Genomic DNA, 126,850 nt, shown 5'->3' with positions numbered 1-126,850 from the left:
AAAGTTTTTTAAAAAGAAAATTTTTGGAAGATTATTTTTAATATTTGAAATATTTCTTGAGGCATATATTTTCAATTATAAACAAACGTTTTTTTATTAAAAAGAAACTTTGTTCTTAAAATAAACACGGACAAATGGACCCTGAATAGAGAATTGATTATGTGATTAAGAGCAAAGGGTGAAGAGTGAACCTCTAAACATGTATTTATTAATCAGCTGCTTGAGTTTGGACTACTATAGCTTTCGTGTTTAGTGTGCTAATAAAGACTTAAGCGTGATTTTGGTGCATGCCCTTTGTCTACGCAAGATCGTTAATCTCGTGCCAACATTAACATCAACATGAAATTCTACTCGAGATTAGTTAGTTGTTTACATAATATCAAAATTTTAACCAAGTAATAAATAGTTTAATTCTTGTAGCTTTTCTTTTTTAATAAAAAAATATGAACCTCCAAGATGGGCACCTTTTAGAAGCCCCAGACAAGGTTTAGACTTGCTTAGAATTACATATTTCAATTTGGTGCAAGGTTGCAGCAGAATGAGAAAATAGTTTGCAGTTCAAAGTGTGGAATTAAATGGAATAAAAAATATGTGTGATATTTATTTGTGTTAAATAATGCTTATTCACTAAAAGAGTTTAACTCGATTGGTTAAATAAAATGTATAAATCATTATAAATTTTCTTATACTTATCTTTAATTTCTACAAATAAATAAAAAACGTATCATGCCTATTCTAAAACCACAAAAGTCGGTGAGTAGTGAGAGGTCTGGATTGTATATTTAAAGTCTTTGTTATCTTCAGCGCCATAATTGTACAAAAAAATGCCTACATAAATGTCTTAACTTCAAGAATTCTCTCATACAATAAACAAAATTAATGAATATTATTTTAAAATAAACTAAATCAAACACCTACTAAAACATTCTCAAAAAGAAAAAACTAAGAAAACGTTTGTTTCATATCATTTTATTTTATTCTTGAAAATGTTATTCATAGGAATATTATATGAAAATGATATTTCTAAATATTTCAAGAAAAATTATGTTTGTTTAACTATTAAAATTGGTTGGGAATCTTTTTTATATTCGTAGGAATATTTAAACAAATTATTTGGTTCAAGATATTTTTTTCTAGGATTGTATGTTATAGTACTGAAATATCATCTTTATATTCAAAAACTTATTATGTACATCTCTTCTTGTAAAAAAAAAAATTATTATATACACCTACACAATAAGACACAAGACTAAACATTCCAGTTTACAAATAAAAAAAAAAACTTATGATATACACCTACACAAAACTTATTATATACACCTATAGAAATTTTTTAAAAAGTTTTTTAACCACATCTTACTTTTAAAGAAATTAACGCGACACCAAATGTTTCCTTCAAGCTTATAAAAAACGAGCAATACAAAATGACACATATAACAAAACTTTAACCATACCAAAGTAAACAAAAAACAAAATCGATAAACTATCTTCATATCAATAATTAATTTTCAAAAACAACTCTAACATATTTATCTTTTGTCTTCAATTCACGCCCTCTATTACTAAAACTGAATTGCAGGATCTAAAATACTAACTATTATATAAGTATTGATATTGGAGACATAATAAAATTTTTTACATAATTAATATGATTATCACCCTAAGAAATCCATATTCAGATTATTTTTTCATAGAAATCATCTCAATACAAAATTAACATAAGCATAAAGATCTCATTTAATTGAAAATAAAAGATATCTAAAAATATTTTTTGATTATCTTTAAACAAACGTGAAAATATACATTTCCATGTCTACCACATTTCTAGAAATTTTAAAAGGTTGCATGAAACAAACACTTTTCAATCATGCAGACTAAATGAAGTTTGACTATGTTCTCACAATTTAATTCACAGACTGTGGTGAAGCGTGGAATAGAAATGGAGCATGCAACCAATGCCTTGAGGCTTCATCCAGCTCATAAAAAGAGAGAGAAAAGGTCTCCACCAGGAGTGTAAAAACGACAGTTCATGTTACACTTGATATGAATTTGTCAAAACTCACTGTCTTCTCCTGTTGTATATGTAAGTCTTACTCTCAACACAAAAAATATTCGAAAAGGCAAAAGCAGAATATGGGAATTTCCTTTTAACACCGCCACCACAATTAAAGCTGGGCCCGTGAGACTCCTCAACTGCATTATGGATACATACCAACCAGAGTGCATTAATTTGCTTTGCCTCCATCAATGACAATATAATAATATATACATTATTTCCTACAACAATGCTAGTTAGTTGACCGAAGTGAATGCCAATGTTAGATCTTATATGTCTTAGAACTAAGCATCGTGCCACCTTCAAGGCATTAGAACCTGTGTATACATACCTGTATGATAGGGATAGAAAAAATGTTAGACTTATTTTAGTTACGTATGTGTTTTTTTCAGATGAAAATCATGTAAAAAAAACTATAAATAGGGTTTCTAAACTTTGACAAGGTCTAATTATTTAGTCTATCTCTATTGACTAGGTATTATATTCTTCTCTCTTCTCATAGATTATTTATTCAATTTTTCTATGTTGTTGAAAGATAGCAATATGTTTCACTAGTACAAAAAAAAAATATTTAACATCAATTAAAAAAAGTCCTTTAATATTAGTTTTGAATGGATGTTGTATCCATTAATATCAAAGTCAGGCACTTTCAATATTAATTTTTAAACCGGTGTTATAAACAAATTTATGTGAAACATAAAAAGTAACATTTGGTCAATAAAAGATACAAAAGTTATACTTGATAGTTTCTGTGAAGACGTAAAAATTCATGTTATCAACACATAAGTGCTTGAAGCGTAGGCAAGTGTTCTGATTCGCACAAGTAGTATATTAAAACGGTAAGACTGAATATTGTATCCACATGAAATATGTTTCACTCAGAACTGTGCATTCAGTGAGCAAACATTTGTACAACCAAAAGTGAAATAAATATCAAGTTGGGTTTTTGTTCTAAAATCTAGTTAACTATAAACTAAATATATAAAGTTTGAGAAGTAAAACAGTCAAGTAAAAAGCTTTGGGTTGTTTTACTAAATTTTCCTTGATGTTGTTATGTATTTTTCTCTATTTAATGTTACCCTAGTATTCTTATGTTGAGAAATTACCCAAAATCAAGATCTCTCGAGTGAATGGGTCTAACTCTTTTTAAACCTCGTCCTTGATCCTTCAACAAACTCAGCCTAAAAGAGTTGCATTAAGTCTACAGCATAATATGGACTAGATTGTTGCACTCCATTCCTAAACATACAGTTTTCTAGCTGGCTCTACCAAGTTCTAAGGCTTTAAAGTACTTCCCAATGTTAAAAATCCTAACTATACATACAAATGGGTGATCAAACCACAAGCATGTAAAAATAAGCATAGATAAAAGCAATGAATACATAAAAACAACATTAAATAGATAGTGAAAGAATGTTATATCAAGGGTTTAGCAGAACTTCTCAACAGAGAGGTTTAGCCTTCCATTACAAGAAATAAGCTTACAATACAAGGAAAAATAGAGTTTGAGTGAAAGAAAATGGCAAAGAAGGGTTGAGGATGTCTCATTCAACCTCTAAAATCCTAATTTCACTCATCTAACCTAAACTCTCTTGGTGACTCTGTTTCTGTTGCTCTAACTTCTCTCTTGACTCTGTTTTTCGACTCCTCTCCTTTTAATTTTCGTCAACTTCAGTGTTTTAAAGACTACTTGGACGTTTCAGCTTCTGAAGGCTCGCTTAGCGAGACTGACTGCTAAGCGAGAGTAAGTGAATTTTGGCTTAACGAGGTGGGCGTGCTGAGCACGATAAGAGACAAATGACTCGCTGGGCGAGCTTGCGGCGCGATGGGCGAGCACATCTCTCATTGATCATCTTCTAGGATTTCCCAGCACGCTAAGCACATATGTCTCGCTTAGCGAGACATCAGTTGCTTGAACATTCTCTCTTTTTAGTCTGAAATTGAAGTGATTTCAACATTAATTCACAAAATAAAAGTATCTACTATATAAAATCAAACTAAATATGAAAATACGTAGAATTCCTACAAAAAGAGTCATAATTTGAAAAAAAAAATGTTAATTTTATGTAACTATTTAATACAAAAGTTAATCATAAAAAATGACTAACAATAAGCAAACACACGGAGAATGTGTTTGGATTTACATATTCTTATATTTTGTCTGCCCCAATAGAAGCACCAATGTGTATCCTCAAAAACAAAATTATAGCTTTTACTTTATCGAACAATTTTAACGTGATTTTAATAGTATACATACTTCAAAGCCTTGTATTGATGGAGAAGCTAATATTTATTGCTTTGAAAAATTCAGGTCGCGTCTGACCAAAATGCATACTCAAACACGCTAATACTTGTGTATTGGATGTGCGTCGAAACACCTACTATAATTTTCTATACTGTATGTTCAAAACATGTAAGTTTCTAGTTAACTTTTGTGTTTGGCAACAAGTTTGTTAATTTTGCACATGGATCCATAAAGTGGGTAATAATTATTTTTACTTAATATTTATTTTTACAGATTTTTTTATATGAGAGCTTCTTAAAATAGGAATTCAACCAAAACAAAAACATAAATTTTTTTTATTGAGAAAATATTAATTATTAAATTTTTTTAACGAAGGGATGGAATCCACGATCTTTTCATCCTTCTCTCCTCAAGGAAAAGCATGGAATAACACCATATTCTTCAGGTATCTCGCCAACAATTAGGCTACTAGCATTAACCTTCATACCCCACATTTATAATTTCTTCATTGTTAAGTCTTTGTGACTTTGTCTATTCCTCACATTTGGCCTCCACGCATCCAATTCCTGTAGGCCAACGATTGAACGTGTTTGTTTACCAGTTTACACAAACTCCAAAGTTACGTTGTTAACGGAAAAATAACAAGGGGTTGCTGCCTGTGTGGGAGAACTTTGATTAATATCCAACACTAAAAACAAACACGCTAGTTAAAATATTGTTAAGAACGTCTATCATTTAATTAAGAGAAATGCTAATGAATGTTTTGAAGTATTAACTGCATGCAGTGTTAAATGAAAAGATTTTTTTTTACTTCCAATGTACTATTAAACACTTTTTTATACTTCAACAAGTCTCCTTGAAGTAAAAATAAGTCAAGCACATCCCTAAATACGTTTAATCAACTTATATATATATATCAAACTTGAAGCGTGCGTTAGATTTACATTTTGGGAATTGTTCATTTCAAAAAACAATTAAATATTGATGAATGTTTAAAGGACAAATACTAACTAGTATTTTAGATTATTGATTAAAGAATTAAAATAAAAAATATTTTTATTAAGATTATAAAATTGTATTGTCCATAACTATTTTACACTTTATTATAGTCTCTATAATAAATAATTTTCTCTTTTAAATATTTAACTGATATCCTAAAGAGACTAATAAACAAAACTCATGTTTAAATAATACTTAGATACCTAATTTTCTTTACCGCTCCATTTAAATGCAAAAAGACATTTTAACTGTCTTCGAATTGGTTCAGTTCCTGATTTCAAAATTGAATAACATTTCTTATAATATTTTATTGTACTTTTCTATTCTATCTCAATAAATAAATAAATAAAACAGTAATTAATGAAAACTAGCTTAATAATTTTAAGGGTCTTGTATGAGTATTAAATTCACATTATATAATTTATAAAAATAATTTTTTATATTATTTGAATTTATAATATATATTTGTATATATTATTAATTATTCAGTTTAAATTTTAATAAATTATAAATAAATATATAATATATAATATTCAGTATATATCTAAAATAACTAATATATATTTAAATTGTTTTGTTAGATAATTAACTAAAATTGTATACGTGTATTTTTCATAATAATAAAATATATCTATGTGAATTAATTTAAATTTTACTTGTGAAAATTAAAACAACATAAAAAACTCTCGATTATCTGTGTTCACATAAAATTTATTTTTAAAAACAATTATTATATTTTAAAATATACATGTAATTATATATTTTTACTTTGATCAACAAAAAAAATATCATATTCATTTATATGAATATTATATCTATTATATAAAATTTAAAAAATAAAATAAATCTGAATATTTTAATTTATATTTATCCGATTCTTATTAGTTGATTTAATATTCTATTAAAAATAGAATAAATATAACATTTAAATTAATCAAATTATTTAAAGAGAATGAATATGTATAGTAGATAACAGTGAAAACTAATTTCATTACCATCCTATTATTATTATTCAGAATAACCAATCAAATTCTTTTATTTTTAAAATTTTATGTTTAGATAAAAAAAATTAAAGTCAAGAAATTTTAATATTTTAAGGATTTTGGAAACTTTGAGGTAAAAGAGATGATGAAAGTTAATAAGGGAATAGGCAAAGGTTTTAGAAGGTTCTTTTATAAAAAAAAAATTCAATTTCTCATCTTTTAAAAGAAAATTGAAATGTCACATTTTTAGTTATTTAAAATTTTATTTTAAAATTCCAAAAATTTAAATTCTTAAAAAAAAACATGCAAATAATGAATTCTAGATTACAAAAATTCAAATTCTCATATAAATTATTGTCCTAGATTAAAATTCTCTATCCAAACATAATCTAACAAAAATTATGAATAAACTTGTGTAAAAGTCATTTTCACAATTTCACCTCATTTTTTTATCAGTGCTGAGTGCACACAATGTGTAATATTCGCATTTTGCACTTAAATTCAAACTTTTTTTCTCGTACAAAAGACTTAATTGGAAACGAATCTACACGCAAGAAACATATATTAACCTAAATCGAAGTAATTTAAAGCATTTAGAATATAATAAATTAATCTTTAAAATAAAAAAATTGAAAGAAAAACAAAAAAACAAGCAGAATGATAGAGGATTCCCTGGGCAATAGACCAAAGAATAGCCAAAATTCAATACACGAATGGATAATTTTTGAACAACCTATATTTTGCTACTAGCTAGGACTAGGAGGAACAAAACAAATTTGTAGTAATTTGTAAAATGAATTTTGAAATTGAAATTCAGAGATCACGAATTCTCTATAATGCAATTGAAATTAGAAACAAAAAAAAAAACTACCGAGAATATTACTGAATGTTTATAACCTACAGAAGTTCTCTCCTGGCTGCGTATCCGTACTGAGACCGTTGAATGTTCTGGCGGCGCCTCTTGTACACCAGCGCTCCCAACACAACCACTCCGGCACCGATGATAACTCCCAACGCTATTCCCGCTTTCTTGCCGGAACTCATTCCGCCGGAGGAGGACGATTTTCCGTCGCTGCCGTCCACGCCGGCGTGGCTAACTCCGTCATGTGCATCATCCACTGGAGCCGGAGCCGGAGACGGAGAAGGATTGCTACTAGGCGAAGGAGCCGGCGGCGAGTGATGAGAAGGCGCCGGAGTTGGAGATGGCGGAAAATTGGCCGTGGAAGGATTCGAAGCAGGAGAAGGAAAAGGAGGAGAAGACGACGGAGGAAAATCCGGCGTCGGAGTCGGAGCTGGCGATTCGGCGGCGGTGGCGGCGGTGGCGGCGATGTTGACTAGCAAAGAAACGAGAAGAATAAGAACGGAGAATCTTGCGGATGCAGGATTTGCCATGGAATGCGTTGAATTTGGACTGAACAATGTTGGATCTGAGATTGAAACTGCGGTGACAAACAAAGGAAGAAAGTGTATGTGAGAAAGACAAACTGTTTGAACGGAACGGGAGGAACAAAACAAATTTGTAGTAATTTGTAAAATGAATTTTGAAATTGAAATTCAGAGATCACGAATTCTCTATAATGCAATTGAAATTAGAAACAAAAAAAAAAACTACCGAGAATATTACTGAATGGGGACGGCGATGGAGGACACGTGGGGAGTACAAAAAGAACGGAAAGTGAGTGTGTTTTACTGTTTTGGGGTTGAAGCTTCGTATCAATTAATTACCCTTATTAATTAGTATTAATTGTATGTTGTATTGTAGTAGCCTTGCAGGCTGAAATTGTACATCCAACAATTGTAGGCCCAAAGTCAAATCTTAATCATAAGATATAAGATATTGGTTAAAAATAAAAATGAAATAAAGTGTTAAAAATGTCTTTTCAAGATAGAAAAAAAATGTTATGAATATATACTTGTGGAAAAGATTCTTATCAAAATCATGTTTAATAAAAAGTTTAATTTTTGTACACCCTTATTCTAAAAAAAAAGTATCCACCAAATCAAGATAAATATGATTTTTAAAGTGATTATTAATAAAAATTACTAAATATATCAATCCAAGGTTATATGAAAAACGTAAAAATCCTTTTTTAAAAGATAAAAACATGCAAATTAATTCAAATCCAAGCTACTAATTTTGACAGGTGTGTTTGTAGATTAATTTGGATGGTTTGAAAGAAGAAAAAAATTGATCCAATCACTTTGATTTTCTTAATGCAATTCAATTTAAAATTTAAATCCTATTCACAGTTTCTCTGTGAATAAATAAAGTCAATTTAATTTAATAGAAAATGATTTGGATTGAATTGATTTTTTTTTTAATTTTACTTTTATTTTTCTGAGTTGAACCCTATACTAAGTTTGCTTTAAATCAAATTGGAATTTACAGTTTTTATTTATTTGTAAATGATAGTTTTAGGAGAAAAAAAAACATTTAATCTAAAAAAAGAAAATATGAATCACAGAAGTAGAAAATAAAATAATTTAAAACTAATTTTTTTTCTACATGATTATTATAAAACAAATTACACTACCAATCAATTAATAAAAACTAAACACAATTTTTGAAGTGATTATTACAAATATTTTAATGATTTTATCCTATGATATATGTATAAAATAATGATATAGAAACTATACACCTAATTAACATTTTTAATTATTTTTTCTCGTTTCCCCCTTCTTATCTAGTTACATTATTTATCATATTTGTATTTTTTTTTTCTTATTATCAATGTTTCTATTTCTACCTAGTTGTATAATAGGACATGTGTCCATACACCATTTTCCATATGTATATGCAATTAGTTGTCACTGATCAGTTCCTTTGGTTACACAGAAGTCATTGTTAATTGCACCAATCTAGCATTGTTGTTAATTACATCCACCGGCAGTCTAGCACTGTCATGTGCCGGCGGAGACGGACATTGTGACCGACGGAGATGGTGATGTTCAATACTAACAATGAAAGGAGAATATAATTTCATTGCTTACGAGTGTGGTCAACAATTTATTTTAATTAATTTATAGTTTATTTCATCAATGTATAAGTTTATTTAATAAAAATATAGATACTTAATAAATAATTTGATCTCATTAGATTAAACTTCTTTTAATGTTACTTAAAAGAATATTTAAAATTACAACTTTTATTACTTTCTAATACTTAATTAAATTTTTGTTTATTGTTTAAGCCATGTTTCGTAAAACTAACTAGAAATTTAACTAAAAATTAAAAAAAATAATTTTTTTGGTAGCAGAAAGTCAACGGGAAGTTGAAAAACTACATTATTGAATCACAAGTGTTTGATAAAATTGTTTGTTTAAATAGTTAAAAAATATAAAATTGCATAAATTAACATAAAATAATAGAAAAAGTTAAAAGGAAAATATAATAATTGTTCAAGAAAAAAGAGAATAAATATAAAGTTAGAGATTAATATTTTAAAAAATATTACTTCTCGTAACGTTTTAAAAAATATTAGAAACTACTAAAAAAAATTATTTTATCAAACAATGAAACATAATTTTCAGGTAGTAAAAAAATTAAAAATTGACTGAAATATTTTTTAAACTCACTCTTCATTTTACATTATACTATTTATGACAACTTTTTAACATTACATTATTTGTTTTATCTTGTAATAAATATAAACAAATATTCATTACCAACTTTATATTCTTATAAATTTTTGTCTTAAAAGTCAAATATTTATTAAAAAAATAATATAATATTAAAAATTGCAATAAACAAAATGTTTTTAAGGAAATAAAATATAATGTTAAAAAGAAGAATATATGTTTACCAATAAAAAGAAGAATCATATCTTATATATATAAACAAAATAAAGTTGGAGTTAATGCATTGACTATGTAAAACTTATCATATATAATAAATTATTGTGATTGAATGAATATCCAATATTTTATCTCATAAATTTATCAACACAAAAGTTGATTAACATCATTTAATTCTACTAATCATATTTAAAAATATTTTTTTTCAAAAATGTCATTTATTAGAATTTAATATAAAAATAATTGAACGATATTTTTAGAATGCTATTTAAGTCCATCAAACTTCTTTTCTTCTTATAATTAAGTCTAGAGAGAGTAATTACTACCACATTCTCTTATCTTGGCCTTTCCGAGGAGTAGCTTGTTAGCGATATAAGAAAGCCAAGTTTGTTTTTGATCCTTTTAACAAGAGTCACTTGTAGCCAAGCTTTTTTTTTTTTTTTTTCTTTTTGCCATCTTAGTTTGGTCTTTGCAAGGAGTTGTTCGTTAGCATTTTAGGGAAGTTCAGCTTGCTTCTGGTCATTTTTTAACTCGTTCTTTAGATAGATGAATTTCATTGATCATCAATGAAAAACTTTAAGAAAAATGAGATTCCCGCATTCAAGGAATAGTTCCTTTTTGAGTTATTCAAATACTTCATTCTCATTGTCGGCATTGATCTTGGATGATTTATTGTATTGGGAGTAGAGAAATTTGACCTATATTTTAATGATTGGCAAGTTAAACGTGTCAACCCAACCCAACCTGTTTCGGATTGGTAGATTGAACTGAAACCCAACCCATTTGTACTGGTTATGCATATCGACCCATCAGGCCGAACTTGTTTCGACACCCTTAGCCTTTTGCAAAGACAGCTACGTATAAAAAACAGAGCAATCGGACAGTACCACCCTTGATTCAGGGGATGGTGTCACTACGAATTTGGGAATTGAAAATTTCTGAATGATCGGTAATTGACTTAAGTTGAGTTTATGAAATGCCTTTTTGTCGGTAGTTTGTGAAATATTTAAAATAACTTTTGTACAAGCAAATAACAACACAATCCATGCAATTTGCCTTGCATGTCAAACCCATTCTTTAATGAAAGTTCAATTTTTTTATCAACTAGCTTAACCTACTAAGGGCAAAAATAACCAAATAATCTGACACCGAAAATAAAATTGACTGCAGATACAATAAAATTTCGAGCCATTTTTAAAATTAAAGTCTCAACCAAAATTCTAATACTCAAACATGTAAAAGTTGAAGAAACTAATACACAGGTTACCTCATTTTTTCACTACCCTCTACTTGGCTAGTTGTCTTTTGGAAGGGTGAGGAAAAATAGACGGCTTTCTCTCCCAATCGTTGTGTCACTTTCTTTGCTAAGCACCTTTTCACTCGGTTATCATCTGTCTGAATCATATATCTTTATAAATAGAAATATCCTTTATCTCTCATAATTCATCCTTCACTTCGGTGGTGCTGCTTTGGCTCTCCTTGACATCAGAACTCTCACTGGCGGTTTTAGTAGTTGAGGCTAGTTTCTGGAGCTGGAATGGGATTGATGCATGTTTCCTGAGGAACTTATAAAAGTCTTTCACTGTACGGTCCACATCAACAGGAATCTGCATATACAATGAAACAGATACATATTAGATCATCTAGTGATACAGTGCATGCTAATCCAGGATAGCTGAATAGAAAACCTGTGCAGTGTCATTTAATAATAACGTACAGGGTCAGAACTCTTGTTTCCTGCTGGGAAGAAGAGAAGAGTGGGGAATCCATCAGACTGCAAAGTGGAGAACATAACTCGGTTAATACTCATGCATTCATGAAAATTCAAAACACGCCAAGAGTTAGAGCAAATGCCAATTATTCACAATAGCAATAGCACAAACTCTAGTATATTCTGTCAACATCTAGTTTAAATTTGGTTTTACTTTGGCCCTGGGATGCTCATTTGTTGTTCCGTCCATCTTGGCTATAACAATAGACTCAATGCTGCGAAGATGTTTAGCAAGCTTGTTGTATGTTGGTTCCAGAGCTTGGCAGTGGCCACACCAGGGAGCATAAATCTAATATTACAACAAACATTAGATTAACACGAACAAGCTGCACATGCAAATACATGACTTGGAAACTTATGAGTTAGAATTGTACCTCAAGCAGAACATCCTTTGACTCATCCAAGACAATTTCATCAAAGTTATTACCAACAACTATTTTCACATCACCATCATTCTGTCATCAAGTAAGAAAACATGTCAGACATGAAAATTTTGGCCAATGGAACACGGACTGATAACAAAATAACTTACGCTTTCAGGAACTGGATCTGACTTGAGGAAAGGTTTTAGCTTGTCTTCAAGGAAATCATTCCCAAACGCCTGAGAAAAAATAAGAATACAGATTTTTAGCCACAATCTCTTCCAAGACTTTCTAAAACAGAAGAAAGCATTTATGCATGTTCCATAAAAATGAACAGAGCCCCCTAAGCAGGAAGAAAGAGAAGAGTACCGTAATTGTGTCAATAGTCACCTCTCCATCAAGCAAAAATTTTCTTCCATCATCATTTCCTGTGAATGCAAGTACCTATATTGGAAATTTCATCAGTTACCTAATTTACTTCCTATTTTGAATCTGAACGACTTTAACAGGAGAAGAATCCCGTGACTCAACCACTAAAATAAAATTAAGAAGAGAGGGGAAATTATTACTTTGGGACCATTCCCTGCGATACCAAAATAATCTGCAACAGGCTTTCCTACATCTTCATTATCCGATTCCACATGAACAAAGATCAGCTGCAACAGATCAGCGTACAGTAGAAATACATTATTGACCAAAAAACGAAATATTTTGGGGGGGGAAGGATGGGTGAATGAGTTATAATTAAAAGTAAGCAAACTAAAATTTATGATTTCTTAATTTTTAAATGATAAATGGGACTATTATGAGAAAATGTATGAATGAACAACAGAAAGAAAGATCAAATTTGAGATATCTGAAGATTCAGCACTCAGCATTAGCAATATATAAAACTTGTCTAGACTATAGATAAAGAATGCAATGACAGTGTGTAAAATACTAGCATATGTAAGGAAATATACCTTCCCCTTGAAAATTTTTGCTGCTTCTTTAAATACTGGAACAAACTTCTCTGTATCATTTGAAGTCACAAACAGCAACAACTAAAAGTGAAATTTTTAACACACAACAAGGTTAGAAGTCTGTCACGATTCCAATTTTCAAGGAATATTTGTTCCTAGATTGACAATAAAAGAAAGATGCAGAAGTATAAGTAATTACTTGTTTCTTGATTTGACTTTCAAAGATTACCGGGGCACTTTCTCTAGTAAAAGTTGTAACCAAAGGAAGCTTGTTGGAGGTTACAAAATCAGCTATTTCAGCTTTTACAAATTGGCCATCTGCAGTAAGGAGGACCCATTGGTAAAACACTAAAACATGGGACCATAATCATTAATATCCCTCGCCAAACTTGTGACAGACAGAACAGCAAAAACAGTATAGAAGACCCTGGTGTTGCTTCTTAAGTTGCCATTAGAAATTTTATTTGTAGAACAATTCGTACAAAAATTATATAACTAAGAGAAAAAAAAAAGAAAAAAAAAATGAGATATAATAGATGATGCAATAGTCATACGAGATTTTACATCGACTAGTAAGTGTATATAAGTGAAGAACAACTCTTGTCTTACAAGACAGTTTTGTGGAATTGAATTTGACTCAAACTTAAATTTAAAAATAGTATTATAGACCACTGAACTGCAAACTTTTTGTTTGAGATATTTAATCTTTGGCATGAAAAAAGTGTTTTAGAGAAACATCGACTAATAATATAAAAAAAAAATATTCAAATTCATATTCTTAGAACCCTCTATAAAAATTGTCACTGTGGAAAAAGATATGTGAATAACATAGCTGTTCTAGTAATTCCTATATCTACATGGCAATGCAATTTCGCAGTTGCCCATAATAATTGTCTCTTTTTTTCAAAGGGAAAGGAGGGAGAAGTATAAGGAACAAACCAAAATGGTTCAATTTCTCCTCCTCTTTCTTGAGCAAGATCAAAGCAGGGCGTTTAACACTTGCATCAATATGGAAAAGCTTCGCCACATCAGCTACCACAGTTTGATAAAAATTGACATCATCCTCAAGCTTTGATGCTGCAGCCAGTTCGTCACTCTCTGCACCCTGCACATTATAACAGAGATAAGCATTAAGCAAAGCATAAAGCCTAACAACAAACAGTATCATAGATTGAATTATCAAAAGCTCAGATCCTCTAAGTCTAATCTAGAGAACCAACAACAGTCAACAGCAAACCGCCCTTATATTACACTGATAGATTAGGAATTGAAGCAGTGTATCACTCTATCTAATTTTTGCACAAAACTTACCGTAGTATGATCATGATAAACATAAGAGAAAACAGTCTATGCGCTGGATTTTACATTGTCGTCCAATTGCACACATGCATGTATGATAAGTTTGTTGACTTTAACAATAATTACCTTAAAACCATAACTATCATGATTTTTTATTTAATCCTTTTCCACTATAAGTGCATAGAAATTACATTCTAAACATAAACCTATATTGAAATAGACACTTAAATTGCCAAATAAATTCAACTGGCAAATAGAATTTGAAAACTTACAACCAAAGAGTTAAGGAAGCCCAAAACAACTTTGCTTCCCGCGGTCAATACACGTTCAGCTTCTTCCACCGTAGTAATGTTGGACACACCAGGTCCTATCTTCTTCTTAATCCATGTCACTATAGCGTCTCTGCATTGCAATGCAACAAAAAAAAGTCAAACAGTCAACTCCAATTGAAAATTCAAAAAGCAATTACACTTAATTGAGAACGAAATTCGAAGATCCAAAACATGCAGCGAGTTTTACTTGGTTCTTTGGCCAGTGTAGGGCTTGTGGACCCCATCGACGAAGAAGAAGACGGTGGGGAAACCCTGAACGTCGTACTCGTTCGCCAATTCGTTTTCGACGGTGGCGTCGACCTTGGCGAGAACGACGCCGTCGGGCTTGAGCTCGGTGGCGGCGGCGGCGTACTCCGGCGCGAGGGCCTGGCAGTGGCCGCACCAGGGCGCGTAGAACTCGACCATGACGAAGCGGTTGTTCTCGACGACGGTGGTGAAGTTGCGCTCCTTCAAAACGACGACGTCCTTGTCGTCCACCTCGGGCTCCTTGAACGCCTCCTCCGACGAGTGGTCGAAGCCAGCGAAGTCGCCGAAGTCGTCCTCGTCGTCGCCGTCGTCCTCGTCGAACTCGTCGGGATCTGGAAAATGGCCTTGGTGAGAAGTGGTGGCAGCGTCATCGGATTCCTCGAGGAAGCTGAGATCTTCGTCGTCGTCGTTGTTGTTTTTTTTGTTGTCGTTTTGAGGGGGGGTTTTATCGCAGAGAGAGAGAGAGAGGGATGAGAAGAGAAGGAGAGTGGCGAGAGAGAGAGAAACGACGAGTCGTTTACGAGTTAGCATTGTGATCTGTGGATTGGAAATTGAGATCGAGATCGAATAGCTTCGCCGGGGAAATAGAAATGTAGGTCAAGTTGGAGTTAGGAGTTAGTATAGTGAGTAAATTAATTCACTATATGAGTTGTCGGATTTGACATACATCTCAATCAAGTATGAACTGTCCTTGGACTAATACTATATTTGTATTGATTAAAAGAGTTGCCATATAGTAATAGAATGGAACTAATACTATATTTTATTATGTAATGTAATAATAGAATAAATTTTTTATTTCATCTCACTTCTTTTAAATCAGAAAGAGAAAAATAAAGGTAATTAATAAAACAAGCTGAATAATTCTTATTTTCCAAATTTAAATAATAAAATATAATTTTTTTCTATCATTTCAAATATTATCTTATTCTAAAAAGTATAATATATGGCTATATGTCAAAATTATCTCATAAGTTACTTTAAAGGCCATAAGTTAATTAAAACAAAAAAAGAGAGGCTATATGTTAATACTAGTATACTTTAAAGGTAATAATAAGTTAGTTGTTTGATAAAAATTAAAAGTTTATCAGTTAATTTATTAAATCAAATGGAACTTATGATATATTAAAAATTCTAACTCAATTAGTTTTTTCTTAGAGTAATTTAATTAGTTGAGTAATGTGTTTTAATTATTATAAATATATTGATACCTTAGTTCAATTTCGGTAGATAAAAACAATGTAACTAGTAAAATTTTATTAATTAAATGATTGGTAGTTGTTAGATGAGATAGGAGAATATATATTTATGATTTTTATATAATTTTAGCTTTTTTATTATATTAAAAAACATATTTTGTTTTAAAAAATAATTACTTAATAAATATATTAAAATAGTACAAGAGAATTATACTATCCAAAATCTACAAAATATATGTGTCAAGTTATGTGTATTCCAAGAGACACACATTAACCCTTCACATGCATAGGAACATAGACGTTATATAATAATAGGACTCTTGACTAACAAATTATCTCTAACTGTTATATTATTTGAATATATTACCATTTCTTTATCTCATGGAGATAGTCAATTATTTATGGAAGTCACACTTTATCTATTTGTTATTATCTACAAGCTCTCATTCCATTCTATAAGTATTAAGTTTCATCTCACTTCTTTCATATTCAATAGTACTCTCCTACCTTAAGTGTCAAGTTTTTTGTTTTATAGATTGTTTTCTTGTCCTCTTAATAAAGGAAACTCTTGATCAGATATACAAGATCTTGGAGTCCAAATTAACCACGTCCACTGTGAAATAGGATAAGTTTAAATTTTGTAAGTAAAAAAATAATATAATAACTTAATAAATAGCTATGATAACAAAAAAGGACAAGTATATTAAAATCAATAAAAATAAATGAAAAGGTTATAAAATTATAAGTTAACTTACTTTCCTAGCAAAATTTGATCAAGATAAAATAAACTAGAAAGTTAGTGGAATAAACTTGGTTACTAAACATGTTCAATTTAATCAAATAATATTTTAAGCTACTCGAATAAATTAATATTAACCTATTTAATATGTGAAACATATGAGATAAATTTTAAGTTTTTATTTGTTAAATGTGTATTTATTCGGTTTAAGGTGATTTTAATCTTTTTAGTTTGTATACTAATTTTAATTCTTAAAGTAACCTTTGAAAACATTTAATATTTATAATCGTACTATATATCTCACGTATCATCTTAGAATTATTGTCAATATGATATAATTAAATATATATCACATGATCATTAATGAATAATATGAATGTGTGATATAAGACAATTCAATTCACAATTTTAGTGGTAACAAACAGCCATAAGATTGCACATCAAAAGAAAACCATAAGATTGTATAATCTTGATAAATATTGATTATTTTTGTGTACTATAGATCATCCTAGAAAATTGCCATCTAAAATAAACTATCTTAATGTTGGACTTACAAGCTTCGTTTGCCAACTCCCTGTAAATTTTGGCTAGGAAGGTTTGTTTGCTAAGGAGGCAATATGATCTTAATAAACATGTTAATGAACCAGATCTATGCAATGTAGTTTGAAGTTCCACGGATGGCTAAAGAGGGGGAGAATTATAGTATCTAAACATGCATTTTAAATCGTGTATATTTGTCGGGTGTTAACCACAGCCACCACAAGTGACATTGGGTGCTTTCAATGTATTTATTTATGTTATAAATCTTGTGGGTTGGGTATACCTTGTAGGCTTGTACTCAACTACATCGTTTTTAATAAATTTAATTTATAAAAAAAATGATCTTAAGAAACATCATTAAGGTATAATCCAGGTAATAGCATTTTTAATAAAATTTTAGTTTATTTCAATTGCATTATATGGGCCCTCGGTGGTTTGGTCAGTCCAACAAACAGGCCCAAGACTGGAGAAGCAAGCGTTGAATACGACGTCGTGGAGGAGCAAAGCCTTTTCCCGAAGCAAGATCGTGGTCGTTGTTGGGGGTTCAGACAGCGCAATTGAAAGCTCAGGAGCATTGTTCCGATAAATCTGTCGCAGGAAAACAAAACAAAAGGAAAAGGATGATTAGCATTCTCACCCAGGTATGTATTCCTCTCCTCTAACATAATCAATTTAGGGTTCTGTTTTTTGTTTCAATTCAAAAGTATGAAATTTAATGGTGGTGGATTTGGGTTGGGAAATAGGAACGGCTTCTGGGAGCTTCATTGGGAGTTGTATTGACGGGAGTTGTTGTGTTTGAGCAACGCAGATACATCTACGCTTCTATTTCCGATTCCCAATCTCAGGTACCACACGCTCTCGGCTTTCCCTTTCTTTTTCATATTATTCCTCTTTATTCAAGTTATCCGATTGCATAGATGGATTCACAGATATTCGATAGAAAAATTAAATTAGCATTATTATTGACTCTTTAATGAATGAGTGGACTGTGGTGTGTCCTGCGGGTTTGGGCCTAATTCTGTGATTTTTTTTCTCCTTATAATTTGTCGTGTCGGGGGAGCAAAGTATACATCAATGTAATGTAGGTAAATGTGCTTTTAGGAGAAAACTTTATTTTTAGTTTGCTACAATTCAACCTTTTTTCTTTTGTAAAATCATGTTTATGGTATGTCGGTGTGCATTTAGGGAGCTGAAACATTCCCTTGAGCATGCACTTAGTCACTGAAACCACCACGCTGCTTCCATTTTTTTTTTATGTAGTTGGTTATACTGCCACACTTCACTGCATGGGAAGGATTCAAAATGAGAGATGGAATTGTTCACCATGTTCATGTATGTCTTTGTGCATGATGTGAAGTTTGCTGGAGAATAATTATATATGATGAGATATAAGAAGCAGATAAATAAGTTTGTTTTTTTAATGAAGCCGTGTATATGCATCAGCATTATACCATAGCATGGTTTGTTTTTCTAAATTGATAAAGCCTCACTCACTTTTACACACCCTTGCACAATAATTTGAACATTCATGTGTTTTACTATACTTATTTCTTATACTTGCAAGAATTTCCATCTAATTTAAACTCCACATGCACGAGTTGCAATATACTTGGAATACTGGGCATTCAATCTATCATGTATTGTCACCCTTGACTTAAAACCTTTTATTTTGATTTGACACTTAAATTCTAACCTTTCGGCTTTCATGCTCTATTAGGTTAAAGAACCTATATTTGGGAAGAAGTCACGTTCTGAATTTGCACATGTATGGAACAAAACTGTGGATCAGACATTTGGACCTTTGATAAAGTCTCTCAGCTCACGTGGATGGTAGAAATGTTATGAGTGATTTTATTTTTAGTACCATCTCTTGTAATTTTGATATCAAAACATACAATACTTGGCCTTATTTTTGCCTTATTCTAAATAGTTTGTTAAATGGTTGTGCACATGGGCAGTGCTGACGATGTTTAAAAACCAGTGTAATGTTTTCTGCAATACTTTTGTGTTGCTTTAATATATGAATCAAGATACCTGATTCTTCTTCCTTGGAGCACTACTAATTTCTAAATATTAGAATTTACTTACATTGACTTTGTCTCTATGAATTGGCATTCTCTTAGCATGTTACTGGTGTCTGTTGTCAATAAAAGTGTAAATTGCACATAATGATTCACTCACTGGTCGGCATTGTCTTGATGTGATTCTAATGCTTGGGAGTTTCGATAGTTCTCGTGTTCAAGTTCTAAGATAGAATATCAATAGATCCTAAAGAATAAACCACTTCAATATTGTTTTGATTTTGGTTCAAATACTTTAAAATAGAAATTACTTCAATTAGGATGTCAAATAGTGAAATCCAATGATCTGGATTTTTTTTTCTTTTGTATTTGTTTCTTTTATAAAATTTAATCGTAAATATAACTCTTCTTAATCAGTAGAAAATATACAGTGACAATAATTTGTGCAGAAGAATATTTATATTTCTATGCGCCTGACTTGATGGTACTAGCTAATTTTGGTCTGATTAAAGAGATAAGATATGGCCTTAGGTTTAGTATCACCGACAAGAAGCCTCTCAAAACTCAAAGTGTTTGTGGAATTTAATTTTATTGTTTGTCTGCTTGTAATGGGTTCAGGATTCATGTTCACAGCTTATTGTACGTTGAGAAATGCTTCTAACACTTTTTTTGACACTCTCCTATTGAGTGAATTTCATGTATGTCCCACTAAATATGTGGGTCACATAATTTTAACCAGTAAGAGTGTTTCTGAAAGAGTGTGTTGCCAACACTCTTGTATTTTGATACCATCCAGTTCCAGGTAGGTTCTGTAATAGACCTGCTATTTTGTATCTGATGTTGCTTCACATTGATTTTATCTTATTATTTTCAGTAGCAAGAAATTGGAAACACATGACTATGAAATATGTAAAAAATCCAAATTTGATATCAATCACTATCACAGCCGTAGTTACATTGTTAACCACAAACAAGGGGAAATGGAACTAGTGCTAAGAAATAAGAGAGTGAGATACATACACACACATATATATGGTTAAGGAAACAATATTTTGGGAATTTGGGCAAACTGGAAGAGTATTTATGCCTTGCTCTAAGCTGAGGTTTTGATGTGATTAAATAAAGCACATCAAGCATGAGATTGAACACTATTACTGGCTCTACTCATGTTGGCTTGGCGAGTGACCTTTACATAGTAGATTCCCATGGCTAAAAGCACAGCAAAAGCAACAGCAGTGATAATGCCAGCTACCCCCCCAGCTCCTATTTGTTTCCCATCTTTCTGTGTTTCTGAAGCTTTGTTTTCATATATTTGAGTGGCATCCACTTGAGCTGCTAGAGGCAGTGGTGAACATTTGGATGCAGCACATGGCTCTTCTTTCTCAGGCTTTTGAGCATTGGGATGAAAGAAGTCATATGCTGCTGGTGGAAAAGGTACAGGACTCTCATAAACAAGCCCATGAGGAGCTCTTTCTTGACCTCTGGCAATAGAGAGAAGTGCTAAAGGAAGGAAGAAGAGGAAGGACAAGCCAATGGGACTCATCTTTGTCTCGTTGGTTGTGTAAGTCACTTGGAAGCAGAAAAAGAGGTGGCTTTTGGATAAAACTTGTAGGTGATTGCACTGGCTTTTATAAATGTCTTGAGGTCCTGAAGAAGTGGTTGTTCCTTGGACTAATGAGTGAGAGGGGGCATAATTGTGGATTTTGCTTTCAGCAGCCCTAATCCCAACATTGAAACCTTCGCAATTCCCAAACTGCCCGTGGTTTTATGTTTCAAATTAAGTACATCAATGGTTGCACAATTACACCCCTTTAAAGATTACATTGATTGAAGCAGCAGTGGCATTACTGTCATGAGAGTTCTTATAACAACACAGGTTTAGTGCTTTATTTTATTATTTTGAGGTGGCTCTAAGGAAAAAAGATGTTTGTACTTGAGGAATAATGAAGCTGATACCTTTTCTGGGGTAGTAGGGAGGGGTAGCTCGCAAAAATTTAAACTAAGTGAAGGCTCATTAATTCTATCCCACGATAAGAAAAAAAAATCAACTTCAACAAAGATTTAAAAATTTCTAAGAAAATTATGTCACCAATGGATTATTCTATCATCGAAATCAAGTCCTCACAGAACTAAAAGGACCACACAGACAATTGACAGAATAATGCTTATACTTGAGTAAGAACTAGAGTACTTATCTTTTCATGGTTGTGCTCGAGTGTCTTACTCTAATGCATACAATACTTAGTAAGCACTAAACAGGACTAGTGGATAAAATCATTGAAACATAGACATCCTTAACACAAATAGAGAATCAATCATCCACCTTGAGAGACAAAGAGAAATCTGTATATGTGCATAGTATTCAAAGCATCTGGGTATTTTAGCATGATATTAGATTATTAGAGTATTCCACTCTGTCTCATTATTTAGTTTTAGTACCCTTATTAAAAAAATTCTAATGTAATTATAAATTCATTTAAATATTCAGATGAGATACTAATAAATGAGAATCATGTTGAGAAAATAATAATTTCTTAATTTCTCAAAGTTACAAATATTTTTTGACAAACTAAAACACATATAATATAGAAAAAAAAACACATCTAATATGAAATTGAAGGAGTAATTGTTATGTTACATCTTACAATCTCACTCTCCCAAGGTCTGTCCACACGTGTTACTATGTTAATAATCAAATACCAGTTTTTTTATAAAAAAAAATCATAAATAGCCTATGAGGAAGAGGCTTAATTAATGCCCGTGCATATTATTATTATTAAGCAGTAAGTGAAAAGTTTTATGCATTGCTTTCTCGATAAGTGGAAAGCTGTAAGTAATTAAAGCATAAGATTACCTTAGCTTAGAGAAGCAGCAAAGGCCCTTGCTGGCCAGCCCCGTCACATTATTGCGAGGGCACAAAACGCATGCAAGAGCTGAATAGTGAATACTTACCAAATGCATTCCAATGTTATTTTTCCTACTCAGCCACACACACACACACTAAATGTGAAAGTCATAGTGATGTTAATTAAAAACTCATGTCACTTCCATGCTTTCTATCCTTTTGTACCGCTCTTTTCACTTCTATCTCACGCCTTTGGGCAGAAGAGTGGATGGTTTTTGTGACTCTCTTTAATCCTTAGTATTAACTTCAGCTGTTAGAGATTCTAAATAAAAATTTATTGAATAAAATCACATAATTTTATATCTTTTGATTTATAGTTTTATATAAAAAAAATACTAGTAACACTTTTTAATATATTTTCTTTTAGAGTAAAAAGCCAATTTATATCTTGTGCCACATTAATATCTGAAACTAAAAATAATCAAAATAATTTCATAAATTTTATTTGGGTTTCATTTAAGTTTCTAAAATTAATCATTTTTATTATTATTTTGTTCTCTAAATATATATGACTATCCCTTTAGTTGCTGGACTAGGAACAAAAATGTTAGTTTCATGTATTTGATAGTTAAATGAAATCCTAAAAAAATTTTAAAATCTATTTGATTTTTATTTAGGTTCAAACTCTTAAATTATTCATTTACTTCTTTAAATTATTAACTATTAGGTATATTTTATTTACTATTTTAAGAATATGAACTTTTTCTCTTCTTACGCACATAAAGTGTGTGTTTGTATAAAAATATACAATAAATAATGGAAAGTATATAGTGTATATTGTTCTGATGGTTGAGTTTGTAGAATTTTTTTTTTTACTTTAAACTGTAAAATAACAAAAATATATTATTCAACTTAAATGACCTCTTACTTTCAAGATCAACTACTAAAATTTTAGGAGGGTGTTTGTTATTGATTCCTACAAATGTGATAATTCTAATTTTTACCTTACTTTCTTACATTTTTTATTTCCATTAGAAAGTAATATCACATGAAAAAAAATAATTATTTTTTAAGATATCAGTAATTTTCTTTTTCAATTTATTTTTTATTTAAATTATTTTGAATTTAAAAGATATTCATATAGATATTAAGATGTAATTAAACATCTTTTTAAATATACTTACAAATATTATTCTTAATCATAATTTTTGAAGATATAATATAATACCTTCCAACAAAAACATTTAGGTTACTAATTGCAACTACATCAAAGGTGATTGATAATCTAGAATACACAAACATGGACAACATTGGAGCCTACTCCTTGGATTTATTTCCTTGTTTCATTTTTCATTTAATTTGACTAAAAATATTTCTTTAAATATTAACACATTATACATATGTATCATTGTTATGTTTTAGATCTTATAAATAATTAAAAAAAATGAGTTGAGGATTGTGATATATATATATATATATATATATATATATATATATATATATATATATATATATATATATAATATCTCAAGATTAGTTATAATCTAGATGGTTGAGCATACTTTTGTTCAGTTCAGGTTTTATATCTATTGATAGTGATGCAATCGGGGGGACGCATTATTTCACTCACTCCTTTACCACCATTAATGGCAACACCAATTCAATTTATCATTGTTTAGATAAACTCATATAAATAAAGTTAATATCTTATTGATTCAATTTACACAAGAATTTTAAATGACATTTATAAAATCTAAAGTGTGTTTGATTGCTAGAGAAAATATTAATATTTAAATTAGGTCTCACAGCTTATATACTTCAAAGCTTATACACTTCAAATTGTTTAACATGACTTTTTAACCAATTGAACTAACAAATTAATTATATTTAAAAATATTTAATATCGTTATATATAACACTAAATTTTTTAATTTATATTTAATTCACATATAAATTTATATAATAACAGATAGATATAACCATATCTAATATGAATAAAAATATTAAATAATACAAAAAATGATCTAAAACTATTAGACAACACAAGAAATTCCTAGGAAGAAAATAGATGTTTCCATCCGTTGACCCACTTCCATCCACTGGATGCTCCCATCCTCGTATATGGTATATGAATAAAAATATTAAATAATACAAGAAATGGTCTAAAACTATTAGACAACACAAATCTATAGAAAGAAAATAGATGTTTACTTTAATTCAAATAGTAGTTTGACTATTTTTTGTTTTTAACTTTTTACAAATCTTTTATCTATGTAAACTTCTTTTAAGGATTTTTTTACCAGCATTATAGTTAAATCTGTGGGCCTAAGGGTATGCTTAGTTTAAAAGAATAAAGGTATGAAAGTGAAAAAAAATTAAATGAAATGAAAATTTTTAATTAACATAAAATGTAAAGATGTAAGAACTCATTAATTTTTAAAATTTTTATCTTAAATATATCCAAGATGAAAATAATCAAACACTATCTAAGAAAATTTGAGAATATGTTGTTGGTTTGAGTTCGAGAGACTTCCCAAGTAACAGGTAGAATCTTACTTTTTCTTCTTAAGATACTTAGCTAACCATTGCATGATTATGACTGTTCTTTCCTAAAATAATCTCACATGTTCCGTCACCTTCATGTTCCTTGAGTATGAATATGCGTCTTGAGGATAGAATATGCGAACAAACCGAAAGTTTTTTTCTTTTACCTTTCATTTCCTTCCTTACACTTGTTTAATTATTTATTTCTTTTGATTATTTTTTATGACTTTATCGGCTTAAAGATAAGGAGTCAATCAATCCAAGTCTTGTTTTCTCTAATTTTTTTCAATTTCATAATCATATTATTTGGCTAACTCAACGAGAATCTTATCATAACTTTAAAAAAAATCATCTTATCATATTTTTTCTGATTTTCGTGTTGGGTGATTTAACTTATCTAAAAATGTTTTAAAAAATGTTAAACCATCATTTGTGCAATAATTATTAATCTATATAATTTGAAATTTGAATATTATGAATTTATGGATAGTTGAAGATGACAAGTGGTCTTAAATGGGTTTAACCATAATAGTATGGTAACGATGAATGCCTTAATCAACATAAATTATGCTCGTAAATAATAAAACATAATCAAGTTTTTTAAAGAAATAACATACACCTAGTTAATCGGATGCATAGTGATAAAACAAATGGCCACAAAACCATGGAGACAAAATATATGGCGAAGATAGCGTATATCAGCTCACCAATCTATGAAATGAAGGGTGCACAGGTAAGGAATCCGAAGTCATCCACCTAACATGTTTACTTTTTCTTTCTTTATTTTTTTTTTTTCATTACTTAAATTATAGTGTCCCCAGCAACAGCGATGAGTTTAAAAAACAATCCAAATTTCATGTCACGTCCGATAACCACCACCACCACAAATAGCCAAGTTAGATCATCTAATTAAGAGAGGCGAGTTTTTGAGTGGAAAAGTAATTTAATTATGGTGCTAATTAAGCTCTTCCACTAGTACACTTTCGCAATAGTTTAATATATACTAGGATTAGGATAAGCATCCCAGAAGCTTAAGTTACGCAAATCGGTGAATGATCTTGTAAAGCTTAATTAATAAGTAGGTAAAGGACACTGAATTTGGCCTAATTCCAAAAGGTCACTTGTCCACATTGTCCGTTTCCAAGCCTAATTAAGATGAATGGTGGTGACATACTCAATTTTAAGAGAAAAACCAAAAGGAGAGTTCATGAATTAGACTTGTATATATAGTTCGAGAAGCTTCCATTTTTCTATAGAAGAGAAAGTATGTTTGTGTAATCGTTTGTTGATGTAGATAGACGTTGGCAAAAGTATCCAAATCTTTCCTCTTAAGTTCAGTTTGTTTTAGACGGTTGAATTTATCTCATAATTCGTGTTACAAGTTGGACGCAGAACCAAACTTGCAATTTTATTCCTCAATTTGAATGCTGCTTCAAATCAGAAAGATATGTTACACTCTCTTCCGTACATGTTATTTGAATATTTTAACAATCGAATGACCATGTAAAATATAAAGCTATTGATCACAGAAACTATAATTAAAGATGATGGTTTCATTTATTATTTTATCTTATATTAAGCTTATCCATGTGAATAAAAGACCAGCAACTTAATATATATAAATATTACTCAAGTCAAGGTACATTACATACATAGATGATGATTAATAAAGCTATAATAAACAAGAAAAGATGAATACTTAATTATGAAGAGTAAAATCAGAAATGACTAAGGATGCACAAGACCGAAAAGGAACACTTGAGGAATACATACATGGAAATTATAAAAAGGAAAAAGAAAAGACACAAAAGGGATACAAAATACACCCTTGGACACAAGCATGCTTATCCACAATTTGATGCATGACCCTATGGTTTTGGCCTTATCCTCCAAACCCTCCAACAATTGTAGCTGATGAAAGGAAAAAACGAAAAAGCCTAAATTAGGGAACTGCAGAGACAGATCACTGGCACTCCTCAACATAGAAATTATTATTCTTCCGGGGAAACACCACTCATAGCTAGCCTTGTTGGCAAATTAAGGTAGCTTAATTGATTAATTAATTAAGCGTTGCTTCTGAAGGATCCAAGAGCCTTGATAGCTGCTGCTCTAAGGATGTATTGGTGGTAGAATGCAGCCACTGCTGCTCCAACAATTGGTCCAACCCAGAATATCCACTGTTCATGAAACAATTCAACAAAATTAATTAGACCACCATCAACATCCATAACATAACTTTCAACATCATTTTATTTTCTTTGGAATTGTTTTTTTCAAATTTATATTCTCTTATGTTTACCTGGTCATCCCAGATTTTGTCCTTGTTGTAGATTACAGCTGCTCCGAAACTCCTTGCTGGGTTAATGCCAGTACCAGTAATTGGGATTGTAGCCAAGTGAACCATGAACACGGCAAATCCAATAGGAAGTGGTGCCAGTACCTTTTTGCATAAAGCAAAGAGATTAATAAATAGAAAAGTGAGACATAGAGTAAGAGAAAAATATGATGAATCATGGATGGAAAAATTATTATATCATCAGTAACTACCACCATGTATATAAGGTCTCACAGGTAATTTTCACGTAAAATGAATTTTTCAATTTACAAAGAAAATTTAATAAAATACATCTTTAGATCATATAATAGTTTGGGACCATATAATAATTTATGGTTAAAGATGACTAATAATGTATGTATGCTTACAGGAACATGGGAGTCCCTAGCGTTCCTCTTAGGGTCAGTGGCAGAGAAGACAGTGTAGACAAGAACGAAGGTACCAATAATCTCAGCACCCAAAGCAGTACCATTGTTGTAGCCATCAGCAACAGAGTTGGCACCACCTCCATACCTGTTGTAGTATGATTTTTGGAACCCCTTGGCCAATCCAGTGCCACAGATAGCACCGGCACACTGTGCTACCATGTACAACAACGCCCTTATCAACGAAACCTTGCGTCCTAGGAACAGCCCGAATGTCACCGCCGGGTTTATGTGTCCTCCTACAACACAACACCAAGTCCACACAACTATAATTAATTTCTTCTTGCATGCATATATTTACACTTTCAACTCATATCCAAATGTTACTACCTATATAATTTCCCTACTAAAAATCAAAATCGGTGACTAAATTTAGTGAAGAAAAATTGGTTTTTCTTTATCAACTCTGGTGTCACTAAATTTTAGTGACGGATTTCTTAAAAATTAAGTATAAATTATTTTGTCACTAATTTCAAATTTTTTGGTGATATAATGTAAAAAGAAAAAAATCTTTCTATCACCATATTATTAATGTAAAATATTGTGCGTCAATCTTCACCGTATAACCTGATCCATCATTATTTCAATCATTTTTAATTATATGAAAGACTTGAATTTGAGATTTTATTGAGCATGTGTGAATTTGTGATGTTTGGGAGAGAAGAAGTTGAAAGGGATGATGTGATATATACCTGAAATACCGGCGGTGCAGTAAACAAGGATGAAGATCATGCCACCAAAGGCCCAAGCGATGCCCAAAATGCCAACCCCATCACACTCGGTGCCACCTAGCGTGGCATCAGTCTGCCTTTTGTAGCCAATAATGGTGAGCACGGTGACATAAAGGAAGAGAAGGGTTGCTATGAACTCAGCGATTAGGGCTCTATAAAAGGACCACTGTGTGAGCTCCTCTGGGTCGAACAAGGGTGCTGGAGGAGGGTCATGGTAGTCTTTTGCAGAGTACTCTCCTCCTTGCTCTTGAACCTCAACATCTTTAGCCATATTTCTCCAACCTCAAATAAGTGTAGCTTACTATAGCTAGTGTTGTGTGCCAAAGTGGAGTGAATTGAAGGGGTGAGTGGAAAGAGGGTGGTATTTAAGTAAAGAAAGACAGACAGAGAGACTATGTTAACGAATCAAATAATTAAATTAAACTATGTGTGTTTTGTTTTTGTGTATGGACAATGACATGATTAACATAATTTTTTGCCGACCCTCTTAGCTTGATTTCGCTTGCATGGCCCCACGCCATTCCAACGGCACTAACTTGTTCATATACATATCATATCATGTACATATATATGTGTGTGGTTATGGGCAACTGCCAAATTGCATTGCCTTGTAGATATAGGAATTATTAGAACAGCTATGCTATTCATATATCTTTTTCCACAGTGACAATTTTTATAGAGGGTTCTATGAATAAGAATTTGAATATTTTTTTTTATATTATTAGTCGATGTTTCTCTAAAACACTTTTTTCATGCCAAAAGATTAAATATCTCAAACAAAAAATTTACGGTTCAGTGGTCCAATAAGCTATAGTACTATTTTTAAATTTAAATTTAAGTTAAATTCAATTTCATACAACTGTATCTTGAAAAATAAGAGTTATTCTTCACTTATATACACATGCAAGTCCATATAAAATCTCTTAATTATGACTATTGTATCATCTATTATATTTTTTTTTCTCTTAGTTATATAATTTTTGTACGAATTGTTCTACAAATAAAATTTCTAATGGCAACTTAAGCAGCAACACCAGGGTCTACTATACTGTTTTTGCTGTGTTATGCCTGTCACAAGTTTGGCGAGGGATATTAATGATTATGGTCCCGTGTTTTAGGGTTTAACCAATGGGTCCTCCTTACTATTTCCACGCATTTAACTTTATCTTGTTTTATTTCGTTGCACATGGGAAAACAAAATAAAGACAACAATTTTCAAGAGTAGGATCTTATTAGTTTCGATCCGTCAATTCTTATTGAATATATTATATCAATGTATTTAAGCCTCTGAGTTACGTACATATAGATATAATGATTTTCTTATTATATTTATTTTAGAATGTGTGTCCATAAGTCCATTTAAACCAAACATTACTTATCAAATTTTGTTATAAGAATAGATATAAAATGTCTTTAAGTCCAACTAAATTTCATATTTGTTAAAAAAATTCTCTCACCCAGCCATGTTATATTCTTTGGTCTTGATTGGATAGACTTTTCATAATATTATTATCAGTTTTTTTATCAGTAAAAATGGAAAACATATATAACAAAATATTTATTATATTATAATTCACGTATTATACTTAATTAACTGAGCTAAATTAATCCCATGTCCCTTGGTTTATTAGATTACAGGAAACAAATGAATAAATTTAAAATTTTAAGGACCTATTTATAAAGTTTAGATTATATGAACAGTTGAGTAAAAAAAAAGATTATATGAACCTGGATACTTGGATTTTATTCGAAAAATAGAGATCTATAAAATAATTCAACTTGAATATATTAATAATCTAACATGTGAAATAAATTATTATTTTACTGTGTACTAATAGATGTCACAATGTAAAATTACAGAACGAAATTTGTTATGTTTTAATTGAAACTCTTGCAAACTAGTATTAGATCAACATTTATCTTTAACTAACACCATTTGATTGACAGATTGAGAGATAGAGAGATGTCAAATTGTGTATGGGAGAGGGAAAGAAAGCACTAGCTTATTAATACCTTAAAAGATGTTATAACTTTTTCTTTAAAAAATGGAATTCTCTAGACTAGAATGTTAGCATTTGAATTTACCTGAAGTTTTGTTTTAAAAATATGGCCAACACCCGTTGAACTTCAGTTTTGAACTGAGCATCAAAGTTAGTGGCTATGAAATATTAGCGTAATAAAACTGTAAGACATTAAGATACATTATCCTGAAAACCAAAGAAAGTTATCAATAATTATTTTCAGTACTGCAATTATTATGAATTTTATAAAAATAAGAGTAGAAGTAGTTGTTGTCTTTGTTGGATGAGGAAGGAGAAATTATTAGGGGTCTTCCATAATTATGTTATTTATGGATAATTTAATATTTTAAATTTATTAATATCTCTTAATTAAGGAAATAAAACAATTAGTTCTTTTTAGATAATTATTAAATATATCTTTAATTTAGTGAATATATTTAATTTTCCATAAAAGAATTTATCTAGGCGTAACTATAATCAAATGGATGTTGAACACAGTGATCAGGATCCTAGTGATCCTAGCCACAAGTTTGAGGTTACTTATTCTAATTGATTATAAAATTAATAATTTATCGGGCAGTTAGTTAAATCTTATGTCATAACTATTTCAACCTGATTTGAAAATCTTATTTTAAGTTAGTGGCTAAAATTTATGTTTTGCACTTCGACCCACACACCTACCACAAAATATAAAACATAAATATTAATTTAAACCAAAATAATATGCAAATTATTTGTCTCAATTGATAAACCGTTGTGAGAAAACTCCAAAAACAAAGTAATGCCTTCATTTTTTTTTGCTTTTTTTCTTTTTACTTTTTCATAACCGTTCAATTTTCTATCATGTTTTTCTCTAGCTTTAGCATTGGTTCAAGTATTTAAACAACGGAGTGGGGAACAAGAAAAGGTTTTTAATTTAATTTTATTCTATGAAGATATATAATAGATCACTTTTGCATTGTAAAAGAGTAAAAAAAATATAGGAATTTTGTTAATTGTTGTTTTAATAAAAGAAGTTGTCAAAATATTAATAAATAAAACTTATTATTATTATTATAATTATTACGGTGAAAATATTCAATAATAATTAAATGTTACAATTTTTAATATAAAAAAAATAAGTTTTTGGCCATCGTCCTTAGCGTACCAAATCTGTGATAACTTCTATACCGTTATTGGGGGGGAAATTTCCAAGGCAATTGGAGAGGAACTAAGAAATTACAACGTTTTCACATGCATTCACGTATAAACAAATTCATTCATTAGCTAAAGTGTGAAAGTTTAAGCCCTAATAAAATTAAAATAAGAAAGGATTATTGGAAGCCACCATTGATCATGATTAATTATAGTACATAGTACTGATGGATGCCAGGCTGACCTAATTGTATGGGACCAAAATGGTTGGTCCTCTTTACAGAGTAGCTTAATTTTCCAACCACCCTGATAACATCAACATATATGGAGCAGCAAATATTAACATTAATATTAGGCTAGTGATGATGAGAATTAAAGGGGAAAAAGGATGTGGAGGGAGATTATATGGTGAGAATTGACATGCAAATATGCAATGCCGCCCCTCCTCTAATTCAGTGCATATTCAGTTTAATCCTATTGTTTTACTCATGTACCTTGTGCATAATTATTTGATAATCAAATTAATGAATGACTTGTGAACGTCGTATATATGATATTGGTTTTTCGAATATAAAATGTGATGTTGTGGCCGAGAGAGCACCGTGTGTTGAACACTTTGTGATGGATATATAAAATCATTTTCTCTATTGGTTAGTATGTGTAACTTTAGATTTGAGAATGACTATTTCACTGGACGGTGGCTGTATTAGAAGTTTTAAAATTTGAAAGTGCAACTCCATGAGCTAAGCTTTGCACTTTTAGAAGCATTGATTGTCTTGGCTTGTGTATCTGATACAGGGGGTTTGTTTGTTTCTTGAATGAAAAAATATTTTTGATTAAAAAATTCTAGAAAAACAGATTAATGTTGAATGTTATACCGGATTCGAACCTAGTCCCTTATGAGATTGTCTTACAAAAATTATCATACGGACCAAAAATACTCATGCCTAATATTGATTTTGGTTGTACAATAAAATGAAGATTTAAGAGGGAAAAAAATCCAAAAAAAAAATATCATATATATATAAAGATATGTTTAATTTCTATTTTCAATGCATCATTCCATTCCATGTGACTCACACCCTTGAGCTAGGACTTATGACCACAAAACACAAGAAAAGGATGGGAAAACATCTCTATGTTTTACTTTTTTTTTTTAGACATTTGTATTAAAATAATTTCACAAATTTAATAGATTTTGAACGATAAATTGATTGTTGAGTAGCATAGAACTTATTTAGGGTCCAACTGCTACAAGCATCCTCCTGGTCAGTGGAAATGGGTGTACCTGTAAAGGTTCGAACGCTCAAGCTAGTAAAAGTGTAAAACATGATTGTGCCTAGAATGATGGAAGCACTTCAATTCAAGTATTCAACTTTTCCAGCTTAGCACTCTTATTGTAAGTATAATTCCTACATGACTCAAATAGTCAAATTTGTAAGGATTTTGTTTCCAACTTCTGACTTCTGAGTATTAAAATTGAACATTCCTATACACCTTCCACCCACATTTCCAGCCCCTACATTATACATAACATAACTGTTGATTTGAATTCATGCACATCCTATTGTATTTTTTAATGAACACCCACTTGAACCATTATAACCTTAGCTTGCAATCGAGTTAAATACAGCCCAAGTTTAAAATATAATCTTCCATAAGGATAAACAACTGCAATTCGATGGAAACCTATAAGGCTCTTAGATGGATTGACATTCCAAAACCCATCAAAAACCACATGCCACATTAGAATAACAGAAAGTCAGAAACATTGCACATGTACATTCCAAATACAATGCAAACTGCAACTAAAATCCAAAAACAGAAGACATCAATTATTAGTAACGACTAACTTTAATGCTCTATTTTTCGTAAAATAAATAAAAGAATTTTATTTAAAAATTAATAGAGTTTTTAGAAATTAAATAAATGAGAGGAAAGGATTTTTGTTAATTAAAATAAGGAATTTATAGTATTAGAAAATAAATAGAGAAAAATGATGTTTTAGAAAATAAAAGAATGTTTTAATTGGTTATTTATTTAATGAAAAAGTAAAATAGAGTTTCTTTTTATAAAATACTAAAATAAAGAAAAATAAAGTAAATAATAAGTTCAGATGACCCTAATTATAAATAGAGACATATTAGATCAATTTTTACAATTATGATATGTCTCTACACTCCTTCTTCCTCCCAACTTTGTTCTCCCTTCTTCCTCTCCCAAAACTCTTTCTTTTTCTCGCAACACCCAAACTTGTCCCAATAAAACTATGATTCCAAACTCTTTAACCGTTGGACCGCCCTGAAATATGAATATCACCTTTGGAACTCATTTTCGCACATTTCCACCATTGGGATTTTGCGAAATAATGTTTGTAGAGAGAGAAATGTCCCTCGCATGGAGACAGTAAAATTGAGGCTTCAATCTATTCTCCTTCTTTTTAACACTTGAAAACCCTAACAGAGCAATCAGAGTAAAAGTTTGAGGAATCTTAGGGAATTGCTAGAGACGCCACCGAACTACACACATGAGCTAACAACTTAGAGGCAAGGAATGAGTTTATCACAATGAGGATTAGAATGAACATGTGTAGGGATCTTTAGTGGATCAAATTGAGATTTATTTTGGCATATTTACTGTATTATAATTATGCATTTATGATTATACACAAGGTTTTATGTTTGATGGGCCAATTGATGCCCTAATGTGAATTGGTTGATAAAATTGAGTTCTTTTGATATTTTCGTGTTTTTGAACCTGTGATTTTGATATGATTTTGTGAAATTATTTGAGGGGTTTTACTCCCCATGTTATGAGAAGCATTTATGTATAATTTGTTTGTCTTTTGAACAAGATTTACTAGATTACCATGAAAATTAGATTGTTGGAAACGTTCTTTGTCATGTTTTGGTCTCATAAGCTTATTACGTGTTGATGATTATAACGCATATATATGTATATGAATTGTTAAAATAAATTAGGAATTAATAGTTCAAATAATAAAATTAAATTGAAGGAAATTAATATATTAAGATTCAACGATAAATACTTTCAATGCATTTTTAGTTTATTTATTTATTAACTCTTTTTAATTGAAAATAATATAGTTCGATTTAATATATACATGTTTTGTGCCATGCAAATATTAATACCGTATAATGTTTATATGATTCATGAGATGTGATAACATGTTGCATTGGGATTATAACATTGTGATTGAGATTGGGTGTGTGTAATAAATTGAGTATGTGTTAAATTGTAGGATATATGTGTATTGAGATTTTGTACGCATTGAGTTGTGAGATATGAAATATACAATCACACAATTGTAAGACCCTTTAAAGGCGACAAGTTAATGCGCGACAAATATCATGATGGGATCTATTGTGGGAACCCGACGAGTTGAATCATTTTGAGGCACGACAAGTTAAAATTATTTTGAAAATAATTAAGTAGTTATGTGTATTGCATAGTACAAACTCCAGTGGCACAAATAAGATTTTAAATATTTGTTTTAATGAGATGATTAGTCATATGAACATAACATATTAATGTTATTACTATGTGATATGTATATGATGCATGAGGCGCGATAACGTGATGTCTTAGGATTATGAAAGTGTGATGAACTATGTGTAAGTGGCAAGTTGAGTATGTGTTAAATTGTGAAATCACACGTGTATTAAGATTTTGTATGCATTGAGTTGTGACCTATCAACCATAAAATCACACGACTGTAAAACCTTTTAAAGGCGACGAGTTAATGCACGATCAATATTGTGATGGGATCCACTGTGAGAACCCGACGAGTTGAATCTCTTTAAGGTATGTCGAGTTAAAATTATTTTGAGAACAATTGAAGAATTGTGTGTTTTGTATAGTTCATAGATAGAGTTTATGTGTTAAAATCTTTTCTGGGTTACACCTGAATTGAGAGGGAGAGGCTCTGACAGACTTTTCGGAGTCTAGGCCTTGGGGGTAGATACACCCGATTTGAGTGTTCTTTTAGGCATATGCTGATCCCACATGGTTGGAGTATTTTTGCAAAACAACGTGATCTTGACTAGTTTCCCTATGATTTTACCTAGTGAAAGTGGCATGACTTACCAATGTGTGGTTTGTCTTGTCATATACTCCTAAGCGGTCAACAAGGTTTTTCACTAACATGGTACCACATTACATATAGGATTGAGTCATAGTATATTTTTTGCATAACGTCTGTATAATGATCATTGTGACTTGTTACGTGGTGGTGAGTAATGAATTATGAGTGTGAGATGTTGTGTTATACTTGAGATGTGTTATTCTGAACATGTGATTAATGTGAAGGTGTGGAATGTCATTTTGTGATTAAATCCTTGGGACAAGTGATGTCACTAAATGAGTGGTAAAATGATGTGAATTGTGTTAAGTTGAGCTTGTTATACTTATATTATATATATGTGCTTTCAATTATCTCTACCTGTTTAGGAATGTGATAACTCACTCCCTGTGTGATGTTTGTGTTTGGATCCTGTGATGATCTCAAACCTTGTGTTCATGGGAGCAAATGGTTAGGTGGATGGCTTTAAAGAACCTCGTGCTACAAGACGCTAAGACATAATACTCTGATAGAATGTGACATTGGGGCATGAGTTTCTGTATTAATTGCATAAAGTTTTGGACATGTGGTTTTTATCATTTTTGTTTCACATATTGAGTCTTTAGTTCATTCTCTGGAGTTTTGGATAGCTTTGTTTTGAGCCGAAAATGTTTTCATACCCTTAATTGATAACTTTTTAATTTGGTGATTAACACAAATGTGAACCTTTTATTCACGTGAACTCCTTTATGTTTATTGAATAAAATCATTTTATGTGATTCCACAATTTCATATATTTTATTATATAAATATGTATATTAGGGTAGAGGATGTCACACTAGCAAATAATAGTATTCAAGCAAATAATAGCAAATTTTCAAGTTTACAACTTCAAACAATTAGACCTGATCATCTTTACCCAAGCATATAAATGAACATGTCCATTTCCTATGAGAAAGGCAGTGAATCACTACTTAGCAAACAATTACACCAGTCATAATTTGTAAGCCACATATCCTTAATCATTCCTTATACATGTTTACTAATACATTATCAGGAAATGCATAATACAATGCAGCAATGTCTGAAGTTATAAGGTTGATTTGGTGGTTGGGAAGAGGGTTAAAGAATTGAAGAGAAGTTGTGAGTTTGAATCCCTCCACTAACATTCTAACATAAAACTAACAATTAACATTGGCTGATAAAAAAATTATGCAGCAATGTGCAACAGGGAACTCATGATAAAAAAAAGTTCAAATACAAATAATGGATTTTCCACAACAATCGTCAACAATGGAAGAAAAAACTATACAACCCAACTCCTAGCCCTCTAGAGTCACAAAAATGAAACACATAATTGATAATAGGATGAAACTGACATTGACTGAATTCATAACATCATGGTGGTGGATGCTTTGGTAAAATCACCATTCAAAAATCTCCATTTTTCATTATTTGTCATTCAGTATCAACACCCTTTTATCTCCTCTTGACTGTGTCTAAACTCATTGTCAATGTAGTATTCAAGTTCAAATATAAATGTTATGTTGCCGATATGATCACACTCTTCACTTATTTTGTAAAATTCGTTGAGATCATGATACCAATATAGCAAGTGATCTGAAATTAAATTTTTGAAATATATATATCATTCGCGTCCCAACCACTTTGTGTGCCATCTTGATAGATGGAACACTGATACCTAATTGCATCCACCAAGAATCCTTTGTTTCCCTCGAAAAAAAGGTTGCAACAAATGAAACCACACAATTGAAATATTGGAATATAAGGAATACTCCCTTTATTCTTAATTAAATTAGAATTTTTCAACTAATTTACATCCCTTAAAAAAGTAATTAACTTAGTTAATTATATTAAATTTATCAATTATTTGTATTATCATTTCATTATGTCTCTATCGACTTAATTATTTTTCATTTATTTTTGGAGAAAAGATAATTAAGTAAAGATATGCAGAGAAAAAAATAATTAATACATTTAAAAATTAGAAAAGGTTTGACAAATAAATTTTGAAAAAGGATCTTATTTATAATTAAGGAAAAAGGAAGTTGTTACTCAACTCTCTCCTTTACAAAATACCCACACTCATTCGTGATACGGTCTCCTAGGAACATGAAATACTCCCGCGAAATAATTTGCAATCTGTCGACATGTGTTATTGAAAGTACCCTTAAGTTGAACTCAACATCTTTTCCATGGTTTTCATAACACTGGACAAACAAACAAACCAAATTGTTGAAGATTCGGTGTTAACTAGCGATATAGCCATTGGTATATAAACGAGGTTAAGTCTCACTTTACAAAATAAATTTTATAAGATTGAGTTAAACTCTCCTTTTCTTGTTTCAATGAGTTTACAAGTGTCAAGAAAATTTGAAGCACATTGCAACCTACCTTGGTTCAATGAGTTTACAATCGTCTAGGAAACTGGAACTTGGATTCATTGAATATAAATTTGAAGCACATTGCAACCTACCTCAAATTGGTAATCAGAATCTAAAAGAAAATTTGCCATATTTTTTGCAACAGAAATCTAAATGAATTTGTCGTTAGATGAAAGTCTCTGTCTGTATTATAAATTGGAGAAGGAGGGAGCATGAGATCCGTCAAAATGAACCATAACTCTGGACCAACCCGGCCGAAATAAAATTACAATTTTTTGTTAGTTTGAATTGAGAACTAGATCTGACCCCCCATTTGGACTACTGAATCCGTGATAAATCAAGTTGGTTCACCTAACCCACTTAAACACAAGATGCATGCATTATCCAAAATGAATTGGACCTAAAAGCATCTTTGGGTGGCTTTTTGGGCATGATAGCAACAAAGAAAATTTCTGGTGGAGCGATGAAATGCATAAAGATAAAAAAAAAAAAAAAAAAAAAAGGAATGACAAAAGAATTAAAACAACAGATGACAAAAATCTTCTCCCGCCGTTCGCAACCCTTATCCCCAAGGACATCCGAAAATAAGCCAAAATATGCACCCAAGCAGAGGAAAAAACTAAAAAATTATGTTCCCTAACAGGACCAATTGTCATCAAGCTAGTTAAACTTCTCTAGAGTAATACGCGGATTTAATAAATTCGTAAACAACCATAGGAAAAAATAGAACACAAACGAGATTAATTGATTTAATATTGCAAAACGTATAAAACAAAAGCTTAAAAGAACTTACATTTAAATAAAATCTCAGAACTTCAATTTACAATACGTATAGCTGCCTTTCTCCATATACTAAACCTTCTGTCCTAGATTTATTTTAACTAATGAAAAATTTAATAATTTTCCACTTCATTTATTTTATTTGCTCATCACGAAGAAACAGTTCAAGACTTAAAATAACAATGCATACCCAGCAAGAAATATTAAATTAACACAAACACCAGATACTGCTGAAAAACTGATATTAAGTCCCACACTAAATCACTCCCAACAGTTTCTGAAACTAGAGAGCAATACCAATGGAACAATTTGGCTTTGTCCCACAATTTCAACAGTGAAGCATTATCATTGTCATCGAAGATTTACCACCATCCAACTACAATTTGGCTTTCCATAAAGGATAAACAATTGAAATTCCATCAAATTCCATAATAGAGACATCACATTTACTAACAAGAGAAAGGGATAAGATCTATTCTCAGCAAATAATCACCAGTCACAAATTGTACACCAATTTCACAATTCTTTAATCATTCACTACGCATGTTTGCTTGTGCAATATTGGGAAATGCATAACATGTTACACTAATGTTTCAGTGCAGAATATGGATTTTCAGGAGTCAACGAAAAGTAAAAAACAAAGGCTTGTCATTAAATGATACAGAAAATTCATAACACAACACGTACAAAAATCAGCTCTTGATATGATCAACAAAAAGAAAAAAAATCGGGTGCAAAAAAAGGGATTTTTCACATCCATCATCAACCATGCAGGAAAAACACATAAAACCAAAATGTCACTTAATAATTACCAGTTTAATAACAGTACCAATTACCGGACAGGGTTTTAAAAGACACCACCCAACATGCATAACATCACCATCGAAAAATATTATTAAAAGATTTCAAACAATTTAAGAAATTCAACAGAATCAGTTAGCGGGGGTATGATGTTCAGTACAGAACTGATTTGAGCTCATTATAAATAAACTCCAGATGATACTCTGTAAAACTTATTTAAGAGGGCTATGATGTTCCTACAACTCCTTTCAACTAATCTCAGTGAAGATCAAGTTCAAGTTCATCAAAATCAAAATAAACTAAAAGATAAGCAATTGTATATTCGAATTCAGAAGACAACATCTGACTCCATATGCCATTGGCAATGTTTTCAACAACCCCTACAGTCACAACTCACAATATGTATGAGACACAGTTGCCAACAGAATATCCTAAATTAATTTGCAGACACTCATGCGTAAAATATACAACCAATAAAAAAAATAAGGAACAAGAACTAAACAAGCATTAGCAAAATAAATTAACTGTCCAAAAAAACAATTCAATTAAACCTAGCAACCCTCATTCCTCTCCTCAGGAGTGTGATGACAATCCCAACTTAACTAGCAAAAAACTCACATGGCAATAAAAGGGGCTAACATATATGCGCATAATAAGCTAAAAATCCATTGGCAAAATTATATCAAAAAACATATCATACTGTGAGCAGAGAAATAAACTAATCAGCCCATAATAATACCTCTCGAAACCATCATCTAAATTATCCAAAACAGTAAAATAGCCTTAAACAAAACGTTCAATAGTTTCCCCAGATTTATATTTAAAAAACACGAAACAAACATAAGAGAGAAGGAAAAAGAGAGAGAAACAAAGTCTTCTTCCTCAATCGAGAGGGACCTCAACATCACCATCGGAAATCTCCTGCTGCAAGTCCTTTGGATCCTTTCCATCAACGGTGCAACCAACCGAAACGCATGTTCCGAGAATCTCCTTAATGGAGCCGCTGAGGTCCTTGGCCATGGACCTCGGCCTCATAACCCTAGCGATCTCGATGACGTCATCGAGCGAGATGTTGCCGTTGTGCTTGATGTTCTTGGTCTTCTTGCGGTCGCGCTCGGGCTCCTTGAGGGCCTTGATAACGAGGGCGGCGGCGGAGGGGACCACCGTGACCTTCGCCTGACGATTCTGAACGGTGAGCTTGACGGTGACGCGGAGGCCCTTCCAGTCCTTGGCGGTTTCTTTGGCGATGTCTTCTCCGATCTTCTTGGGGGAGAGACCGAGGGGACCGATCTTCGGGGCCAGGGAACTCGCCGCGCCGACTTCGCCGCCGGTAACGCGGACGAAGACGTCGACTATCTGGGAGGGGTCGAACTTCGGCGGCATTGTGGAGAGGTGATGATCGAAGAGGAAGAGGAGTGTTAGGGTTTGGAAGCTAGAAAATGAGGCGAAGCAGACTGTAAAAACAAAGAGAGTATTATATATATTGAGGATTAGGGTTTTTGTTTATTCTCAAAAAGCTTCTATTTGGGTCTAATTGGGCCGGATCCACCTACTCTTAGATGTTGCTTCTTGTACTCCTTGTATTATTTTCTGCACTTTTCATTTTGTATTTCCAAATAGACTAATTACATTTCGTAATAGATTTTTCGTTATATAATGGAAAGTGCAGAAAATAATAATGAGAGTGCTGAAAAATTTATTCCCACTATTTTTCTTTATTGAGAAATTGAAGTTCCGGCTCATTGAAAATTGGATTTTTTGTTTTAATTTATACAATTACTATTTACACTCTTTTATTACCAACACACTTTACTTTCCATTTTTTTAATTTTTTTTTCCAACCTACCCCATTAAATACACTCCGCCTCCATCTCTTTCTCCTTTTCATATTAATCTTCAAAAAAAAGGCATTCCCCTTTTGATAACTCTCCTTTGAAAGAAAAAAAAAAAAAAAAACAAGCGCATCTCATACACACTTGTTTATCCTTGTTCCTACATGCCAACTTTTGAAACTCCATGCCAATAATGAATATTGATGATCCAATCTAAAGACAAACCCTTGGGAATGCAAAAAAAATGATGAATCACGCAGTCACACACCTTAGCAGATTTTCTACATAGAACCAAGTGTTCATTAGGGAAATTAAGGGGAAAAGAATGTTTTGTAACACTCCTAATTGTTAACTTTTTGGCAAATCACACTCTATAGAAATTCACACTGTGATACTTTACATTGCGACACTTCACTCAACGTTCTTGTTGCCTCGAATGCTCCAAGATCAATGATTATCGTCACAAACCAATATGAGACTTTTCAGCATGCTTTGACTTCACTCACGTTTTTCCTAAAATTTTCCAAAAAGTTATTCATCTCATAATTGCTCAAAGTCAAACATGTTTGATTGTGGTGTTCTTAAGTGATGGGCTACCAAAAAGTAAGTGCATCTTATTGGTATAAATAGTATCAATTAATTATTTTAAGCCATCGTCAATTATACAGTTCCATACCTACACAACCTTTAGGTCTCTCTCATTTTTGTGTAATTCATTTGGAGTGTTACATGCCCACCAACTTCTATTCAGTTCATTCTCAAACCACACCTACTGGAAGACAAGTTTGCTTTTATATTATTTGTAACATCCATGATTGTCGACTTCGCGACAACTCTCATAATACGACACTTCAAACAGTGGTATTCCACTCAACTCCTTGTAGGTCAGAACCATCCATCAATAAGAATCCTCCATAGGTAGTCCTTTATGAGACTTTAATAATTTGTTTCAACTACTTTCAAGTTCAATGATTGTCTCTACAAATTAACACGAGACTTTTTAGCGTGTTTTGTTCTCACTCACATATTTTTTGGGAACACATCTCATAATGTTACCCATCCAATAACTATTATAAGTCAATCACACTTAAATGTAAAATTCTTAAGTGATAGACAACTAAAAAGTAGATAAATCTTATTAGTACATGTAGTATCAATTAATTTCTTTAATTTATCGTCAATTGTACAATTTCATATTTGCACAACCTCTAGATCTCTCGTTTCTAGTATGATTTGTTTAGGGTGTTACAATGTTCATCTATTCTCTGATCCGGATCTTGGCGGTTAAGGACATTCACAATTCAATTTCGAAGGAAAGGGGTTTTCACCGTCACTCATTCCACCGTGGTCTCACGAATTCAATGTTTGGGATGGACCGAGGGACTATATTTACAGGGGTAGTTAGGGGAAAAAATAATAATGGGAAGGGGGAGTGCCTAAGTAGTAAGGGGGAGTTGAAATAATAACTGGGGGAGTGCCTAAGTAGTAAGGGGGAGTTGAAATAATAACTGGGGGAGTGCCTAAGTAGTTTGGGGAGTGGAAATAATAACTGCCTTAATTTATTGATGTTCCGCTGTTTGATGAGTTTCGGCCCATAACCAAAACAAATGCTATAATCAATCAATTAATTTTGATATTATTATGAGTTAATCAAAAGAAATATTTGAATAAATCAATTAATATTTGTTTGTTTCACACTTCAATTTTTTTTTTATTTTTAAACTTTTGAGGATTCTCTCATCATCTTTCTTAAAAATATTTATTGTGTTTTTATTTAAATATTCTTTATTTTCTTTTCCTGATGTATGATTCTACATTCTTTATTTTTTTTTTAAAAATCTTTAAATTTTATCTAATGCTTAACACATGACATTTGTTTGTGGATATTATTTATCAACTTTTTTTCATTGTTCGACTACTGAGACGGTATAAAAACCTTTTAGAATGACCATGTGATACGGGTGAGAATAATTTGTACGAAATCTTATGTCCAAATTTTCTTTTTAGGGACCACAAGGTGGAACGAACATGAGTAATAGTGTAATACCAAATAATTTTTTCTATAGTGTTTAGTAAATATAATTTGTTTGTAAATATTATTTTATAGCTTATAATCCTTCAATTATTAAGATGATATGAAAAAAAAATTAAATGAAAGAAAAAACATAATCCCTATACGAAAATAAAGTTTGAAATCTTTTGTTTTAAATTTTAGATCAAACTGATAAATTTAAAAAATAAAAAATAATTAGATCAAATGTTTTTTTCTTTAAAATTGATTTAATCTAATTTGCGAACAATATTTACATGCATATACACGGTGATTTTTCCAAATACCCATGTTAGGAACAAATTATTAAAACCGGCTACGTGGCCTTATTCAGGAGAGGATTGAAAGGTTTCTGGCCACGCCCACGTGGAAGGAGGAATGGAGAAACTGTAAAGTGACCCACTTGGATCGGTATGGTTCGGATCATTATCCAATACTTTTGAATTTTTATTCGAAAGGGAAAAATAGGAGAAGGCAGAAACTATACAGATTTAAGCAAGTTTGGCTGGAGGATGAAGAATGTGAGCATATTGTGAGTTCCTCATGGTCGAATGGTGGTAGTATTGCATCAAATTCGTTACGGGTTGTGGGAGAATGAAAAATTTGGGAATCTCAGGAAACAAATTAAAGAGGGGAAGAAGAAGCACAGAAAAGCCTCACAATTGATAGGATCCAGGATGAGAATGGGATTTGGGTGGATACTCTGGATGTTCAAGAGGTGGCAAGCTTTGTAGGGTGCAGAATTGATTCCCATATGTCAGATATCTTTAATGTGGCTTTCTCTACGGAGGAAGGAGGGAAACTTTGAAGCAAATGCATCCTACAAAAGCTCTAGGGCCTGATGGTACACCGGTCTTGTTCTATAAGCACTTCTGGGAGGTGGTTGGTGAGGATATCTCAAGAATTGTCGTAGATATTCTTAATGGTGCAACAGACCCAATAGGTATTAATCAAACTTTCATTGCTCTGGTAACTAAAATTAAGAATCCTAACTAGGATGGTGATTTTAGGCCTATTAATCTTTGCAATGTTGTTTTTAAGATTGTTACTAAAACAATTGCAAATAGATTAAAAAAAATGCTTGGGATAGTGGGGGAGAGTCAAAGTGCTTTTATGCCTCATGTGCATATTACTGATAATGCTCTCATTGCTTTTGAGTGTCTTCATTACACAAGGACAAAAAATGATGGGAAGAAAGGTTATTTTTAGCTTGACATGTCTAAAACCTATGATAGAGTGGAGTGGGTGTTTCTGAATGAAGTGTTAGAATCTATGGGCTTTTCTCGTCGTTGGGTTGAGCTAATTATGAAGTGCGTTAATTACCATTGTCTCATTTTTTGTTTTTGTAATTGACAGCCCCCATTCTGAGTTTAAACCTCGTAGAGGACTAAGATAAGGGATCTTTTATCTCCTTATTTATTCATTTTGTGTGTAGAAGCTTTATTAGCTATGCTACAAAAAGCAGTTGAACAACAAGTTATTCACGGAATGAAAGTGGCTCTTTTTGCCCCAATGATTTCACATCTTTTTTTTTTGTTGATGATAATATTATTTTTGCCAGAGCAAATTATGAGGAGATATCTCATATAGCCAGGATCCTCGAAACTTATGAGGAGGCTTCTAGGCAAAGGATCAATCTCAACAAATCTAAACTCATGTAGCCAAAATATGTCTAGTTCTAGTTTTGAAGAGTTGTCCAATCAATTAGGAGTAAAGGCAATGAAGAACCATAAGAAATATTTGGGCCTTCCTACTCTAGTAGAGAGGTCTAAAACTCAAATGTTCAAGTTTGTTAGAGATAGAGTCTGAAAGAAACTCAAAGAGGGGAAGGAGAAAGCTTTATAAAATTAGGAAGGGAATTTTTTATTAAATGAGTGGTCCAAGCTATTCCTTCTTATGTCATAGGGTGTTTTCTATTGCCTCAATCTATTTGTGATATGAGAGCCTAACATCTCATTTCTTTTGGGGGAGGAGACACTGACACGAGGAAAATTCATTGGATGAGCAGGAAGAAATTGGCCAAAAACAAGTTAGAAGGTAGGTATGGGTTTTCGTTTTGTGAGATCTTTTAACAAAGCTCTTTTTGCAACACAAGCTCAGAGAATTGTCACAAATGATCTCTTGTTAAGTCAAAAGACATTTATGTCTTAAAGACAAATTATGACTCCTAATTATTTTGATTAGATGCAAATAAATACATATAATAAAAGTTATGTCTAATGTGCTATCAGATCATGGTCTATATTCTTGCGTCTTAGTTTTCAGACGAAACACCCATATAAGACGATCTAGCATAACATTAAGTAGTGTCTAAGATTTTTTCATGCAGAAAACATTATCCTATGATCTGTCAAAGTCTTATAAAGAATAAATGAAGTCCATAGTCTGGAAGCGTTGATCCTCATCAGAAGGCGTGCTTTACTGTTGCAGACCTGCTATGATGAAAGAAGTGACTTTCCTCCTGAAATACAAGACACACTAACCTATCAGCACAAACTTTGCATGAAGAAGAAATGTGCATTTAATGCAAGCATTAAATGTTCCAATGGCCTCAAGACTTCAGATGAATAATAAAGTGAAGAATTGAACCATTGTGAGAAAACAAATACTTAAAGATGAAAGTTATAAATAAAAGAAGCTTTGAAGAAGCAAGACATAAATCATCCTGTGTAAATATATTTTTTCATTCATTCTTGTAAAGCTTCATGAAATCCTTGTATAGATACTAAGCTCTCAAACACCTTGTAAACCTTGAGAGAAAAGACTAAAATGTTGAGTATTTAATCCGTCTATAAGATGATCACGTATTAGTCAGTGTGCAATCTTTCAACAAATCTTGTTGATTTATTTAGAGTTAGCGATGACTTGGTAGGACAAAGAATATTGGATTAAGTCAAGCTTGGGGTAAAATTTGCATGTGTAAGAGCCAAAAGTGACAATGAAAAATATTTGAATACTTGTAGCTTTGTGATAAGTTAGTAAAAACTTGGTGGTTTGTCAAGAACTGGACGTAGTCTTGGGGTAGAAACAAATCAGTATAATTTCCGGTGTTTTCCTTTACTGCTTTAATTGACAAAGGGTTTGAATTTATTTTTTAATCTTATATCTTGTTTTGATATGTCAAGAAAACTATTTTTCTCATCGTCTGAGAAAGTCTTTATCAAAACCTTTTTTTTCTATTTTTAGGTATAGTTGCATCAATCGATAAATGTGCTTTTAGTCATAGAAATTTTTTTAAATTTCTAAAACCACAATTCAACCTTCCTTCTTGTGTTATTTGCTTCTACATTCATGACCCATGTGATGAAAGTTCATTATTTTCAAAGGGATGCACATGGAATGCTCCTAAGGGTTCTAGGCCAAATTTAACTTGGTCTAGTATAAATAAGTCAAGGTGGATTTTAGAAGAAGGTTGATTATGGAGGGTGAGGAATGGAAGAACAATTAAGATAAGCCAAGACAAATGGGTTCCACGTTTGCCAAGGAACAAAATTTGGCTACATGAATTGCATGTTATCATTGATGAGATGAGGGTTTGCAAGTTTTTTGAGGTAGGTGAGCAAAAATGGGACGATGCAAAATTATCAGAGTTCTTCTATGAGGCCACAGTTAGGAACATTGTCTCCAGTCCATTGATAATTTCAGTTGAGGAAGACTGTTGTTACCGAAAACATAATTCCGATGGAGTGTACTCGGTGAAGTTAGGCTATCAAGTTGCAAACAATAAATATAACTCACCTGAATCATAATATAGACACAATGGAGAGTTATTATGGCAACAGATATGGGTGGAAAAACACTTCATAAGTGCAAGAACCTTATGTGGCACATGTGCCAAAATATTTTTCTGGTAAAAAGCAACCTTTTAAAGAAGAGAGTCCTAGTGAATCAATCATCTCCCATGTGTGGGAATGAATTTGAAGATGTTTTTCATGCTCATGTAGCTTGCCCGAATGCAAAAAGGATATGGTTTTCCTCCTCCCTTGGGCTAAGGATTAAAGATGACAGAGATGGTGATTTCAGATAGTGGCTATCAGGTTCTATAACAGAGTTAGATGATGATGCTAGGGCACTTTTCTTTGCAGTGCTAACAACAATCAGGTTTGGTAGAAATCATATGGTTTTCAATAGAAAGAAATGGGAAATTAGTCAAACCCAAAAGCAAATATCCCAACTCTTACATTTACCTGACAAGGCCATTATTAGTCCTCATGAAGTTGGTAACCATGGATCTAGGCAAGGATGGAAAGCCCTTCTTAGTGATTTTCAAGGTAAATTTTGATTTTGCTATAGGGATGGGTAAGGGATCTAGACTTGATTTGGTGGCTCGTGATGATAAAGGAATTCTGGACCTGAGAGAGGTTGAGGCAAATGCATTTGGGTAGGCAATCACTATGACATATGATCTTCTCCTACCTAAAGTTATCTTTGAGACAAATTGTTTACAACTTTAGCATTGGTCAATCATAAGTATTACATTGGGTCTTATTGAGCAATAAACAATCATTAATGTTGGACTTGTGCCTTATTGAACCTTGATCAATCATTAGTTTTATACTTGGGTCTGATCAATTAGTAGTGTTGCATTTTAGTCTTACTGGGCTTGATCAATTAGTTGCATTGCACTTGGACCTTATTGGGCCTTGATCAATCAAACATAAGTGCTACACTAGGGCCTTATTAAGTAATAAACAATCATTAGTGTTGTATTTGGACCTTATTGGACCTGGATCAATCATTACTTTTATACTTAGGTCTTATTGTGCTTGATCAATTAGTAGTGTTTTGCTTGGGCCTTGGTTAATGCTCATTGCATTTTTGGCAAGCATACCAAGTGATGTAAATAGTATAAAATGAAAGTTCAAGTATCGTATCCATAGGGGTTCGCATAATATGTGACAAAATAGCAATTCACTAACTATGGCTTTCAAAAATAGCAATTATAATTTGATTAAAATGTGAAAATATAAATAGCAAGAACATAAATAAACAAAAAAAAACTATTTTTGACATTTTTATGAACACTTGAAATGCAATAAAAAAAGTAAAATAACAAATAATAAAGAGTTGGGGTTGATTTCACTAAACTACCTCCTGATGCAAACAAAGGTCGCTAATCTAGTTCAAAGCCAAATTATTATCATCAACTCAAAAAAATACTCAAACTCTGATCCCTCGAATGGAAATAATCTAAGCCTCTTAACCAAACTAACAATCCATTGACTAATCTAACCAAATGACATACTATAAGAACAAAAGTTAAAAGATGACTAAGAGGCTTTGCTTCATTCCTAAACACAAAACCCATTAGGTGTTCCTCTCCATTTCTAAGTTCAAAAGCATTTCCTAATAACAAATCACACCACAACATCAAGCAAAGGGTGATCAAGCCAAAGCAAGCATTAATGCATAAAAGAGAACACATTATAATGAACAATAAACATAGATTAATAATCAAAATGTAAACATAAGGATGGATTCAATTACATCAACCCCCAAAATAGATAAACCTAACTACATGACTACAAGAAGAAAATAAATGAAAAGAGAATGAGAAATGATAGGGAAGCCATGGAAGGCAAGGGAGAGCTTCTCAGTTGCAACCTAACACCTTAGATAGATCCTCCAACCAAATCTATCTTCTATTCGCATCCTTGGTGCTTAAATAAGGCCAAACATTGCATTGTCGTTTTTGCGTAATTGAGTTGTGTGCTTAGCACGCACATGCTGGTTGAGCGAACATACAAAAATTGCACTGATTTAAGTGACTATAGACTGAGCCTAAGGTGCACCCTAAGCCTAAATACCATGAAGAGGAAACAATTTGCTCAATCTGAAATGCGCGTTGAGCCTGACATGTCTGATTCCTTCAACCTCAAAATTTTCTCTTAGAAGAGCCTTGAATTGGGTCCGAACACCAACTTTCTTTTTTCTTCCTTTATTTCTATAACAAAACTAACTAAAATTGGATGAAAAATCAAACATTTAAACTATTTTAAAGATATTCTAATTTATTCAAAACTTAATTATGAACAAGGTCAAACAATCTTAAATGTAATGAAATATTAGCATAATTGCCCACAAAATAATTATTAAAATAACGTTTCTAAGGCAATTATCAGTCAATCATTAATTTTATATTCAAGCCTTATTGGGTTTGGTCATTCATCAATATTTGTTTTACTCTAACCTTATTGGGTCATATTATATTTGTAACATGATATTCTTATCCTTTTTAAGGTAACATTTCATATTGTATTTCTAATGTTATATTCTTATATTTTTTATTATTTGTAATATATGTTAATTTTTTTATATTTTTAGGTTTATTTTGTACCAAAAAATATTATAGATTTTTTATTATTTATAAATTTAATTATATAAATAGATTTTAACCACTATTAATGTGACAACATATAAAGTTCATTTATTTATTTATTTCTAGAAAAAAATTATGTTGTAAGACTTTTTAATTTTTATGTAAGTTTTTTTTAAAAAAAAGAAGAAAAAAAAGTTTTTAAAAATTGCATCCTAAATATGTTATGTTATTATTATTATTTATATTTTAATTATATTAAATATATACATTATTATTAATATTAATAATTATATATGAAAATAGTGACTGAGTAATGTCTGTCGCTAAATTGGTATAAACTTTAATTTCTACGGAATCATTTTCCGGTGGTTAGCTTTGGATCTCAAACATAAAACGTGTTGCTTACCAGTGACAAAAACAGTTCTGTCACAATTCTTAAGTCCCAGCGACCAAATTTTGTATTGGTGGCTGAATCAAATAAAAATGCGGTTGCAAAAGTGACCTTTGATTCGTGCAAATGACAATAATTGTTTCTAGCGGCTAAATAGGTGGCTATTTGTCACCAATATTTTTGGTCGCTAATCAGCATTTTTCTGGTAGTGTTTCCCGTTGCTGACGTAATAAGGATTTGGCTGGAAGATCCTTTTTTTCATGGACTGATTAAGACTGTGGAAAGTTATTACACAACTCTTGATAGGTAGAAGGAGGCACCGGGGTAGCAAACACACGGTTCCATGCACAACTCTCCTTTCAAGTCGCTCTGTTTTACTAAACAAGCGGGTAACTACGTTGCACACAATATGACAGCCTTAGCTTTTTCATTTTTTGATAATTGCTGGATTGAGGAGGTTCTCTATCAGTTGATTTAAATCATAGCAAATGATGTAGTTTTTGCTAGCATTTACACTTAAAAAAGTAAAAATAATGCCAACTACGCTAATCAATAGAAACCCAAAAGAAAAAGTATTAAACTATTAAAATAAAATTAACACAGAACCATAAAAAGTACATATAAACATGTATTAAGCAAAAAATAAATTAGTAGGCTAAAATTAATATATATATATCAATGTATAATAAAGAAAAATTGTTATAATATATCAAATTTAACATAATAAAAATGCAAACACACAAACATGACAGAGTGTCTGTGTTTTCACTAGTTTTAATAAAGCTAAATATGCTAATCAATAGAAGCCCAGAAGAAAAAATTTCTTACAGAAGATGAGTAAGGTTCAAATCTTTTATCTGAATTCCTCATGATACATGGATTTATATCAGTAACCGGTAAAAATGTAAAAGAAATTAAGGTTGTTAAAATCAATTTTAAAAGTAATAACCATCACTCAGTAAGAGGAATCTTAATAAGACTCCCACTTGTTATCTCTCCGAAAAAGAAAGAAGAACCCACCATTTTGATGTTAATGAAGTCTAGTTTTCAAGATCCTGGCTTAGGTGCTTTGGCTTTTCTTTTGAATAAAGCTCTTATTCTTGGTACTAAAATCCACTAATCAATGGATGCAATGCAATATTGTTGGCCCTTTGAGAGTTATTGTTTTCATAAGTGGCAAACAAATTAAATTCAAATATATAATGAACATATGCATATATTATGCCGCCCTGTGAGAGAACTTTCAATAAAATAAGAACTCCAATCAATCACCATTTGAATGATTTGTCAGGTATCCACATTATAGCAAAAATGGACATAAATTTTAAACTTTAGTCCCTACCCTTAAAACACATAGAAGGGGCAAAAGCAAAATGTTAAATGCGATAATATAATCAATGTTTAACATGTAATGGCTAAGGCACACACTAGCTTAGGGTAGGACCCTCCCTGTCTCGCATAATTTATAATTCTTATCCGTTATAACAGGGTACAGAATTTTTTTATTTATTTTTTGTATCCTCTATACATTGCTTTCAAAGTTTTTAATTGTAGTTTCATATCCTTAATTCGTTTTACCAGTCAAGTGCTTATCCATATAAATTATTAAGTTCATAATTAACTTGAGCATATTAGACAGTGTTAGTTCTGAAGGAACCAAAGGGGAACATCGAACATATCATAAATGATATTACTTTATTGTTTTTTTTATATTAATTATTATTAATCATGATACGTTCTCTTGATTCTAAATATAAAGCAAAAATACTTCTACTATTATGCACCATGAGTCGCAATTCGGGGGACACCTAAAAAGGTGGCACGAAATGAAATGTTGTTTTCAGTGTATTAGTGTTTTTTATTTTTTGTTCCCTTTTGTGTATGAGAGGGTCAAGGGACCAAACTAAGTTTCACGTACGGGGAAATATGGAAAATTGTGAATGTTGATTTCATTTTGAAGTGGATTGAGATGGAGGAATAGAAAGATGGGAATTAGGAAGGAAAGGTAAAAAAAGAAAGAAAGTGAATGTATATTTAAAATTACCAGAAAAAATATAACAGTAGTTGCATTCGCTAATAAAAGAATAGAAGCAGAAACGGTTCTTGTTAGGAAAGTTCCACATATGGTGGACGAAGCAGGCAACTCCAGCGGCCACTTCCAGTTAGTAGCAAGACTTCCATTCAGCTGCACAAACACTCCGATGCCAAAGTCATTGAATGTAAGGGGTGAGTAATGAGGTCCAAATATATAGTTGTAGGCATGCATGTTATTTCCATTCATTTACATACGCGTAATTATTAAGAGAGTCTATTTTTGTTGAATTATTATAAATTTTTTAATTTCTACGAATAAAAAGCATATGCAATCAAAGTTATGTTGAAGTTAATTAGATGAAATAATTACACAAATGTTAAGCATGCCATAGTTATGTTAAAGTTGGCTGATAATCATTTTCTTTTGTTTTTATTGTAAAAGAAATCAAGTCTGTTTTAAGAAAAGGACACACCCAACTTGCTAAAAAATAATAAAATAACAAACAAAAATTTATATTCAATAAATTAAAGTTAATCTTTATTGTTTATATATTATTATATTGAGGATATTTTTATAAGTTTATAATTTGATGTATAAATAAGATGTATCAAATAAGTAAACAAATTTTATTACAATAGAGATAATTAACTATGGAGAAATTATGAAGGATATTAGCTACATATACTTTGTCTAAGACTTTCTAACTGATTTTTTTGTATGATTTAGAAGTAGAACCCATAAAAACAGATTATTTTTAGTAAATTTTAACTAACTACAAAAAGAGTGTTTAAGAAAATGTTACGAACATTTCTCATATTACAATTACAATAACAGATGTGCTTCAATTTCTTTTAGGGAAGAAAAGGATAATTGAATTTTTTATATATAATATTGAAAGGATAATTGAAATTTGAAACGAAAGTACTATTATTTATTGGTTTAATAAAAAAATTTCAAAATATAGGTCGTTTTTAGATTACTACCCAATATTTATTTTTGTTTCAATCAAATACCTAAACAAATTTTTAGTTTTATTTTATTACTTGTCGTTAATCACCTTATATTAAGTGATAACGTGACAAGTCACATCATTTCTTCACGGAAGAGAATTAACGATACGTAATAAAATAAAATTAAAATTTTTTTCAGGTAAATATTTGACAAAAAATAAATTTTTAGGTAATAATTTGAAAACGATCTATTTTTATAGGTTTGAAAAACTTATTTGAGTCAATCTAAAAAACAATTCTTTAGTTAACAAATGATAATGAAAATTTTTATCAAAATAAATAATTTAATTTCAGATAAAATGATAAATTTTATTATTTTATTAAAAATAAAAATAAAAATGGTAATCATAAATTTAAGTTATGTTTAAAAATAAATTTTATAAGTCAATAAGAAAAAATTATTTCTCACACTTTTATTTGATCAAATATTTGTAAATTAAACTTTTAAAAAAATTAAAAATTAATTAAAATAACTTGATAAACATATATGTAATTTACTTTAATATAGACTTAAGAAACTTTATCTTATTTATTTTTTTAAAATAATTTCTCATTCAAAATAAGAAATACATTAAATTAATAAAATATTTTTTATTGGTAGGAACAAAAAAAATACTATTTGAAATTTATAATAATTCACCTATTAATTTATCATGTTTAATCAATTGAACTAAATTAATAAAATAGTATTAAAGATGAAATTAAAGTGTTAAAATAAGTACATTTAATATCTAGACAAAACAAACTCATCAAATGATGAGATATATATTTTGGATCCAGATAACAACAAGGAAGGAAGAGTAAAGATAGACATAACATGTTACATGTGTACATTGATCATAGAATGCAAAATATCAATTATATATTATTTAAATAAGTTATTCATGTCATATATTAAATAAGTTTCTCATATCTGAAAAATAGATTGTTTTCAAATTATTACCTAAAAATTCATTTTTTTTCAAATATCTGCATGAAAAAAATTCAATTTTATCACTTGTTATTAATCGTCTTCCGTTAAGTGATGACATGATGACGAAGTGTCACGTTATCACATCCAATCACTAACACGTCAGTGCCATATCACTAAAGCTGATGACGTGACAATGAGATGTCTATAATAAAACATGGTGACGTGACACTTTGTCTATCATATCATTAATTAACAAAAGACGATTACTAAAATGAAATTGAAATTTTTTTGTTAAAAAAAATGAATATTAAATAATAATCTAAAAATATTCTATATTACATGTATAAAAAATTTAATTAAATCTTATTTATTTATTTTTTCTGATGTGTCCAATAAAGCATAAACGTTAATGGACTTTCTCTAGAATCTGAATAGAACATATGAACTCAAATGAATGATCTTTAACTTTACTTTTTTAGCATTCAAAAAAGTATTAATTTAAAATGTTCAATCAAATATATTAAATAAAACTAATTTAGGAGATTATGATGTGAGAGAACAATATAAGTTTGGGGCACTAAAAATATAAGACTGATTTAATAATAATAAAAAATATACATAAAATGATTAATAAAGGAGATTATGATATGAGAGAATAATACTAAGATTGGGTTCCATGAAGAAAAAAAATATAAGGTTGATTCACCTTTAAAAAAAGAAAATAAGAAAAAAATTATAAATTTAATTTTTTAAACAAAAATGAATAATTAATATTTATTCATTAAAAGAAAAGATTCAAAGGACAGCTGGCAAGGCAGGAAATTAATCAGCCTTAGATAATGATAGATTAGGATTGAGGTCCTACCTCATGTGCCATCAATATCATACTTCTTCATCTTTCACCAAATCATTGGACACCACGTGTCCTACATATATCCACCGTAACGCGTTTCTTTTTTTTTCTTTTTTGAGTCTTTAGTCTACAGTATCACATTTGTCCTCCTCTCAAACTAGTGAGGTGAACGGAACCGAAATAGAGACTAGGTGGGTGTGCCTGTCTGGTTTCAGATAGATTTTTCAGAATTAGGTTCAAATATTAATCAATGTGATTTTTTGTAATTTTTTTACATGATAGATTTTACGGTAGGATTTTAATTTTGGCTCTAGAATTAATTCTAAGTTCAAGTAATTTTAGATAACTTTTAATGTTAGATAAAAAAATTATCAGATTTTATTACTAATTGGCTTTTATAATAAAAATATATAAATATAAATTACATCACTTTAAATTTAATTGTAATTAAATAAATTTCAATAATTTACATCACATAGGAATAAATTAGGTATTATAATTAACACATTTTTAAACATGTTAGCTTATTAATAATACTTTGCTGTGAACTTTATAGCCACAATTTTCAGAGAAGAAAAAAACAAGCTTTTACTTATATGTAAGTATTACTATATAAATCGTTTACTTTTTTATTTTATTTCATTTTGAAGATTTCCATCTCACATTAATTCTGACACAAGTCGTACGTAGCATGTTAACTATTATAGGTAAATAATAATTAAAATGCATGAATTTTCATGTGGATATACATACAAATTGTTTTTTTTTTCAGCTTCGTGTGGATCAACCAACAATCATTCCATGTGAAGTTGTTCTAACTCAATTAACACTGTAGTTTGGAATTTGAGTCTTGATATTCGTACAGTTTTACCTAATATATATATATATATATATATATATATATATATATATAATTTAAAAAAAAAAAAAAAGCAATGGCAAAGTACAATCTTGTGAATCAAACGAGATGTGTTGGAAAAGTTGGAACAGTAAATGTGTGGGTGCTTGGTAGTTTCTCACACATTTCTGGGAAAGAAAAGACAGAGAAGATGGAATCAATGGAATGGAACCTTATCTAGAATGTAACGCGGCATTTTCTCTTTATTAGTTGCTACGTATCATTATTGTTATTATTATTTTCACGCCACACACAATATTAACAAGAATAACAACATTTATAAATCAGTTCCTAACTTCTCTCTCTTTTCCCTGTATTCTTATCCAAAAAACAACAATGAAAACGAGATATATTAATACAACACCGATTTTCGTTTTCCTAACGAGAATAAAGAAAAGGCGATTACTATAGCAACAAACTCTTTATAAAAGCACATCAAAGGAACCATAAACAACAACAACAACAACGTAGGAGAAAGAAAAGAAAAGAAAACCATCGAGGACGAAATTACAACCTAGCACACAGAGATATATAGCGGAAGCAACCAACAGAAGAACCTTCAACAGTTCCTCCACACGTACAACAACGTTGTTATAAAATCACCACTTGCATGCTTACAATAATGTCGAGCAGAAAGAACCACTTCAGTTCACGAAGCCATCGTTTTCTCCCTGTGGCCTCAGACATAGACGACTCTGCATCCCTAACCATGGATTCGGAATCCGCGTTCGAGTTCGACGAGTCAGAGCTTTACAACTCGGTCCAAGCCAACTCGTTCGAGTTCCAGAGATCGCTTCACAGCCGAGGCTCTAATAATTCCTCGGCCAAGAAAAAACCCTCTTCCTCCTCCGGCGCGCCGGCTTCAATGCCGGTCAACATCCCCGACTGGTCGAAGATCCTCGGGGATGAGTACCGGAGGAGGAACAGCTTTGACGACGACGACAACGACGACAACAACGAGGGTTACGACGATGAGAGGAGTGGAAGGGTGCCACCGCACGAGTTTCTTGCGAGGAATAGGGTAGCTTCGTTCTCCGTGCACGAGGGTGTTGGGAGAACCCTAAAGGGAAGGGATCTCAGCACGCTCCGAAACGCCATTTGGGCCAAAACCGGTTTTCAAGACTAAAAAAAAAACCCCACAACCCTCACTCACCGAACCGAATCGAATCGAATCTTTATTATTTTTTTTTTCTTAACCCTTTTTGGTTCTACTTCTGTTACTGTTGTGATTGGTATGTATTTTTAGTTGAGTTTTCCTTTTGTTAATTTTTGGTGGTGGTTACGTTGACGTATATGAGGTAATTATAAGAGGTTTCGGTTATTAATTCCGAAACCTGAGGCTCGTGATTTTGTATCTACGTACGTAGTACCCTCAAGGAATATATATCTTTTTTTCAATATGTTGATGGTGTTTGTTTGGAGAGTGAGACGATATGATATGATAAAGCTGCATGTGCTGTGATAGATCGCTTGAGTTTTTGTTTCTGGGTAATTAATGGCTGTCTTTCATGGATGGTGTGTTGTGTTGATGAAAAATCTAAAATGGGTGAGTGGAAGTTAGGGAGGGGATGGTGGGGGCCGTGATAAAAATAGAAAAAGGAAAGTAGGACCAGCTTTGTTGGGGTGATTGGTGGTGGGGTTGGGTTTTGATATTGGCTTGGGTTAGTTAGCCCTTTAGGCTTCGGACCAATGGGCTAATTAGGCTCTATCATTCTACACCACAAACTTCATGAACTAGTGGGCACTACTCATCAAATATCCATTCATCGCTGGCTTTTTCATTTTTTACATTGAAAATAAATAAACAAATAAATGAATTAAAAGGGAATAGGATGTTGAAAGAGAACATTATCTAAATTTGATTGAGCATGAAATTAGAAATAACACTTATATATCCCAAGTAATATTACTCTATTTTTTTCATAATGACATGCTAACTTTACTTTAAATTAAGGTAAAATTCTGTATTTCATTTATCTTGCATTTAGTTTGTTGACTTTAGTTAATACTTGGGTTGATGCAACACTTTAGGTTGAGGTGGCCCATTATGCAAACTTTACCTTAAGACTAATATGAAGTAGTTATTTTTCGACTAGACATGTTCAATGAGCACATCGAGTTATAAATTTATTTCAAAAGTCATAACTTGTTTGAAAGTAAAAAAGATATCTTGATTTGAAGTGTAATTATAATTAACATTATTTTATATATTAATTGAGTTGTGATTTCAAGACCTTACAAAAAGTTATGACAACCACCATATAATTTCATTCAATAATCATGACAATTCAAATTTTGAATCAAGACACCTTATTTATCATTACTTTTGAGGTTGAAATGTAATTTTTTCTCCTATATAAAATTGCCTATAAATAGGATTGACCTTATTTCAATATCATTTTCTTCTATTTTCATGAATTTTCATCTTATTCCTTTGCAACTCCAACAATCCACCACCATTGTTGTTTTGAAGTTTTTTCTAATAATCTTTCTTAGTTTTTCCTACCTTTTCACTTCCAACTACCTTGTTCTTCCTCTTCTTCCTTGTTCAACTATTTTACACCATGGTAATCTTAAGGGGGGGTGGGGGAAGAAAATAATGGAAGCTTTGTGGGGGATTTCACAAAGCTTCCACTATTGAGGTTGAGATTTGATCATAATGGCTCTTCTTATTAGAAGAACCTTAAATCAAAATTATCCCTTTATTCTTGTTTTTTACATCTTACTAACTTCTAATTCTTCATGATCTATTACTTATCCTCTAATATGTCTTTGGTATTGCTCTTCTCTAATAGGTTTTGGTTTTGATATGGTTTGAGTTTAATGGTTATGGGGACCAACAACACAAAGTTGTATAATTCTACACCACAAACTCCTTGAATTAAAGTGTACTAATAATCAAATATCAATTCATCATTAGCTTTTTTAAATCTTCACATTAAAAAATGAATAAAACACAATCAAAGACAACATCTAATACTGATCATGCACAGTTGTCTCTCATTGTATATATGTGGTCTAAACCCAAAAAATTGAGTTATGATTAGAGGTAATTATATCTATTTTTATATTTAAAAGTACTTTAAAAACTAAAATTATGAATGATCGAGTAATTTTTATGAAGATTGAACTATAATAGGAATTATAATCTCACTAATTTAGTTTAACAGATTAATGATGAAGATGCCTTCATAGCTTAATTTTGAGTGAATTTATAGCAGGGACACGATAATGACATGTTATTTATAACCAAAATCAAAGTTAATTAAGCATAAATTATGGGGTTTATCTTTTCGAATGTCACTTTCTATGTTTCCTGTATAAAGGAATACATATTTAAAAACATGAAAAAAATTTAAATAAAGTGTCATTTTTGTAAATCAGAAGTGAAAATAAAAAAAGGAAATGAAAATAAAATTAAACAATCCCCTTATTTCTCGAATGTGGAAAAAAATTATTTCTAAAAATTAAATTTCAAAACTATAATTTTTAAAAAAAATTAAATTTGGAAAGTCATTTTATTTTTACATGATTTCATATTTTAATTTTCAAAACAATTAAACCGAATACATATAAAAAAATGTTATTGGAATAACAATTTTTTTAAAAATAGGAGTTATTGTTAGAAAAAGAAATGCAAAAAGTAATAACCCCTAAATAAGATTCCAAAAGATGTAGGCCCCTTTGAGGCCCATCTTCACGAAAAACCAAAACGTGGATCAACCACTACTTCATAATTCCCTTTGCCAAAGTATTGTTGTCAAGAAAAGTAGGTGTGATTATGAATTCAACCAAACAAATGGATTTGCCTTCAAAAGAGAAAACAAATGAATTTGATCAATCCGGCTACATCTTGACTAAAAAAATACGAGTTGATTTAATATTCAGGTTTGATAAAATCATGTTTTTTTTTTACTGAAACATTTGATAAAATCATAAAATGTGTATTTCAATCATTGAAGGAATGGACATCAACATGTACATTTTCAAGTCTGATAATACTTAATTAACCCGAATTGACTTATTTTTCTTTCCCCCTGTTTTCTACCATTTTATTTTGTTTTTTATTACTATTTTTATATTATAAATTTTATTTTTAATGTTATTTTGATTATTAAATATTTTTTTGTTACATTATAAATTAACATCCTCAATATAGAAAGTAAGTCTCTCACTTTTTTCATTATTTCAATCAGATATTCTCAATTTTCACCAACAAAAAAAAAGTGATTCTCAATATTCTATATCTTATTTCAATAAAAGTGCATTTCATACAATAACCAAAATGTTTTACATCTCAAACTATCATCTTTATATTGTTATCTCTAATTCGAGTTTCAATATTTTTTAAAAGAATTTATCCATGATAAAAATAGTATTATGTTACAATTTAAATTATTCAATGTAAATCTAAAATATAATTTATATATTATTTTATTTATTTATCATGAATTTCGTATATAATATCATTTAGATATTAATTTTTGTTATGAATCGTAATTATTTAAGAAAAAATATGTATGCCGTACAATGCATTTGTTAAAATACTGCAGTAATTATAAATTATAAATATTGAGATGACCATTTTATCCATACTTTATGGCTACTCGTAAAAAAATATTTGTAATGAGTGAGATAAATAATACTCGCTCAGTGAATTTGGTCCAGAGATATATTTGGATGATTTAAGAATAATTTTTCAATCCTTTAAAAAATAATTTTTCAAATGTATATGTGATAGATAACATATAGAGGAATATATATATATATATATATATATTATCTATCCTTTGTTAGCCAAAATTTTGGGGTTCCTCTTGAAAATGTAAGTAATCATGAGAAATGTTAGGAATATATTTTTTGACATATTTTTAAATACATTAAAACTAAGATAAATAATTATTAAATATGATATGAGACTTATTTTTTTTAGATTTATAAAAGTCGGAGTGATATTTATGTCTTTGTTTATACTTTGTCTTTGATGGTGTTATTATATGTTTGTAAATATTATGAGGACAAGATTTTCTTGCATTAAATAACTTATAACTACCAATAGTTGATATAATGCCTCTTAAGTTTATAATTTAAATCTTGAATAATCATTGGATATGAAATAAATCATGTTTAAAGAAAAATACTCACATTATATGTTCACCATAAAAAACAACTTGTGTAAATAGCATCATTAGAAAAAAAAAAAAAAAAAACTAATGGTTGTGGGGGCAAAGAAGCCCAAGGCTAATAGGACTCAGTAGTTTATAAAAAGGGAATTGCTTGGGGTACCCACTGATTTTCAAAATGATGATATTTTCGGTTATAAATGGCAGCAGGATTTTTTCATTTATGCAGTGCAATTTTTTTTTCCGTAAAATTTCCATCACTTAGTATAATTTGTTTCCGTTAAGGGCAGTTTGGAGGCATATTTGATCTCCAGTGGTGTATGAGGAGTGTACAATGATTTTTGGTCGATTTTTATCGTCAGAGAAGTAAAGATAAGCAAAAAAAAAATTATATGCACATATAGATAAGCAACCCATATGATCATACGGATTGATCCAAGCCCAAAAAGGAATTGAACTTGTGTCACTTGCATTATTAATAAAACACTCAAACCAACTGAACTAATAGACACATTATATTATAAACAAATAGTGTCGTTATATATAACACTAAATTTTTAATTTATATTTAATGTATATGTAAATTTACATAATAAATTTTGTGATGATTATTTTTATATAATAATTAATTTGTTTACATATATAAATTATAAATAAAAATGATAGGTTTAATAAGTATTTACATATGTAAAAAAAATATCAAATTTATTTAATTATCAATTGTTATAAAAAACATCTAAATACATCATTCAATTAAATATCATATTTATTTAATAAACATCTAAATATATCATTCAATTAAATATCAAATTTATTTAATTATCAAATTCTGTAAATAAATTAAATGAATAAAAAATTTCTAAAAAAATAATTTTAAAAAAAATTAAAACATATGGATTAGTAAATAAATTTTAAATCTTAAATTTTGGTTTCACTATTTTTTATAACTACCAAATTTAATATATTTTTAAATTTGATTTCAATCATTATCTTAAACTAACAATCTTATCATATTTTAAATTTCAAATTTTAGTTTCAATATTTTTTATAACTATAAAATCAAATATATTTTTAAATTTAATTTCAATCATTATCTTAAACTAACAATCTTATTATATTTTAAATTTTGGTTTCCATATCTATTATAACTAACAAATTTAATATATTTTTAAATTTGATTTCAATCATTATCTTAAACCAACAATCTTATTATATTTTAAATTTTAAATTTTGGTTTCAATATTTTTTATAATTATAAAATCAAATATATTTTTAAATTTAATTTCAATCCTTATCTTAAACTAACGATCTTATCATATTTTAAACTTTACTTCCCATATCTCTTGTAACTAACAAATTTAATATACTTTTAAATTTGATTTCAATTATTATCTTAAACTAATAATCTTATCATATTTTAAATTTTAATTTTTGATTTAATATTTTTTATAATTACTAAATCAAATATATTTTTAAAATTGATTTCAATCATTATCTTAAACTAATATTTTATCATATTTTAAATTTTCGTTTCAATATTTTTTATAACTACTAAATCAAATATATTTTTAAATTTGAATTCAATCAATATTTTAAACTAAAAATCTTATCATATTTTAAATTTTAAATTTTGATTTCATAATTTTTACAACTAACAAATTTATTATACAATTAAAAATTATGTTTCAATATTTTTATAACAAATTTTAATTATTAAAATTTTCCATTTAAATATCTATTGTAACTAAAAAAATTTAAATTATTTTTAATTATGATTTCAATATTTTTTTTATAAGTAAAAAATTCAATATCTTTTAAATATTTGTTTCAATTTTTTTTAAGTGAGACAAATATAATATAATAATATTGAAAATTAATTGTTTCACCAATCTAATCTTAATTTTAACACTTAGTAATAAATAATATATTTTTTATAAATAAAATCAATTCTTAACATATAAATAAAAATATTATAAAATTTTACTAACATTACAAAACAACATTACACTATGAAAAAATTTAAATAATAATTAATAAATAAAAAATTTCCAAAATAAAAACAAATTTAGATAAAGAAAAATTGAAAAAAAAGTTATTCAGAAAAAAAAAAACATATGGATCAACAATTCCTAAGGAATTTTTTCAGAAAAATTCCATTTGTTGGAGAGGAAGAATAAATTCTGGTTCATGATTTATGGCACGGGATCTATTCATTCATGGTTTATCAACACACAAATGTATAACTCTCCAGGAATTTTAATTGTACTTTTATTCATCACGGTGGGAATTGGATTCAAGCTTTCCTCAGCTCCTAATCATCAATGGACTCCTGACGTAAACGAAGAGGTGCACAGCGGAAGACGAAGAGGAACAAGCACCAATGGTGACAGAGGAAGAGGAACAAGCACCAATAGAGGAACATGAACAAGCAACAAGCACCAACAGAGGAAGCGGAGGAGGAAGACGAAGACGAAGAACGGCATAGGAGGAGAAGGAATTGTGCTGTACAGACAATTTTGCCATTTGAGCACCGGTGCTGGGTGCCCAGCAAAAAAGGTAAGGTCTGAGAGAAAATAATAGACTGGCCCGCAAATGGCAGCTCATGGCGCGATCAGAGTCGAGACAACAACAACATGCATTTCTTCATAAACCCCAAACCCTTCTCTTTCTCTCCCTCTCTTTTTCTCTCTACAATGACTGACTCCGAAAGAGAATCAGAGTCAGAGGGAGAGATTAGGGCTTCCATCGAACCATCCAGCCCCGATAGCAGCGGCTATGCCGGCGAAGGAAGAGGCAGTACCAGCGCCACCAGTGGCTCCCAGTTCGAAATAGAACAAGAGGATGACATGAGAATTGAAATCGATAGAATCTCAATTTCTGATTCCCACACTACTAGGATTCCCGACAAACGCCACTTCAACGAGGTACGTGCATTGCACTCGCTCTGTGAAAATGGATACCTGTAATTGTAAATGTCGTGTTGTATTTCTGTTTGGTTAATGAATGAAGTGTAGGATGATGCTTCCCTATCGTGGAGGAAAAGGAAGAAGCATTTCTTCATTCTTAGTCATTCCAACAAACCTATATATTCTAGGTTAGTGTTTCTTTACCTTTGTCCGCGCCTCTTTTTGTATTGTTGAATTTTCCAAGTAAAACTTTAATTTAGTACCACTAGTCAATGAGGTTCTGACCTTAAGTTTGTATTTGGATGAGCATTGGCAAAATTAATTCTGAATAAAATGGATTTTGTAAAACAGATTTTAGGTAGAATTGATTTTGAAGTAATTTCATTTTTCTTTGGATGATTTTGGTTATAATTGATTTTGAAGTAAAATTTAATATAAATTTTTTGATTCAACGCAAAAGCTACTTAAAGTTGTTTTGATTTAGAATCAATTTTGGACTCATAATCAATTTTGATCTCTTCTCTAACGTGAAACCAAACATGCGAGAAACTACCTAAAATGAATTCTGAACTCATAATCAATTCCGCAACGTGAGACCAAACATGCACTAATCAATTTGACCGTTTGACATTACCAAAAATCAATTTAGTAATTGATTTTGTTAATTGTCAATAGATTTAGTCATTTATTTTGACGACTATTAGTCAGTTTAGTCTCACATTGGTGGAAAAATTTTAGGTAGTCCTGAAATACCACCTGCCCATGCTCCCAGCCAATTTTCATGTGGCATTTATTCAAGTTTTTTAATTTACGACAAAGATTTAATAACACTATATGATGTGTCATGTGGAGACAATGATGTTAAATGGCGGTGCCTACTGCCATGGTGGAATGGCGTGGCTTGTTTTTTGCTATCTGCTATAGGCAATTTTTTAAGGGAAGCACAGCGCCATAGGCCACAATGGTTTGTTTATATGGCAGAATTTTTGCCTTCTGCCATCTGCCATTGATAATACCTGTGTGGAAATTAGTAGGAACCATGATGGTATTGGACCACTTAATAATTCTTGCATTGGTGTGGATAAGTCAATTTGATTTTTTACATTAGGGACCAAATTAATTGTTGGTTGTCAAATTTAGGGATTGCATTGATTGATTATGGTGCCAATTTCAGTATCCAGATTAATTGTGGTGTCAATTTCACAGATCAAATTGATTGATGGTTGTCCACTCCAGGGATTGAATTTGCTATTTCATAAATGCTAAGGACCAAATTGACTAATGATGTCCATATCAAGTGTGAAATTGATGTTATACACTTAAACTTCTTGTTCTGTTATTTTTTTTACACTGTTTGCTTCCTTCTAGGTATGGAGATGAACACAGGCTTGCAAGGTTTTCAGCAAATTTGCAAGCAATCATTTCCTTTTGTTGAGAACGGGTATTGTGGTTGTTTCTCTTTCTGGTTAATTAGATAGCACCTATATTCTTTTAATGTGTTTGACAGATTGCATATTTGAATATAATTTTGCAACGGACACTTCGTTTGCTATTTTTAGGGGTGACTGTCAAATTGGTGAGGGCGGGAAGGCATCAGGTGGTTCATATGTTTTTATCTCTTCATGTTTTTGTGCTTGAATAGTATGTTTCATTTGAGCATTCATTGAAAACCAGCTCCTCAAATTCTCACGAAGAATATGCTAAGCAATATCATTCATATTTTAATCCATGCTTAGCTTTAAAGTGTAAATGACATTTAGTGGCCATCCTTTCTTTTTCATCAATGAACTACTCATCTTATGTAACTAATGATTAAGAGAAAGATGTTTACCTGTTATGTCTAGTTTGACTAATACAATGTTTCAAGGTTGTGAAATCCCTACATTGAAATCATGGCGTAGGTGGTTTTTCTTGTGAAAGGACCAAATTTACTTAGTCTGCAAATATTACAAATTGCATTTATATTTTTGTGCCATTCCGGTTGGTTTAGTTCTCAATTTTTTATTTTTTTTTCACAATGATTGTATGCAGGCCTTGGCAATAAAGACTTGCAACCATGTTTGTCAATGGATAAAAGATGTAGAAAATGAAATATTTTTGCTAGGAGCTAGCCCCTTTTTATGGTAATTTCCTTGCAAATGCTGTCAACACGTACGGTAAATTTTGTTTAATAAAATTCCTTTACAATTTATTCTTTTTTAGTATTCCCTTTGGTCAATTCATTTTATATAGGAAAATAGTTCTTCCTTGTAAAAATCATTATACTATCAATTTGTGAAGGGTATTGTTATTGGCACTACCCGCGGGGATGTCTTTTAGCTATATTTCCAAATTGTTCCTTGGATGGAAACACTACAGACAGGTGTTTTTGTTGCATAAGTGGGGCTGGAAAAACAAAACACAATGGAAGCATGATTTCATTGTACAAGTGTGCAACAGAATCATGTTTCCATTATTATTGGTGCAAAGAAAACAAGGAAAGAATGATTTCGTTGTACAACGTACAACAAAATCATATTTGCGTTGTGTTAATTTTTTCACTCACGTGTGCGCAATAGAATTACGATTCCGTTGTTGTAATGCACAACAACGGAATCATATTTCTGTTGTTTCTTCTTCCTTTTTACTTAACAAAAGTGTACTTTTGTTGTACACCCTTCTCCTCTCCTTCTCCTTCTCCTTTCCTTCCCCTTCCCCTATAGATGCAAATAGATCTTGGGGTCGTTGGGTTTAGGTGTGCGAAGGGTTGGGTCGTCGCATGAGGGTGGGTTGCACGTGGGGTGGTTTGCGAGGGTGGGTTATGTGGCAATGGTGTGGTGCTGGATCTGAGGGGAAGGAGAGGTGATGTGGGGATTTGGTGAGTGGGCAAAAGAGAAATTTTTTCTAGTTTGGTACTGCAAATAACACTGTTGGTAGTGGAAATAGTAGTTCCGTTTAGGCCCTATTCTCATCATCTATTTAACTTTTAAGGGTTATACATCTAAAAATGACGCATATTTTGCGCTTCTAATAGTATGGCAACTTGTATTTGGAGGAGACAGCCCATAGAATAGATACCACAAGTATTTGCAAAAACAACGTGCAGTTCTTTCGGACGTTGCTTCCAGAACCCATTTTGCGAACTTTAAAAAAAATAATAAAATAGTTGAGCTTTTGATATGTATTTGTAAACTGGGATCTAGTTCGGTTGCTTCAACATGGTGCGTGAATGTTATAAATCATTTGATATCATCTTTGATTCCTACGAATAAAAATAATTAATTTTTTAAAATTGCTTTCAATTAAAAGTAGGATTAAAGTGATTTATATTTGAAGATTTGTTCAACATCAAGACTGGGAATCTGGGATGTACAATTTCATGAAGTTCATTGGGGAAAAAAAATCGGCCAGGGTCATCATAAATTTACACCATATATTTGATAATTCTTCCATAATTATAAAAATGAGATGTACAAAAAAAAAAGTCTACTTTCTAATTTAACCTTCCCCTAACTTTTGATGAAATTCTACTAGAAAACATATAAATAACGTTTTCTTTTTGTTGGTCCACTGATACGTAATGCAACTTCCCCTTCCCTTTGATGATGAATGAAAAGGATGAATCAAAGATGGAGAAAGACGAAGGGGACAACATTCCTCCATGTGTCTGACGAGTTTGAGACAATAGAATGGGACTCAGCTTGAACTTGATTATTTTTTTAATATTTAATTATTATTTTTTAAAATTTTATCGATCAATTTTTTCCCACTTCACTAACTGGATCACATTTTCAATGTCAAAGCCTAAAACTGATTTCTTTCTGATGCGTGAAAAAAAGCCCAAAAGTGATTCTAATGAAAGCTATCTTCGTAGGGTAAAGATTTTCTCACACCCTTTTTAATCTTCTAACCTCCCACTTTTTTTTTGTAAAAGTTCTATTCCACCCTTCGCTTCACACAGTTATTCCTCTTTCATCCAAGTGTTTCTATTATTTTTTTTGTTTGATTTCAAAATAATGTTTTTAGTATTTAATCCTCGATATATATAATTTATTTATTTCCTTAATTACATGACATATTTTACTATCATTAGTCCATTATATAATGAATAGAGGTTTTTCTGTAATTAAATTCTTAATATGGTAAAAGTCAACTCATCTAATTTTGACAATTAAACAAGTCAACCTTGATTGGGACGAGTCCCCTCAATATTTTTTTAAAAAAGTAGAGACAATCATTGTCATAAGCCTTTGTTCATTATTAATATTATTTTTAGCATGTTATTGGTACATAATACTTGTTAGTTTTGTCTATATTTAATTTTAATCGAATCTAGTTGGTTGATTTTAGTAAAATGACTCTTTTCAATCATGTTTTTATATCTATAAGATTTAAAACCAATAACTTGTTTAAAAGACAGTCTAATTCTACATTAACTACACATTAGTTGATTGTTATTTTAATATCTTTAAAAGAAAATTATATTATAGTGAAGCAATATGATTCCATATAGTGATAAAATTATTGCAAAAGATCCATTCCCAACTCAATTAATTTTGCCTTTTTTAGTTTTTTCTATTATAAGAAGAAAAGAAAAACAAAAGCAAAAACTAATGCTTGGGAATTGAATCCCTATAGCAGTAAGCCATTAACTAAAACAGCAAATTAAAATCCTTAAGAGGACGACAAAGATTTTGGAAAGGAAGTCAATACACGAGTCACTATCCATACAGTCAAAAGCAAATGATTTTCTTAATTCCTGTGCTACAGACAAGGTTCAATCCATGTTGGCTATCTATCCCTTAAGCCCAACCTGAAGATTGTTGGATATAGCGGCAAACCAAATTATAGTATTTTAGATGCACCTCCTTGCATTGGAAAGATTACAAGTATTGTGAGTATTTTTGTATTTTTTTCCTCTTATCTTTATATTTTTAAACCTAGTAAATTCAAAGCTTTAAGCTTTTGTATTTTGCTTCCTACCCCCATTATTTAAAACCCACTAAAAGCATTAGTTTTTCCATTTTACTTTTTTTTTTCTTGAAGCTTCTTGCGCGCACACGCTAGCTACAACCTTTTCTCCAAGTTTCTTGCACACAGACAACATAATGTAACAAGGTTTTTGATTTTTAAAAAATAAAGTGGTTATGGATTCCCACTATTCCCAAACTCGTCTGAGTTAAAGGCATAAAAGGGGCATTTATCCTTTCTTACTCAGATACAAATGAAGAGCGAGAGAGATAACCATGATATTCTTACTCATGAAAAGAACAGAAGATGAGATAAGCCTTTTTTGTGGTAAGTAAGGTTGTTAACTTTTTATGTAGGGACTAAAACTTTTTTTGTGTGTAAGAATTAATATGTAAAGTTGTGTCAATTATATGGACTAATGAACAATTTAGTCCAAAAATTTTATTTTGTAGTTTAGTTAATAAAAATCTGTCAGGAAATGTTTAATTTTTTCACCGAGAAGAATCAACTATAGATACAAAAATCATAAAATATATTTATATTTCTATTTCAATAATAATTGTAATTTATGACAAAAACAGATTTTTTTATGCATATAATTGCAAAGGTTTTTAATTTCCTTTCAGGAAGGAATCTGGTAGCACTCACGAGTGCATTGTCTCCTCCAAACAAGAATTTCTTCATACATGACCATCAAAATTTGAATCTTTAAGACTTTGTGTTGGGAAATTAACGCTCCCACAAACAAAATTACTCACACCCACAAAGGATCGATCGTGAGAACACAACAAAGATTACACCGTAGAAAAATAATAACAAACACAAGAATTTAACGTGATTCGACACCTCTTACCTATGTCCATGGAACCGTCTCAAAAACTATTTCACTATCACAAAAATAATTACAAGATTGTAACTCACCCCAAATAGTGTATCACTCTACAAACCCGAATATCCCACTTAATGGTTACAAGAAATGATAACACTCTCACGCAAAGATATTTTTCTCTCAACAAAGTGACCTTGTTTCACAATCTCTCTTCTCACACACTCTCTCTCTTCATGTGTTGTATTTCTCCACTAATTCTCTTCTCTATTTATAATGAAGATTCTCACAAACTATAATAAATAAGCTCTTTTGAAAGTTGAAACAAAAATAACTTCCAATGCATTTATTCAATTAACGTTCATCTAGTAAAATGCAATATTTTACTTTGCATTTAAGCCACCTAAACCTTAGTGATAAAAATTCAATTCCCAATATACATGCACCTTATCTTTTGGCTTGAAACTCTACAATTCTCCCCCTCAAGCTAAAAGAGAAATATCCTTCAATCAATTTGAAAGTGAACAAACTCTCCTTCCAACGAAAGTCTCTTCCAACACTTCGACAACATTAGAAAACTTCACTTTCTTCTTTACTTTGTTATCATGGTTCCTCTTCATGGCTTGTCCATCCAAATAACAAATGTTACCTTTATTTTTCTGTCCTCGCAACACCAAGTGTCTCCTCTTGTACACTTTGCATCCCCACTTTAAACTAGCATATTTGTACCTTTATGATGTCATCTCTCCCATAGAAATCATATTGATAACAACAAAAGGTATAAACTTCATATTTGAGAAAATTCGAATAGCACCATCATGAAGCTTCATCTTCACACTCCCTATGCCTTGAACCTTCATTTTTCCACCATTCCCTAACTTGAAATGGCCAAATTCTCCATTGGTTTTCAAAGTATCAAACATCTCTTGATCTCTTCAAATGTGCTTTGAGGCAGCAAAATCCATCACCCATTTTGTTTTAGCAACCTAGTCATTTGTTGCCAAAAACACATCATCTTCATCTTCTACCCTTTTTACTACATTGGCTTTGGAGTTTGCGTCATCTTTGTTCATATCTCTTAATTTCTTCAAGTCCTCTTTCATTTGTTTGCACCTCACTTGCACATGATCATTTTCACCACAATAGTAACATTGAATGTTACTCATATCTCTCATTTTGATCTTCATCTTGGACCATCATGTCTCCTTGAATGATTCCTCCCTCGCTTAGACTCCATCACAACTATTGCATTGTGTTCATCATCGACGTTTTTAGTTCTCATCATTCTCTCATTTTGTCTAAGAGCGGCAGTCATCTCATCCAAATTCAAAGTTGATCTTCCCACAAGTAATGTTTGAATCAAAGCTTTGAAGGACCTTGGTAGTGAGGCCAATAACAACAACGTCTACTCCTCATTAGAGAGTTTATCATTTGCATTCAATAGTTGACTTACTAATTGATTGAACTTGTTGATGTGGTCATGTTGATCTCCTCTCATCTCCATTTTGAGTTGATACAACTCCATCTTCAAAAAGAGGCAATTGGTTAGCGACTTTGATGCATAAATATTCTTGAGCTTCTCCCACAAGGCCTTCAATGTTGTCCCCTTCAACACGTTGTGCTTATTTCAAGAACAAGGACTAACTGAATCGTGCTCACATCCCTCCTTTGGATCTTAGTCCACTCGGTTTCATTTATAGAAGATGACCTTTCATTTTCTAACACTTAATCAAGATCTTGTTGCACCAAAAGGTCTTGAATAGTACTCTATCAAATCATAAAATTTATTTTTCCATCAAACAATGATATCTCGAATCTTTATGTGTTCTGACCATAACTCTGATATCACTATTGGGTAGATTTCTAACACTTTGATTGCGTGCTTAAGAAACCCAAGTGACTAGTCAAGCACTTAATTTTTTTAAACTCACTTTTAAAATTTTATTTTTATCCATGATTGATGATTTAATTTTTTTTGTTTTAGTTTTTATTTATTTTTTTATCCAAAATGCAAGACACAATAAATTTATTATTTAGGTGGAAAAGTGAAAAAAAAAATATAAACCACATATAATATTATTAAGCTATGTTTTGAAAATTAGATCTGTCATTGAATTGGTAATGACATTTGTTAAAAGTTTAATAGTCTAATCGTGGTTGAATTGTTTGTAACCAGATAATATTTTTTTAAATTTTAATACAATATATTGTAAGCAATATTAAAAATAACATAATATTCATTTTATGACATTATTTGTTTTTAAATATATCTTATAAATATACATTTAAATATTTTTTACATAATATTCATTTTATGGCTCCATCACATTGACAATAAGTCCCACATCAGTTGTGCAATTGTGCTAGACTTGCTACCTCAAATATAAAATGTTCCTTCGTCACTCATTCACATGCTCACGGTGTTTGAGTGTTCCACATTTAATTTAAAGTTTCTTAATTTTTAACAAAATTGGATAAGTTTTTCTTTTATATAAAGAATAAGTATTTTCTACTTGAGACAAACAAATTCAAGTTGAAGACTTTTCAAAACTTGAATTCTTATACATCCAAGACTGAATATATATATCCATGGAGTTTAGTCTTGGATGTATATAGACAAAGCTTTTAATGTTTTTAAGATGCATTTGGATTTATTTGGATTTATAGACAAAGTTTTTAATGTTTTTAAGATGTATTTGGATTAACTTTTAAAGAAATATTTTAAGATCGTTTTATTGTTATGATTTATAAATTATTATTTTTCAACATCTAATAAAAATTTAAAACATCAATTTATGGAATCTTAAGTAAAAAAACAATTATTACCCTCTGTTTTTTTTTAAGTTTTAATTTTTTTTAATTTTTTATTTATTTGTCGTTTTTAAAGTTTCAGATTATATTTATTATATTTCTACCCATTGTTACATATTTTTACTTTTTACTTAATTTAAATAATTTACATATTTACAACTAGTATCAGAGTATGCACTTATTATAGAGTAGAAATAAAAATATATACGATAAGTCGATAAGAAATTTAAAATCTTATTTTGTTGTATTTTTAATTTGTGTATAAAAGTTAAAAAAAAATACCCTTAAAGGCAAAGGAATAGAGGTAGAATGGTTCTCTTGAAAAATACATGTAACCGAGTCCTTAGTAACTGACTGTATGATGCTTGTACCAAAATATGATGCCCCATTAAATGCATGGATGTCAATGATGATAAGGTGCGTTCAATTTAGTTGGGTGGGGGAAAAATAATAAATAGGAACAAACTTTTTCCTCCCCAAGCCTCTTTCATCATTTACGTTGGCCATCTTCATTGTGGATTCGGTGGCTCCAATTTGTCAAAGCCACTATTCACCAATTTCGGAGATTAGAAAAAAGTTATGTCCCCCACTTAACTCCACCACGATAATGAACCCTAGTGCTTTTATTACTATATAAAAAAAACACACTATGCTCTTCTTCTGACTTAGGACATTTTTGCCAAAGAGGACTCTCCCTAGTGTGGAGGCCACAACGCATTCATACTCAAGAAAAATACACCATAATTATCCCACTAATTCCGATCACGTGACCTGTTATTCACTTATTGCCTCCTTCACCTTCTTCAGTGCCTCTTGTATTATGAAAAAAAGTATGTGCCTCCGTTACTGTTTTACAATCATCACCACCCCTTTTGGGAGCCACCACCTATTTTAGTATTTGCATCAAAATACTCTTTTGCTCCAAAGTTCAAACATTATTAAGTGTCATTAGTTTTTACAAAAGAATAAATTTATCCGCATAATGGTTTAATCATAATTTATATAATAATATTAACTTTAATCCATAAGATTCACACTTTAATATAAGATTTTGATGATTTCTGGAGAAATAACTTGTTTAATTAAAAAAGTTGTGTTTAACTTTTTTTATTAGGAAATTTTGTTGAACCAATCATAATCATATATTACAAATACAATTAATTTCTCACATAATAAATTAGGAAACAATCATAATCTTTAATGTAGGAACAAAAATAATATAAGTTTAAGTTTTAACAAAAATTCTTATATAGTAAGAGAGAGAAAGAGGGGGAAGGGGGGCAAGAATTCTGCAAACACGGTGAATTGTGATTTGAGTATAGTAATAGCGTTCGTATTTCATGTTTAATGCAGCGTGACAAACTTTAATTAGAGTGCAGCAAAAAATGGTCAAATAAATAATAAATAATACTAAAGTGGTCCAAACCAGAGTGATTGAATCTGCAATTTCTTGGGTAGGTTGAATCCTAGCACATGAACCTAAATGCAATTAGGTTAGAGAATGATAGGTTTAGTTTATTAAAACAATGAAAAGTATATTTTGTACGGAAATGAGTGTAAAAGTTTCTTTTATGATAAAAAAAAATACAAATTTGTAATTGTATGTGGACAGATATCAATTAGACATATCTTTATGTAATTATGAATGAATTGGGACAATAGAGTTTCTTTATTAATTATTTTACTATTTTGAACCCATATAGTACGATGGAGATGTTAAATATTCATACAATGATTAAATTCAAAGGTAAAATTATGTAATTACAAAGACAGAGATAATCAGTGCATTCTGGTAAATATAGTGTGAAATTAAAATAAGTTTATGATTCATGGGAAAATGTAAGGTTAAAAGGCATTTTTTGGTCCCCTATTAAAAACTAGAGAAATTTAGTCTCTTAATTTTCAAAAATAAAAAATGATACTACTATCTAATTTAATGCTTTTACCGTTAAGTTTTTAACATTGATTTTTAGCTAACACAAATTATTTTATGTGACATTTAATTATTAATTCTTCTATGGTCATAATGTTATTAGTTTATTTTTTGGTGGTTACTTTTTTCTTTTAAAAATAAAAATTAGGCTAAAAAAGTTTATTTTATATTGGATTCTTCGGAGAGATAATTTCTTTTATATTGTTAATTAATTATTTATTAAATTGAATTATCCAGTTATTAATAAATAAATTCAAAAAATATAATTATTAGTACTGATCAATGCTACAAGACTACAAACATCATACTTAAAGAAAAACTAGAATTACGGCAACAGGTTGGGGCACTAATATTTTTCTTTCTTTCTTTCTCGGCACTAATAGTTAAAATATAATACTCTTACTACTGTAGTACTAACTTACTAATAAATGTATTCACAAAAAAGAAATACTAATAAATGTAAATTAAAATATTAATTGAGGTTGTAGACTTCTTGCGAGAAAGATTAAATTCTCATAATCATAACTACAGGAAAAATTAAAACCTTTTTGAAAAGATAAAATAGAACTTGTTAAAGGGTGTCCTAAGAATATTGATCAATATTCCTTAAAAAAAACATATAGATCCATAAATTAATAAAAAAAATCATAAAAGATTACTAGTAACATTTTGGTATCTTAATTATACAATAATTACTCTTTTTTTTCCTGGATTAAATACGCACTAAACTAGTTCTAATAAACAAATGGTTTTCTTGTTTTTTTAATTACAACAGATGGTTGTTTTACACTTATAAGTATATGGTGTGAAAATATTAAATACATGCTATCAAATATTTTTAATTATTAAGAAAATAATTAATATTGATATTTATAATATTTTTTTATTTATCATTTAAAATCACAACACATTTATTAAGTACTTTTTTTCGGCAAACAGAAAAAAAAAAAAAACCCTACATTATTTGGGAACTAAGCCCATAGTGGCTTATGATCAATGGAACTACGGAAGTGTTTTTTTATGGACAAAATCGCAAGATCAATGTAATTTGAAATAGAAAATATTTATAATTTTCAATACATTTTAATTTTTTTGTTTATTATTTAATATTTTTTATGAGAATATAATGTAGAAATAGTGATTAAATTATTGTAGAATTTAAAATAACAAATGAATAAAAAAATCTTAAAAAATAGTACAGTACACAAAAAAACGGAAGTACTACTATAAAAAATGGGTAAACATATAATGAAATAAATAAAAATATATAAATACAATACCAGTCAAAACTTATCGATAAGACTAAAATTAAACAACTGGAATTGCAGAACTTTATTTATTGATGAGTGCTTGCAGTTAAATACTGGCCAGTATTTTGCTCTCTGTCTCGCACTAAAAAATAAAAAATAAAAGCTAAAACGCATTTCAATTCAATTCAATTGCGCGTTTCATTAATTGTCTCTCGCCCTCAAACCATGCATTATTGCATCTCATTGAACACCAAAACCCCTCCAAAAAAATAAAATAAAGTTAATCATACTTTTAAATATCAAAATAGTTAATAAGTTGCAGGTACGAGGAACAACCATTCATTAAGTTGATGAATAATTGAATTTTTTAAAAATATACTAATAGAAATTTGATTCTATAACTTGATAGTATATATGAACAAAATTTTTATTGGAAGAAATAAAATTTATTTTGATATTTTGAACTTTTTAAATAGTTTCATAACTTTTGGTTAAGAAGATTTTTTTTTTCAGGAAAAATAAAATTAAGGTGATAAAAAAGCGAAATTAGCATCTCTGAGCAACACCATTAGAAAATTCAGGGAAAGATCACATCCCATGCAAGCCAAGCGTTTTTGAGTTGACTCCCAGCACCATAACAATAAATAACCCTTCTCAATTTTCAAAAATAATAATAATAATAATACTATTATTATTACTGCAATTTAATTTATTATAATAATCACAAAATAATAAATGTACTTGTTGTTGTAAGTCCTATCTTTCGTTCGTTCTTTCTTTTCCACCTTCTTGTTCTTCTTCTTAACTTTCTCTCTCTTCTCTGTTCTCCGTGCCGGTGCTGTAACTGCACGCGTGTTTTCTGTTTTCGTTTGTTGTTTTTTTTTGCTCTCATTTGCGAAGGTGAGAACCCTAAATTTGAGAGAGAGAGGTTTGATTTGGCCGGAGGTGATTCTCCGGTGAGATTTTGCGGCGGATCAGGGTGGGGCCGGTCACTTTTCTAGAGAGAGAAAGAAAGTGTGGTTTTGAGAGTTAGAGAGAGAGACAGTGCGAGAGTGGGGAAAATGTATAAGAACCAGCTGCAGGAGCTGGCACAGCGGAGCTGCTTCAACCTGCCTTCGTACACGTGCATTCGGGAAGGTCCCGATCACGCGCCGCGCTTCAAGGCCACCGTGAACTTTAACGGCGAGATCTTCGAGAGTCCTCACTACTGTTCAACGCTCCGTCAGGCGGAGCACTCCGCCGCCGAGGTCGCTCTCAATTCCCTCTCCAATCGTGCTCCCTCTCACTCCCTCGCCGCCAGGATCCTCGTGAGTTTCTCTCTCTGTCTCTCTATCACTACTTTTTTCATGTGGAATTACCGAAGTACCCCTTGCCGTTTCCTTCGTTTAATGTGCAATGCTGTTTGTAGTGGAAGGGTTTTGGTTTTGAATTTGGGATTATTATTTGTGCAAATTTTTTTAAGCTAATTTGAGTAATTGTTCTTTCTTAGAAACTGATTCCGTGCTGTGAATGAGATCGTGAGATTTGTTTCTTTAAAAAGTGCTTCAACTTTTCGCTCCTCTGTTGTGAATATTCGTGGCTGACACTGCACTTTTTTGTAAACATAAATTGTTTGATTCACCTAGAACACTTACTCTCTTCTTTCCTCTGTTTGAATATTTCATGCACATTTAGAAGCATTTTATCTGGAAATATATGCTTAAAGTCTTTGTTGACTCTGTATGTGAAGGTGTTTATCTAATAGCATTTCTTGGTATGTGGTAATTGTGTAATTTGGCGATTTGAGGTTTATGTGCTTACTGTATACAAATTTTTAGGATGAAACGGGAGTGTACAAGAACCTCTTGCAGGAAATTGCACAGAGGGTAGGGGCGCCGTTGCCCCAGTATTTTACATTCAGGTCAGGGTTAGGACATTTACCTGTTTTTACTGGCACAGTAGAGTTAGCTGGAATCATGTTTACTGGTGAACCTGCCAAGAATAAGAAACAAGCGGAGAAAAATGCAGCTATGGCAGCTTGGTCTTCTCTAAAGCAATGTGAGTGGCTAGCTAGCTTTTTTTGTCTGAATGTTTTTCTTTCATGTGAAATGATATGGAACTTTACATTAATTTGTTGTATGAATATGGGCTTCAAAATACCACAAAAGGGAACAGTGGTAAATCCCGGTACAGCCCTGTTCCTCTAATTCTTGCAAGGAATGTGGCAAGTGGGCTACACTGAATTTTTCATGGTATGGGACTGCTGAGGCAGTGCACTTGCGTGTTCTACCAAACATTCCGTGGTAAAGGCCAAGACCATCTTCAATACAATTATCTATCCTTGTCCCGTGTGACTTTTCTTTAAAAGACTTATGTGCCAGATGATTTTACCTGCATATACGCCTCTCAAAGCTACCTTTCTTTGTCTCCATTTTGTCCAAGCAAGTTTTAATTGAACTACATGATAGCAGCAAATCACACTGCTATTGTGGCGAATGCAGGGTGTGCTGTCCCGTGGCTGCTTTAAATTATTATCTATCTGTCTGACTTTTTGCTTATGTTTTGAGCAATTTGTAGTTGATATTACAGCCTTTTGGACACAGAAATGTACCTATAGCACTGGAAACTCTAGGGACGTAATTTCTGTTTTATGGTTAGAATCCTTTCTAGCATGTTTGGTTCAGCTTAAATCTGGGGAAATAATTGTTTATTTTCCAAAAGTTCTCTCTTGAAGTTGACAAGAATAAGTGATTAGTTTACCAAATTAAGCTGAACCAAACACGCACAAAATCTATAGAAAAATGCTTGACCTGTCACACCTTAGTTGTCTTCCAATTCTTTTTCCAACTATATTCCAGAAGCTCAAGCATTTTCGGCCAAACCTTCCCTTTTGGGGGGCAGTCCAGTCTATGTTATTAGGTCTTTGCTCTGTCACTTTTGCTAACCACAAACTTTTCTAGATACAATATTTCATTTCTATCTGATTATACTTGTTAGCCAATTGACTATTTTTTTTCATATGAGTACATGGACAGATCAGCAGCACCCAAACTTGTTAGACAATTGTTATCCCCAGCCATTGTTCTAGTTCCACCCATGCCCACTTTCCTTCAGTTTTGCTGCATTTGATGATGACTATATTGTGCCTTAGGTTGAGTGTGATTGTGTGTAGACTATAACTCATAGGAATTAATCATATATGTCTAGTTTTGGTATTTTTGAGTGTTTATATGCGTATTGCAAATTTTATTTATCCTGTATCCATAATTTTTAAGTATACTGGTCATTTTTTAGTTTTTGGGCTGGTTGCTGTGTGCTATTATCCTACATTAACAACTATGGTCTTGAGATACATAGAAATGATGAACTATGAATAAACAATAGTACATTTACTTGGCAGTGGCAAAAGAAACTGCAAGGTCTTCAACTGAACCCGAGAACAATGACGAACTAGAACAGATCACTATAGCACGGGCCTTGCTGAACTACAGACTGAAGGAAAAGATTTCAATGTCAAATTCAAATGCTCCAGTTCCATTTCCAAAGAAGTTTCAGATTCAAAATCCCAGGCCAACCAGTCCTCAGCCTCCACCTGCCACCACATCAAAGATTCTTCCTTTAATTTGCCAAAAGGGAGCTCATCGAAGCAGGCATCTAGTAGCAGCATCTCCGGCACCAGCTTCCAGCGACAATTCTGTGATGCCACAACTTCCAGCTACACCAGATAGCCGAGGAATCCGTCGCCCTAAGTTCCCTGCAGCCGGAGCAGCACCTTATGTTCCCATTAGACAAATGAGGCCTTGTCAGGGGATGGCACCTCCAGTGACGATAAGGACTGCAATACCTGTATTCTCCCCACCACCACCGCCAGCAGCAGCTGCAGTGTCCCATCAAGTACTACGAGCTCCTCATGTACGAGTTGCTCCTCCGGTCACTATTCGGCAAGCTGTTCCGGTATTTGCTGCTCCACCTCCACCAGTCCGAAAAGATGAACCTGTTCCCATCCCAAAAGACGAACCTGTCGCCGTCCCTAAAGACGACTCACCAACCATTAGTGCCCCTAGCTTGGAAGACAAACTGCCAACTAAAACTCCCGAGACAGAGACCAAGACTGAGAACATTCCACCTGAACCTGAGACAGTGCAGAGCTTGGAGCAGCTGAAAATCTGATGTTTCATTGGAGTAGAGGTCTGAATCCATGAGAATGTGGTCATGATTTTATGATGATGTGGAGTTTGCTTCTCATGTTATAATGAGTGATGTAATGTCATCCCTTCCTTTTGTCCTGTGAAAATGCGACTGTTGGTGCCGGTTATAGCATCTGCAGTCCAAATATCTGTGAAATTCAAGAGCGGCTTACCATATAATTTGCCCTTTTTAATTTTTATGAATGTTAGTCATATATATTATCGTATTATACATATTCATCAACCATCAATCTTATTCCAGCAAGGCAATTGGGGCTTTCTGTGTTTCTTTTGGGCATCATTTGAGATCAGTCTGTTCTGTTGAAATGAAAAGGTGGACACTACCCCCCTTGCTTGTTAGTTCGTTTACAAAGAAGCCTCATTTATTGCCATAAGTCTCAGTGATGAAATACATTAGACTCAGGTCATCTATATGCATCTTAGGTCACTGTGCTTGATATATCAATGGACCTATCTGAGCATAATCAGATCTTCTTAAGTTCAGTAACTTTTCCAACTTTTTCATCTGAAGTTGTCAAGTGTTTTTCGATGGGTTGATGTTAAATCAGAGAAATCATAAATGTAATAATAAATTTATGTCGAACTATTGAATTGAAAGTGTACCTGTACAGAAAATTTTATGCAACAAGTACGGAGTTGTGCTAAAAACAAGAATACGTAGTTATTATAAGAAATGAAAATAGATTAGCAAATGAATGGCCTAAGATTAAAAAAAAAAATTGTTACCAACACATTTTTTAATACAACATCTATCTATTGTTACTTCAAGTCTATTGAGAATTATCAAACTTTGTGGTTATACTTATTAAATGAGTCTCATTTATAATTTTAGTTTCTCATGAATTTAAACAAAAATAGAATAGTGTTAGAGAATTTGTTGTTAGCAATTTTTTAAAATAAAAAGTATATTTTATTCATTTCTTTTTTAATCTTGAGTATATGATTATATTATCTAGATTTACTGTTTTTGCATTTTTAAAATGAAATTAAAAAGTATAATTTAAGTAATAAAACGAAAATGAATTTCAACCGATGATCGGTAGTCCAATCCAATTTGAGCCTTTGAGATAGGTTTTTTTAGGATGAAATAAATTTATTATTTTTATTAGGAAACAATCAAATTATATTATGTATTTACATGAATTATCATATTAATAATAATTTTATATAAAATTTGAAATCTACCAATTTAACCGTTGAATTATAAATATATTTACTTTGAGCGTTTATGTATATTTTGTGAAAGTTAAACAATATCAACAAGAAAGTAATCATATTATTTATATTTTAATATATTTAAAATATATATTATGTCAATTTTGATGTATATAAATATAATATTATTGTTTCTGGATTAATATAAAATATTATAAATATGATTTATGCGAAACAAGGTTTCAATATGATAATGATGTCTGGAAAAAAATATCCAATTTAAAATTATTAAATAATATAATAATTGGTTTAAGTTACACTAATATAATTTAATTTATTATTATTATAAATGTCTGAATTATATTTATTAATGAATTAATAAATAACATTTTTATTAAAAATTATGGGAAGGTTATATTAATAACATTAAATACCATATTCCTTCATAAAAAAATCTTCTTATTTTTATTTACTCTATTTTTAAGTATATGTTTAAATTATTATTGTAATAATTCCTCTAAAATTATATATAAAATAATTTTAATTAATTTATAGTATAATTCTATACTCTATAGGCATCAAAATTAATCTCTTATTATTGTTCATATTGGAGGAGGAGAAAACCCCAAGATTATTTAGGTAAAGATGGAAGATCACGGATGTTAGTATAGTACCATAGACCTTCCTGGCACTGATCCACCCTACCTTTTGTCGAGAGAATGGAAATTTCATTGCCACATTTTCTTTTCTGATGTATCTTTGCCACGTTGTTCTCAGTGAGTTGAAACACGCACTCTTTAAGAGTGGTTCAAATGTGAAATCACATTAAATTAACCACATGAAATGCCATCCTAACCCGTCAAGTCATTTTCACCCCCCTGTGGTTGATTTACAAGACCTTCCTGTGTAGCCCTGATGAACTACTATTCAACAAGAAATCAAATTTCACTTTGTAAATAATAATAATAATAATAATAATGCAACAATCTGATCATAATATTGGTGACAAAAAAGGGTGTTAACTCAAACTTCCATAACAAAACAAGCAGAACCTTACACTAATCATCTGTAACCTTTTTTTTTCTTCTGTGTCCCAGCCTTAAATGGAAGTGCAGAAGGACTCATGGGGTGGTAGTTGGTGTTTGTTTAATGCTTGTTTGAATTGAACAGAATTTTAAGCTGATCATGATTATTATGTGCCAGGGTCCTCTTTTCTAAAAACATTACTATCAGAAACTGCAAGTGTGTGCCATTATTGAGTTCAGAGATTCCCAAAACGTATAACTGGCCTATTCTCATTCATTTATTGCCTTGGAACCTTGTTTTATTTTTATCTGTGTGAAATTTGTTAATTATTTTTTTAAAATCAGAGTATCGGTTAACCTATGGTCAATGACTAATTCTTACAATATTGAATTGATTTTTTTTATAAATACTTTTTTTTATAAGCACTTTAAAGAACAAGATTATTTATAATCATGTGACATTATATTGATTGTTAAATCACATACTAGTACTTATTATTATTCATGATATTCCATTGTTTAGTTCTTATCTACCAAATTAGAACTAATTAATTTATTCCTCATAGATAGTACTTTACCTTCTTATCTTTTGACTCTCTTGAGTGGGGTACCTGAGGCCGAGAAGAATAAGAATCTAAAGCCAATAGGGATCAAAACTTGATGCAGACGCGTCAAAACCAATTCATTGGTTGCATATAAGCAACACAACATTTAAGTAACCAACCTTGTTCACAAGTTATTTCTATTTTTTTTTCTCTCACTTTTTTTGCTACTAGCTTCGTTCTTAATTGGCATACAAGAATGATGCCCATCAAAAATATAGTAGCTGGCTTTAGAATTTTGATGCATCAGGGGAATTTTCTTTCTATCTCCAATTTGATTGGTTTCCATTAGGACAAAGAAGTTAAGGTTGTTAAGTGGCTTATACGACGTTATCCCACTTTGCATATTTAACAAGTTCATAGAAAATGATGGGGGAGTGATCACTACTTCACTAGTAGAAAGAGATTATTATTATACTTGCATATGATGGAGCCAACATTTATGTCTTACTTTATGAAAAAAAATGTGAATCACTCACTAAAGCAGGACATAGTAGAGGAGTATTAAGAAAGGATTACATAGTATATAAAATCTTTGACACTCCATCATATATAACAGATAAGGACAAAGTGTATGTGTATATATAGGTTAAACTGTCCACGGTTCCCTCGCATAGTCCTATGGTCATCTCATATATCACAGATACGATTCTTGAAATTTAATTCATGCCAGTTTGTTTGGACCTTGAATGGTAACCTTTTATTGATGGGACATTACTACGTACGTAAGAACAGGAAATTCAATAAGATGCCACATTGGAGTATACCACCAACAAGTTTTCAAATAGGAAGAGTGCAAAAAAGATAAAAGGATAAGACAATCCCCTTACAGCGATCTCTGGTGGTGCTGCAGCAGTATATATTGAGGTTTTTAATTTCTTGCCAAGCATTGGTGATCAGTGATCACATTCTCTTGAAGTGACTAATGGGTCCCTTTAACCTTGGCCTAATTATACTGCTCTTTATGGCAGGTTAGGGGCACAAATCTGATAGTTATACAAATATCATTTTAGTTTGCTTGTCTTGGAGTTGAAAAATTATTGTATGATTTCATATATGATATCATGTCTCTATAATTCTAGTACATCTCTCCTTGTAACCAAATTTTATTAATTTCCTTTTTAAATTGAATTTTTTTACTGCATATTATATTGGAAACCTTGTGTTGATTAGTGATATGGTAAAAATAGTTTCTAAAATGGTATTATCAGAATTTATTCTAGTAAATTGTTATTAACCTATTAGGTCATTGACCAATGTCTAGTTCTTAAGATATTACATGAAGATAGACTAGAATCATAAAATATATACAGTATTTTCAGAGCATACAATAATTTATCCTACAAATAAGAAGATGCCACGTCTAGGAGTGTTGTTGTAGATATGGGGGAGTGGGGATAAAATCGGGTAGGGGTGTGTATGGATTGAAACCAAGTACATAGTTTTGCTTAGGCAACACCCTTAACCACCAAGACCCTGCAATGGCATCTTTATCCAAATGTGGGTTAAAGCTTTATGGTAAAAGGAACAGAGCATGGGAGGGTGAAATGATGTGAGAAAACAATAAGAGAGAGAGGGTACGATAATGACAATAATAAGTGTGCCACTCAAGCAAAGGTCAGTGAGAGATTCACTGTGTGTCAAAGTGGCTGACTTGTGTGGGACCAAGTCTCCACTTCAACGACACCAACCCCTCAAAGCAAGGCCACCTCAGCATTCTATTGATTTACGCAACAAACCAATATTTTTTTATAAAAAAAAAAAAGGAAGAAAAAAAATTCAATGAGGGTGTGTATGGAGCCGGCCCAGACAGGGTGGGCCCACATGATTGGACCTAGAATGGGGCCCAAAAGGGGGGGGTGTTTGAGGCACTGGCGTTATATTATATTCCTTTCCTACGAGAAAAGCAAAATGAGATGGGAACCCTCCACCCATTGGGAATTAGAAGAAAGAAAGAGAGAAGCACCAATTAAAATCATAAAGAAAACACAAAAGATGGAACAATCACAGAAGGAGAGGGGGACAAAGTGGAAGGATGTTAATCCCATCATTGTAAAGTTTAGAAAAGAAAAATATTCCCATTTGACTTTGTTAAATCTCATCATACACCATTGATTGTACTATATATTTAGGGAAAATAAAAAAATTATATACCCATTCTTATGTCACCCTAACTGTGCTTGTTCTTCTCTAAGTTGACAAAACAACAAATCAAACTTATTTCCAACCATGTCTTGTATCTCACCCCTTCTGTGCTTAGCAAATAAGTCAGTCATATGTTCCAAATGTCCTGATCTGTAATATAGTTTTCTTTTCTTTTCAATGTTTATTAATAAATAATAAATTTGATTTTCAAATGAATTTATGCTTACGGTGAAAGACTTCTTCAATTAATATTACTTAAATTAAAGTAATTATGTGACAATTATTTTCCTCTATTCATCTCATTATCTATGAAATATAGTCATTAAATAAGATTATGAGAGAGAGAAAAACATATAATTACCTTAATCATTAATATCTTATTATCGTTAAAATAGACCACACTACTGATTTGGTGTTAAATTACTTAGTTAATTTCTAAACTCCTAGTGAACAAAAGACTCATTGTAACAATAATGAAAGTTTAATGATTAATTGTGATGAAGTGGAAGTTTAAAATACGTGTTCAGAAAAAAAAAACCATCCAAATTAAGAATGGTTGTATTTTTTATTTTTCTAAAATAATCACTCTAAACTTGTTTACTCTGCCACATATATTCTAGAAAACTATGGTTTGAGTCTAGCCTCGGAATGAATTATTGATCTTCAAAAATTAAAATTAGAAACACGAAAAAAATGGTCATCATTGCACGCCCAAAGTTGTTCCAAAGCTATGGAAAAGACGTGATCAATTGATATGTTGGTGATTAAATGGGTATTGTAGTTGGAGAACAAAATGGATTTGAGCACTACTGATATATATAATTGAATTTGGTGTAGTAGTTGAATAGTGGTGTGAGGGCATGAGAAATGCACATCATGAGGCACAAAGTGTTGTCCATATATTAACGATTCTTTTTCACTTTCACACACCAAAGGAAAAATATGAACTGATTGCATTGCACCCAAATAATGCCGACAACACCATGGAAGCATGAAGGGACTTTTTTCCCATGTTGGAAGTCAATTTTTCTCTTTTACCTTTTTTTTTCTCTCTTAATTCCTATTCTCCACATGGATTTTTGCCCTTGGCATGCTTGCAATGGATTTTCTTTTTTCTTGATATATGTTATTGGTGCATAATATCTATTGATTTTATCGATAATTAATTTTTACTAAAAAATCTATTTACCATTTTTAATGAGAATTTTCTTTTTATAATCATATTTTTTTATTCATAAAACTTAAACTTGATATTTTATTTAAAAAGATCGAATTTAATATTACTCAAATCAACAAATTTTCATGACTAATAGTATAATTTAAGGTAAAGTTACATGTAGCATATTTAAAAAAATCCTCTCTTTTTTTAAACTTCGGTGGATGTTCAATCCAAGTTCTCCTCCCTTCTTATCATATCCGAACAAAGATCTTGACTATATATTTTTTATTTTTGTATTTTTTTTAACTATGTAGATAGATATGTCAAAATTTTCTCTGTCTCTTTCTGTCATTTTGTACATTTTCAAAGGCTCTTTAGCGTCCATATTTGTTCTTTTGTGTTTGTAATATAAAGTGTTTTTTATATGGTGTCAATTCATTCACCACCACCGAATTGCCTTGTACATATATATGCACAGGACAGGATTGTGAGATGATTTTAACTTTAGGACACTTTTAATTCTTGTGTTTTTGTTTATTAAAATAGAGGGTTTGACTTTTTAATTTGATGAACATGATTTAGATTTCGGTACATAACATAACAGCAAGACCAACTTGTGTTAAGTAGAGGGCCTTACTTCAATAACCGATTAATCTTATATATTTTAAATCCTCTAAAAAATATAATAAATACATTTTAAAGTAAATTAATTCAAATATGCATTAAGTTTGTTGTGTAAATAAGTCTTTATCTTTATTTATAATCTTTTATGGTATCAACCTTAAGTATCCACTAGTAAATACAATGGTGTATCAGTCGAGTCCAATGAGATGGATGACAAAAATTCTCTTTCTATATATTTAATCTAACTGTATACCTAATACTTAAACATAAGATTGATTAAGCTAGCTGCATACCTCATTTTTATAAAATAATTATACAATTCTAATAAAAGACAAAAACAAAAATTAATAAGAAATTGGTCAGGTGTATGCCTGAACAGACCGTGTATATTTTGATTATTTTTGCAGCTGCACGCAGTTCTGAGGTAGATCAGCATCACAAGATCATACTCACAGCAACAAATGTTTAATGAAACTACCCAAATATAAAATCATAATCCAAAAGATTAATTTCGACCTGGTGTGTTAAAAGGCAGAAATTTAATGTTATATCGTTGTTGCTTGCGATGCAATAATAGAAAAAGTTGGATTAATTATTGAGTATAATGAGGAAACAACAAATAATAACTAGTGTTAATCTACGATACCTATATCAAATTATCAATATGCTGTGTATCTGAGTATTGAATTTATGGGAAGCACGTGACACTACTTTTCGCGCATGCCAAAAGCGGTCACAACATAGAAATGACACGTCATAAACTATTTTTCTATTTCCTTTTTGTATATAATAATGCATACACACCTACTTTTATTGGTGGATATTCAATCAATTCTTTTTTTTCTTATTTAAAAATCTCGCCATTCATGACTAACGTGCGCCGATGGTGTGATCCGCGCCGGAAGATTATTAGTGCCAACTTCATTTAAAAAATAAAGACAAAACTAAAATTAAATAATTATTTTGGTTCCTAAAAGTGTGAAACACTAACATTAGTTTTTAAAAGAAGAAAAAATAAAATTTAATCCCCAAAATATAAAAAGTGATACAAATTTGTCTCATGGCTAATTTTTTTCCGTTAAGGTTTGAAAACTTGCATACATGACATGCAGAAACAAAAATCTCATAAAATTGATACATGGACATTGAAATTAAAGTTATTGATAAATATGTTCTTAATTTAGCAACTTATTAACATTTTTATCTTTTCATTATATAATTTACTGACAAATATATTCATGAAAAATATAAAATAACTTACTAACAAATATATTCACAAAATATATAAAACCTAATTAGCTGAATCAGTCACAAGATAGATGCACCAACATCACATTAGACTTAGAAGTTTCTGATTTTGTTATTACAAATATTTATTATAATATATTATAATTATATTTATAGTGTCAACTTATCATAGAGAAATCAAGATTCAAAAGAAGACAAGATAAAAATAATTTCTCAAATAAAAAATCAATTTGTCAAATCTTAAATAGATCATTAACAAGTAAAAGAAAAGAAACATGAGAGATATAACAACTAGAACCACAATATTTTTATAGTTTCTCCTTTCATTAGTGACCACCTATATAATTATAATAGATGTTAGAGAAATTATATAGGTGGTCACTAACTGAGTGGATAATCCATTTAATATTTGATAAATTATTTTTAGTTGAGAACCTACCCCTATCTTGTTTTCTCTTAAGTCTTGATTCTTGTATGATAAACTGACGTTATAAATAAAATTATAATCATAACATATTATAATAAATATTTGAAATATAAAAATTAGAAACTTCTAAGTCTAATATGTTGTAAGTCTAATATGTTGTTGGTGCATGTATCTTGTTACTAATGTCAACTAATAAGGTTTATATATTTTATGAATATATTTGTTAATAAGTTGTATAATTCAAGACAAAAAATATCAATAAATTATTAATTAGGGACATTTATCATTAATTTTAGTTCTTATAATCTATGTGAATATAAATTTCATGGTATTACATCACTGCATATCACGTAAATAATAAGTTTACTAATTTTAATGAATGAAAATTAATAGTAAAATGAATTTATTTCATTTTTTATACTTTTAAGAATTAAATTTTATTTCTTATTTTTCAATAATAGATTTGTCAGTATTGTATATTTTTAAAGATAAAAATAATTATTTATCCGATAATTAACCATGAATAATAAATTTGTGTTCGGAATTATACTCGACTTAAAGTCTTCAAAGTTTCGAGAAACGTTGATGGAAGGGTTCTTTCATGTTTAAAAAAAGAAAAAAACTTGGAAAACTGTAGGGTGCATTATTTTATTGTTATTCATGGAAGTGGAAGTATGGTCCCTCATATTTTGTAATATGAATTTGTCCTTACCTTACCTGAAGAATCTCCACACTGCCATTTCCATTATCTCTGAATAACTTTATAGTTTATATTGCTCCGTTTCCTTTCCAAGTAACGAGTAAACATACCTTTGATGCATAAATATGTTGATTGAATTGACTCCAAAGTTCCAAATTTGACCGTCATTTGCAATGCAATAAGGATAAAAACTTAAATTAACTAATCCCTTATCCTTCCAGGTAATAGTTAAGAAATATATGAGATATATGTTGACAGAAAGTGTTGATTGGTTAAGTACAATGAACATGCTTTAAAGTTCGAAACATCTTTCTTGTCATTAATAGTTTTAATCATTTATTTATTTCGTAAAAAATACTAATTCTATACAATAAATCACCAATGATGTGTTTGAACAAATAATTAAAATAAGTATTTATAGAATAAGTGTTTATCATATAAAGTATAAACACTTGTAGTTGTATATAAGATATAAGATGTTTTCACAATTCCTTAAAAAAATATGTTTTTACAATTGAAAGACAAATGTAGTTAAACAAATTCCATGTAAGTTGTAAGTTAGTACTATTTTATAACGCGTATTTTCATAAATTCTATCAAATACTTACATAAGTACTATTTATGTTTCAAGACAAATCTAAATAACCTCTAAATAAATTCTCCCAATCACACCATGTAATAATAATTTCTTTTAAACTTCATGTATAATGGCATGTTTGTTTTTTCGTTCCAGGATCCTCAAACCAACGTTCAACCAAAAACAATAATTTTTTGCTTCTTACAAAATATTATTTTGGTAACGTGTATACAAACATATTCTAAGAGATTGGATGAAAGTAATTAAGTAGGTTATTAGGAAAAATGTAAGGCTACTTGGTTTTATTTATATTTTAAAAAAGTAAACATTTAAAAATATATTTATTGTGATTTCCTGTATTTTATTTTTTGGATACATACACTTATGAACTTGGTGCTTGGTAGAGTACTCAATGCCACAAAGGATTAGAGGTGACACAAACGAAGGACATTTGATTCTGTTTGTGATACTTTTACTTATTCGACGGTTACTAAAGTTTTGGAGTCTTAAGTGTTAGTCATAGTCACATCATAATAATAACAAGGTTTGATAATATTAATTATAGAGACAGGGTTTTCATGTAGTGTCGTGCCACATATAATTGTAGGGAAATTAATGAGATTTGGGTTTGATAAAAGAGATTGATCTCTCTTAATGTCATAATATAATGCATTGAAGATTTAATTTTTAGTAAGATAAATACTTATTACATTTAATATTCACTAATATTTCAAACATAATTACCTAAAAAAATACATGTGAAAAAAAACTAATAAAGACAAAAAATCTATAATTATAATGAAGGTTTACTTTTTTATATATAATAAATAACAACAACAAAAATTAAACCTAAAACCTTGTACAAATTTTCCAAACTTCACCATTAAGACCATCATTATGGGTCCAAAGTAAAAACGACGATAATTTTTTTCCTTGCTTTTAATATTTCTAAATATGAGACTTATGTTTCTTATTTTTTAAAATAAAAAACATTTAAATATATTTTATGCTTCACTCATATATTTTATTCAAATTTAAAATAGAAAACAGTGAAATGAAACATACCTTCATTGTTTAAGTTTCAAAGAGAAATATAGAAAATGAAGTGTTCATAATTTTTTTAAAAATTAAAATCAATTTTATATTACAATCTTTGTGACTCTTCTAAAAATACAAACATGCATTGTTTTTTTGTTACATATCCATGATTCATACTCAATATCATTGGTTAAATTAAATTAACGTAGTTGATCAATGCACTTAATGTTATATAACTAACATGTATTGTTTTATTGAATTTAACGGTGCATTAACTTAATGTGTGTGGATACACTAATTATATTATTCTTGTTAATCATGAACCTGCTAAACACAGTGTATTGGAGATAGGTGTTCAGGAAGTGGCCCTTCTCCCCTTGTTTATTATATGTGTATAGCAGTTGAGAAACATTTTTTACAGAATATAAACTTTTTAAAGTCTCAAAATGAATATGTTTTGTTATATGCAAAAGCTTAAAATAGTTTTTTAATTAAAAAACATTAAATAAAAACTTGAAATTTAAATAAACAGATTTTAGATTTACTTGAATAATTTTGAGTCAATCCGGACAATAAAAAACAGAATAATTGTGAGTCAAAATTATATTTATATTTTGTAACTAATATGTTAGAAAATTATAAATTATAAAGTTGACTTTGTGGTTAAATAAATAATTGGAGATTGAGGGATCGAATGTCTCCCAATAATAAAAACTAACAATTAAAATTGGTCGATAAATAAAATAGTAGAAAAGTAATGACATTATTTAATTTAATTTTAGATTTTTATTATATACAAATATTGTGTTATATAGTATTATGATATTAACAAAAAATTAGGATTTTGAAATAGAATATCTTTGATTCTTTTTATTTAAATAAAAACAAGGCTAAAATAGTTTTTTCATTATTTTTTTTAGGATGAAGGTTTTTTGTTCTTGTGAAATGGGCAAATTTTGGATTTCATTCCTCCAAAAATATTCATTTATTTTGCATCTTCTTAAAATTATAATGTGTCATTTTTTTTTTTACTTAAAATAAGGTTTAGTTATATTCAAATCTATAATCATGATTTTTTTTCTTCTTCTTCTCTTTCAAACCGCTGCAGGCTGAAAGTTTAATTCATTTGAGAGAAGCATATGTTTTGTGTAGTTTGTGTTTTCATTGGTGTTATGAAGATATCATATTGTTTTATTTTATTTTTAAATATTGTATAAAAATAATGAAAAACAAATAATTTTTTTATTCGTTTCTAATATAATTAAATGAATCATAATATCTAAAAAAATTAATACATGTTTGGTTTGTAGTTAGAAATATTATAACATGTGTTTTAATGCAAATCTAATGATAAAAGTAAAATAAACACAAAAATAATGATCATAATTGGTTTAAAAAATTATTTTTGCCTCAAACACAATTTCGAAACTGAAAATCATGCTCTTGGTCCTTAGCTTCCAACTCCAAATACCCCATATTTAAAATCTAAAAGTAGAAAATAAAATAAAATATCAGACATTCAGATAACGACAAACATTTTAACCCTATCAAGATATGGATAAATAGTTTATTATATGTATTTTGATTGTCTGAATTAAAATTAGTTTATCATATTAGTTTTAATGAATTCAGTTAATATAAAAATAAAGTTTAATTGAACCTGAAGGTTACAGTTCAATTTTATCATTGATGGGTAGGTTTTAAGAATTGGGATTATTGTCATACAAAATTGGCGATTTCTAAAGTCAGGTTATAGTTCTATAAGTGAATGTTATGGGAAGAGGGTGAAGTTGGATCCACATCTATGGGGTCGTGACTTAAAGGTTGAGAGGAAATAAAGTTGGGTCTGCAACTAGGGTTTGTGGTTGAAAGGTTAGCGGAAACAACATCAAGGAAGAGGAGGAGATGTCTTAGGAAACTCAAAGTTTGTCGAACTTGCTTAAGTTAGAAAATAGAAATAGAGTTTTGAACTGTCTGTGTTGTGTTCAATTTCATCCATGTCATGCACCTAACCTATCGACCATGACCAATAAATGTATTACACATCAACACAGTCAATGTTAAATTTGACTGTCAACACACATGAAAATTGACAAACTCACTAAAATTCTCAAAATTAGGGTTTTAAATATCTCAATAAAATTGAGAGAAACTAAAATCTTGAATTTATGAAAATAGGATATGAAATGTATATTTTAGCCTTAGCCTTAACAAAATAATAGTGATACACGTAAGATTTTTATTTTAATAATGGTATACGTAAAGTGTTATTATGTCGCAAGTAATATTGCTAGAAGATAAAAAAAGGCACAATTAAATTTTTTATTTTTATTATTTTTTTATATTTTTATCTACCTTATTCCTCACTTATTTTGTTCTTCTTATAAAAAAAGATTCGTAATTCGTAATTCTTAATTAGTGGCAAATGCTAAGGAAACTAATTAAAAAATAAAATAAAAACATTTTATTAAATACACCAAAAACGTATTTCCTTATAATTTTTAAATATGTTGTTATATGATTTTTGATATTTTTTTTTAATTTTTTAATCAATATTTCAAAGCACTAGATAGATAGATTCATTTTTAATTCTTATTTCCTTCGTTCATAACTATAAGATTTTTTTTAAAAAAAAATTAGATGTATTAATATTTTTTTATACATATTTTTATTTAATTATTCTTTCTTCAAATAATAATAATAATAATAAATAATTAAGTGAATAAAAAGATAAAAATAATAATATAATTAATTGACATAGTTAATTAATTAATGGAAAGATCTTAAGCAGGAGCAGAGTAATTTATTGCAAAGAAATAGAAAAATAATTGTGATTAATTAAATGATAAGAATAAGAATAATGTTAGAGGATCCCAATCCTATGTATGTCCCATGGATATTGAACTCCGGTCCGGAATTGACAATGAGAAAAGAGTTGGTGAGGACTCACTCTGGAGTGTGGGCCCCATCCTGTCAGATCAAAGGAACAGGGACAAGGACGTAAATGCGCCGAAAATTATAAAGAAAACCTCCCTCCCATGTTTCTCGATCTTCGTGCTCTTCTCATTTTTCTCACTTTATTCCCTCTCTCACCCTTCTTCATTCAACTCCAACATGTTTATGCTTCTTAGGGTTTCTTCTTCTTTACCCTCTTAAAACTTTAACCCCTATCTATTCCTTCCTTCTACCTCAAGCCCCTCCTTCTTTCTCTTTCTCTTTCTTTTCAAACCCTTCCGGATTCCTCTCACCTCTCTACAAAACCCCGCTATTTGAGCTCAACTCACGACAACTACAAGTGGGCTTCCTTCAAAATTCAATCTTTCGGTTTCTGCCCAGAAGGGACAGTGAGTGGGGTGTGGGGGGTTCGGTTCGCTTTGGTTTTATCTTAGCTGGTCCTTTTACCAGCGTTTCCTGTTTAACATTTTTTTTGGAGCCATTCGCTGCAATTTTTCTTTTTCTCAATGAAAGAGAGTTTCTTTCTTTCTCTCTCTCTTCCCTTTTATTTTTTATTCTCTGAGCTGGTTCCACGGTAGAGAAGAAGAAGAAGAAGAAACAACCGCTAACTGTGGTTGCACTAAAATATACTCACTCTTTTTCTCTGTCTCCATTCGTTTCTCTCCGCTTTAACGTTGCCCCAGTTAAGTTTTCTTATGTAAAGGCACACCCTTTACCTAATTACTAGTACCAACACCAAACAACCTTGCCTTTTTATTCTCTCCTTCTTGTGTTACCTTTGTTGAGAGTGAGTGAGTGAAAGCATGGCTATGGTTGTGGCTCAACACAGAGAAAGTAGCAGCAGTGGAAGCATTGACAAGCACTTAGATTCTGGTAAGTATGTGAGGTATACTGCTGAGCAAGTTGAGGCTCTTGAAAGGGTCTATGCCGAGTGCCCTAAGCCTAGTTCTCTGCGGAGGCAACAATTGATCAGAGAGTGCCCCATTCTCTCCAACATCGAGCCTAAGCAAATCAAGGTTTGGTTCCAGAACCGTAGGTGAGTAACACAAATCAACCCTATTTTAAGTCCCTCTCTTCATTCTTTTTGAAATTGGTTCTTAGATGTGAAGGTTTTGGATGGTGTGCAGGTGTAGGGAGAAGCAAAGAAAAGAGGCATCTAGGCTTCAGACCGTGAACCGCAAACTCACTGCAATGAACAAGTTGTTGATGGAGGAGAATGATCGGTTGCAGAAGCAGGTGTCACAGCTTGTTTGTGAGAATGGTTTTATGAGGCAGCAATTGCATACTGTAAGTGTGTTTGTGTGTTCTGTCTGAATGTCAATTCTTCACTTTTTGGGGCTCTTAAGCAGAAAAAACATTGATGAAAAGAATGTGTACTAAATGTGGAGAATTTGAGAGAAGAACCGATCTGTTTTGTGGTTTTTCGTGCATGTTGGTCATGAGTTGATGTTAATTGCTGTGGTAGTTTTTACTATGAGTCCTAATTGTTTTTGTTGTTTGAGTTGCTATTCATGTTATTGTTTTCCCTGCAGCCATCGGCAACAACTACTGATGCTAGTTGTGATTCGGTGGTTACCACTCCTCAGCATACCCTGAGAGATGCTAGTAACCCTGCTGGGTAATTCTGAACTTCATGAAGTGAAGTTGCTTCTTTTGTGGTGAAGTTTTGCTCAAATTGGTTTTTCTGTTGTGATCCTTGCAGACTCCTATCAATTGCAGAGGAAACTTTGACAGAGTTCCTTTCAAAGGCTACAGGAACTGCTGTAGATTGGGTCCAGATGCCTGGGATGAAGGTTTTTTTTTTCTTTTCTGTTCCTTGCAATGAATTTGTTAAGAAATTGGTGACCTTTGGCATCTAGAGGACAGCTTTTGTGAATTTCGTTGTGATACCCCGTTTTGAATTTTCTAAATTTGTCAATTATCTCTTCATCTAAGAAAAAGTTCTTTTTGCCAGCCTGGTCCGGATTCGGTTGGGATCTTTGCCATTTCACAAAGTTGCAGTGGAGTGGCAGCTCGAGCCTGTGGTCTTGTTAGTTTAGAACCTACAAAGGTAAATTGACTTAGAAGTATGGTTTGGATTTTTTTTTCATTTCTTGGTATGCCAGTGAATGTCTGTAAGCTGTTTGGAATTTGAATTTCTGAATGCCTGATTTTCAACAGATTGCAGAGATCCTTAAAGATCGTCCATCTTGGTTCCGTGACTGTCGGAGCCTAGAAGTTTTTACTATGTTTCCTGCTGGAAATGGAGGAACCATTGAACTTGTTTACACACAGGTGAGCCTCAAATTTAAGACTTCTTTGTCAGTTCCGTTTTTGTTTTTGTTGTTCCTGTGAGTATACTTAAATTGCTACAGACATATGCTCCAACAACACTGGCTCCTGCTCGGGATTTCTGGACTCTGAGATATACCACAAGTTTGGAAAATGGCAGTCTTGTGGTGAGTATGTTTTGTCTTTTGATGCCTTATATAGATTCATAGAATTTATATGTAAGACTGTTGTGTTGTGTTTGCTTTGAATTCTTCTTGATGCATTATATAGATTCTTAGGATTTATCTGTAAGACTGTTGTGTTGTGTTTGCTTCAAGTCTTGATGCATTATATAGATTCATAAAATTTATATGCAAGACTGTCGTGTTGTGTTTTCTTTCTTCCTTGATGGGAGGTAATGTAATATATTTTGGACTTACGTGCCTTCTGATCCTACTTTTGAAGGTTTGTGAGAGGTCCCTGTCTGGTTCTGGAACTGGCCCTAATCCAGCTGCTGCTGCTCAGTTTGTAAGGGCTGAAACACTCCCTAGTGGCTACTTGATCCGACCATGTGAAGGTGGAGGGTCAATCATTCACATAGTAGACCACCTAAATCTCGAGGTTTTGTTTCGTAACACTGAGCTAATGTATATTTTTTTCTTTTCTTATATACATTAATTTGCTTATTGTTTTCTTTTAGGCATGGAGTGTGCCAGAAGTGTTGCGGCCACTTTATGAATCATCCAAGGTGGTTGCTCAGAAAATGACAATTGCAGTAAGTTCATTATCATTAAGTCATATAATTGGGATTTATAGCCAAATTTGGATGGAATGTGTAAACTGAACCACAATCTTGAGCAAATATAGTATTATATCATTTAATGTTTGAGTATTTAGTCTCTGACATACAAATGTTAGACTGTTTAGCTTAATGTGATTCGCATGTTCTGTGCCTTTCTGTAAAAAGATAGGTATTAATTTGGTGGCTTTTGTGATAGGCGCTTCGCTATATCAGGCAAATAGCTCAGGAAACAAGTGGTGAGGTTGTTTATGGATTGGGTAGGCAGCCTGCTGTTCTGCGGACTTTCAGCCAGAGATTGAGCAGGTAGCCACATGAAATAATTAGTTTTGTTGGAGGTCATTTCAGCCTGCAATTCTAGAATATTGTTTTTTGCAAAATCATTTCTGGTTCAATATGAGTTTTTGGCTGAAAATTGATGCATTTGACTTGCAGAGGCTTCAATGACGCTGTAAATGGATTCAATGATGATGGGTGGACTGTATTGAACTGTGATGGTGCTGAGGATGTAATTATTGCTGTTAATTCAACCAAGAATTTGAGTGGCACTTCTAACCCAGCAAGTTCCCTTACATTCCTTGGAGGAATTCTCTGTGCAAAAGCTTCTATGTTGCTTCAAGTGAGTCTTGAGAACCCAATTCATATAATATTAATTGCTAGTTTTTAATGGATTGAAAGATGGGGACACATCAAGTAAAATATCTTTGTAGTTGCTTTTCTTTTTTGTAACTAGTGTTTGTTTGCATCGCATGGTATTTGGTAACAAGCTAAACTGGCCATTGATAGGTTTGATCTCTGGAAGAACTCTAGGCATTCATACATATGGAACTTGATCCCAGATTTAATAGGATAGGTGATTCTTCAATGTTATCTAACATGTTATGGTTGAAAATTATGTGCAGAATGTCCCTCCTGCAGTTTTGGTTCGTTTTCTGAGGGAGCACCGCTCAGAGTGGGCTGATTTCAATGTTGATGCTTATTCTGCTGCATCACTGAAAGCTGGCACCTATGCCTATCCAGGGATGAGGCCTACAAGATTCACTGGCAGTCAAATAATTATGCCTCTTGGTCATACAATTGAACATGAAGAGGTAGGTTTGCATTCCCTTAAAAATTGGATGGAGGATGCATATTTGGTTTGGGCCAAGATTTTTTTGACATATGATATATTTACATATTATTCAGTAGTCTGTCAGCAATTTATGGTCTGATCTTTTTGGACATTTGTACTTGTAAGCAACATTACTGAAAAAGTTGTGTTTTCACTACAGATGCTTGAAGTTATTAGGTTGGAAGGTCACTCTCTTGCTCAAGAAGACGCTTTTGTTTCTAGGGACATTCATCTCTTACAGGTGATGCCTCTGACTTGTTAAAATGCTTTATTAAATTCTTTTTTGGACAAGTTGAGTCAACATCAAATGTGAATTTATCATCTTAGTACAAAATTATTTTTCATCAAAGATGTGAATGATTCTAGTATATCTTGCAGTACTTCAGATTTTAAACAATACCACAAAAAGAGATATCAATCTTAGATTAGGATTTCTACATTACAATTTCAATTTAGTTTTAAATTGCTACTTGAAATCTTTGCCTTGTAATTATACACATTCCTCGCAATGCATTTTTGCCTGCCTTAGTATTCATTTGTTTTTAGTTCTTTTCTATGCATTTAAATGTTTTATACACGAACAAATATAATTAATATAGGTAGTTTCTAAGGTGCTTTTTTGTGTTATCTTTTTGCAGATATGTAGTGGGATTGATGAGAATGCTGTGGGGGCTTGTTCAGAGCTCGTATTTGCTCCAATTGATGAAATGTTCCCTGATGATGCTCCATTGGTTCCTTCTGGTTTCCGCATTATCCCATTAGATTCAAAACCAGTTGAGTTTTGTTCCTCTGTATTTTGCTTTCTATAATCTCTACTGAGCTTTATTTTTTTCATCTCTTTACATCTTCAATTAAGCTTTTTAGCACATGTGACTACTTAAAAGTTCATATTACTGAACTTCACGTGCTCCCAAAAAAACACAGGATATAATACTCATACTAATGTTATTTTTCTTTAATTGAAACCGTGACTGAAAATGTACTCTGTCTGCTAGTTAGAATGGAGCTACTATTGCTGTTGTCCATGTGTATCCCTTCTGTAACATTATTACTATGTTCTTGTTTTATAGGGTGACAAAAAGGATGCTGTTGCTACAAATCGGACCCTGGATTTGACATCTGGTTTTGAAGTTGGTCCTGCAACAACTGCTGGTGCAGATGCATCATCAAGTCAAAACACTCGATCGGTGTTGACTATTGCCTTCCAGTTCCCTTTTGACAGCAGTCTGCAAGACAACGTCGCGGTCATGGCACGCCAATATGTCCGCAGTGTGATTTCCTCCGTGCAGAGGGTTGCCATGGCTATATCTCCATCTGGTATAAACCCATCAATTGGAGCTAAACTTTCTCCTGGTTCTCCAGAGGCTGTTACACTAGCTCACTGGATCTGCCAAAGTTATAGGCGAGTCGACCTAGCTCTCTGTTTTAACATGCTATTTAGTCAAGTATTCTAGTTCATATTTATTGTCAAAAGGAAATGTCTAATATGGTTTTTTTCCCGACATTTTTGCAAAATCAGTTACTATTTAGGGTCCGACTTACTGAGATCAGATTCTCTTGTTGGTGACATGATGCTGAAACAACTGTGGCATCACCAGGATGCCATTCTATGCTGTTCACTGAAGGTAAAGCTTATATGATTTCAATTCCATTTCATTTCAAAGTCCGAGTAATCCTTTTGATCATAAAGGAAAATGGAAGGCATGTTTTTTTTTAAGATAGCCCTTTAATTCGTATAACGTGAGATTAATATGATTCTTCTTCATTTAATATTGCAGTCATTGCCAGTGTTCATATTTGCAAATCAAGCTGGCCTTGACATGTTGGAAACAACCCTAGTTGCCTTACAAGATATCACATTGGATAAAATATTTGATGAGGCTGGACGCAAGGCATTGTGTACAGACTTTGCCAAGTTAATGGAGCAGGTAATAATAACTTCTAGTGATCACAAAATTTTCAAGTTACAACTACATTGTCATTTTGAAAATTGCTGAATTGTTTTCTGCATTATGTACTCTTTTCCATCAGGGTTTTGCTTATCTGCCAGCTGGAATCTGCATGTCGACGATGGGGCGCCATGTGTCATATGACCAAGCCATTGCATGGAAAGTTCTTACTGGGGAAGACAACACTGTTCACTGCTTGGCTTTCTCTTTCATAAATTGGTCATTTGTATGAAAAATCCAATTCGTGTGCCCTGCTTTTTCCCACTTGAACATAAAAATGAAAGGGTTAAAAGGGAGACAAGACAAGTTTGGGGGGAAAAAGAAGTCGTAAATTTTTGTATAACACATCAGGATCAGGTTTGCATTTAATTCGATTTAATTTATTTCTTATTTAGTGCAGAGACCAAATTGAATTAATCTTGTAAATTATTTAGTGCTAGAGTGAAGTTGAGACTTTTGAATGACACATGTTGAGTACTTTGTTTTTGTCTCTAGTATCTTTCACTCGAGTTGAGCTCATACACAGAAGAACTTGTGTGATGACAAAGCGCGTGTAATGTTTCTTACACAATCACAGTTCTGACTTGTGTGTCCAATGTAGTACTTTGTTTTTGTATGTAGTATGATCATATCTTTCAACTCGAGTTAAATATTAGCACAGTACATTTGTATCTGATGTACAACCTAAGTATATTTTAAATTGCAAAAAGTTAAACTTGGAAGTGTTATTAAATTAATTACATCACTAACGAAGGTGGTAAGGTATTGGAATAGATCAGAGAATAAATGGAAATAGGTTTTAAAATTTAAATTGAGTTCTACATGTGCAAGAGTTAGAATACTGGGAAGTCGTGTAGAAAACATTTAATTCATACACCTACATACGGAATTTATACACAGATTGGAACAGCACTTGTAATAAATGTAAGGTCTAGTTACAAAGAGCTATTATATATTATTCAAACCAGTGCAAGGCAGGCTCTGCCTTTGTAAAATTTTATATTTTAGGTAAATCTAAAATTATCATAAAGAAATATGCGAAATAGTGTAAGAGCAAGGTTGAGTAGAAAATTAAATTTCACATGAAAATATAAAACTGAAAGAAAAAAAAAATAAAGAAAATGAAGATTAAATAAAAGTAAAGCTGGTTATAATATGCAGTTAAAGAGATAAAAGATAGGTAAAAGAAAAGTAGAGATAAATGTGGTTCGTTTTTATAAGGAAAATTATACTCATTTATTTAATTTCTCTTTCATTTCATTTTTCTCCATCTCTTTTCTTTTTTATTTACATCACTTTATCACATCCATTATTTTTTTCTTTTCTTTCTGTCTCTTATTTTCATCCCAATTCAATCCATTTTGAGATGTAGATATATCATTAATCTTTTTATAAATACTAATCTACCTTAAAGTTGGTGATAATTTGATTAACATATTATACTTATAATTTTATTTTATAGGTATATCATTTTTATATTAACACCTTTTATTTTAAAAAAATTACGTGCAACTTTTTTGTGTATGAATTATATAATATTTTTCATTTTAAAATAAGTGTTAGCATAAATTGTATTACATAGATCGAGAAAATATAATATATAATAAATGAAAAAGAATAATAATTTTATAAAATTAAGTTTAATATTAATATTACATTGAAAAATTAAAATGACATGTGTATAAGGAAAAAAAATTAATTAATGTTATATTAAAAAATTAACACGATATTTATTTTAGGATAATTTATTTTAAAAAAATAACACTTATTTTATGACGAAGGGAGTAATACTATAAAAGTTAATAAAGGGATATGCAAGATAAATACTAGTATAATTTTTGAAGCAAATAAGGTTCAGAAATAATAATTATTGGTACAAAGCTCAGAGAGGTCCGTGTAATTATCTCTAAATGTAACTGAAAAAAAGGCATTATATTATTAGCGTGGTTAAGCAGTTAATGATTTGTTATTTTATCACCGAAAAAATGATGCTTCTGAAGAATGAAATTAAATTTTGGTTTTTTAAAGTGAAACAGATGAATCGCTGGCTCTGTATTTCTATTTGTTTGACATCCTGAGCATGTCTCCTTCCCTTTTGTCACAGCAACGCTTTTTAGCTTGTCTTGTCTTCTTCCTTATGCCCACAAAAATCAAACCAAAATGAATTCAATTTGTGAAATCCGAATGCCCAAATAGGTAAGTAACAACTCGGTTAATCTAGGGAAGCTTAGGTTTATCTTTAAAATTTACTTTACCCAATTTCAATGATTAGTTAGTTCTCAGTTAAAAAAGATTTTGTATATAAAGACAACAATAAATAACTTTATTTTTTAGTAATCATCATATTCGTGCTAAATATTCAAATTTAAAGATGATTAATCTGTAACAAAAAATATAATTGGTTAAATTTAATTATTTTAGATAATCGAGTTAAATATCACATATGACTTATTAGTAATGTTAATCAACTTAAAAAGTATAAAATGAATTCTTATATGATAAATTTAAATTAAAATACATGACTTAGAAATAAAAGTCTCACTTTTTTCAATCTCTCAATTAATCATTTTAATATTATTTTTCTTCTCTAATTTAGAAGTGTATTTCACGTATTATTATCATAACTGGCCAAAAAAAATCTCAATTATCTCAAATTATCATCTTTTTATATTTGATATTCTTAATACTTATTATCTCTTTTAACGTAGCATCTTTTATCTCTGTCTTTAAATTGAATTTTAATAATCCTTTTAAGAAAATCATTAATAAAATGTATCTTGTATCACAATTTAAATTATTCATTATAAATCTAAAAATATAATTTATATATTAAAAATATTATATTTTTTAATTATATAAAAATAAACATTTTTACTATGTAATATGTATACTAAAATACTAATATGCAGTATGGTGTGTTCTTAATACTATTATTAATTAATTTTCTTAAAATTTTAAAATTACGTCACCGCACTCCGAATCTTGTTCAATCCAACATTGAAGCACAATCCAAACTAACCTTTGAATTCATGTTTATATTATATCTCCTACGAATGCTAATACTAAAATTATAGGAAAATTTTCATAAAAAAATTACCACATACTAAAATAAACAAAATCCCAATTTAATGACATTTGAACCACGCTGAATTATTGAACAAGGAATCAGTTCATTCACACATTCAATGGGAATCAGCTTCTTGCAGGATCTTCTCAAGTTTGATTCAAACTCAAGGAAGTCAATCACGCTAAACATTTTGTGATTCAAAGAACTGGGATAGTTTTAGTGCTCAGAAACTTGCAAGAGTCAAACAAAGGAATAAAATAGCATGTAATTTCTAGAAAAACAAATGATATTCAATTACAGAAAAAATATATAGTTAAAAGTGAATAATAACTAAAGAAAAAATCATTTAACAGAACAAAACTGTGTTACTGTCTGACTACACAACATTTCCGCATACAGAAACCCCACCAAGTTCATATCAAATCTGTTTCTTTACACCATGCACATTACTACTACATTGTATGCACTAATCACATAGTCCTGTTTACTCACTCCACTTCCAAATATGACTCACTGAGCCAATTTCTGGTTTGAATGTTTGATGGAAGAGAGTAAATGCAACAACCATTTGGTGCTACCACATGACATGAAGCTTAAAAAAACTGACAGTTGCAAAACAGAACAGTCAAAAACCCCTGACACCAACATTGACTTTACAATCTGTCCAAGTTTTCTGCGTGTTACTGTTTTTAATTACCGTGATGCTAAGGACCAGAAGTTCAGGAGAAAAGATGGCAATGTGGTGAACCAACAAAGGAAGGCCATGCCTGTAGCTGTTTCAAACTGCACACAGTGGTTCTGTGAACAACTTCCAAGATCATTATCAATGAGGACTGTGATGCCTGCTGATGCACATGCTGCTGCAAATGTAAGGGTAGAAGTGACCTGCATGGAAGACACGGGTCTTCTGAAATTAAGACTACAGCATTTTCTGAGGGGGAAAAAGTAAACACAAGTTAAAGCTACACATGTCTACATTAAAAACAAGTTGACAATGAAGAGAAAAACAGTGGAATAAGCTTTGCACTGCAGTTATAGTGTTTCAAAAACACATCCAAGTGATTGTTCTGTGAAACTGAATGTATAGTGCATATGATGTTATTGTTTGATATTAATAAAAATTATGTGTTAGGCATGGCTGTTAAAGTGAAGGGAATCCTAAAAATCAACTAGAGAGTGACAAATATTTTAGCATTGGAAAATTGTAGAAGGATTATTGAGTCTTGTTATAGATCTTACCCCGTCACCAACTGTAAACAAACTGACAATTCGATAGTTCTGCAAAGAACGCCTTACTAAAAGGGCATACACATCAGTAATAGCCAATGAAAAGCTCCACAAAGCCTGCAAGCCGGCAGCAGCAACAAGGTAACTGATAACAAATGAGACAGACATTTTACGTAATGTTGTAGCATTCATGCCATTTCAGGAATATAAGGGGAAATTCGAAAAGAATAAATCCAAAAGTTAATGCAATAATGACATGATTCAACTAGAATGTCAAGGCAAGTCAGCATATGCAACAGGGTACCAGTGTCAAAACTAAACCCATTGTGTTTTGCCTAGAGTTTTTTTTGGCTTAATTGCACTTTTTGTCTCTCAAGTATCGCAATTGTGCCATTTAGTCTCCCAAGTTTCAATTGAGTCAATTGGGTCCTACAGTTATCGCAAATATGCAAATTTTTTTTGCTTAAAAATTACTTTGAAGTTAAAGTTTAAATAAGAGCTTTGAAATTAAAGTAGAATTTTTTTGTCGATTTTAATGTGTGTTTGGATGAGCATCTACAAAATTGATTTTCAAGTGAAGTGATTTATATTTGGAAGCCTTTATCCTAAAAGCAAGTCTGCTATAAAACTTAATGTAAATTTTGAACCCAATGTAAAAGCTACTTTTTACCACTTCTAGTCAAACAGAGGTTGCGGCAAAATCAATTTTGCCTATCAATAACCAAAAACCAAACATCTATGTGTGTTTGGACACATCCAACATGCATGTATAGCCCAAAAACCACACCAATTTGGGTCAATATACACAAAAGCTATACCATGATGCTTCTGGTAGACGCACGTAACATATGACACGAAGGAAAACCAAACACTTATATGTTTATGAAATCAAGTTTGATTACAGTCAAAATCAATTCTCATTATTTCCACCATGAAATCAAACACACTCTTAATTTCGTTTTTAACTAAAATGAAATGTCCAAAAGAGAGAGAGAGAGAGAGAGGACGGAAAGAGCTCAGAGAAGTCAATTTCTTTCTAAAACCTCCTTTACCTTGTTTTTTTAGATTTTTTTTTTCTTTTTCTTCCATAAAAATCAAAACTACTTAAATTTTTAAAGAGTAAATAGTTTATCTGTTAATAGTGTAAAGTGTTTTTACACTATTATCCAATAACAAATTGATATGGTAAGTTTGTTGATTTTTACATAAACTATCTTAAAAGTCATTCCTACCAGGCTACCATCTATTTGGTTGTCAGTGTAAGAAAATTTAAAATGACTATATAAAAATAAACTCTTTTAGAAGCTTTTCAGAAAATGTGTTTGACTCGACTCCTTTTAAGTTTTAAGGAGAAGAAAAATCCAAAAAAGCTAAGCTAAACACTATCTAAATTTGCATCAAGTAATAGCATCCCAGCCATACAACCACATCATACGCCTACAGGCATGGCATTGAGTCATCATCCAACTCTTTTCATTCCATCCTATGACAATATACAACAAATACTATTCCAATAATTAATGTTTTTCATAGAAATTATTAATATGATATTATATATAGGAATTGGGAAAGGGAAACCATTTCTTTTTCACAAAAACAAATCCACTCTACTGATTTGTGTCCAGCTAAGAAAGTTAAAATCTGTATCCTCTCAGCAGCTTAGGTAGATGTTAACAAAATGTTGAAACTCCTCGAGGTATAAAGAATGATTGACAACAGAAGTGGCATCTGTAATCAGTTAAAAAAACCATCTCAATTAAAAATCATCAATTTTCAAACTCTCAATGAATTCAAGAATGTTAAATATTTTAGAGGAGTCAAGCAGAGTCAATTCTATCCTATGCATCAGATAAACTAAATGCCAGAAAGTTGTATGTTACAATAGCTCCATTTCGGCACCAAATAGCAATATGAATGGCATCACTTTGTTGAGAAATAGTTCTCTAAATCAGCGATTATTATCGTAGCAAAATTTGATGCACCTAGCACATTATAAACATGCAGCTCTATCAGACCCACACTCGTTGTATTTTACAATAGCTCCATTTTGGGACCAAAAAAAATGGCCTCATTTCACTGAGAAATAATCCTCATCCTCATTATAGTAATAAATTCAACGCACCTAGTACATTTTAAACATCCAGCTCTATCAGACCGACACTACTAAAATGAAAGTAATGAAGAATAACTTACCAATCGATTTAAGTTTTCATAAACAATTTCAAATTCATAACCATCTATCAGCAGCATATGCAGAAGTCAGAGTTGCACTCAATTACTAATCCAGATCCCCGTGCCACAAATTCATAATCACGTATTAGATGCCACAATGGAAATTTATTAGCATTAATTAACTTAATTCTTTCTTTTTTATAATTTTCAACTACTCAACAGGGAGAAGAAGAAAAAATCCACAATTTGAATCTCCTTGATCCAAAACTTGGTTAATTGAACCAAATCACTCCTTTTCTGTGTTGCCCCTCACCAAGAGTGAGAGACTAATTCCTCGATCTACTACAAAGATCCATTTAAGGGGCTAACATTTCTCATCCCAACAGATGTTTTTCCATACACAGAGACCGAGTCCTTACACTTGAGACAGATTTCTTGATTCTTTCAATCACAATTACAAATAAAACAAAACAAAATTGAAAGGAATAATAAGGAAAAAGCTATATGAATTCATAAAAAGTGATTACCAAAAAGCAGTGACAGAAGGGAAATCGCTAGTGGATGCCATGATGGAGAGTGCAGCAGCAGCGAAAACAAACTGAGAAACACGCAGAGAAAGGCCACCGGCAGTGCCAGGCATGCCTTGAACATCCTTCATCCTCACCCTAGGAGCGTTGACGTTTTGGTCACCACCACCTTCAGTAGTTGGAGCTTCTTCAACTGGGTGAACCGAAGCATGGCTCACGTTCATCTCTTCACCTCTCACACTTCAATTCATAATCATCAAATCACACTTTCTTCTTCTTCTTCTTCTTCTTCTTCTTCACCAAATCTGATCACACCCATCAAACCTCATCAATCAATAACCCGATTCGATGCCCACGATATAAGTCAAAGCCTCCATAGAAATCTTATGCATAATAATAATAATAAAAAAGCTGATTTTGTTGATTTTTTTTTTTTTTTTTTGTGGAGGGATGGAAATTGAGCTTGGTGGATTAAACGAGCGGTTACCCTTTAATTTTTTTCCTCAAAAGACTGTGAATTTAAACTAAAAACGAAGAAAACTGAACAGAATCGATTCCTTTGCGAATAGAGGGGTTGAAGAAAAAGAAGAATAAAAAAAAAAAAAAGTGGCGTACCCAGAAGAAGAGGTGCAGTGTTTTTTGTTGTTTGATCGTTGCAGAGAAAGAATGAAGGATCTATTGTATGGTGGCTGCAGAGCGCAGACGTTGAATCTTAGTTTACGCGTCAGCTGTGTGTGAAGTTGTCGTTGTTTTTGTTTGGTGCACCTGCTCAGTGCTCAGCCAGTAATGTAAATTTTATCATTAAAAAGTGAGAAGAAATAGCAAAATAGGAAGAGGGATCTTTTTTTTTTACATGATAATTGTATTTTACTATTTTAGAGTAATATGAGATGAATTTTAATTTAATTTTTTAAGTCTTAATACCGGATAAATTATTTTACTACATGGAATAATAAAAAATAGGCTTAATCTAATCCCTTGAAAATATATACATGTCTTTTTTTATAAAAAGAATTGGTCTTCAAGAAAAAAAAAAAACAATTTTGTTATTATATAATATTTTGTTTTTGTCTATCATGTTTGTTTGCTTCTATTAATTATTGATGTGGCTCACACAAAATCATTTCAACATGTTAACCAGATTATATTCATATAGACGCAAATATAGATAAAAATATCTATATTAATTAAATATATTAGTTAAATTATCTAAAAAAAGAATGTTAGTTAAGTTCGTCAGTTTTCTTTCTTTCATAAAAAAACCATATTTCCTAAATTATCCATAATCATATTTATTGAAAATAATAATCATCAGTTAACTCAAGGAAATTTTTTAAATGAATTGGATTAAATTAATTGAGATTAAATTAATTAAATTTATATTTCAGTCAATTAAATTTCAACATTTCTTTCTCTTATATTTGAGTCTAGAGGAGTACATTCATAACAATACTGTAGCTTTAGAAACCAAGACTACATTTGGTATTCAATATCTTCAACGTTTTCTCATTTTCAACATCATATTTTTATTTACTAATTTTCTTTAGATAATGGTTTAAAAAATCGAAAGAATTGTTATTTTACTACCAATATTCACTTTACAAATTACACGCGCTAGACTCTATGGTGCCAAAAGGCATTTAGCATTATAGCCTCCCAATCACTTTTTTATAGGGTTGTGTCGGTCACTCGTTGGCCAATGCTTTAGTTTTTTTGGAAAGATGTTTTTAACATAATATCATAAAGATTCGTGTAATTAACGCCAAATGGAAAGGATTTGCCTCGGCTGTTCAAAGTTCAAACCACAACTACATTCTTTCACAGTTTGAATGGACTTTTTGTTGAAAGGCAATAGTATGCAAAATATAATGTGAGTAAGGGAATATTCAAAAGTTTAGACAAGTTAGAAAAGTTTTCTGATAAGTCATAAAAAATGGTTCACCATAAATTGGAGCAATACATGCTTTCCTCATTGATTATATCCTGATTACTCATGTTAGTATGTTAAAATAATTTAACACATTATAAATCACTAAAGAAGGGGAATGGAGTCATACAAAGAAATCAGACAACAATTACAAAGGAGGAAAAGGACTTGCTTCAGAAGTAACATACCCATGAGTTGCATCTTTCTCTTCATCACCAACACCTTCCCTGTGAGAAGCCACAGTTCCCTCTAATAGAGGATGAAGAAGTTTTTCCTTAGATAGACCAAGTTCAAGGGTGAGGAAAAAATGCTTTTAAAGAATAATTTGTCAAACATTTGATACAAAATACTACGTCAATAAGAACTATGCTGCTAAAAATTGATGTTGTAAATATCATCTTATCTGTCCAAGTTTGAAAAACATAAAATGTTTATAAAAGAAAAAAGCGGAATGTGATGATAACTGCTCTGCAAAGAGTCAAAATGAATTGAAAGATTAAGCTTATGACAACTACAATTATCTACTTAAGCAGTACAGTATCTAAAGCTAATTTTTACTTTCCATTTCCAATTTTCCCATTCAATTTTGATCACTAATCAAACCAGTTGATAAATTTTGAGATCAATTTGAGGAAACTGAAGCAACATTGGATTTGATTTAGATCCGGCACACAAACTTTGAGTATACTACTGATATGACCTTGTCTCATGTGAAATTCAACATTACACCTTACATGTCTTTCAACAACAAAATGTGATCACATTTCATTTCAAGAAAGCAAACTAAGTCAAACTACAAAAAAGAATTTCAAAGAGAGCTTACATCATAGTCTAATTCAATAAATTTGCAGTAAAATATCTACATTCTGCACAATTAGCTAAGAATGTGCTCAACTTCTATCATGTATAAGAATAACCTACTTTGTAAAAAACAAATGGAGATAACTATTAGTAACCACCAATCATTATTTGAGTCAACAAATATGCCCCCAAAAGATTTTATTTCTCACCGAATGAAGTTCACAATGGAATTAGCAAGACTAATAGACCAAAATCCAACAAGCAGCGTTAAGTAGCATTAAAGTTTCATCTTCATCGCTTTTATATTCATTGTAATTCTCATGCTGGCTTTCTTCACCTGATTTCTTCTTCACCATCATCTGCTTGCCTTGGTCATCATCTTCAGTTCTTCACCAATCTTTTAGACCTTTTTTTCTTGGCTTTTTCATCCATGAGATTAATATTACTACAAGTAATAGCTAGATGAAAACTATATGCTGAGTGAAGCAGGGAGGCAAACATAAGTTGTAATAAGCTGCAAGCAAAGACTGCACATGATAGCAAGAACTTAATTTATATTCAAAATCTAAGATTCTTTAAATATACATACATGCATCTTAAAATACTCAGTTTGCCCAGCAATAATAATAATTTAGTGAAGAGAAGAAGAAGAATTCTGGTTAGAAATCTCAGAATCTACAGTCTATAAAACCCAACATTAGTTGACTCATGACAAGAGCTTTTAACTTTAGTTGACTCATCTCTAAAAAATGCAACATTAGATATAAACATAATGAGTTTTTTTTATTAGGCTTGTTAAAAACATATAGTAGCAGTTCAATTGCCACTAGCCAGGAATCTCATAAACCTCAATAGCTTTCTCATTATATAACATTATATAAAATAATGAATAAAACAGCTTTTGTGAATAAAGTTCCATAGAAAACTATCAGAAACCATTTTAATTTTTTTCAAAAAGTACAGGGACCTAAAAATTAAAAATTAATTTACACAAGTCAATTGTCTCTCTAAGACTCTAAATCATAGGACAAAAACAATAAGTAAACACTGTTTGGCAAAAGCAAGCAAGTTCATGGAACTTCTGCACAAAAGTAGTTTTAGATTTTCTTGTAATAACAAATTAAATAACAAGTTATCACAAGCAAAGTTCACTAAATAAACCTAAACCAACACAGAATTTTCCTTCCCTCAATTCATATCTAGATAAAATTATACTGGAATTAATTTATTCCTTCTTTAGTTTTGATTCTGACCTATAATATAACAGAAGCCATTCTTTCTCACACACACAGAAAGAAAAAACAGAAAATTTGGATAACATGTAGAATTTCGAGTTACACATCAAGTTAAAGTTAAGTTCCAACAAAAAAAAAAGGGGAGCAAATTGTGGGCTGTTTGGGCCGGTCCATCAGGCTGGACTTAGATTACCAACCAGTAAACGCACCTCCTGTTTTGCTAAGTATATTCTCTGTTTTTGTTTAATTTGGGTCCTCATTGCATTCCTGATTTACGATTTTTGGCTCCCACATATTTTTTTTGCAATTTCAATCCCCAATTTTGATATAATTCTCGATGTTGCATATGTTAACCGTTTAACTTAACAGTTGACAAATGATGTGTCAGTTGTAATGAGGTACAAATTAACATTTAGCAATTAAAAACTAATTTAATTAATTAAATATAAAAATAAATGTATGCAAAAGTGAGGATTGAATTAAAATTATGAATTTTCTAAAATAAAAAAATTAAAATAAAAGAGAGAGAACAAAATTGCAAATCAAAAATAAAAAAAAAAGATTTAAATAAAAATACCCTTGAAGGAAACATATTTCCATTGATTTCAAGACAAAATGGAAACATACTTTATACTTTTAAATAATTTTACGTGCTTAAAAAATATTTATTATGTATCATAAAATGTGACGTTAACAAAATACATGTTAGTTAACATTTTTTATATTTTTGGTTTAATTTCATATTGAGCTCATTCTTATTTGTTCTGTTTGATAAGTCCTAAAAAAATTAACAAATAATATATGGTGTATTAAAAAGTGTGTAAGAAAATATATTTCCAACAAATTTTCTTAATTAAACTTATTTATATTGATAAAAACTATTTACTCATTAGACGCCGGTGAGAAACTCAAAGTAAATTAAAGTAAAAAAAAGACTTAAATATATTGGAGATTCCTTAAATATATCAGAATTTTGTAATTAATTTTAGAAATTTTTTTGCTTCTCGTTGGGTCCCTTAAACTTCAAAAGTTTTGTGAGAGATCTATGTTATTAGTCTTCGTCTAAAATGTGATTATGTGTCTGTTAGTTGGACATGACAACGATACACATATGAAGCCACGTCAGACGTCCAAACACATGAACTACACCATTGACGACGACGACACCTCTTCCTCCTCTACCACCCTCAGTGGCTTCCTCACCTCCCCTTCCTTCCACGACTCCATTGGCACTGTCCTCCCCTCTTCTCCTATCCTAGGTTGGTTCTTCGCACATTGCTTCTTCCCCCTTTGCCTCTCCATGTGTGAATTCTCCGTCACCTCTTCCCAAATCCAAACTCAATTTCCATCGAATCCTCTCTTTTCCCTCTTGGCATTAGTCCATCACCTAAACAACCTTCACCCGATGCATCATTAAAACTCTACGCAGCCAAGATCCAAACAACAACACCACCCAGATCTGCCATGCCAATCTACCATCAATGTCGCCTCACTCACCCTTGCGTTACCCATATGACCTTCACCAAACCACCATGCAACCCAAACCATTTTGTGATCTTCAAATCTGTCTTTTCACAGCGGCTTCCATTGCTAACTCGAGTGCCACTGTCAGGTCCTTGAACACTTCAGTGGAGTGTCGCCACTAGTGCTAGGCGAACCCATGGACAGAGGCGTTGGATCGAGCTCCAAAGATGCAGGTTCAAGTTTGGGTTGAGTGCGGTTTGGCATGTGGGAATTACATGCACAAATCTTGTTGGTGGTGGTGGTGTTGAATTTTCGATTTGGATTGTGTAGTGTTTGGGTTTCAAATTGTTGTTATTGAGTGGTTGGGGTTGGCTTTCACAAAGGAGGGGTTAGCTTGGACGAAGGTGGTGTTCAAGGTTTTGGGATCACCGGAGAAGGAGGAAGAACGAGGAAAAAATAGAAGTGGGGAAGAAGGAAGGAAAAAAAAACAAAAATAGGTGTGAGTTATTTTTTAAAAAATTAAATATAAAAATAAAAAAATTCAAGTGACACATCATGTCATTGATACCTATGACGTGACTCCACACGTGTATTGTCGACGTGTCCAATTAACGAACACGTTATCACGTTTTGGACGACAAAGGTCTCACACAAAACTTTTGAAAGGGACCCAATGAGAGGAAAAAAATTTCAAGTGATCAATTAAGAAATTCGAATATATTTAAGACATTTCCAACATATTTAAGCCTAAAAATATTACATGAAAGTTTGCATTTAGACTTGTTTCCTTTGTTTGATTTCCTCTATGCTGCATGAAGAAAATTATGCTTTTGAGAACCTTTGCCATTTATATCTACATGAGTACGTCACTGAGTGTTTATGAGAATTGTATACGAAGGAAACAAAGCTTTTCAATGAGTCAGTCTAAAGGAAAAATCAAGGAACCACTTGTGACGTGTTTGTTTTGTATATTATACATACATTTTAAAATATAAATTGTAATTGAAAATAATTAAGATATGTAAAGTACTTGTCTTTAATGATTTAAAATAATTTTATTAAAATTAAAATTTACCTAACTAAGAAAAGCAAACACTCACTCTACTTTCATGGACTTTTTTTTTATTACATACTTTCATGGACTTTGTTTCTCCGAATGAAGTTAAAATCATATTTCCCGCTAAGCCTTGAGAATTGGGGAAACAAATAAAAAAAAAAAAGAAAAATACTGCAAAAAGGAAACCTATGTGCTTTCTTTTCTTTGGATTCAAAACAAAGAGGAAAGCACGTGCTCTCCCAACCCTTCTCACATTTCTTTGTGCTTCCTTTCCTTGGTCCATTCATTGGCACTTTTTTTTTAAAAATAAATTGTATTTATATGTTATTGAATATGAAAACATTAATGATTAATGATAACGTCCTGTTTTAGGAGAGCACTTTTTATTTGAATTTGATAATTGATAACAGGATGATGGAATATGGATGCATGTATGTATGTATGTACCTATGTTCCATCCATGCATGACTACCAATGGGAGTTGGTTAAGCTCCCCGCACGTGACTGTCACCAAAAGCATAGTAAGAAGGGTCTCTCTATGCATCACGTGACACGTGTCTCCAAGGTTGACTGAGAGATAAAAATCATGTTGCGGGTTAGGTTTGGACAATTGTGCATTCCTGTTGTTAGTGCTGCGGGGGACTTCATTAATCATTATCCATTTGCTTCCCACTAATATGGATTCAATTTGATATTTTAAAAATGAGATTAGGATATTTTTTTTTTCTACGCCCCTGAAAATAACCATATTTTAATAGAGTAAAATTATAGAGGGTGATAAAATTTTTCTTTTCTTTTCAACATTTAACACAATTATACATCTATAATTTGAATTAAGTTAAAATAATTTCATCCCAATCAATCACGTGCCCAATGATAATTAAGATATATGTCATGTTGTTGAATTTTACTAATTAAGAATTTATCTTTTAATCATATTTTTTTCATTTAAAAGATTTGAATCTAAAACCTTAGGATTTATTTGAAATGATTGTAAGTTTTTCATTTTTAATTTTCAAATGTAATTTTAAAAAATAATTGGAATAGTTTTTAACTCACTTTCAAAAGTATATTTACATTATTTTTCAAAACTAAAAAAAGATTTGTAAATTTAATTTTTAATTTTAAAAAATACATTATTCTTTTCGATGATAATACCCTTTTTCATTATCAATACTTTGGTCACCACTAACTCTTTGATGAATACCACCATCACCAATATTATTATTATCATTAACACTATTATTATTGATATTGTTGTTGATGTAAGGATATAATTAAAAATTAATTAAGATTTTATTTTTCATTTTTTTCCATATAAATGTGTAAATTACATAAGAGTTAGCTTATAAGCAATGGTATAATTGAAAATAAAATAAATTGTTATCTTTAACTTTGAAAATGATAGATGAATAAGAATATTTCTTTTAAGAGAGTATATTTCTTATTTTGTGTAAAAAAACCCCACTATATTATTATTATTATTTTCATTTTTTTATATAGAAGAAAATAAGACAAAAGAGACAACAGAACTATCTATTCCGGGTGAAGAAAACAGCAAGAGCATCCGCCATTAGAGAAGTATTGAGGTTGGACGGAGCATCTTTCAATATGAGAAATTTAGTGTCCTTCTTTGCAAGGGAGTCTGCACAACTATTAGCTTCTAGCAACGTGTGAGCAAATCGAATTTTTTGAACAATCAAGTAATAAGGATGTGTTGGAACCACACCAGATGCAATGAATTGAAGCGCCATAGTAGAATCAGAATCACATTCAATCAAGGTTTCGAATGCCTTCATGATAAATTGCTTGAAGCTCAGTATTAGTAATTAGTTAAATGCCACAGATTCCATAAAAAACAAGGCTTGTTGCTTAGTTTTTCCTTTACGTTGATAAACTTTCTTAAACAGCTCACGAGAGCTTCGTGAATCACAGATCACCTTGTCAGCAAAAACTTCTGTGTTCCTTGTCTTGTTTCTCTCACGAATTTTTTTTTAAACTATATTAAGAAACTTGATATATAAATATTAAATATTTCTACATTGATCCTAGTCTACAATGTTTTACACACAAAATTAGAAATAATGATTTTTTTTAATAAAATGACAGTGGTGAAAATGGGAATGAGTAAAATACATGTATATGCATACGTAGGTAAATGTAGAATAGAATATCATATACATACATCTCAAAATAAAATAAAAATGAATGCGTCCATGTGATGTTATTTGTGGCAATTCTGATTTCTGAGTAGAACCACCGAGCGCCCCTTCTCTTCACCCTTCCCTTCCCATCTTCTTCCATTTCCGTACCGTAGCTACGATTGTTTCTCTTATATCTCTCTCTCTCTCTCCTTCTATTCTATTCTATCGATCTTCACCGCCTCGCTCGAACCTTTTCGATCTCCAAATTAGGGTTTTCAGCTTCCTCGATGTTCCGCGCCTAGATTCATTCCCCAATTGCCTCACAGATCCACACTCACCTTCTTCTCCCTCATGTTCTGGAAGCTCGCCTCTATCTCTTCCTCCTCTCCCGTGAGTTCTCTTATTCTCAATTCATACTCCGCTTCATTCTCTTCCTTTTCGCTCTCTCTCTCTCTCTCTCTAATTAACTATTATAGCATCACTTAGTTTTAATTTCCCCTTTCAAATGCACATTTAATTTAGCGCTGGTTAATTGCCAATCTAGTAATTGTTCTTCCCACTTGCCATTTCGTAATTTCCATTTTAATTTTAATGTTTATGTCTGTAATTTTACTGAGCAATGAAAAGTCCTTGAGCCTTACTGAGTTTGAATGCAAACTCACTTCAAATTACTGCAAATTGTATGAAAAATAAAGAAAGAAAACCCGCCTGCAGATTTGAATTCATAGGCAAATTTGCGAAAACTTGGCTTGCTTATTCGAAATTATCTTGTTTCTTTTACCTTCTCTGTAACGATGATTGTTTAGTGCGAAAATTTGTAATTGGAGTCCTTATAATTGAGTGGGAAGAATTTTAAAATTGTGTGTTGGTTTTATGTTCAAACTCTCTCAAGAGGCTGAAAGTCTTGTTTCTCTGCAGGTGGAGGTAATATTGGACAAGGAGAACTTCACTTTAGAAGAACTTCTAGATGAAGAGGAAATAATCCAAGAATGCAAGGCCTTAAACAGTCGTCTCATCAACTTGTATGTTCGTAATCAATTTCAAATAATGGACTTCTACTTTTCCTGCCCATGACTATTTCCCCCCTGTTCTTGTGTGTATTTTTGGTTTTTGACAAAAGTTCAATAGATTGATTGATCCATGTAGTTGTCCCTACCTTGCGGGAATTAAGGCTTGGTTGTTATTGTTGGCTTTTTGTGTATTTTTTTTTACCATTTTTATCTTCAGTGTTCAGTGCAAGTATTATTGCATAGAAGCACAGGTTGAAATTGGATATGCAATGGTGATTCAACTAAAAAGTTATTTATAATTATTTGCTATTGTCCTGTTTTTTTATTTTCAGTCTGAGGGATAGAGCTCAGGTTGAGCAATTGCTACGCTACATCATAGAAGAACCACTGGAGGATGATGAAAACAAACGGGTCTTCAAGTATGTAGTTGTAACTGAAAATTTGTTTCAACTTTCTTGTTTCACTTTTATCATCTGATCATTTGTCTATGATTTAGGTTTCCCTTCATTTCCTGTGAGATCTTTACATGTGAAATTGATGTAATTTTGAAGACCTTGGTGGATGAAGAAGAGGTTTGTAGTATACTTCATTTTCATTACATAGTTTGATTTTTGTTTGAAGTCCTATAGTAATGCTTTGAGTGTATTATTTTCTACTTACCTTTCTTGTTATTGCAGCTCATGAACTTATTATTCTCCTTTTTGGAGCCTGATCGTTCTCATAGTACCTTACTGGCTGGGTACTTTAGTAAGGTATATGCTCCATAATGTTGGAATTTTTAGTTTGTGACACTTAGTTGACATTATTTGTATGGTTGTATTAAAACCACTTACTGTAAGTCTAAGATAATTTCTGTTAAATTTTGCAGGTTGTCATTTGCCTAATGATACGAAAGACAGTACCACTTATGAATTATGTTCAAGTAAGTAAACCAATGCGCTTTTATAGCGTGTGTTTGAATTGGATTATTTTTAGAAATTACTTCTATAATTGATTATTTTTATAATTGATCTTATGAAATAAGTTTTATGTTTGGATATGTTAGGTGAAAAGTGGTTTTAAGATTATTTCATTTGGATAATTGGATTGTCTAAAATAATCAGTTTTTTTATATAAAATTACAAAAAAATGGGTAGGGTTATTTGCAGTAGTTGGTTTTGTTTTTAAGTTAAATAAATTAATCAATTGTTGAGGATAAAATGCGGGAACAAAAGTTAAATGAGAAATAATTCGTTAGCTTTGGTTATAAATTCAAATTACCTAACACATTTAAATAGAACACCAATAATGTTTTTCCTATGAATCAGATTACTGTATCTAAAATCTATCCAATCCAGACACATGCATAGTAGAATTTTTTTTTTCTAATATGATTTTATACAATTTTTAGGAGACAACAAAGTACTACCTGATATAAAACTTATTCCTTTTGTTCTTAGCATCTCTCTTTGAAGCAGTTTGTAGTCTATTTTACAACTAAGAATTTGTGATATCCTATTCTCCTTGTGATATCATCTTTCATTCATTCTTCAGCATAATTTCTGCAGGCCCATCAGCATGTTTTTCGTCAACTGGTAGATTTGATAGGCATTACATCCATTATGGAGGTAAACATCTATCTATCTAGTAGTTATAATATTATTGAGATCTTGCTAATATGACGTGCTAGAAGGGGTCCTAAATTTTGTTCTTTGCACAGGTTTTGGTTCGATTAGTAGGTGCTGATGACCATGTATATCCCAATTTTATAGATGTGATGCAATGGTTGGCTGAGAGCAACCTGCTTGAGATGATTGTCGATAAATTAAGTCCATCTGTAAGTGCAACATTTACATTCCGTGTTTATAGTCTTTCAGTCAGATGTTGCTGATTAGCTGTTTGTTGCATATACACCTTGCTGATACCAAACTTAAGAAAGTTTACATGTTTTGTCGGATGCTAGTTTATTCATTTATTTGTAGATGATCCATGGGATATTCTTTGACCTACCTCACATAGCCATTCTACACTTGCCCGGTGTTAAAGTTATTCAAGCCTTGTTCATTGAACTTATATGAAGCCTTACTCTTGAATTTAGGCTGCTTCTACAAGTGTGAGTCCATGATTTGGCTAGCTGAAAGAATTTTTGGACTTGACAACACAATTTTGTTAGGAATGCTGTTACAACTCAATCTGGATTGTGGTGTTTTGAGTTTGTCGTTATAGGGTCACATAAAATACATCTTTTGCATCTTGGAGATATCAATGAAAAAAAAATCTCTTTGGGAAACTAAAAGATCCCAATTTGGTTGTACTTGAGTGCTTGAATTTTGTTGGTTCTTTGCCTCCTTGTTGTCTTTTGTTATATTTATAAATAATCTGACAGCTGTGGCTTTTTTGTTATTTAACCAGAGTCCTCCTGAAGTTCATGCCAATGTAGCTGAAACTTTGTGTACCATAACTCGAGTTGCATCATCTACTCTAGCTATTAAGCTTTCAAGTCCAAGGTTTTGTGTTGCAAGGCTTTATTTTATTTTTAATAAATATATGCCTGTAAATTGATTATTAAAATTGTTACTTTGCAGTTTTGTTGCAAAAATTTTGGGTTATGCATTGGAAGATTCACAATCAATGTCTAGCCTTGTCAACTCTCTTTCAGTGTGTATTTCTTTGTTGGATCCCAAAAAATCAGCTATTTCATCTCCACTTTTTCATTCATTCCGAAGTCAAAACATGTATGAGCCACCAATTCCTGTAAACCCCGATACTATTGGTGCAATGTTACCTAAACTTGGTAAGTATGGTTTGTTTTATCCCCATGAATGGAACAGTTTATATGCTTGATAATAGGATTTCTTTTTTTATTTAGTTATATTGCATGTATATAATGATATGGAACGTAATATGACATAAGACAATAATAGTGAAAAGGTTGTAGTTTTTTTTTTAAAATATGAGATGTATGATCATTTTGATGAAAATAAGATTTTAAAGAAAACTACCAAAAGGTGAACCCTAGTCTACAGGAGGTATGTAAAGAGAATCCCACAAGAAAAGGGAAATATATATTTGTAGTTTTTTTTTTTGTGGGGGCTGGGTGGCATTTTATGATTCTCATTTAATTTAAGACTTCTATGTTATGATTTCCACTTTTGTTACAAAATTATAATTACTATTTACCCTTCCATGTCCTGGTAAAATCATGATCACTAGGGAGTTGGGAGCATGCTTTTAAGCAGTATCAGGATATTCTGGAGCTTGGTGGAGCCTTGCCAATAAAATGGGTTGTAAATGTGGTTTGGGTTCTATTTTTTAATGAATAATTAATTTTTTGATTTTCTTTTTGATATCCCTTTTCTGTCTAGTCTTTTTCTTCCAAATTTGTTTAGACATCAATTGCCATCAAAGTACTATTTGTTAAAGATGTTGTACCCTTCAGTCATTTCAAGTTTTTCGTTGGGTGGTGGTGGTGGTGGCTGTAGTAGTTATTATGTGCCATGTTTTTTTGCATCTTCTGATTATTCCTAAATTAGAGGCTTGAAGAATGATATGGCAACACTTTTCTTCTATTTGTGATAAAACCTGGCACATTTTGTTCAAGCAGCTCTATCACATGATAAGTAAAATTGCACTTGTCTACAGGTGAATTCCTTGTGCTTTTGGATGTGTCATCTGATAATAAGGTACTGCCTACAACATATGGTGAATTGAGACCTCCGCTTGGCAAGCATCGATTAAAGGTTATGATTTTTACTTTTGATTAATTTGTTGTGTATGGCTGTTCCCTCCAGAACCAGGTTATGGTTAGTCAGTTGATATAGAATTTTGTTCCATTGATAACCTTCATTGTGTACTTCAAACATTCATATTCCTGAACAAAGATAGAGTGCTGATGCCATTTTTGAATTCATTTTCATTCTCTGACAAATTTGCAATTTATTTCAGATCGTGGAATTTATTGCAGTACTTCTAAAAACTGGAAATGAAGTGGCAGAAAAAGAATTGGCCAACTCAGGAACCATTCGACGAGTCATTGATCTTTTCTTTGAGTAAGCAATTTCAATTTTCAATTTTCCAGAGTTGTAGATATCTAGAGAAACCTTGATGAAATCTGCATCAATATTTCTCCTCTTCTCTTGACATATTCTGCATTAATACAGGTATCCATACAACAACTCATTACACCATCATGTAGAAAGCATCATATCATCATGCCTGGAGAGCAAATCTAATGCCATCATTGATCATCTTCTTCGAGATTGTGATTTAGTTGGAAGGTTTCTCCAGGCAGATAAACATTGTATTCTTTCAGTGGAAAGCAGTCAGGTAAATGTATGCTTCAAACTGATAGATGGGAAATTTGGTTGGTTATTAGCTTTTCGCTGTCTATATTTTTGAGCCACTAATTTATAACTCTCAACCTAGGATGGAAAGAAACATAGTTGAATTAGGAAACTTTTGATGGTGTGTTCAGTTATCCTGATTTTCTTCATGCTTTTTTGAATAAAAAATGAAAACAAAGATGCATCGCACAAGTTCAAGTGGGGTATCTCATATTCTCATATTCACTGTATACATAGTCTCCATATGCTGTTAAGTCTATGAGAACTTTTTAAACTAAATTTGTTTGATTTTGCAGCACACAGTACCTGCTGCTGGAAAACGGGGAACACGTGTAGGAAACATTGGACATATTACTCGAATTTTCAATAAACTTGTCCACTTGGCTCGTAACCAAAGCCACATTCTGGCATGTCTCCAGGTTAGCTTTGTATTTACTTCTAGAGACAAGATTCATGGTTTTTTTTTTTTTTTTTGATAAGCAAAGATAGATATTATATATAACAGAGTACCAGGGGTACTACAGCTGGTTGGGTGGCCATGTAGATGGTTCCAAATGAGACTTATAAGAGTCTAAAACAGAACCAAAACAGGCTGACCCGATATAGATAAACTATTTCTAATGTTTACTAGTACAAGAACCCTTCTCTAATGTTACTAGACCACTGATTAAGATGTGTTGAGAAGCCTTTCTCAAAGTTCGACAAGATTCATGGTTTTCTTAGTATGTAGTATATAAATCTTTTCCAACCTGTATAAATATCCGAGATCTATAATTTATGCTTTGAATTAAATCCATGACAGCTTTGCTTAAAAACTCATGGCAGATGCTTATTAACTGTCTTCTGTAAAAATGCTTTTTGCATGGAGGATATGAATGAGTCCTTGATGTGCCTAGTTCACTTTAAATAATTGTTTAAACAAAAATGGCATCAACAGTGTTGAGGCTTCGATCCCAGAGCAAAATCTTTTCTTCTGAAACATTACCATTATTTTGTGTTCTTGTTGGACTTCCTTGTCCTCTCTGTTGAATAGTTCTCCCGTGCCTTGAACGATGAGGTTGAACTTGCATCTTAAATTTTGAGTTGGCATGAATGCTCTTTAAACTTCTTTAACATCTCTGTAGGAGAATAGCGAGTGGAATGAGTGGCAAGCTACAGTTCTTCAGCAGCGTAATGTGGTCGAGAATGTTCACCGTTGGGCTTGTGGGTAAGCTCTAATTTCAATTATCTAGCTCTAAATTCTTAGCTGAAGCGTCACTGGGAGGATCAATGTCTTTCTTCAGCATAAAGTCTTTGTTGGTGATGTAAATTTTGGTTGGTTTTAGCAATATAAATAAAAGTGGCAAGGCCATGCCTTAAACGGCTAGTCTTGAGACAACAAGCGAGGTTATCTCAAGCAATAAGGGTTGGGTGGGCACAATTTTGTGTATTAAATTAAAAATATAGGGGAGTGAATGTTGTGAATCCTTTATCATTTTGCTTGATTTCTTATTTCTCCTTGTTAAGTGCAGACGTCCAACTTCATTACAAGATAGGATGAGGGATAGTGATGATGAAGACCTTCATGACAGAGACTATGATGTTGCAGCTTTAGCAAATAATTTGAGCCAGGCTTTTAGATACAAAATTTATGGAAATGACGATAATGAAGAGGTTTGTAGTTGTTGGTTGCTTCTTACCCTCTGTGCATGCATGTGCCTTGTGTATCTTTATTCTCAAACATCTGTCTCCCCACTCCCTTTTTCTTAGTTTCCCATTTATGTCTTTTGTCTTGGACACTGCTCTACCTAAATGGTGGATTAATGCAATGATCTTTGTTACAGGAACATGGTGGTCTTGATCGAGATGATGAGGTAATAGTTGATTGTATTGTAACTGAAGTTATTTTGTTAGATTAGTTTCAGTGATTTTGAGAACCACTTTTGCCGTTTCAAATGTTTTGTCTCATTTGGAAATTTGGTGATTGTCTCAACTCTCATTGTGGCCGTCATCCATAAGTAAAATTGTGGTGTTTTGTGCCCTGTAGTTTTATTATTTTGGGCATTAGTTGCTTTACTTTTGTAGCTTTACAGAGTAATCAATCAACACTTATTGCTATAGGAAACTAGGTATTTTATGACAGAAATTAGGGAGAAACCCTTGTTACAAAGATCAGAATCACAGGTTCATCATTCATGCACACAGGAAAATCAAACACTTCAGAACTGAGGTTATACTGAACTCCCTACACAAAGGCCCCCATATATTCATTCAATTACTGGATGTCTTCTTCCTTGCTTATCCCTCCCTTAAGTGGCAAAGCTTTCACAACCCAAATCCCTCTTCTGGCCCTTATAATTCCCACATGATCTAGAATAACAGGGCCTATAATATAGTAATCTTGCACTCTTTGTTAACTAATTTGACAGTAAACTTTTCTGTTTGTCAAATGCAGGATGTCTACTTTGACGATGATTCTGCTGAAGTAGTCATATCTTCCCTGAGACTTGGTGATGATCAAGGGAGGTGAGTATTTATTTTGTCTTTAGCTGGCAACCATATTAGGCAGAATGTGATCTCTATTGAGCCTGATACTTTTGTGCAAAATAACCTGCATACCATAAATAACTCACTTGCTATGCCCTTAAAACAGTATATCTAATAAGCATAATATTCAAATTAACTATGCCACAAGTCTAAAATCCTAAATGCTACCTAGCCTCCTTACTCTACTCATTTCATTCACCTAACCTCCGCCACGGTTCTAGTTTTAAAATATGATGGAAGAGAATAACATATGGAGGCAGACACAAGTCACACCATGGAGCAGAAAACCAAAACTCAAGTGTCTTCAGGTTTACAAAATGAAAAGACATATATTTTTTTTTTCTTTCATCTTATACACGGGCAAAATTTATGCCGAAGTTTCATTTATAAACCCATATATGTTTTGCCCCTGCTTGTTGCTGGATTTACTTGGTTGTGTTGAATTCTGTTTTTAGTATTTTTGATATTTAGACACTGCATGTAATTGCTGGCTCTTCACCCTACGGCAAAACCCAGTTGAAGTGTATTGCCCTTGTTTTTATCCCCCCTCCTTTGGTAGACAGTTACCTAAATTGTGAGCCTAGCTTTGGATGCCCGTGTTTTCTATTTAATTGATCATTGAATGTTTATGCATTTGTTTTATGCAGTAATCTGTTTACAAACTCCAACTGGTTTGCATTCCAAGACAACAGAATTGGTGATGCACCTGGGGGTACATCATCCTCTGAGATGATGGATGAGATAAAATTGAATGCAGCTGCAAATGGTGGTAGCAACAGTAGTGATGATGAGGTAGTGGTCGGAGAGGATGAAGAATTGGTGGACAGCAAAAATACTGTGAATGGTACATCTAGCTCAAGCACAGACTTCTTTAGTGGATTAACTGGCAGTGATTCCTTGAATGGGGGCACTCTAAACATTGAAAGTGAGAAGACAAGTCCTTCACATGATATGGGATTTTTCAGGTTTGAGGCACCAGACAATGAGGACTTGTTTGGAGATAGACCTTTACCTGATTGGGTTGGATGGGGTGAACCATCCGAAATGCAAGATGCTGGTTCAAGTATGAACCCCTTTCTGGATAATGACGAGTCTGGTAGTAATTTGCCTATTAAGCCTCAAGAAGGTAGTCCTAATCTGAGTTCTCCTTCAAATGGGGAATCCATACCTTCAAATGGGTCACCAACTACTAGCGATTCAATCAATGGGAGCAGTGACTCCAGTCCAACATCTGTAGCGGTACCCTCACTATTTGAAGAGGATGTGGAATTTGTAGGTGTAGAATTAGAAGGTACTGAGAAGGCAATGGACCAGGCTCTCAAAGAAGGGGTAGTTGGGGAAGCAGGACCACTGAAAAGAAACGTAGTCTCAAAAGTTCCAGAAAAGGAAAATTCTGAAGAAGGCAGTCCTGGTGTGAAGGAGTTCAACGATGCAAATTACTGGAGGGTTGACAACGAGGTTGCTGTTCTAGAGTGATGGACAAATTGGTAAATCTTGCCTTTCCCCATTGTTTGTATGAAAAAAATTTGGATCAACGCCAAGGTTATGCAACAAATTAGTGTACAGTATTTTTCTTTCCATTATGTTCTGTTTCTGTTTCAGCATTGTTAGATATTAAGGTTGTTTGTTAATTTGAAGTTTTGCCTCTACCTGCTAGAGATTTAAAGGGAATTCCCACATTTATTGAATATTTACTCTGGTCTTCTTTCTCAGTTTATTTTTTCCGTGTTGATGTTGATTTCCGTTCCTTACGGATGCGCCTGTCAATAAAAACTAGATCGAGGGACAATTTTCTACATCCATGAGTACGGCCGAGAATGAACTGAATTAACTTTTTAGGTCTTGTTAATCACTGTACTTAGGAGTTAGGACACTGGTTGTTAAGGAAGCCAAATGAAAAACATTTATTATGAAAATTATAGGAGAATGTAAAAATATCATGAATAATATAATTTTCTGTTTTTCAATAAAAAATATATATTTAATTCAAGTTTCTTAACTAGGACCTGAGAACTCTTGTTAGCATTTGCATAACTTTATTATAGTTGAAGTCTAGATTCGATAGTTTGTTTTACCTTGTTCATAAAATGGTGTATTTGAATAGATTAAAAGAGGCAGAAATGATTATTTTTCCGTTTAAAATTGATTAAAAATAAAATAAAAAATATATATTTAATAATAAAAGGGTTTGTTCAACAATTATCTTAACTTAATTGTTGAATTTCTCAAAATCAAGTTAGTAACTCAAATATTGTGATACTACCTGTGGTTCTTTGTTCAAGAAACACGTAAAATCATTTTTTTTTATTATAAGAAACATAAGACTTTTAAATGCATTTATTGTTAATTTTATTTCATACCTTAGTATATTGTGTAGTCTATTAACGAGATACTCTTTGCAAAAATGAATGTATTTATTGGTTAAAAAAGTTGTCTTTTGAATTACAGGTAATGTTTGGATCAAGTGCAAAACATATAAATGTTTGGTTAAAAAAGAATTAAATGCTTAAAAAATAAATATAAGCACTATTTATGAAGTAAAAAAATATAATCACTATTTAAAACATTTTAGTCTATGAATATTTCTTAAATAAAATTTAAATTGATGATATTACTAATTAAAATTATTTTTATTGATGTTCATAAATTAGATATTTATTTCTTAAAGTCATATTTATAGATTTGATATTTATTTCTTGCTAACATTTTTCAGAGCATACATAAAATTAATGATCGTAGGTTAGGACCCTATATAAGCGGGAAGGAAATCCTGCTTTGCACTTAATGAGTTGTCTACTTACCAAACCACGAAATGACAGGTTCTGAATAGGAGTAGGATAATAAATAATGCTAACCACTTTGTTTTGGTTTCTATCAATAAATTATTCAATTTTTTCAGGCTAATAAATTATTCAATGTTTAATTGTGTTCTGAAGTAATATCTTCTGGTTTTAGAAAAAATGTAAATTGTCTTCTGACGAGGATTCAAGCAATAGAATTATTAAACTTGGTCGTTAACAATTAACAAAAATAATAACTGTTAAAAAATGGATCATAAATCATCATATATTGTAAATTTATTGGCTTTAACAATAGTTACTTAAAAAGTCATACAAGATGGTTTTTAATTGGTTAATAATATAATTTTTTTTATACTAACAATAAAAAAAAGTCCTATTAAAATTGAAAACCAAAAGATATGAAATTGGTTTTTAACATTTAGTAAAGACATAACTACTAAAATTGTCTTCTGATGAAGACTCAATCTGACATATCTATCTTATGGTTAGATCTCATCCTTGCTGGAGATTATATGTTAGGCCAAGGTATGGCCTTTAAGAAAACGTTAAGTCGTTATCAACTCTAACTCACCATTCAAGTAACAATCGTAATGATTTTGAAAATTAGGGTTGCATTAATAAGTCATGTTGGCCATAACGACTCATTTGACTAACACAACTCCCATCACTTCCTTTGGTAGATGGTATCATTGTAATAAGCACTTGTTACATCTTTGTCTGCAATTTGAATATCGTGTGCACTATCACTGTTTTTCGTATCTAGTTAGGCTATTTTCTTCTTAGACTCGCACAAAAGTTTTTAACACAAACTTTACAAATCGAAATGTAATTCACTGTTTCATTTTTTTTTTTCAGAAAATATTTG

At 31.3% G+C, this 126,850-nt stretch overlaps 12 protein-coding genes and 1 long non-coding RNA gene across 18 annotated transcripts; 7 read left to right on the top strand and 6 right to left on the bottom strand.

Annotated features, from left to right (window-relative positions):
- Window positions 1-6,965: 6,965 nt before the first annotated feature.
- Window positions 6,966-7,789, bottom strand: LOC112998382 (vegetative cell wall protein gp1). The gene has a single exon (XM_026124417.2). It carries the CDS (start codon window positions 7,673-7,675, stop codon window positions 7,181-7,183), a length of 495 nt encoding a protein of 164 aa, XP_025980202.1. The 5' UTR covers window positions 7,676-7,789; the 3' UTR covers window positions 6,966-7,180.
- A 3,463-nt stretch (window positions 7,790-11,252) lies between these two features.
- On the bottom strand, window positions 11,253-15,741 carry LOC100790223 (protein disulfide isomerase-like 1-4). Its single transcript, XM_003538159.4, has 12 exons — window positions 14,995-15,741; window positions 14,748-14,877; window positions 14,116-14,281; window positions 13,376-13,494; window positions 13,177-13,257; window positions 12,784-12,870; window positions 12,584-12,658; window positions 12,385-12,453; window positions 12,227-12,307; window positions 12,007-12,141; window positions 11,799-11,855; window positions 11,253-11,688 (listed from the first exon to the last, which is right to left on the bottom strand). Exons 1-12 carry the CDS (start codon window positions 15,582-15,584, stop codon window positions 11,518-11,520), a joined length of 1,761 nt encoding a protein of 586 aa, XP_003538207.1. The 5' UTR covers window positions 15,585-15,741; the 3' UTR covers window positions 11,253-11,517.
- Window positions 15,742-17,968: 2,227 nt separating this feature from the next.
- On the top strand, window positions 17,969-19,578 carry LOC100306159 (uncharacterized). Of its 2 annotated transcripts, XM_014764051.3 has the most exons (4): window positions 17,983-18,172; window positions 18,275-18,376; window positions 18,792-18,863; window positions 19,249-19,578. In XM_014764051.3, the coding sequence occupies exons 1-4, from the start codon at window positions 18,152-18,154 to the stop codon at window positions 19,363-19,365; spliced, it is 312 nt and encodes a 103-aa protein (XP_014619537.1). In that variant the 5' UTR covers window positions 17,983-18,151; the 3' UTR covers window positions 19,366-19,578. The 2 variants fall into 2 exon arrangements, with proteins under 2 accessions (XP_003538205.1, XP_014619537.1); XM_003538157.5 differs by lacking the exon at window positions 18,792-18,863 and having other exon boundaries at window positions 17,969-18,172.
- LOC100783486 (uncharacterized) lies at window positions 19,386-21,467 on the bottom strand. Its single transcript, XM_003538147.5, has one exon. The coding sequence runs from the start codon at window positions 21,093-21,095 to the stop codon at window positions 20,682-20,684; it is 414 nt and encodes a 137-aa protein (XP_003538195.1). The 5' UTR covers window positions 21,096-21,467; the 3' UTR covers window positions 19,386-20,681.
- A 5,064-nt stretch (window positions 21,468-26,531) lies between these two features.
- Window positions 26,532-29,080, bottom strand: PIP2-3 (aquaporin PIP2-3). Its single transcript, XM_003538126.5, has 4 exons — window positions 28,394-29,080; window positions 27,645-27,940; window positions 27,241-27,381; window positions 26,532-27,118 (listed from the first exon to the last, which is right to left on the bottom strand). The coding sequence occupies exons 1-4, from the start codon at window positions 28,701-28,703 to the stop codon at window positions 27,005-27,007; spliced, it is 861 nt and encodes a 286-aa protein (XP_003538174.1). The 5' UTR covers window positions 28,704-29,080; the 3' UTR covers window positions 26,532-27,004.
- An 11,111-nt stretch (window positions 29,081-40,191) lies between these two features.
- LOC100527860 (60S ribosomal protein L12) lies at window positions 40,192-41,109 on the bottom strand. The gene has a single exon (NM_001251646.3). The coding sequence runs from the start codon at window positions 41,035-41,037 to the stop codon at window positions 40,537-40,539; it is 501 nt and encodes a 166-aa protein (NP_001238575.2). The 5' UTR covers window positions 41,038-41,109; the 3' UTR covers window positions 40,192-40,536.
- Window positions 41,110-43,878: 2,769 nt separating this feature from the next.
- LOC106795176 (uncharacterized) lies at window positions 43,879-46,350 on the top strand. The gene is made up of 2 exons (XR_005887299.1): window positions 43,879-44,479; window positions 45,511-46,350. It is a non-coding gene; the product is annotated as an uncharacterized lncRNA (long non-coding RNA).
- A 9,789-nt stretch (window positions 46,351-56,139) lies between these two features.
- On the top strand, window positions 56,140-57,353 carry LOC100782946 (uncharacterized). Its single transcript, XM_003538146.5, has one exon. It carries the CDS (start codon window positions 56,566-56,568, stop codon window positions 57,079-57,081), a length of 516 nt encoding a protein of 171 aa, XP_003538194.2. The 5' UTR covers window positions 56,140-56,565; the 3' UTR covers window positions 57,082-57,353.
- Window positions 57,354-63,134: 5,781 nt separating this feature from the next.
- Window positions 63,135-66,175, top strand: LOC102660957 (vacuolar fusion protein MON1 homolog). 5 transcript variants are annotated; one of them, XM_006591078.4, is made up of 4 exons: window positions 63,138-64,002; window positions 64,093-64,172; window positions 65,353-65,425; window positions 66,016-66,175. In XM_006591078.4, exons 1-3 carry the CDS (start codon window positions 63,712-63,714, stop codon window positions 65,417-65,419), a joined length of 438 nt encoding a protein of 145 aa, XP_006591141.1. In that variant the 5' UTR covers window positions 63,138-63,711; the 3' UTR covers window positions 65,420-65,425; window positions 66,016-66,175. The 5 variants fall into 5 exon arrangements, 3 of the variants coding, with proteins under 3 accessions (XP_014619535.1, XP_006591141.1, XP_014619536.1); XM_014764050.3 differs by having other exon boundaries at window positions 65,544-66,175; XR_003263398.2 differs by having other exon boundaries at window positions 63,139-64,002; window positions 65,353-65,581.
- A 10,344-nt stretch (window positions 66,176-76,519) lies between these two features.
- DRB2B (dsRNA-binding protein Drb2b) lies at window positions 76,520-80,169 on the top strand. Its single transcript, NM_001358362.1, has 3 exons — window positions 76,520-77,061; window positions 77,572-77,791; window positions 79,134-80,169. The coding sequence occupies exons 1-3, from the start codon at window positions 76,816-76,818 to the stop codon at window positions 79,901-79,903; spliced, it is 1,236 nt and encodes a 411-aa protein (NP_001345291.1). The 5' UTR covers window positions 76,520-76,815; the 3' UTR covers window positions 79,904-80,169.
- Window positions 80,170-93,687: 13,518 nt separating this feature from the next.
- Window positions 93,688-100,321, top strand: LOC100804870 (Homeobox-leucine zipper protein REVOLUTA-like). Its single transcript, XM_003538102.5, has 18 exons — window positions 93,688-94,632; window positions 94,724-94,883; window positions 95,129-95,214; window positions 95,299-95,389; window positions 95,551-95,646; window positions 95,757-95,870; window positions 95,951-96,034; window positions 96,312-96,467; window positions 96,547-96,621; window positions 96,845-96,951; window positions 97,081-97,264; window positions 97,548-97,736; window positions 97,917-97,997; window positions 98,395-98,529; window positions 98,827-99,158; window positions 99,276-99,381; window positions 99,535-99,684; window positions 99,788-100,321. The coding sequence occupies exons 1-18, from the start codon at window positions 94,400-94,402 to the stop codon at window positions 99,935-99,937; spliced, it is 2,529 nt and encodes an 842-aa protein (XP_003538150.1). The 5' UTR covers window positions 93,688-94,399; the 3' UTR covers window positions 99,938-100,321.
- Window positions 100,322-103,411: 3,090 nt separating this feature from the next.
- On the bottom strand, window positions 103,412-107,424 carry LOC100527764 (uncharacterized). The gene is made up of 4 exons (NM_001250118.2): window positions 107,314-107,424; window positions 106,699-107,003; window positions 104,012-104,144; window positions 103,412-103,657 (listed from the first exon to the last, which is right to left on the bottom strand). The coding sequence occupies exons 2-4, from the start codon at window positions 106,920-106,922 to the stop codon at window positions 103,466-103,468; spliced, it is 549 nt and encodes a 182-aa protein (NP_001237047.1). The 5' UTR covers window positions 106,923-107,003; window positions 107,314-107,424; the 3' UTR covers window positions 103,412-103,465.
- Window positions 107,425-115,237: 7,813 nt separating this feature from the next.
- LOC100805409 (serine/threonine-protein phosphatase 6 regulatory subunit 3) lies at window positions 115,238-124,896 on the top strand. Its single transcript, XM_014764048.3, has 19 exons — window positions 115,238-115,716; window positions 116,245-116,348; window positions 116,669-116,755; window positions 116,833-116,908; window positions 117,014-117,088; window positions 117,205-117,258; window positions 117,884-117,943; window positions 118,036-118,152; window positions 118,728-118,822; window positions 118,901-119,109; window positions 119,958-120,055; window positions 120,261-120,364; window positions 120,476-120,641; window positions 120,955-121,077; window positions 121,783-121,865; window positions 122,170-122,311; window positions 122,482-122,511; window positions 123,093-123,163; window positions 123,832-124,896. The coding sequence occupies exons 1-19, from the start codon at window positions 115,678-115,680 to the stop codon at window positions 124,658-124,660; spliced, it is 2,562 nt and encodes an 853-aa protein (XP_014619534.1). The 5' UTR covers window positions 115,238-115,677; the 3' UTR covers window positions 124,661-124,896.
- Window positions 124,897-126,850: the final 1,954 nt, after the last annotated feature.

The sequence above is a fragment of the Glycine max genome, chromosome 11, assembly GCF_000004515.6.
Source record: "Glycine max cultivar Williams 82 chromosome 11, Glycine_max_v4.0, whole genome shotgun sequence".
Lineage (NCBI taxonomy): Eukaryota > Viridiplantae > Streptophyta > Magnoliopsida > Fabales > Fabaceae > Glycine > Glycine max.
The sequence above is the reverse complement of the archived record's forward strand: the minus strand, read 5'-3'. Positions and strand labels throughout refer to the sequence as shown.

Excerpts from the sequence above, each read along its gene's own strand:
- DRB2B (NM_001358362.1), top strand. The coding sequence starts at position 76,816 with ATGTATAAGAACCAGCTGCAGGAGCTGGCACAGCGGAGCTGCTTCAAC. Across the intron at positions 77,062-77,571 it reads CCCTCGCCGCCAGGATCCTC|GATGAAACGGGAGTGTACAA; the intron begins GTGAGTTTCTCT and ends ACAAATTTTTAG. Across the intron at positions 77,792-79,133 it reads TTGGTCTTCTCTAAAGCAAT|TGGCAAAAGAAACTGCAAGG; the intron begins GTGAGTGGCTAG and ends TTTACTTGGCAG.
- LOC102660957 (XM_014764049.3), top strand. The coding sequence starts at position 63,712 with ATGCATTTCTTCATAAACCCCAAACCCTTCTCTTTCTCTCCCTCTCTT. Across the intron at positions 64,003-64,092 it reads ACAAACGCCACTTCAACGAG|GATGATGCTTCCCTATCGTG; the intron begins GTACGTGCATTG and ends AATGAAGTGTAG. Across the intron at positions 64,173-65,352 it reads AACAAACCTATATATTCTAG|GTATGGAGATGAACACAGGC; the intron begins GTTAGTGTTTCT and ends GCTTCCTTCTAG.
- LOC112998382 (XM_026124417.2), bottom strand. The coding sequence starts at position 7,675 with ATGGCAAATCCTGCATCCGCAAGATTCTCCGTTCTTATTCTTCTCGTT.
- LOC100805409 (XM_014764048.3), top strand. The coding sequence starts at position 115,678 with ATGTTCTGGAAGCTCGCCTCTATCTCTTCCTCCTCTCCC. Across the intron at positions 118,153-118,727 it reads TCGATAAATTAAGTCCATCT|AGTCCTCCTGAAGTTCATGC; the intron begins GTAAGTGCAACA and ends TTATTTAACCAG. Across the intron at positions 120,365-120,475 it reads GTCATTGATCTTTTCTTTGA|GTATCCATACAACAACTCAT; the intron begins GTAAGCAATTTC and ends GCATTAATACAG.
- LOC100790223 (XM_003538159.4), bottom strand. The coding sequence starts at position 15,584 with ATGCTAACTCGTAAACGACTCGTCGTTTCTCTCTCTCTCGCCACTCTC. Across the intron at positions 14,878-14,994 it reads TACACTGGCCAAAGAACCAA|AGACGCTATAGTGACATGGA; the intron begins GTAAAACTCGCT and ends ATTGCAATGCAG. Across the intron at positions 12,308-12,384 it reads CAGATCCAGTTCCTGAAAGC|AATGATGGTGATGTGAAAAT; the intron begins GTAAGTTATTTT and ends ACTTGATGACAG.
- LOC100783486 (XM_003538147.5), bottom strand. The coding sequence starts at position 21,095 with ATGAGTCCCATTGGCTTGTCCTTCCTCTTCTTCCTTCCTTTAGCACTT.
- LOC100804870 (XM_003538102.5), top strand. The coding sequence starts at position 94,400 with ATGGCTATGGTTGTGGCTCAACACAGAGAAAGTAGCAGCAGTGGAAGC. Across the intron at positions 95,215-95,298 it reads GATGCTAGTAACCCTGCTGG|ACTCCTATCAATTGCAGAGG; the intron begins GTAATTCTGAAC and ends TGATCCTTGCAG. Across the intron at positions 95,647-95,756 it reads TTAGTTTAGAACCTACAAAG|ATTGCAGAGATCCTTAAAGA; the intron begins GTAAATTGACTT and ends GATTTTCAACAG.
- LOC100527764 (NM_001250118.2), bottom strand. The coding sequence starts at position 106,922 with ATGAACGTGAGCCATGCTTCGGTTCACCCAGTTGAAGAAGCTCCAACT. Across the intron at positions 104,145-106,698 it reads CCTTCTGTCACTGCTTTTTG|TTACCTTGTTGCTGCTGCCG; the intron begins GTAATCACTTTT and ends ATTTGTTATCAG. Across the intron at positions 103,658-104,011 it reads TGTTTACAGTTGGTGACGGG|GTCACTTCTACCCTTACATT; the intron begins GTAAGATCTATA and ends TCTTCCATGCAG.
- LOC100782946 (XM_003538146.5), top strand. The coding sequence starts at position 56,566 with ATGCTTACAATAATGTCGAGCAGAAAGAACCACTTCAGTTCACGAAGC.
- LOC100306159 (XM_014764051.3), top strand. The coding sequence starts at position 18,152 with ATGATTAGCATTCTCACCCAG. Across the intron at positions 18,377-18,791 it reads TTTCCGATTCCCAATCTCAG|TTGGTTATACTGCCACACTT; the intron begins GTACCACACGCT and ends TTTTTTATGTAG. Across the intron at positions 18,864-19,248 it reads GAATTGTTCACCATGTTCAT|GTTAAAGAACCTATATTTGG; the intron begins GTATGTCTTTGT and ends ATGCTCTATTAG.
- LOC100527860 (NM_001251646.3), bottom strand. The coding sequence starts at position 41,037 with ATGCCGCCGAAGTTCGACCCCTCCCAGATAGTCGACGTCTTCGTCCGC.
- PIP2-3 (XM_003538126.5), bottom strand. The coding sequence starts at position 28,703 with ATGGCTAAAGATGTTGAGGTTCAAGAGCAAGGAGGAGAGTACTCTGCA. Across the intron at positions 27,941-28,393 it reads CTGCACCGCCGGTATTTCAG|GAGGACACATAAACCCGGCG; the intron begins GTATATATCACA and ends GTTGTGTTGTAG. Across the intron at positions 27,119-27,240 it reads ACAAAATCTGGGATGACCAG|TGGATATTCTGGGTTGGACC; the intron begins GTAAACATAAGA and ends TTTCATGAACAG.